At 34.9% G+C, this 144,179-nt stretch overlaps 1 protein-coding gene across 2 annotated transcripts; it reads right to left on the bottom strand.

Moving 5' to 3' along the window:
* Positions 1-47,962: 47,962 nt before the first annotated feature.
* Positions 47,963-131,785, bottom strand: LOC148956210 (uncharacterized). Of its 2 annotated transcripts, none has more exons than XM_089094507.1 (5): positions 131,696-131,785; positions 112,433-113,641; positions 81,477-81,692; positions 54,632-55,832; positions 47,963-48,106 (listed from the first exon to the last, which is right to left on the bottom strand). In XM_089094507.1, exons 2-4 carry the CDS (start codon positions 113,522-113,524, stop codon positions 54,810-54,812), a joined length of 2,331 nt encoding a protein of 776 aa, XP_088950633.1. In that variant the 5' UTR covers positions 113,525-113,641; positions 131,696-131,785; the 3' UTR covers positions 47,963-48,106; positions 54,632-54,809. The 2 variants fall into 2 exon arrangements, with proteins under 2 accessions (XP_088950633.1, XP_088950628.1); XM_089094502.1 differs by having other exon boundaries at positions 131,546-131,779.
* Between the last annotated feature and the right edge of the window lie 12,394 nt (positions 131,786-144,179).

Here is a 144,179-nt window from a genome sequence, read left to right as displayed (position 1 = left end):
AACAACAATATGTCTAATAAAAAAGTGGTATTCATTTGTCCTGATATTGACTGCTATGTTAATAATCTTGGCCCAAGACAATTGGGCAATGAAATGGACTATTGAAAAGATCGCTCTTCAAAGTCGGACTACGGTCTTGACAGTTTGAGTGCCAGGCTGTTTCGATCTGAACTATCTCTGGCTACATATTATATTATATCAGCTTTGGTAGATTTTACATCCTCTTCACTCCGCAATTAGAACTCTGGCAAGGATTTTAAGAAAAGTGCGTCGGAAAATCTTAGGTCCAGTGCGCGAACCCTTGGTGAACAATGGAAATCTCATCAAAATGGAAAAGTTTTAAAAAGGTCGAGAAACAATGCATCACTCATCAGTCTCTACTCAGGTCAGAAACGAAAGACATCACCCTTGTCAAAGAAAAGAAGGAAAAATACGACACGCACTGCAAACAGCAGTAGAGGAAGAAACCCATGGAAGAGAATTTTTAGATCAAAAATAGATTTGTTTTCCTAAGATTTCATAACTACCGCATAAGGATTCCCAACCTTCAGTCACTTCATCTTTAAATCTATTCAATGTAGAAAATGTTGATGTGAGTGTAAAACATGGACACTATGAACAATTTTATTCACAACAACCCCTCTCCAAAAATATCCACTTTCAAATTTATTCTATTGAAGACTACTTTATGGACATGTCTTCGACATTTATAGATTTACGAATGAAAGTCCGAAAATCCGATAATACATTGCTAATTCTTGCCGATGGAATATCCTATGAAAATTGTATATTACATAATTTATTTCGTCAAATCAGTGTCTACATAAATGGAACATTGGTGAGCACAAGCAACAATCTCTCAAATTATACAAACTATATGCAATTCATGCTGATGACACCCAAGTCATACAAGGAATTGAGAAGCGCCTCCAATGGATATGAATATATTACTAATACTGATAGTACAGATGCACTTAAAAATGCTACAACTAGTGAATTACATCTAGTTGGAAAAATATTTAATATACCCCAATGGCTACCACCCAATATTATATCCCCATATATCCCCAATAAGTGGATATAAATTTGAGACTTGCTCGATGCAATTTTATTTTACGAAAAGACCTTGCTGCCAATCTTGATGTAACTATCTCCCTCACCTTGGCAATACTACATGTAAGCAAACAGCAGGTTATGAGTTCTGTTGCTTTGGCAGTGGAAAAACTGAGACCCAGTGGAAAGAATATTAAAATACTTGTTCCTCATACAATCACCAATCAACGTCATATTGCCACAGGCTCACTGTATCTTCACCGACTCATCCTTTATCAGTGGCGAAACATCATCAAAATTAGCCTTGGCATTTATAAAAAGCGCTAGTGCAATAGGATCGTGGACTGGATGCCCACATAAATTTGAAATGTTTGGACTTTCATCTCTTGTCTGCAAAGTAAATGGAATCCCACTCTACAATCTATCTTTTGATAAATCCTATAGGACAATGTATGAGTTGACAATGCAAACCCTAGATCATGATTCACAACTATTTGAAAATGGTATAGCCGATGACTTGTTTGCTAAAACAGATGCTATCATTGTATTGGATTTGTCTGGCACCAAGGATATGAGTATAGTACGAACGGAGAGTGTGCGTTTAGAGTGTACATTTGCCGACCCATTAGCTGAGAGTATTCCACTAATCTCGCTAAATAAATTTGAAACCTATTGGGAAATCACTCCTGAAGGCAGTGTTCTACTAGACTTGGCACCATGAGCACCAGTCAAATAATCAATTTATGTAATATGGACCCCTACATGTCTAAATACAGATCCTATTGTCTGCCCTTGGACTTTCTTGGAAAAATTCAAAGTGCCAACAATACCTCAATCATTGCTAATAGCAGTCCATCGACTGTGAATACTGGCCATTGGTTGTGCATCTTTCAAACAATGAAGACGATTGAATTTTTTGATCCTCTTGGCCTACTCTATACATTCTATACTCTCCACACCAGGAACTACATTGAAAACAGTGGAAAAACTATTATTCAAAATCGGAAGAGAGTGCAGGATCTGACGATTAAGACATGTGGTTTCCATGCGCTACTATATTTTGTGTTCCGATGTCGCGGCTATACTTACAAGCAGTTTCTCAACATTTATGTAGACAATCCACTTCTGAACGACTTTATGCTGGAAAATATCCTCTCAGACCTGTATAATATTGATTTTAGTGTCCTACGAGTAAAGTGCTTAAAAAATTTATGTGAATTTGTTTATTAATAAATGAAAAATGTATATACAACAATGTCTTTATTCTACATTGTAGATTTCTTCTTCTTCCTCGGTGTATTGGCAACTTTCGAGAACCACTAATGCTGGTATATCAATTGAATTCACTTTATATTGATCTTGATGGCTGCAAAGTCAGGGTCACATTTTCTACAGTACTTTGTAACTTCACTCTTGTCATATCTCTTTGTATAGTCAATGATACTATTTGCATTCATATTGTGAAATTCACGTGTTTCAATCTGTCTATTTGAAGCAATATCACATACAGTGTTTTCAAATGGTGAATCACATTCGGTAACTTCCAAATAAAAATCACTAGGTTTATAATCACAATAGGCAGGGTCGTCACAACGATGACGTACAAACCAAATTGTCTTGTTACCCCAACAGTTTAATCGTAGACCTGATTCTTCCTCCCAAAATAATTTATATCCACGACGATACCAATCTCTCAGAAATAAACTAAAATCACGTTTAAAATTCTTTCAAATCTTACCGGGGTAAGTATTCTCCCACTGATTACATTTGTCATAGTGGCAATTTGAGCATAGATGTCCTCTAGGGTGAGAGTCACAAATCTCTTCAAGACATGAATTACATCCTTTAATTTGTACTGTATATCCTCTATGTAATTTACAAGGATTGCACAATTTGCACTTTTCATTATAGTCATCAATAATAGTACAATTCTCACATGATGACCAACTGCCAAGAGTGGATATGCATAGAGGACATGTATAGAACTTTTTTTGGCTTCTGATGTCAACTCTCTCACAGCTAAAATGAAACAGATCCACGTTCGATAAATTCAGAGCGGTATAGGAGAGGAGTAACTGTTACGTTACCTCTTTCGAAGGGGGAGCCATCTACATTGAATCTATGGCAATGTTTTCAAAAGTATATCCACGATATTATTCTGCTTTGTTTTGATTAATATATCAATAAATTGAGTATAAGCATTTGAGTCACATCGACAAAACTTCATACAATAGTTCAATGGGGGAGAATCAGTTTTCATTATATTGTCAAGTGCCCCCTGTGAGAATATCTTCCGTTGAAGGGGCAACTCGAGAAAATTGTCATCCGAAATCAAATGTTTTTCTATAATCACAAGATTCAATCTAATTCTCTCTTTCTCAAATTTATTCATTTTTCAATCCTATCACTCTTACTGCTGACTCTAGACTAACCATGATTTGTTCTACTTTAAGAATATTCTAACAAAAAGAAAGGGAAATTTCGATTTCAAATCAATTTTATTGTATAATTACAACAATAATATTACACATATACATTTAACGATACAGCTTATTATCTTCGATATGCTTCACTATTGCACTTAAAGCACTTTGAAGTCTATTCACATGTGCTATATCAACTTTTGCAGCGAAGCGTAATTGATCTTCCATTTTAAGTTTGCTCAAGGATAACACATATCTTGCATATATTTCATCCCATTCCAGATAAAGTCGTGATCCTCTCGTGATTTCCACCGCAATGTTTGGTGCTCTTGTATCATTGCTACCAACTCCACTATCAACTTCTAATAGTGTAAACATTCCACTCATTATTACAAATATATCCTAATGAGTAAAGTCAAAGTGTTCTCACTCCTTGAATTCTATTCTCACACAAATAACAACTATAGCGAAAATACTTTCTTATATTCACTGCGACCATGTCCTGTTAGAATCGATAATTCCCCGTCTATTATGCAAATCAATTTCCTAGAAATCTGCTCCCCTTCAATTGTGTAATCAATTTCTCAGAAATTCTGTCCCCTCTTGTGGATCAATAAACCATGAATAAATTATGTAAGCCCGGTATGTAATAACCCCTTTCTACTAGCGACATTAAAACTTAAAACGAACAGGTTATTCCGTATATGAAAGGGGCTGTCCCCTCCTTAACGCCACGCTCTTTACGCTAAAGCCTTTTATTGTTTTAAAAAATAAAGTTGTGAGACAGAGTCAAACTTTAACGTAAAGAGTGTGGCGTTGAGGAGGGGACAGCCCCGTTCATATACGGAATAATTTTTGTTCGTTTTAAGTTTTAATGTCGCTCCTTACTTTCAATAAAAAAAAAACTTGTTTTTTAGTTAATTTCTGAGCGTTTTTGAATTAATGCAACTTTGATTTTGGCTCACTGTACATGAATAATTAAAACAAAATTCGCATATTAATTTTCCTTTTTTCGGCTAATTGGCTTTCTCGAAATTTTTTTCTGACGTAACTTACGAATTAATTTACGGTACGATTTTCTATATTCGTATGTTTTTATTACGTGTATTAGGGAGTTCACTCCCTAGTTAATACCTCGCTCTTTACGCTAAAGTTTGAATTTTGTTCGAATCACAAACCCCTGACTCACAAAGGCCGGTTAATTACTTTTGAAAGTACTAAATAAAACTTTAACGTAAAAAGCGAGGTATTGACAAGGGGGCGAACCCCCTTATATACGTAATAATTTCTGTTTGTTTTAAGTTTTAATGTTGCTTCTTACTTTCAGTTGAAAAAAAACTTGTTTTTTTAATTTCTGATCGTTTTTTAAATAAAACTGGGAAATCTGGCGCCCCCTTCATAGAAATGTCCCTTCCCCAAGGAAATATCCTCCATGGAAAGATCCTCCCCCGTAACCCCTACTCTGACCCTGACTACCCACTAGAAGAAAATTCCTCCTGAAAACGCCTGTATACTTCCCAATAACCAATACTATATGTAAACAATGGGCAAAGTTTATAACTTGCAGCCCTTCCCCCGGGAACAGTGGGGGATTAAGTCATCATTAAAGACATATTAATTAGATTTTCGACTATGCTGAACAAAATGGCTATCTCAAAATTTTGAATGGGTGACTTCGGGAAAACAACGAGCGTGGGAGGGGCCAAGTTGCCTTCCAATTTTTTTGGTCACTTTAAAAGGGCACTAAAACTTTTAATTTCCATTCGAAAGAGCCCTCTAACGATATTCTAGGACCACTGGATCGATACCATCACCCTTGGGAACATAAAAAAAACAAAAAAAAAACAAATAAACCCGCATCCGTGATCCTTCTTCTGGCAAAAAAAAAAAAAAAAAAAATTCCACATTTTTGTAGAAAGGAGCTTGAAACCTCTGTAGTAGGGTTTTCTGATGCGCTGAATCTGATGGTGTGATTTTCATTAAAGTTCTATGAAAGTTCTATGGGTTGTTTCCCCCTTTTTTAGAAAATAAGGCAAATTTTCGCGTAACTTTTGATGGGTAAGACTAAACTTGATGAAACTTATATATTTGAAATCAGCATAAAAATCTGATTCTTTTGATGTATCTATTGGTATCAAAATTCCGTTTTTTAGAGTTTCTGTTACTATTGAGCCAGGTCAATCCTTACTTACAGTTCGGTACCACGAACTGTTTGATACTAAGGTTCTATAGCTATGGAAGAGTAAAGTGATCAATCGTTTACATGAAACACGCAAAGATAAAAGTATTTCAGAGAAGTAAATGACGAAAAAAAATCGCATGTACATCCGTTGCACAGTTCGGATGGCCAAACTGAGATACTTAAACTGAGTCATCCTGAGTCATCTAAACGTAGGGCTAAACCAAACCTGGATCAAACTGAGGATTAAACTTAGGCCGTTAAACGAGGTCAAACTCAGTCATATAGACCTGGGATTTCTCAAAAATTTTATAATGACTGTCCCCCAAAAGCTGCTTGTATTGAGCGGTCCCTCAAAAGTAAAATTACCCAGACGAATATTTTGTATGTACAAAACATTACATAAGTGTATAATGTAGGCTAGTAGCTAATTATGGTAATCATATAACTGAGGGTCAGTTCTAAAAAACAGCTACTCATGTCAATGTAACATTAAACTTTTCTTTTCAACCAAAACACACCTACCATAGCTTCGATAGCTTCGTGGACTCATTATCGAAGTTAGAACACTATTGTTCTAAACAATACGAATGCTAGCGTGTTAAGTCATAGATAACCTGAGTAATAACCAATTACATAACCAACAGTAATAGATAATCAGATAACAGAAGATTGGTTGTAAAAAGTTACCTATATAACATTTGACATTAAACATTTGTTATCTAACCTCACGCACCTACAAACAATAGTATAAGAATACAATTGCATAATAAAACAAAAAAAATGGCTAGTTAAACAAGAAATAATAGGATCCACCCCCCCCCCCCCCTTGGATAGCTTCGTGAACTAAGGATCAGAGTTTGAAACATTTTGTTCTAAGCAAAACTAATGTCATCATGCTAAGTAACCGGAATCATTCTGACTTCAACAAATCAATTAATTTGTATTCAAAAAGAAAATCATAATTTAAAAAGTTAAGCTAGCCTTGGAATATTGAAATGTTTCCATCAATGCGTAAACTGTACATTACGAAAATGGCCCATGCGTTCAATAGCCAGTTAATTGGCCTAAGAAAATGTCAGTATGCATTTTTCCATCATTGACTACAGTAAATACTGACTGAATTGAAAATCCTTTCATAAATGATTCTTAATAGGCTCTGAGACTTGATCCATATAGAGAAGAAGAACTAACCAACCGTTTAATGTAATAGAAGACTTAAAATAAACCACTCGGCCGAACAATTTATTAAATTTGGACTGCATTATCAAGAGAATATTTCAAAAAGGTTCTAAGACATTATCTGTAAAATTTTCAACCTCTTGCGCATGTGAATCAGACTTATCGACTTATAGCTGTTGACAAAGTGTGGTTCAATCCTGATCTCTAGGGGTATAAGGAGAGAAAGGTTGAGACGGCTAGGGCACGTTCTACGGATGATTGGCCAGTCGTTTTGGCCAGTTTTGGCCAGTCGTCTAGGGCTAAATGGAGAGCAAGTCGTCCACGGTTGGGTTGGGAGTATGTCAATAGAAAGATTTAAGGGAAATTGGAACATCCTGGGAGGGTGTAAAGAGGGAGGCTTTGAATAGATTGGGATGAAGGAGGAGCGTGCGTAGCTGTCTTGACCTCAGGTGGCTTAGTGCTGCGGTGAGTTCTTAGTAGTATTAGTAGTAAGACATTGTGATCATCGGAAGATGAAGGTATGTTTATCACATATTCGACCGAAAATTAAGGAGACTAAAAAAAAAACAAAAAAAAAACACACACACAAAGCAGAGGCCTCTCTATGAATTAACTTTGAATGTTTTAACTTTAAATTTGTTTTGGATGGAAGGGGGTAAATTAAAATCTCTGTTTTTCGTAAATCTTCTATGACATAAAATAAAGGTTCTATGCGTGTCCTTTCACCGCAACATGAAATTTTCCCAGCAAGTCAGTATCAATTTATTTCATATTCAAACTGCCAAGTCAATGGTTTTGTTGCATGCGTTCAGTTCAGTGGTCGTATAATAACATTGAAAAAAAATAGTAGTGGGGCCTCTATTGATCCTATGACATGCCCTTCCTTTTCCCAGAACATGCCCTCTCTTTCTCATTGAATTTCTGCGACATGCCTTCTGACGTCACAACATACCCTCTCCAGTTTCTACAGCATGTCCTCCCTTTTTCCATAGAATTTGTGTAACATGTCCTGTTACGTCACGCGACATACCCCAGTGTATTTCTGCAACATGTCCTCTGACGTCACGGCAGCCATAGGTAAAATAGCATTGGATTTCAAGCACACAGATAGGGAGATTAGCATAGGATTTTAATCCTATGCTAATCTCCCTATTAACGCGAGACACCCTCGCGCTTTAAATAGGTTCATAGTATTTCTGTGACGTGCCCTGATAGGTCACAGCAGCCACAGGGAAATTAGCATTGTATTTCAAGTGCACATATAGGGATTTTAGCATTGGACTTCAAGCGCACAGGTAGCAACTTAACATAAAATTCCGAGCGCATGCCTTGTTACGTCACGCGACACACCCTTCTCGCTTTAAATAGGTTCATAGTATTTCTGTGACATGACCTGTTACGTCACGGCAGCTATATAGCATTGGATTTGAAGCGCACAGATAGGAAATTAGGATTGGATTTTAAAATCAAGCACTCCCCAGTTTTAAAGTAATACCCTCTGACGTCACGGCAGCCAAGGAAAAATAGCATTGGATTTTAAAGTCATGCCCTCTGACGTCACTGCATCCCTGTTTCTAGCGGACTGCTGGCAAGATACGCATGAGAGCCCCTGTCCCATGTGAGCCCTGTCCCTGTCCCCGTGATTGTTTAGGATGTATTTTTGTTTTGTATGAATCATGTTTTGTTTCTTAATAAGTATTTTGAACTTTGTAAGAAGAATTTGTGATTTCGTGGGATGTCTTTTTGTTTTGTAAGAATATATGTTTTTTGTAAGAAGTTTTTTTTGTAATAAGTATTTAGTATTTTGTAAGAACAGTTTTTAATTGTTTAGGATGTTCTTTCGTTTTGTAAGAATTATTTTTGTTTCGTAAGAAGTATTTTGTATTTTGTACTAAGAATTGTTGATTTCATAGTGTATTTTTGTTTTGTAAGAATTGTTTTTTGTTTCTTAATAAGTATTTTGCATTTTGTAAGAAGAATTTGGGATTGTCTAGGTTGTATATATGTTTTGTAAGAATAATTTATTGCTTTCTAAGAAGTGTGTTTTTTTTTTAAGAAGAATTTTGTATTTTGTAAGAACAATGTCAGATTCCTTAGGATATATTTTGTTTTGTAAGAATGTTTTTTTTTTTTGATAAGAAGTATTTTTTAATTTTTAAAAACAATTTGTAATTATTTAGAATGAATAATAGGTCTCTGAATAATCAATGCAAAATAATATTGATTGAAAGCTGCTATGCTAATACCATACCAATCGATTCCAAAAACAAACAAAGTAATACATAAAATATTTTTAACGAGAAAACGACATGTAGGATGTTAACATAAAAATATGTTACATACATTATTATACATAATTAATATCATTAGCAACTTTGAAAATTTGAATCTGTTCCATAAAATAATTCATCATGTTTTCTCTTTATAGCATAGCTACTCTCCTCTCTTAGTTCATAATCAGTAGTATAATCATTAATCCATTTTGAGTTATAAACAATTTTTACTGGGGTGTCACCTACAGGTTCAATATGCGTTTTGTCTTTGGTATTATTGGGTTCATTGACATAATTTCCAGAATTTTCAGCTACGTTGAAAAAATGGGTAATTGAATGAGCCCTTTTTGAAGTTTTTACTACAACCCTTTCTATAAAAACTATATGTGCCCCCAGGGCAAAACTTACAGGCCTTACTCTGAGGACAGCGAAGGGGGAGAGCTTGTCAGCCTCAAAGAAATAATCTCCAAATGTTTCAACTACGTTGAAAAAAATTACTATCTCAAAACTTTGATTGAATGAGGGTTGAAATTTTAGTCGTTTACCAGCTAAGGGTAAATAAGAGGGAATGCTGATTCCCACGCCACAATATATATTTGTCAAAAGATGATTAGTATATATTCATCCTTCACAAATCAATTGATTCGTGTATAAAGAAGCGATTAGGACCGACCTAACTTCACTTCTTGCCTGTGGTCACTATAATACACAAGTACCAAGCAAAGCGTGCAGCTAATATAAAATATTGTTTAGTACTGGAGTAATACTAAACAATATTTTTTTTGGACTGAATTTTTTTTTAAATAGAAATTATTCAACTTAAATTATTTTTTTTGTGCAGCTGCACCAATGGTACTCTATGGCTGCTCATCTACACTACCCGGCTGTTCCAGTGGTACTCTATGTCTGGTTATTGACACCAACTAGTTTTTGTATGTATCAAATCAGTAATTTTTGTACATTGGAAGGATAAACACTTGCATCATATTTTTTAAGAAGTGAAAATAAATTATTCAAAGAAATTGTGTGCACATGATAAAATTATCGTTGCGTTGAATGTTGATAAGGAGAAATATTTTAACTATGAGACAAGCATTAATAGGGATCTTATTAGAAATGTATGCGTGCGTTGTCATGACAGCGAGGAGCTAAATTCCTATGGAGTATCCAAGAATTTCCATCATGCAAATGGTGGATATGCTAGAGTATCATTCCCAAAAAAGCTAATGTTCAAAGAGAATGCAAACATAAAAATAATCGTCGATGATGAAGGCCAAATTCCTGCTTTTGTTAGTGGTAGCACGTTACCTGTTGATAGAGCATATCATCATCTTTACAGAATTGGCATTATAAAGAAGATAGGCATACTGCTGTACTAATGTCATTAACCATATCTTGTCTACGTACCAAAACTGTTACCTGTGTAAAAATAATATGATAATAGACAGTGAAATCTTAGGCAATATAAAAAGAACATTGGTAGACAATACCACTAATGAATACAAAAGATGAACGGATGGAAAATAAACCGCAAGTGAAGGTTATTACTATCATTGATCTTATACCTACAAATATAGTCAATGAACCCAATAATACCAAAGACAAAACGCATATTGAACCTGTAGGTGACACCCCAGTAAAAATTGTTTATAACTCGAAATGAATTAATGATTATACTACTGATTATGAACTAAGAGAGGAGAGTAGCTATGCTATCAAGAGAAAACATGATGAATTATTTTATGGAACAGATTCAAATGTTCAAAGTTGCTAATGATATTAATTATGTATAATAATGTATGTAACATATTTTTATGTTAACATTCTAAGTGTCGTTATCTCATTAAAAGTATTTTATGCATTACTTTGTTTGTTTTTGGATTATATTGGTAAGGTCCTACTAAAATAGGTTTCAATAAATTTGATTTTGTATAGACTGTTCAGAGGCCTATTATGCATCCTAACCGATCAAAAACTGTTCTTACAAATTACAAAACATTTCTTACAAAACAAAAAACACTTCTTAAAAAACAAAATACATCCGAAGAAATCTGACATTCTTACAAAATACAAAATTCTTCTTACAAAACAAAAATATACTTCTTAGAAAGCAAAAAATTATTCTTACAAAACATATATACAACCTAGACAATCCCAAATTCTTCTTACAAAATGCAAAACACTTATTAAGAAACAAAAATAATTCTTACATAACAAACACACTATATAATCAAAAACTCTTCTTACTAAATAAAAAATAAGTCTTACAAGACAAAAATAATTCTTAAAAGACAAAAAATTATCCCACACAATCGAAAAATGTTCTTAAAAAATACAAGATACTTATTACAAAACAAAAAAATAACTTCTTACAAAGCAAAAATACATCCCAAGAAAACGCAAATTCTTCTTACAAAATTCAAAATACTTATTACGAAACAAAAAATAATTCATACTAAACGAAAATACATCCTAAACTATCGCAAATTATCATTACAAAATACAAAATACTTGTTACAAAACAAAAAATACTTCTTACGATACATAAAATAATTCTTAAAAAATACAAAATACTTTCTAAAAACAAAAAATAGTTCTTACAAAACAAAAATACATCCTAAGAAATCAGAGATTGTTTTTAGAAGATACAAAAATAATTCTTACAACATAAAAAATACGGTAAATTATTACCAAATCATATTATTGACTTACGAATAAAGTAAACATACCACTAGATGCCTTTTTTTATGCTCTTTCCAAATATAATAATCATTTTTGTCGGAAATGACTTTTACCCCCACCCCTATTTATACCAATTCAGGGTATATATTTGCACATTAGGAGGGTGGGGGTAAATTTTATTTCTGATATAAATGAGAGGTAGGATTAAACTTTCCTCCCACCCCCTTAATGGGCAAATATATACCCTGAATTCGTATATATAGGGATGGTGGCTAAAATTCCTTTCCGACAAAATAATTATTATATTTGGAAACAGCATAAAAAAGGCATCATGTGGTATATTCACTTTATTCGTAAGTCAATAATATGATTTGGTAAAAATTTACCAAAAATACTTCTTACAAAACAAAGAAATGGTCCTTACAAAACAAAAATACATCCTAAGAAATCACAAGGAATTGGTGGTCGTGAGAGGAGGGTTATTTGCTCTCCAATCTTTTTCGACTATTAAAAAGGGCACTAGCCCTTTCTATTTCCAATGAAATTGGCCCTCTTGGAAGTTTCTACGATAACGCTTTCTATAAAAACCTTATATACCCTCAGGGCATAACCTCAGGGTTGTCACCCTGAAAAACCTAATTTACAGAACATTCAATTACGTTGAACAAAATGGATATCTCAAAATTTTGATTGGATGTGTTTTTGGAAATGGTGGACATGAGAAGGGGATTAGTTGCTCTCCAATCGCTGTCGACTATTAAAAGAGCCCTTCTAATTTTCGATCGAATGAGCATTTTTGAAGTTTCTACGACAATACTTTCTATAAAAACCTTATATGCCCCCCCCCCTTTAGAGCATAAATTACAACCCTTACCCTGAGGGTTGTGAGGAGAGTATCCTCTTCAAAGAAATAATTCTTAGATCTTTCAACTACGTTGAACAAAATGGCTATCTCAAAATTTTGATTGGATGTGTTTGGGGAAATGGTGGAAGGGGTGTTAGTTACCTTCCAATCACTATCGGCTATTAAAAAGGGCACAAGCCCTTCCAATTTCCAATCGAATAAGCCTTTTCGAAGTTTCTACAACTTCTTTGATATGAAGTGCCCTGGTCTAAAAGAAACAAACCAAAAACAAATAAATAATACATTGCGCCAACATCGTTCTTTACTTTGGCAGCGCTATTGTGCTGCCTATGATCAGAACATAATTTGCATTTTACTGAAAAAAAAAATACACTTCAAATATTTTTCACTTATTTTTACTATAATAAATGAAAAACTATTAAAATTCTTAGGAATAAATGTCTGTATGTATATGAAACTGACATTCCACACTCATTTTTTTTTGTATGTTTTTTTCAGTAATGTTCCAATTATTTTCTGCTCTTGAAAAGTGATGAAGTTTATCAGGCCCACTCTTGTTAATTATTGCTCGTTTTGAGTTTTACTCGGTCATTTATTGTATTTTCTGTTTGTTTTGAGTTTCATTTATTTATTGATGGTCATTTTTGGAAGTTTTAAGATAGGAACGTCATTTGACTATATTTCTGCTCATTTATGGCTTAATAGAGCTCTCTACTCTTCTTTGAAAAACATGTTTTGTTTTTGGCCTGGGAAAAGTTCATCCAAATATATTTAAAATTTAAGTAGGAATTGCGTGAAGAGATCGAAAACCAGGGATGCCTTACCGCCACATAAGGATCAGAAACTTATAAACTACGGGCAGGAAAGGAAGGTGTCTCTATTTAGAAACTTCATGGTTATTTTCTCCCTCAACAACACTTGACAATTACTTCTGTATACAGCAGGCCAGCAGTAAAACAGAGTTTGAATTTATCTCCTTTAGGAATAAGAACAAGAAAAGATATTTTAAAGAACAACGGTCAAACTAAATGAGGCTAGATTCTAAATTCAAACAGTTCGTGGTACCAAATTGTAAGTAAAGAGAAACTTGTGCATATTGTAATGCAACTAAAAAGATAATTCCATTCCATCTGCTGCAGAGAAATGCAAACTCATATTGCAGTGAAAGTGAAATACGTCTGCAGATAAACATGTACTGTGCAGAAATATCGCATGCTCTGAGTATCGCGGAGAGTGTAGCAGTTCCTGTGAAGTGTATCCGTAATAGATCACAGGTGAAAGGGTGGTCTAGAAATCCGGAGCTAGCGGCGGCTTTTGTATCGGCGAAGCTATGGCTGAAAGTTTGGCATGATAGCGGGAAGCCACGAAGTGGAATAGTGAACGAGATTCGAATCCATACTAAACGAAAGTTCAATAAAGCGTTAGATGCCCCCATGCAACCCTCAAAGAAAATTTTGTGCAAAAGCTCAGTAAGAAACCGAGCCTTATTTGGTCGCTTCGGTCTAAGCCTGAAGAAGCTAAGCCTACGTCTAATATTTCTGCTAATCAGTGGAGTGCTTACTTTGAGTCCAAGTTCAAAGCACCTGATCCAGTTCTGCAGTCTAGTTACGAGAATGAGCTGGCTTCTATGCTTACCGACACCTTCGACGATTTCTCAGTGTCACCGGTCACAATTTGCCAGGCTGTTAAAAAGCTGAAAAAGGTATACTCAAAAGGCTGCTATAGTATTTGTGCTCTACATATTTCTTTAGGAGGTTATGTTCTTTACCCTCACATTGCCCTTCTGTTTCAGATGATTTTGACACAAGGGATAGTCCCGAGTTGCTTTAGTCTGGGTATGGTTATACCAATATTAAAGAGGGGGAAGCCAGCCGAACAGTCTTCTTAGTATCGGCCAGTAACGATATCTTCAGTATTTTGTAAACTATTCGAGATTGTTTTGTTTGATGAAATTTATGATAAGTGTGAGATGCCTCCACACTAGTTTGGTTTTCGAAAAGGCCTTGGGTGCACCCATGTACTTTATCTTCTTGCTAACATATTACTTGATGCTCATCTCTCGCGAGAAACTTTGATCTTAGGTCAGTATGATGTCAGGAGAGCTTTTGACTCTAGGATTCATGTCCAGATTTTGGTTGAGCTGTATAAGTGAGGAGTGCGTTCTTCTATTGTAAGGTCACTACGTGATATTTATAGGAACCTCAAGCTTCATGTTCGTTTGCAAGATGGAGAGCTTAGTGGGGAGATATCCGTACATAAGGGAATTAAGCAGGGGGCTATAGCGTCTCCTACTTTGTATAATAACTGTGTTAATGATGCACAACAGGTTATCTCTCCGAGTTATATTTGCAAGCATATTGACTTGTCACTTCTGGGTTTTGCAGATTATCTTTTAAATCTGTCTCGGTTGCTTTCTTCATTAGAAAATAATTTCTCGCGTCTTCAAAAAAGTTATGCCGATATTGGTTTGCAGTTTAGCGTAGAAAAGTCTGCTGTTTTGTTTTTAATTGCCCTGAAGATAATGTTACAGTCAGGCTTGGTGGAATTACCGTGAAACCGTCTAGTCACATTACGTACCTTGGCCTGCCGATTGGTCGTAATCTTCGAGAGACCCTGTCTTTGCTTATAGAACACCTTTCTAAAAAAGTGCGCGTTGCCTATGCGGGTGTTGTCACTAGCCGTCGCAATTCAAGCCGTAAATATTTGGCTCGTCTTTATAATGCAGTAGCTTTGCCTCATGTCTTGTACCTGTCTGCTTTTTGGAAGCTCCTGAGTGAACGAAACAAGAAAGACATAAGGTCGGTATTTTTCAAGTATGCCCGATATCTTCTTCAACCACCGCCTTTTGATAGAAACCGCCATATTGTTGCGAAATATGGAATTGTTCAGCCTCTGAGTGCCGTGGAGGAGGTAATTCGGAATTACGTAAAAAAACTGGAGCTTCTGGATCACGAGTGGGCCCACCTTCTCAAATAGTTATGTTATTATGTAGTTCTTTCTGTTTGTTTTTGTTTTTCTTGCCAATTTTCGCTTTTTCTTTCTTTTCTAGTTTGTGCTCTGTCTTTTTCTGTTGATTGTAAGACAGGTTATTAATAAAATTCATTCATTCATTCAATAATAATATGCCTAAGAAAAATTGTCACTTTATTATGATTCCAAATTTGAAAAATTCTTTAAATTCTAAATTCACCATCAAAAGTTATGAGTCTGAGAAAATGTAATTAATTTCATTGTTTGAATATGACACCCCCTCCCCCATCCCACAGCCCTTAGGGCTAAGGTTTTAATTTATGCCCTGGGGGCATATAAGGTTTTTTATAGAAAGCGTTGTTGTAAAAATTTCAAAAATTGCCCATTCGATTTAAAATTGAAAGGGCTATTGCCTTTTTTAATAGTCAAAAATCATCAGAGGAAAAATCCCCCCACGTGCATCATTTTCCCAAACATTTCCTGTCAACACTTTGATAGGGCCATTTTTTTCAACGTAGTTGAAAGGTCTGGAAAATATGTCTTTGAGGATGACAACCCTCTCCCATAGTCATCAAAACAAGGGTCGTACGTTATGCCCTTGGGGCATATAAGGTTCTTATAAAAAATTTTGTCGTAGAGGCATCAAAAAGGGCTCATTCTGTTGGAAATTGAGAGGACCAGTGCCTTTTTGTATTAGTCGAAGGAATCAGAAGACAAATGCCGCCCCCCCCCAACGCCCATCATTTCCCCAAACACTTCCAATCAAAACTTCGAGATAGCCATTTTGTTCAACGTATTTGAAAGGTCTGGAAATTATGTCTTTGAGGATAACAAATCCCCCCAGCCCTCACGGCAAGGGCTGTAAGTTATAACCTGGGGGCATATAAGGTTTTTTATAAAAAAAAAAACGTGGTCATATAACCTTCAGAGGGGGCTCATTGGATTGGTACTCAGGTGCTCTAGTGTTCTTTTTAACAGTCAAAAAGATCATAGGGCAGCTACCACCCCCCCCCCTCTGACACACATACACGTCGTATTGTCTCGAAATGCATCTAATAGAAATTTTGAGATAGTCATTCTATTCAAAATAGTCTAAATATCATATAACAATGCTTTTGGGATTGAAACAAGCCCCAGAGATTAGGCAAGGGTTGTAAGTTATGCCCAGGGGGAATCTAGAGTTCTTATGGAAGGGATGGCTATTTAAGTTTAGAAGAGACGGAGTCTTTTTTCCTGAAAAAGACTATGTCAATTTAAAACGAACAGAAATTAATTAAAAAAACTTTTTCCACAAAATGATTTTAAAAAAAAAAAAGAACTCCATTGAACCAAAAATGAACAAATATACGATCAAATAATCTATCAAGCATACAGCTACCACAAATCAGTATAAATAAAAAAATGAAACCCAAAACAAACAGAAATTAAAATTAATAACATAGTCAAACTCAAAACGAGCAGAAATTAATATGATATAGGGTTCTAAACCCCAATGTTTTCTAAAAGCCAGAATATAATTTGCACTCTACTGAAAAAAATTCTTTTAAATGTTTTCATTTATAAAACTTTGAAAAATCAAAAATTAATTAAGATTTTAAAGAATAAATATCAGCATATATATATATATATATATATATATATATATATATATATATATATATATATATATATATATATATATATATATATATATATATATATATATATATATATATATATATATTAAACTGACAATGCAAATGTTTTTCACTAAATTCATTTGGATTTTTTTCAGTAAACTACTAATTATATTCTGGCTTTTAGAAAGCATAGGGGTTTAAAACCTACTCGTTTTGAGTTTGCCTTTTTTATTTATTTTAATTTCTGTTTGTTTTGGGTTTCATATATTTATTTGTACTGATTTGTCGTAGTTGTATGCTTGGTAAATTATTTGATTCTTTTTTTGTTCATTTTTGGTTTAATGGAGTTCTTTACTTTTTTTTGAAAAACTTATTTTGTGGAAAACAATTTTAATGAATCCTGAGAAGGAATGAGGGTTGTCAGTCCTAATCATATTAATTTTTGCTGGTTTTGCATAATTTCTGTTCGTTTTAAGTTTCATTTATTTATTGACGGTGATTGTTGTTAGTTTTAACCTTTGAAGATTACTTTACTTTATCTATGCTCATTTATTGCTTAATGGAGCTCTTTACTTTTCTTTGAAAAACTTGTTTTGTGGAAAAAGTTTTTAACATTAATTTCTCTTGGTTTTTTTATTGACATAGTCTATTTGAAGAAAAATAATAATAACATTTTATGTCTTTTGGTGTTTTTTCGAAAAGAATCCATAGTTTTCCTTGCTATTTGTATGTTTGAGAAACTTTTTCAACAGTTTTTAATCCTAACACATCCTAACTTTAATTTAATTTTATACCTCCTCAGTTTAACCTGAAAATAAACCTTAATGTCATTCCCCAAAAATTGTATATATGCTCTTTGACAACCTGAATATACTTACTCTCTTTTGATTTATTTAAACAGTAGGGGAGATTGGGGTAATGACGTTCACCTAAGGTAAAATGAAAATAGAAATTAAAAGAAAATTCTAACGTAATCATGTTAAATCACTAACATAGTATGTTTTACCTATTGCATACTTAAATTGAGCCTTAATCAAGATTACCTATAGGCATTAAGCATTGTTTTGCAAAATCAGCTTTGAACGGTATTACCCCCTATCCTAGGGTAATGGCAGTCGGTTATGTCATATTCTACTAAATAGCTGTAAACTAAAAAATTTGAGAAATTTTGATGACATAAACATGTTAAACTGAAATTATTATATTTATATTGTTACATAATTCCGTATTTAGGAAATTACAAAAATTTAATTAAAAGTATAGCCATAATTAGAAATCAATTATTTGAAAAAAAACATCTTTCCGTACTAAAAAAGGCTTAGAAAATTTAAGCGTCATATGTTATTCACATAAATTATGAGTTTTCAGAACTTTAAGTTAATTTTACTTTCTTGAGCACATGTTACATAAATACCCCTCAGGAGTGTCCCATCCGGAACATTCTTGATGTGCCCATAATATACAAGAAGTGCACCGATACCACATTTCTCCATCTTTCCCGGTGTCTTCGCAATAGAAACAGGTTTCTTTACCGATCCCTGTCAAACATAGCTCACTTTCTGATTCGTCTTCACAAATGTTTTCCTCATCAATTGAAGTGTCGGAGTCAGATTCAAAAAGTTTCCTGGTCATTTTCTTTTGCTCCGCTTTTTGTGCTTTTCTTTCAGGAACAGCAGACTTTTTCTTTTCTCCATTAACTTCTTTTTTACTCGCTTAGTTCTTTGGTTCTTTTCTTCTTTCATTTTTAGTTTTTCCTTGATCTTGGTTTCTTTTTCTTCTCGCTTTCTTTTTTTTCTTAAAGCAGTATTTTCATCGATGTTGAAGTCAACATCTGAGAATGTTGCTTTTGTCTCGCTCCTTTTCTTGGCTCATCGGCCCAACCACCGGATCCAGGTAGAGGAGAAATCTCTTGTATAGACACATTAATTTGTGTGTTAGGGTGAATATGAACTTTATCAAGTTGGGCAGAGGAATCCATGTTTTTTTCAGTCGTGACTTCGTATCAGTCTACTTCTGCGATGACTTCATCTGCAGTAGCTTTCAAGGAAATGTCCACACAAACAGGCGATAAGTCTTGATTCTTCTGGAGGATGTCATCTACCAAAAAATCTTCATCTGTGAAAATTCCTGGGTTAAGAGGATGGATCCCAGTGTTTTTGAACCCACTTGTGCGTCAGCTGAGCAATGAGTGGAATGGATCTCCAGAAAAAGAAGAATTTTGTTGTCATTACTAGCATGAGTAAACCGAGCAAACTGTTTTAACGAAACAACGAATAGTTTTTCATTGATCCAGCCTGTCTTAGAGCATGAGTAAACTGATCTAGGTGGTCCATTTTTTTCTAAGAGTGGGGACATACGAGTTCTAGGAAATAAGAACTTTGGTAGAGCATAAAGGCCTCCCGAACTCATTGCACAGACAGCTGTAATGTTTTTCCCCTTATCCAACTTGTTATAAAACCCACACGCTTTTGGTCCCATTCTGCCAGTATCAGACCAGGGTCCTGGACAGTGGTGATCCATGTTCCATCTACGTTCCAATAATTGGTCTATTTAAACTTGTATTTATCGATTGCCTGTTCTAAATTTTGAAATAAAAAAGATTTACTTTCTCTTTGCTAAACCCCATGGCTCTTCCGATGCTTGTGGCTTCAGGTTTGCGCACACTAATTTTGTTTCTGTCTAAGAACCCGTACATCCAATCCAGGCCAGCCGTTTTTGTTTCTTTATCAAGTCTATGACTTAAAAGGTTTCTTTTTGCATATGCAAATGCTATTTTTATTAATTTCAGTGCAGTGATGCCAAAGAAAATCTTCGGTTAATTTTTTACATGATTGAATTGATCAGCAGCTTTTCAAATCAATAATCCTCTGGAAATGGCTGTCTTTGCTTTCTTTAAGTCCTTTGCAGTCTATTTAGCTTTATCTGTTTTCCTTATGCATTTTCTGGGCATCTGAAACATAGAAAAAAAATTGAGTACTAATGGAGTAAAGCCGGCCGCGCCTACTATTACCCCTAGTGCGGTGACCACCATTACCCCAACCGCATGGTTATTATTTAACAACTAAAAATCAGAATATCAGTGCTTAAACCTTAAGAAAATGCCACATGATACAACAGTATGGCTTACCTTGTTATTGCGAGATAAGTCTCGTTCAGTGAAATGTAAAAAGAAAGAGCTGATAATGGATTAAACTATTTTATTTATAATTTTTTATTTTAAACTATTTTTTAAACGTCAAAACAGTCTTCCTTACACAACAGACAAACTAAGACTGGCAAGATGCCGATCGCTCCAGTAGTATTTCCATAAACTGTCTTGAGATGGCAGCACCAATCGGTATGAATTTGCTTTATCCACTTTACGAGAAACCATAGTGACCGCCATTACCCGCTGACCGCCATTTGCCACTGACCGCCCTTATCCCAATCTAATACCAGAAGTAGTAATAGAATTAGCCCTGTAAGTTCAAACTTAATACCCTCAGTCGTTCTCGATAAATTGCTGATGTTTTTATTGGCAACCATACACATAGTGTCTTTTGATTTAGTTTTAAATCAACATTTAGTTTTAAATTATAATGGGCCAATTGCATATTTGTGGGGCGTTAACATGCCCATTATCCCTAGAGACATAGTTGCTGAACCGTTCTACTATGCTTAACAAAATGGCTGTCTCAAAATGAATAGGCTTGGGAGGAGGTCTGCTTGTCCTCAAATCTCTATTTACTCTTAAAAATGGAACTAGAACTTTTAATTTGAAACGAATTAGCTCCTTTAAAAGCTTCAATGATATTTCTCTGAAAAGCTCACCAGAATGCCCCTTGTCTTTTTGGAAAGTAAAGGTCAAACATGCATACCTTTCTCAATGACTTATACTTAGTAGGTAATATATATAAACAATGAGCAAGCGGCCTAACTTACAGTCCTTGCCCTGGGGCTTTGAGGGGGGTTGAAACCCCCAGAGGCAAAATTACTGGATCTTTTAACAATGCTGAAGAAAATAGATGTCTGAAAGTTTGGATTGGATGTTTTGTTTTGAAAAATGCTGGGCGTGGGGAAGGGTGGGGACTGGTTGCCAACAATTTACTTTTGACTCTTAAAAAGAGTGCTATAACTTCCAACTTTCAATCAAATGAGCCCTAGCAAAGTTCATACGACCCTCCATTCAATAAAAACCTTGTATGCCCCAAGGGCATAATTTAAAACCCTTGCCCCAGGGCTCTGGTGGGTAATATCAACCCTGGAGTCTTTGTTACATGTTATTTGGACTATTTTGAACAAAATGGCTATTTCACTATTTCAAGCAGATACTTTAGGTAAAAGAGAGCGTCAGGGGGGGGCTAGTTGCCCTCAATCAGTCTTGACTGTTAAAAGGACACTAGAACTAATTTCCAAATAAATGTGCCTCCTCTAAAGCTTATCTTACCATGCCTTCCATAAGAACCTGTTATGCCTTCGGGGCTTAACTTAAAACCCTTGCCCCCAGGTTCTGAGGGGTTGTTTCAATCACGAAGGTCTTGTTATATGGTGTTTAGACTATTATGAACCATATGGCTATCTAAAAATTTCTATCGGAAGCAATTGGAGAAAATACGACGTGGGAGGGGGCTAGTTGCCCTCCTACCCCTTTTTACTTTTGAGAAGGACATTAGTGCTTCTGATTTCCAATTGGATGAGCCAAATCCAATTTTTATACTCAAATATAGCTATCTCAAAATTTGGTAAGAAGCATTTGGAAAAAAATGTGTGAGGGGGGGAGGGGGCTGTTTGCCAGCTGATCATTCTTGACTTTTAAAAGCGGAGCTAGAACTTTCAATTTTACATTGAATGAGCCTTCTCCAAAGTCTATATGACCCCTTTTTCAAGAAAAACCATAAATGTTAACAATGGGCAAATATTACTGGTTTAGCCCTTGCCCTGAGGGTCGTGGGGGTTGTCATCCATAAAGAAATAATTACTGGACCTTTAAAATATGCTAAACAAAATGGAATCTCAAAATTTTAATTAAATGTATTAAAAGAAATGATGGGCACGGAGGAAGGGGGGGGGGCTGGTTGCCCTCCAGTCACTCAATTATTAAAAAGGGCACTAGAACTTCTGATTTCCAATCCATTGACCCTCCTCCGAAGTTTATAAGACCACCCTTTCCATACAAAAATTATATTCCGCCGGGGCGTAACTTACGCCCTTGCCCTGAGAGCTGTGTGTGGGGGTGTTAAAATTTTCAAAGACATAGTTGCTGAACCTTTCAACTACGCTGAACAAAATTACTATCTCGAAATTTTGATTGAATGTATTTGGGAAAATCATGGGCATGGGGGAGGGGGCTGGTTGCCCTCCAATTACTTTCGACTATTAAAAAGAGCAGTAAAACTTCCGATTTTCAATTCAAATAACCCCCTCTGAAGTTTATACGCCCACCCTTTCTATAAGAAAAACCTTATATGCCAGTAGTATAGCTATAACGATAGAGAGAAGACAGGTAGCAAATTACTGTATTAATGATAGAGAGCGAACAGTCCCCCCATATAGCTATAACGATAGAGAGAAGACAGGTAGCAAATTACTGTATTAATGATAGAGAGCGGACAGTCCCCCAATATAGTTATAACGCTAGAGACAAGACAGGTAGCAAATTACTGTATTAATGATAGAGAGCGGACAGTCCCCCCATATAGCTTTAATATCTCCGAGCAGAGTGTCTCCCCATATAGCTTTAATATCTCCAAGCAGAGTGTCTCCCCATATAGAGATAACAGGATTCAACTACCGTGAAAATTCGTGCTGTTCTCTGTTCAAAGTGCGTGATGTTTTCATGGTAGTGATTCGTTTCCATTATACTGCAGTAATTTCCTACCTGTCTTCTCTCTTTAATTGTACACAGTAATTTTTTTTTGTATGGATGTTTTATTGTATGAATATATGGATTTTTAATTTTAATAGTTTTTTTTTTATTGATGTCATTTTATTGTACTCTAATGATGATATTTTTCTTTTCCAATGATACGATTTTTTACATTCTAAGTATCTTCCCATTGATTTTATGAAATTTGTGTTTGATCTAGGAATCGAACGTGAGACCCGTGATTTCCTAAGGTAAAAGAACGACACATTAATCGAATGAACCAACAAGCGATTGAACATATTAAGATTTTAGAAATACATCCAATGTATTGTTTCTGGGACATTACCCAACTGATGCTATGCGTCACAATATCGTAACAGGTTCATTCCATTGAACTGGAACAAGTTCAAGCATATTCGATTTATCAATTGGATTGTTGATAGGTGTTAAAAGTGACCTGTTTCAGGGCATATTTATGGCATCATCGTGAGAATATGCATACCACGATGATTTGAGATGCATACTAGACAAACAATTTCTACTGATACTTGGGCCCCAAGTCCTACCCCTATCCCTCAACCCTATCACTCCACCCTCCCTCCTCCCTCCCAGCAATCCCCCCCCCCACCAAATGTTTTTTTTAACTTTTTTTTACATCTCTTATGTCATGAAACACACTTAAAACATAAGAAATCCACATTTAATATTTTCCAACTTCAAAATGGGCACACACAAAAACTTACACACAAAAACTTACTCACACACACAAACTTACACTCACACACAAACTTACACACACAAACAAACTTACACACACACACACACAAACTTACACGCACACACAAAAACTTACACACACACACAAATACTTACAAACACAAAAAACTTACACACACAAAACAACTTACACACACACAAAAACTTACACACACACAAAAACTTACACACACACAAAAACTTACACACACAAAAAAACTTACACATACACACACAAAAACTTAAACACACACTAAAACTTAAACACACACAAAAACTTACACACACACACACACACACACAAACTTACACACACACAAAAACTTACACACACACACAAAAACTTACACAAACACACAAAAAACTTAAACACACACAAAAACTTACATACACAAAAAAAAATACACACACACACAAAAACTCACACAAACACAAAATATTACACACACACAAAAATTAAAACACACCCAAAAACTAAAACACACACACACAAAATAGCACACAAAAAAAAAATAACACAAACACCCCAAAATACACACACACACAAAAACTAACAAACACAAAAAAACTTACACACACACAAAAAAACTTACACACACACACACAAAAACTTACAATAACACAAAAACTTAAACACTCACAAAAACTAAAAAACACACAAAATCTTACACACACAGAAAAACTTACACACACAAAAACTAACAAACACAAAAAATCATACACACACAAACAAAAACTAAAAAACAAAAACGCACTTACACATACACAAAAAACTTACACACACACACAAAAAAACTTAGACACACAAAAAAACTTACACACACAAAAAAACTTAAACCACCAAAAAAACTTACGAAAACTCAAAAACATAAAAACACACAATAATTTACACACAAAAACTTAAAAAAACACAAAAAAATACACACACACACAAAAACTACAACACACACACAAAAACTTACACAAACACAAAAAAACTTACACACACACACAAAAACTTAGACACACAAAAAAACTTACACACACACAAAAACTTACACAAACACAAATCTTACAGACACACAAAAACTGACACACACACAAAAAATTACACACACAAAAAAACTTACACACACAAAAAATCTTAAACACACACAAAAACTAACACAAACACAAAAACTTATACACACACAAAAAACTTACATACACACACACAAATACTTACACACACACAAAAACTTACACACACACAATAGCTTACACACACACAAAAAATTACACACACACAAAAACTTACACACACACGAAAACTTACGCACACACACACACAAACACACAACTTACACACACACACACAAAAACATACACACACACACAAAAACTTACACACACACACAAAAACTTGCACACACACAAAAACATACACACACACAAAAACTTACACAAACACAAAAACTTACACACAAAAAAACAAACTTGCACACACAAATAATATGTTACACACACAAAAACTGACACGAACACAAAAACTTACACACACACAAAAACTTAAACACACACACAAACTAACACCCACACAAAAAAACTTACTAACACAAAAAAACTAAACAACACACACAAACTTACATAATCAAACAAAAACTTACACACACACATACAAAAACTTACACACACACATACAAAAACTTACACACACACAACAACTTACACACACAAAAAAACTTACACACACAAAAAAACTTACACACACACAAAAACTTACACACACACACACAAAAACTAACACAAACACGCACAAAAACTTACACACACACACAAAAACTTACACACACACACACAAAAACTTACACACACACACAAACTTACATACACACAAAAACTTAAACACACACAAAAAATTAAACACACACAAAAACATACACATAAACAAATACATACACACACACAAAAAATAAAAAACAAACAAAAAATAACACACACACTCAAAAACAAACACAAACACAAAAACATTCACACACACACACAAACACAGACACACACACACACAAAAACATACACACACACACACCAATACTTACACACACACACAAAACCTTACACACAAAAAAAAACTTACACATAGTGTCTTGTCGTGATTTTCCTTGTCACAGTTACATTCTCTTAATTTTTCAAAGTTCATTTTGAATTTCTTTCGTTGAAATGTAAGAATTGGAATATTTCAGTAGTGTTTTGTTGTGCTTTGTTTCATTGTGGATTTCTTTCATTGAAATGTGTTTTGTTGTGCTTTACCTTGTCAAAGTTACATTCTCTTGATTTTTCAAAGTTTATTTTGAATTTCTTTCGTTGAAATGCAAGAGTTTGAATATTTCAGTAGTGTTTTTGTCATGGTTTACCTTGTTACAGTTACATTCTCTTGATTTTTCAATGTTCATTTTTGGATTTCTTTCGTTGAAATGCAAGAGTTGGAATATTTCAGTAGTGTTTTGTTATCGTTTACCTTGTCACAGTGACATTCTCTTGATTTTTCAAAGTTCATCTTGAACTTCTTTCGTTGAAATGCAAGAGTTGAAATATTTCAGTAGTGTTTTGTCGTGGTTTACCGTGTCACAGTTACATTCTCTTGATTTTTCAAAGTTCATTGTGGATTTCTTTCATTGAAATGTGTTTTGTTGTGCTTTACCTTGTCACAGTTACATTCTCTTGATTTTTCAAAGTTCATTTTGGATTTCTTTCGTTGAAATGCAAGAGTTGGAATATTTCAGTAGGGATTTTTATGCTTTACCTTGTCACAGTTACATTTTTTTGATTTTTCAAAGTTCATTTTGGATTTCTTTCGTTGAAATGCAGGAGTTGGAATATTTCAGTAGTGTTTTGTTGTGCTATACCTTGTCACAGTTACATTCTCTTGATTTTTCAAAGTTCATTTTGGATTTCTTTCTTAAAATGCAAGAGTTGGAATATTTCAGTAGTGTTTTGTCGTGGTTTACCATGTCACAGTTACAATTTCTTGATTTTTCAAAGTTCATTTTGAATTTCTTTCTTAAAATGCAAGAGTTGGAATATTTTAGTAGTGTTTTGTCGTTGTTTACATTGTCACAGTTACATTCTCCACATACAAACACACAAACACACACACACAGACACACACACACACACAAACACACACAAACAAACACACAAACACACAACTGCACACATACAAACACACAAACACACAAACATACACAAACAAACACACACACACAAACAAACAAACAAACACAAACAAACACACACACAGACAAACAAACACACAAACACACACACACATACACACACAAACACACGCACATGTTACCAAATTCCACATTATTGCACAGAAATACCAAAACCATAGGTTAGGTTAGCCTATGTACGCGCGCGTACATAGGCTATCCTAACCTATGTTTTTGGTATTTCTGTGCAATAAAGTGGAATTTGGTAACATGTGTGTATGTTTGTGTGTGTGTGTGTTTGTGTTTGTTTGTGTGTGTTTGTGTGTGTGTGTGTGTTTTTGTTTGTGTGTTTTGTGTGTGTGTGTGTGTGTGTGTGTGTTTGTGTGTGTGTGTTTGTGTGTGTGTGTGTTTGTGTGTGTGTGTGTGTTTGTGTTTGTGTGTTTGTATGTGGAGAATGTAACTGTGACAAGGTAAACCACGACAAAACACTACTAAAATATTCCAACTCTTGCATTTCACGAAAGAAATTCAAAATGAACTTTGAAAAATTAGGAGAATGTAACTGTGACATGGTAAACCACGACAAAACACTACTGATATATTCCAACTCTTGCATTTTACGAAAGAAATACAAAATGAACTTTGAATAATCAAGAGAATGTAACTGTGACAAGGTAAAGCACAACAAAACACTACTGAAATATTCCAACTCTTGCATTTCAACGAAAGAAATCCAAAATGAACTTTAAAAAATCAAGAGAATATAACTGTGACAAGGTAAAGCACAACAAAACACATTTCAATGAAAGAAATCCACAATGAACTTTGAAAAATCAAGAGAATGTAACTGTGACACGATAAACCACGACAAAACACTACTGAAATATTCCAACTCTTGCATTTCAACGAAAAAAGTTCAAAATGAACTTTGAAAACTCAAGAGAATATAACTGTGACAAGGTAAAGCACAACAAAACACATTTCAATGAAAGAAATCCACAATGAACTTTGAAAAATCAAGAGAATGTCACTGTGACAAGGTAAACCATAACAAAACGCTACTGAAATATTCCAACTCTTGCATTTCAACGAATGAAATCCAAAAATGAACTTTGAAAAATCAAGATAATGTAACTGTGACAAGGTAAACCACGACAAAAACACTACTGAAATATTCCAACTCTTGCATTTCAATGAAAGAAAACCAAAATGAACTTTGAAAAATCAAGAGAATGTAACTGTGACAAGGTAAACCACGACAAGACATTACTAAAATATTCCAACTCTTGCATTTCAATAAAAGAAATTCAAAATGAACTTTGAAAAATCAAGAGAATGTAACTGTGACAAGGTAGAGCACAACAAAACACTACTAAAATATTCCAACTCTTGCATTTCAACGAAAGAAATTCAAAATGAACTTTGAAAAATTAAGAGAATGTAACTGTGACAAGAAAAACCACGACAAGCAGTATGTGTAAGTTTTTGTGTGTGTGTAAGTTTTGTGTGTGTGTGTGTATGTGTAAGTTTTTGTGTGTGTGTGTGTGTGTGTGTTAGTTTTTTTGTGTGTGTTTGTTTTTGTGTGTGTGTGTAAGTTTGTGTGTGTGTGTCAGTTTTTGTGTGTGTGTAGGTTTTTTTGTGTTGGTCTAAGTTTTTTTGTGTTTGTAATTTTATGTGTGTGTGTAATTTTTTATGTGTGTGTAAGTTTTTATGTGTGTGTAAGTTTATGTGTGTATTTAAGTTGTTATGTGTGTGTAAGTTTCTGTGTGTATGTAATTTTTTGTGTGTGTTTGTAAGTTTTTGTGTGTGTGTGTGTGTGTAAGTTTTTTTATGTGTGTAAGTTTTTATGTGTGTGTAAGTTTTTGTGTGTGTGTAAGTTTTTGTGTGTGTGTGTAAGTTTTGGTGTGTTTGTGTAAGTTTTGGTGTGTGTGTAAGTTTTTGTGTGTGCGTAAGTTTTTTTGTGTGTGTAAGTTTTTGTGTGTGTGTGTGTGTGTGTGTAAGTTTTTTTGAGTGTGTATGTTTTTTTGTGTGTGTGTTTAAGTTTTTGTGTGTGTGTAAGTTTTGTGTGTGTGTAAGTTTTGTGTGTGTGTAAGTTTTTGTGTGTGTGTGTGTAAGTTTTTGTGTGTGTGTGTAAGTTTTTGTGTGTGTGTAAGTTTTTGTGTGATGGTGTAAGTTTGTGTTTGTGTAAGTTTTTGTTTGTGTGTAAGTTTTTGTTTGTTTTTGTAAGTTTTTGTGTTTGTGTTATTTTTTTTTTGTGTGTATTTGTGTTTTTGTTTTTTTGTTTTTGTTTGTGTGTGATTGTTTGTGTGTGTGTAAGTTTTTGTGTGTGTATGTTTTTGTGTGTGTGTAAGTTTTTGTGTGTGTGTTTGTAAGTTTTTGTGTGTGTGTGTAAGTTTTTGTGTGTGTGTGTGTAAGTTTGTGTGTGTGTGTGTGTGTGCGTAAGTTTTCGTGTGTGTGTGAGTTTTTGTGTGTGTGTAACTTTTTGTGTAAATTTTTGTGTGTGTGCAAGTTTTTGTGTGTGTAAGTTTTTGTGTGTATATAAGTTTTTATGTTTGTGTAAGTTTTTGTGTGTGTGTAAGTTTTTGTGTGTGTGTGTAAGTTTGTGTGTGTGTATAAGTTTGTGTGTGTGTATTTTTTTTTTTGTGTGTGTAAGTTTTTGTGTGTGTGTTAATTTTTTTGTGTGTTTAAGTTTGTGTGTGTGTGTTTATGTTTTTGTGTGTGTGTGTGTTAGTTTTTGTTTGTTTGTGCGTATTGTTGTGTGTTCTTTTTAGTTTTTGTGTGTGTGTTTAATTTTTTGTTTGTGTTTAATTTTGTTTGTTTGTTTAAGTTTGTGTGTATGTATTAGATTTTGTGTGTGTGTAATTTTTTGTGTTTGTGTAAATTTTTGTTTGTGTCCAAGTTTTGGTGTGTGTGTATGTTTGTTTGTGTGTAAGTTTTTTTGAGTGTGTGTTAGTTTTTGTGTGTGTGTAAGTTTTTGTGTGTGTGTAAGTTTTTGTGTGTGTGTTAGTTTTTGTGTGTGTTTTAGTTTTTGTGTGTGTGTATATTTTTGTGTGTGTGTAAGTTTTTGTGTGTGTGTGTGTGTGTGTAAGTTTTTGTGTGTGTGTGTGTAAGTTTTTGTGTGCATGTGTTAGTTTTTGTGTGTGTGTGTTATTTTGTTTGTGGGTTTTTGTTTTTTTTTTTGTGTAAGTTTTTGTGTGTGTGTAAGTTTTTGTGTTTTTAAGTTTGTGTGTGTGTGTTAGTTTGTGTGTGTGTGTAAGTTTTTCTGTGTGTGTGTTTATTTTTTTTTGTGTGTGTGTAAGTTTTTGTGTTTGTTTAATTTTGTGTGTGTTTTTAAGTTTTTGTGTGCGTGTATGTTTCTGTGTGTGTGTGTCAGTTTGTGTGTGTGTGTAAGTTTTTGTGTGTGTGTGTGTGTAAGTTTTGTGTGTGTGTGTAAGTTTTTGTGTGTGTGTAAGTTTTTGTGTGTGTCATTTTTTATGTCTGTGTTTATGTTTTTGTGTAAGTGTTATTTTATGTGTGTATGTAAGTTTTTGTGTGAGTGTAAGTTTGTTTATGTGTTTATGTTTTTGTGTGTGTGTATGTTTTTGTGTGTGTGTATGCTTTTGTGTGTGTGTATTTTTGTGTGGGTATGTTAGTTTTTGTGTGTGTGTATATTTGTGTGTGTGTTTTTGTTTGTTTTTTTGTATATGTTTTTGTGTGTGGTTGTGTGTTTTTGTTTGTGTGTGTGTGTGCGTTATTTTGTGTGTTTGTGTATTTTTGTTTGTTTGTGTAAGTTTTTGTGTGTGTGTAATTTTGTTTGTGTGTTTCAGTTTTCGTTTGTGTGTTTTATTTTTTGTGTGTGTGTTTGTTTTTGTTTTTTTGTTTGTGATTTTTGTCTTTTTTGAGTTTTTGTGTGTGTGTGTATTTGATTGTGTGTGTGTGTGTATTTTTGTTTGTTTGTGTTATTTTTTATGTGTGTGTAAGCTTGTATGTGTGTTTTAGTTTCTGTGTGTGTATGTGTTAGTTTGTGTGTGTGTGTTAGTTTGTGTGTGTGTGTGTAAGTTTTTTTGTGTGTGTTTTATTTTTTTTTTACGTGTAATTTTGTTTTTTGGTTTGTATTTTTTTGTTTTTGTGTAAGTTTTTGTGTGTGTGTATGTTTGTGTGTTTTTATTATTTTGTTTTTGTTTTTTAGTGTTTGTGTGTGTGTGTGTAATTTTTTGTTTTTGTTTGTTATTTTTTGTATGTGTGTGTAATTTTTTATGTGTGTTTAAATTTTTTTTGTGTGTGTAATTTTGTGTGTGTGTGTAAGTTTTTGTGTGTGTGTGTAATTTTTTGTGTGTGTGTTATTTTTTGTGTGTGTTTTAGTGTTTGTGTGTGCGTTAGTTTTTGTGTGTGTGTGTAAGTTTTTGTGTGTGTGTAAGTTATTGTGTGTGTGTAAGTTTTTGTGTGTGTGTAAGTTTTTGTGTGTGTGTCATTTTTTGTGTGTGTGTGTAAGTTTTTGTGTGTGTTTAAGTTTTTGTGTGTGTGTAAGTTTTTTTGTGTGTGTAAGTTTTTGTGTCTGTGTGTAAGTTTTTTTTGTGTGTGTGTAATTTTTTGTGTGTGTGTAAGTTTTTTTGTGTGTGTGAATTTGTTTGTGTGTGTAAGTTTTTGTGTGTGTGTGTAAGTGTTTGTGTGTGTGCGTCAGTTTTTGTGTGTGTGTAAGTTTTTGTGTGTTTGTAAGTTTTTTTGTTTGTGTAAGTTTTTGTGTGTGTGTAAGTTTTTGTTTGTGTGTCAGTTTGTGTGTGTGTGTAAGTTTTTGTGTGTGTTTTTTTTTTTTTGTCTTTGTGAGTTTTTGCGTGTGTGTAAGTTTTTGTGTGTGTGTAAGTTTTTGTGTGTGTGTAAGTTTTTTTATGTGTTTAAGTTTTTTTCTGTGCGTGTAAGTTTTTGTGTGTGTATAATTTTTTGTGTGTGTGTAAGTTTGTGTGTGTAAGTTTCTGTGTGTGTGTGCGTTAGTTTGTGTGTGTGTGTTAGTTTTTGTGTGTGTGTTTAATTTTGTGTTTATGTGTATGTTTTTGTGTGTGTGTAAGTTTTTTGTGTGTGTGTATGTTTTTGTGTGTGTGTATGCTTTTGTGTGTGTGTAAGCTTTTGTGTGTGTGTGTATGTTTTTTTGTGTGTGTGTAAGTTTTTGTGTGTGTGTGTAAGTTTTTGTGTGTGTGTATTGGTTGGGGCTTTAGTAAGTTTTTTTGTTATTATATGTTTGTGTGTGTGTGTGTGTGTTTGTGTGTGTCTGTAAGTTTTTGTGTGTGTGTGTGTGTAAGTTTTGTGTGTGTGTGTAATTTTTTGTGTGTGTTTAATTTTTTGTGTGTGTGTGTGTTAGTTTTTGTGTGTGTGTAAGTTTCTGTGTGTGTGTAAATTTTTGTTTGTGCGTAAGTTTTTGTCTGTGTGTAAGTTTTTGTGTGTGTGTGTAAGTTTGTATGTGTGTGTAAGTTTTTGTGTGTGTGTCAGTTTTTATGTGTGTGTAAGTTTCTGTTTGTGTGTGTGTAAGTTTGTGTGTGTGTGTAAGTTTTTGTGTGTGTGTGTGTGTGTGAGTTTTTGTGTGTGTGTAATTTTGTGTGTGTGTGTTAGTTTTTTTGTGTTTGTGTAAGTTTTTTTGTTTGTATCATTTTTTTTGTGTTTTTAAGTTTTTGTTTTTGTTTAATTTTTTGTGTGTGTGTTTGCTTTTGTGTGTGTGTGTAATATTTTGTGTGTGTGTGTAAGTTTTTATGTGTGTGTAATGTGTTGTGTGTGTGTATAATTATCTGTTTGTGTGTAAGTTTTTGTGTGTGTGTAATTTTTTGTGTGTGTGTGTAATTTTTTTTGTGTAAGTAAGTTTTTGTGTGTGTGTGTTAGTTTTTTTGCGTGTGTAAGTTTGTTTGTCTGTGTAATTTTTTGTGTGTGTGTAATTTTTTGTGTGTGTGTTAGTTTTTTTGCGAGTTTAATTTTTTTTGTGTGTGTATGTTTTTGTGTGTGTGTGTAATTTTTTGTTTGTGTGTGTAAGTTTTTGTGTGTGTGTAAGTTTGTGTGTGTGTCTAAGATTTTTTGTGTGTTTGTAAGTTTTAGTGTGTGTGTAATTTTTTGTGTGTGTGTTAGTTTTTTTGTGTTTGTTAGTTTTTGTGTGTGTGTCAGTTTTTGTGTGTGTGTGTAATTTATTGTGTGTGTGAGTCAGTTTGTGTGTGTTTGTGTAAGTTTTTTTGTGTGTGTAAGGTTTTTTGTTTGTGTAAGTTTTTGTGTGTGTGTAAGTTTTTGTGTTTGTGTTAGTTTTTGTTTGTGTGTAAGTTTTTGTGTGTGTGTAAGTTTGTGTTTGTGTGTGATTTTTTGTGTGTGTGTAAGTTTGTGTGTGTGTGTGTAAGTTTTTGTGTGTGTGTAAGTTTCTGTGTGTGTGTGTGTGTGTAAGTTTTTGTGTGTGTGTGTGTAAGTTTTTGTGTGTGTGTAAGTTTTTGTGTGTGTGTGTAAGTTTTTGTGTTTGTGTAATTTTTTTTTTGTTTTTTTTTTTTTTTGTGTGTTTTTAAGTTTTTATGTGTTTTTTATTTTTTGTGTGTGTGTGTAATTTTTTGTGTGTGTGTGTATTATTGCTTTTTGTTTTTAGTGTGTTTTTTTGTGTGTAAGTTTGTTTGTGTTCTTTAGTTTTTTTGTGTGTGTGTAAGTTTTTGTGTGTGTGTGTAAGTTTTTGTGTGTGTGTAAGTTTTTGTGTGTGTGTAAGTTTTTGTGTGTGTGTAAGTTTGTTTGTGTGTGTAAGTTTTTTTGTGTTTGTTAGTTTTTTTGTGTGGGTAATTTTTTGTGTGTGTTTAAGTTTTTTTTGTGTGTGTATGTTTTTGTGTGTGTGTGTAATTTTTTGTGTGTGTGTAATTTTTTGTGTGTGTGTAAGTTTTTTTGTGTGTGTAAGATTTTGTGTGTGTGTGTAAGTTTTTGTGTGTGTGTAATGTTTGTTGTGCTTTATAGTTTTTTTTTGTGTGTGTAATTTTTTTTTTGTGTGTATTTTGGTTTTTTTGTGTATGTTTTTGTGTGTGTGTATGTTTGTGTGTCTGTGTGTAAGTTTTTGTGTGTGTGTAAGTTTGTGTGTTTGTGTAAGTTTTTTTTTGTTTTTATGTTTTTGTTTTTGTCTAAGTTTTTCTGTGTGTGTGTAAGTATGTGTGTGTGTGCGTAATTTTGTGTGTGTGTGTGTATGTATTTGTAGGTTTTTTTTGGTGTTTGTTTTGTGTAATTTTGTGTGTGTGTGTAAGTTTTTTTGTGTGTGTCTTTTTTTGTGTGTGTGTAAGTTTTTGTGTGTTTTTTAGTTTTTATGTGTGTGTAAGTTTTTGTGTGTGTGTATAAATTTTTGTGGTTGTAAGTTTTTGTGTGTTTGTAAGTTTTTGTGTGTTTGTTAGTTTTTTTGTGTGTGTGTAATATTTTTTGTGCGTGTATAAGTTTTTGTGTGTGTGTAGGTTTTTGTCTGTGTGTGTGTGTGTAAGTTTTTTTGTTTGTGTGTATGTTTTTGTGTGGGTGTGTAAGTTTTTGTGTGTGTGTATTTTTTTGTGTGTGTGTAAGTTTTTGTGTGTTTGTTTATGTTTGTTTGTGTGTGTTTTTTTGTGTGTGTGTGTATTTTTGTGTGTGTGTGTAATTTTTTTTGTGTGTGTGTAATTTTTTTTGTGTGTGTGTAATTTTGTGTGTTTGTTTTAGTTTGTTTGTGTGTGTCAGTTTTTTTGTGTGTGTAAGTTTCTGTGTGTGTGTGTAAGTTTTGTGTGTGTCTGTAAGTTTTTGTGTGTGTGTGTGTGTGTAAGTTTTGTGTGTGTGTGTAAGTTTTTGTGTGTTTGTAAGTTTTTGTGTGTGTGTAATTTTTTGTGTGTGTGTAATTTTGTGTGTGTGTCTAAGTTTTTGTGTGTGTGTAAGTTTTTGTGTGTGTGTAAGTTTTTGTGTGTGTGTGTAAGTTTTTGTGTGTGTGTAAGTTTTTGTGTGTGTGTTATTCGGTGTGTGTGGGTTAGTTTCTGTTGTGTTTATGTTAGTTTGTGTGTTTGTGTAAGTGTTTGTGTGTGTGTGTGTGTGTCAGTTTGTTTGTGTGTGTGTGTTAAGTTTTTGTGTGTGTTTATGTTTTTGTGTGTGTGTGTAATTATTTGTGTGTGTGTATGTTTTTGTGTGTGTGTAAGTTTATTTGTTTGTGTAATTTTTTGTGTGTGTGTAAGTTTTTTTGTGTGTTTGTAAGTTTTTGTGTGTGTTTGTAAGTTTTTTTGTGTGTGTATGTTTTTGTGTGTGTGTATAAGTTTTTGTGTGTGTGTTAGTTTTTGTGTGTGTGTAATTTTTTGTGTGTGTGTGTAAGTTTTTGTGTGTGTGTAAGTTTTTTTGTGTGTGTAAGTTTTTTTGTGTGTGTAAGTTTTTGTGTGTGTGTAAGTTTTTGTGTGTGTGTAAGTTATTTTGTGTTTTTAATTGTTTGTGTGTGTGTAATTTTTTATTTGGTTGTAATTTTTTGTGTTTGTGTGTGTTAATTTTTGTGTGTGTGTAAGTGTTGTGTGTGTGTGTGTTAATTTTTTTGTGTGTGTAAAATTTTGTGTGTGTGTGTGTAAGTTTGTGTGTCTGTGTGTAAGTTTTTGTGTGTGTGTAAGTTTTTGTGTGTGTGTAAGTTTTTGTGTGTGTGTAATTTTTTGTGTGTGTGTGTGTATGTTTTTCTGTGTGTGCGTCATTTTTTGTGTGTGTGTGTAAGTTTTTGTGTGTGTGTAACTTTTTGTGTTTGTGTAAGTTTTTGTGTGTGTGTCATTTTTTGTGTGTGTGTAAGATTTGTTGTGTGTGTGTAAGTTTTTGTGTGTGTGTAAGTTTTTGTGTGTGTGTAAGTTTTTTTGTGTGTGTTTGTAAGTTTCTGTGTGTGTGTGTGTAAGTTTTTGTGTGTGTGTAAGTTTTTGTGTGTGTGTGTGTGTGTAATTTTTTGTGTGTGTGTGTGTAAGTTTTTGTGTGTGTGTAAGTTTTGTGTGTGTGTGTAAGTTTGTTTTTGTGTGTTATTATGTGTGTTTGTTTATTTTTTTGTGTTTGTTTTATTTTTTTTGTTTGTTTTTGTTTTTGTGTTTGTGTTTAAGTTTTTGTGTGTGTGTGTAAGTTTTTATGTGTTTGTAAGTTTCTGTGTGTGTGTGTAAGATTTTTTTTGTGTTTAATTTTTTTTTTGTTTGAAAGTTTTTGTGTGTGTGTGTAATTTTTTATATGTGTAATTTTTTGTGTGTGTGTAAGTTTTTGTGTGTGTGTAAGTTTGTGTGTGTTTGTAAGTTTGTGTGTGTATATAAGTTTTTGTGTGTGTGTAAGTTTTTATGTGTGTGTAAGTTTTTTTGTGTGTATGTGTTAGTTATTGTGTGTGTGTGTAATTTTGTGTGTGTGTTTAATTTTTTTTGTGTGTGTAATATTTTGTGTGTGTGTTATAGTTTGTGTGTGTGTGTATTATTTTGTTTGTGTTTCAGTTTGTGTGTGTGTGTTAGTTTTTTTGTGTGTGTAATTTTTTTTGTGTGTGTTATTTTTTTTGTGTGTGTCTAAGTTTTTTTGTGTGTGTGTAAGTTTTTGTGTGTGTGTGTGTAAGTTTTTGTGTGTGTGTAAGTTTTTGTGTGTGTGTACTTTTTTTTATGTGTGTTATTTTTTGTGTGTGTTTGAGTTTTTTTTGTGTGTGTAAGTTTTTGTATGTGTGTAAGTTTTTGTGTGTGTGTAAGTTTTTTCGTTTGTGTAAGTTTTTGTGTGTGTGTGTAAGTTTATGTGTGTGTGTGTAAGTTTTTGTGTGTGTGTAAGTTTTTGTGTGTGTGTAAGTTTTTTTGTGTGTTTAAGTTTTTTTGTGTGTGTAAGTTTGTGTTTGTGTGTATGTTTTTGTGTGTGTGTATGTTTTTGTGTGTGTGTAAGTTTTTGTGTGTGTGTGTGTGTATGTAAGTTTTTGTGTGTGTGTGCGTAAGTTTTTGTGTGTGTGTAAGTTTTTGTGTGAGTGTTTAAGTTTTTTTGTTTGTGTAAGTTTTTGTTTGTGTGTAAGTTTTTTTGTGTGTGTGTAAGTTTTTGTATGTGTGTTATTTTGTTTTTGTGTTTCAGTTTTGTGTGTGTGTGTGATTTTTTTTGTGTGTGTGTGTAAGTTTTTTTGTGTTTGTGTTAGTTTTTGTGTGTGTGTAAGTTTGTTGGTGTGTTTAAGTTTGTGTGTGTGTGTAAGTTTTTGTGTGTGTGTGTAAGTTTGTGTGTGTGTGTAAGTTTTTGTGTGTGTGTGTGTGTGTGTAAGTTTTTGTGTCTGTTCAAGTTTTTTTATGTGTTTCACAGTTTGTGTGTGTGTGTATATGTTTTTGTGTTTGTGTGATTTTTTTTGTGTTTGTAATTTTTTTTGTGTGTGTTTAATTATTTGTGTGTGTTTAAATTTGTTTGTGTGTTTTTGTTTTTGTTTGTGTATAATTTTGTTTGTGTGTTTAAGTTTTTGTGTGTGTGTAAATTTTTGTGTGTGTGTAATTTTTTGTGTGTGTGTGTAAGTTTTTGTGTGTGTGTAAGTTTTTGTGTGTGTGTGTGAGTTTATGTGTGTAAGTTTTTGTGTTTGTTTCAGTTTTTGTGTGTGTGTAAGTTCTTGTGTGTGTGTGTAAGTTTTTGTGTGTGTGTAATTTTTTTTGTTTGTTTAAGATTGTGTGGGTGGTTGAGTTTTTTTAAGTGTGTAATTTTTTGTGTGTGTGTAAGTTTTTGTGTGTGTCTGTAAGTATTTGTGTGTGTGTGTGTAAGTTTCTGTGTGTGTGTAAGTTTTTTTGTGTGTGTAAGTTTTTGTGTTTGTGTAAGTTTTTGTGTGTGTGTAATTTTTTGTGTTTGTGTAAGTTTTTGTGTGTGTAAGTTTTTGTGTGCCCATTTTGAAATTGGAAAATATTAAATGTGTATTTCTTATGTTTTAAGTGTTTTTCATGACATAAGAGATGTAAAAAAAAATTGAGGGGGGGGTTGGTTTATTGGGCGGAGGGGGCGGGGTTGGAGGGAGGTTGTAGGGATAGGGTTGAGGGATAGGGGTAGGACTTGGGGCCCAAGTATTAGTAGAAATTGTTTGTCTAGTATGCATCTCAAATCAACGTGGTATGCATATTCTCACGATGATGCCATAAAAATGCCCCGAAACAGGTCACTTTTAACACCTATCAAAAATCCAATTGATAAATCGAATGTGCTTGTGTTATGTCTTTGATCTTCAAAGACATAAACAAAATTGCTAAACAAAATTGATATCTCAAAATTTCTATCAGATACATTTCAGGAAAATATAACGTCAGTGGGGGTAGTAGCTGCCCCTCGATGACTTAGATTCTTAAAAACGGATCTGAAACTTCCGATTCACTATCCAATGAGCCCCTACTGAAGTGTATACGACCGCCCTTTCCATAAGAAAAACATTATATTCCCCAGGGCATAATACACAACCCTCGCCCTGATGGCTCTGGGGAGGTTGTAATATGCCAAGACATAATTTCCGTACCTTTCAACTACGCTGAACAAAATGGCTATATTAATATTTTAGTTGGATGTGTTTTGGGAAATGATGGGCATGAGGAGGGGTCTGGTTGCCCTACAATCACTTGCGACTTTTAAAAAGGGCACTTAAACTTCTGAATACCAGCCCAATGAGCCCCCTCCGAATTTTATACGACAACCCTTTCTATAAGAACCTTGTTTGCCCCAGGGTATAACTTACAACCCTTGCCCCGAGGGCTATGAGGGGGGGAGGGGTTGTCATACTCAAAGAGATAGTTTCCCAACTTTTCAACTTCGTTAAACAAAATGGCTATCTCAAAATTTTGATTGGATGTGTTTGGGGAAATTATTGGCGTTGGGGGGCTGTTTGCCCTCCAATCACTATCGACTATTAAAAAGGGCACTAGCCCTCTCAGTTTCCAATCAAATGAGCTCCTTTTGAAATTTTTGCAACAACTCCTTCTATACGAAGCGCACTGGTATAACCCCCTCCCCCAAACAAAAAAGTAATAATTATAATACATTGTGCCCACATCGCTCTTTACTTAGGCATCGCTATTGCGCTGCCTATAATAAGAGCCAATTTTGACAAAGCCCAGTGTGCAAGAGCTGTGTTCAAAATGCCACTTGGAGGTAAGGCCCTCTTGAATAATATTCAGAGGTTCTACAGAACCCATAAAAACTTATTGGGAAAATAAAAACATAGTGACCATCATAGACAATTTCAAATATACTTAGAATGGAAATATATCTAAAAGTTTAGTTCCAGCAGAAGGGGAAAATCAGATAAGCTGAGGAGACTGTTTTATGGCTCCAGCAAATTGTCAAGGAACAGTTCTTATGGGAAATACCAATTCCAGAGTGCTGTCTAATAAGTAGTTTTCTCCCAATTGCGTGAGAACCATGTGTCACGAAGGGCACTCTCATGAAAATTAATTTTCATATACAGATGATACAAGAAAAGAAAATTGTAAGAAAGACAGTTAACAAGTAACTAAAACTGAGGTAAATTCCAGCACACTTTTCCCTTAAAGCATTTATATTTATTTTATAAAGTATTTATTTTAAGTAAATACCGTATATTGTTTCATAAATCCAAACAGGCAGCTTAGAAGTTCGACCGTCGCAAAAAACTCCTTTTAAGAATTTTTTAAAGGGATAATATCTTTCAAGGGGCTGACCTTGGATGCAGCTTGCTTTAATGTCAAGGGTTGGCTCTTTTAAAATTCTAAAATTAAAATTCACTCCTGCCATTTACCCGTGCCCCTGCCATTTAAACATTTGCCTCTTAATTACTTGGACTATCTGTCTTGGCTTTTCTCTGTCTACAATTAGCCATGTCTTAATCCAACCTATGCAACCTTCAAAATACAAATGTTTTTACTTTAATAACTTTAATAAATCAAATAATATTAACATTTTGATGACTAAATATCAGTATATGTATATTAAACTGACAATGCATATTTATTTGTATTTTTTCAGTAAAGTGCAAATTTTATTCTGGCCTTAGAAGGCATAGGGGTTTTGCGCCCAACTTATGTTAATTTCTGCTCGCTTTGAGTTGGACTCGGTTATTAATTTTATTTTCCGTTCGTTTTGGGTTTCATTTATTTATCGATGCTGATTTGTGGTAGATTCACCATTAGCAAATTATTTGATTTTATTTTTGCTCATTTTTTTTAATGGAGTTCTTTACTTTTCTTTGAAAAACTTATTTTGTGGAAAAATTTTTCTTAATTAATTTCTGTTCTTTTGATATTGACATAGTCTTTCCACGGAAAAAGAAAATAATTCCTCAAATATTTTCGTTTTTTAAGGCTAGTTAGTTCGCCCTATTATTTAAATGCTGGAGGACATTTTTTTGCTATTTTTAACAGCCTACACCCTCTTAAAAATCTGAATGCAAATAGTAGTTTTAAACTTAGTTTCATAAGTCTTCTGGTTGACCTGAAATAGAAAACGTGACACCATTCGCTAAAAAAATCTGTTTACTTTTTTGATAGCTTGCATACACTTACGCTATTTTGATTTGGTTAAATTTTTTAGGGCAGAAATGGGAGGGTTGGCGCGGGAGGGTGGGAGGGGAAGGGGGATTAGTTGCCCTCCAATCAATTTTGACTATTAAAACGGGCATCAGCCCTTTCTATTTTGAATCGAATGAGCCATTTCTGAAGTTCTCACGACAACTCCTTGGATACGAAATGCCCTGGTCTAAACAATAACAACAACAAAAAATAATACATTATACCCACTTCGATCTTTACTATAAAAATGTCAAGCCTTCCAATCATTCGACTATAAAAAAGGACACTAGGCCTTTCGATTTTCAATCGAATGAGCCCTTTTGGAAACGACAATGCTTTCTATAAACACCTTATATGCCCCCAAGGCATAAATTACAACCCTAACCCTAAGGTCTGTTAGGGTGGTTGTCACCTCTAAGACACAATTTCCAGAACTTTCAACTACGTTAAACAAACTGGCATAAAATTTTGATTGGATGTGTTTGGGGAAATGGTGGGCGTGAGAGGGGTGCTAGTCAACTTCCAATCACTTTTGACTATTGAAAAGGGCACAAGCCACTCCAATTTCTAATTGAATGAGCGCTTTTCGAAGTTTCTACGACAACTTCTTCGATACGAAGTGTCCTGCTCTAAAGGAAAAACTTCCTCTAAAGGAAACATCGTTCTTGTATGCCCCAGGGCATAACTTAAAACCCTTGCCCTGAGGGTTGTGGGGCAGTGTCCTCCTCTTTACTTAGTCCCCGTTTCTTGTTTCGTTCTAGAGTTTCCCCGTTCTTTACTTAGGCAGCGCGATCGTGCTGCCTATGATTAATACAACAACTTTCTATATAAGCACTATATGCCCCCAGGGCATAACTTACAACCCTTGCACTGAGGGTTCTGAGGGCGTTATCATCCTAAAAGACCTAATTTCTAGAACGTTCAACTACGTTGAACAAAATGGATATCTCAAAATTTTGATTGGATGTGTTTTGGAAAATGGTGGGCGTAAGAGGGGCGTTAGTCGCTATCCAATAACTTTCAATTATTAAAAAATGCACTAGCCCTTTCAATTTCCAATTGAATGAGCCATTTTGAAGTTTCTACGACAAAGCTTTCAATAAAAATTTATATGCCCTAGGGCATAACTTATAACCTTTGCCCTGAGGGCTGTGGGGGTGGATGGTCATCCTTAAAGACCTAATTTCTAAAACTTTCAACTACGTTGAATAAAATTGCTATCTAAACATTTTGATTGGATGCGTTTGGAGAAAAGGTGGGCGTGAGAGGGGGTTAGTTGCCCTCAAATCACTTTCGACTATCAAAAAGGGCACTATTCCTTTGAATTTCAAATTGAATGAGCCCTTTTTCAAGTTTCTATGACAAAGATTTCAATAAAAACCTTATATGCCCTTAGGGCATAACTTATGATTCTTGTCCTGAGGGTTTTGGGGGAGTGTCCTCCTCAAAAATATATTTTCTATCTGGAAATCAACTATACTGAACAAAATGGCTATTTCAAAATTTTTATTGGCTGTTTTTGGGGAAATGATGGGCGGAGGGGGGGGGGCTAGTTGCCCTCCATTCACTTCCGACTATTGAAAAGGGCACTAGCCCTTTGAATTTCCAATCGAATGAGCTTTTTTTGGAGTTTCTACGACAACGCCTTGGAAATCGAGACTTTTAGTGCCCTTTTTAAGGATCAAAAGTGATTGGAGGGCAAATAGCTCCCCCACGCCCATCATTCCCCCAAACACAACCAATGAAAGTTTTGAGATAGGCATTTTGTTCAGCGTAGTTGATTTCCACATAGAAAATTTATTTTTGAGGAGGACCCTCCCCCACAACCCTCAGGGCAAGGGTTTTAAGTTATGCCCTGCGGGAATATAAGGTTTTTATTGAAGGCGTTGACGTAGAAATTTCAAAAAAGGCTAGTTCGATTGGAAATTCAAAGGGCTAGTGCCTTTTTTAATAGTCGAAAGTGATTGGAGGGGAACGTGCCCCCCCCACGCCCATCATTCCCCCAAACACATCCAATCAAAATTTTGAGATAGCCTTTTTGTTCGGCGTAGTTGATTTTCATATAGAAAATATTTTTTTGCGGAGGACAGTCCCCCTAAACCCTCAGTGCTAGGGTTTTATGTTATACCCTGGGGGTATATAAGGTTTTTATAGAAGGCGTTGTCGCAGTAACTACAAAACAAACTAATTCGATCGGAAATTCAAAGGGCTAGTGCTCTTTTTAATAGTAGGGAAGGATTGGATGGCACCTGGCCCCCCCCCCTCTCGCCCATCATTTCCCCAAACACATCCAATCAAAATTTTGAGATAGCCTTTTTTTTCGGCGTAGTTGATTTTCAGATAGAAAATATGTTTTTGAGGAGGATACTCCCCCACAACCCTCAGGGCAAGGGTTTTAAGTTATGCCCTGGGGACATATAAGGTTTTTATAGAAGGCGTTGTCGTAGAAACTTCAAAAAAGGCTCATTCGATTGGAAATTCAAAGGGCTAGTCCCTTTATTTATAGTCAAAAGTGATTGGAGGGCAACATGCCCCCCCCATGCCCATCATTCCCCCAAACACATCCAATCAAAATTTTGAGATAGCCATTTTGTTCAGCGTAGTTGATTTCCAGATAGAAAATATGTTTCTGAGGAGGACACTCTCCCACAACCCTCAAAGCAAGGGTATTAAGTTATACCCTGGGGGCATAAAAGGTTTTTATAGAAAGCGTTGTCGTAGAAACTTCAAAAAAGGCTCATTCGATTGGAAATTCAAAGGGCTAGTGCCCTTTTTAATAGTCGAAAGTGATTGGAGGGCAACTGACCCCCCTCTCACGCCCACCTTTTTCCCAATCATATCCAATCATAATTTTGAGACAGCCATTTTATTAAACGTAGTTTTAAGTTCTGAAAACTAGGTCTTTGAGGATGACAACTCCCCCACAGCCCTCAGGGCAAGGGTTGTAAGTTATGCCCTAGGGGCATATAAGGTTTTGTATAGACAACGTTGTTGTAGAAACTTCAGAAAGGGCTCATTCGATTGGAAATTTAAATGGCTAGTTCTCTTTTTGATAGTCAAAAGTGATTCTAAGGTAACTGACACCCCTTCCGCGCCCACCTTTTCCCCTAGCACATCCATTTAAAAATTTTATATAGCCATTTTGTTCAACGTGGTTGAAAGTTCTGGAAATTATATGTTTTAGCATTACACACCCCACAGAGTCTTCAGCGGCAAGGGTTGTAAGTTATGCCCTGGGGGCATATATGGTTCTTATGGAAGGAATGCTCGTATAAACTTCAGAGAGGGCTCATTTGATTGGAAATTGAAAGCTCTAGTTCACTTTTTAAGCGTCAAAAGATATTTGAGGGTACCCAGCTCCCCCCCCCCCAAACCCTTTTTCTCAAGTGCATTCAATACAAATTTTAAGTTAAAAATAGTTCAAAGATCATATAACAAAAAATTCCGATGTCAACAGAACCCCCCACGGCCCGGGGGTAGGGGTTGTAAGTTATGCCCTGGGGGCAAATATGGGTATCAAGGAAGGGATACTTGTACTATCTCCAAACAATGATCATTTGATTGGAAATTGAAAGTTCTAGTTCACTTTTTAAGAGTCAAAAGAGATTGCAGGGCACCTAGCCCCCTCCCCCTCCTCCATGCCCTTTTTTCTTCCAACCCATTCGATAAGAACTTTGAGATAGTTAGATAAGCGTTGAGAACTTTGAGATAAGCTATTCTGTTCGTAAAAAAGTAAAAACGATTTGCTGTCTCTAAGAATTTACCAAAATTGTTCCAGTAAACGGTAGAGTTCAGCAGACTTTCTTTCTCTATTTTTCTATCGTTCCTTCTCTTCCCGTTTCTTTTTAAATTGCGATAAATACTTCGCTGCCGAGATTGAGCTGTTTTGTTCATGAGGAAATATACTGTCATTACGCATTAGTCGAGATTATTTAAGAGGGCACTAAATTCCAGCTTCTTTCTTCCGTTCTCTCTCTCTCTCTGTATATATATATATATATATATATATATATATATATATATATATATATATATATATATATATATATATATACAGAGAGAGAGAGAGAACGGAAGAAAGAAGCTGGAATTTAGTGCCCTCTTAAATAATCTCGACTAATGCGAGATAAATATATATATATATATATATATATATATATATATATATATATATATATATATATATATATAATATATATATATATATATATATATATATATATATATATATATATATATATATATATATATATATATATATATATATATATATATATATATATATATATATATATATATATATATATATATATATATATATATATATATAAAAAGTGAAATTTCCCGGGCAGAAATTGTTTGCTTAAATTTCACTATTTTGGGTGATGATGAATGTCGCCATTCCATGGATTGTTGTTTTGATTCTCACCCATTTCCTTACCATTCCATAACTCATAATGTTTTGTCCGTAAACTTCACAGATCTCACGATGAATATCGATCGGTTTTACGCCTTTAGCACTAAGAAATCGTATAACCGCCCGTACTTCACAATCGGCGGGACTCACGATTGTCAGAGGCATCTTAAACACTCAGTAAACAACGTATACAATTAAAAATCAGACTGAAATGGCGTCAGTGCGTAGACAAGAGATGTAGGTAACCAGCGTGCATGCGTAAAACGGCGACCGTAGCACTGTGGCGGCGTAATCGTAAAACGGTACTTACTTAAAAAACATGCCTCGTATATATATATATATATATATATATATATATATATATATATATATATATATATATATATATATATATATATATATATATGTGTGTGTGTGTGTGTGCGTGTATATAATGTTCCACCCCCCATGGGGTGTAGCCATGCCTGGTCTATGGCTGAATTACGGAGCACTAATATGCACACGGGCCTTTTTCTCAAGCAAGAACGTGCAAAAACTTTTGCCAGCATTCAGTTTCAGCTATGTCAACGCTCACCTACACGGATATTTTACTAACGAACAATGGCTGACCTTACTATAGCCATTATTTTCTTTATCTTAGCGTCCCACCTTTGACAGGTGTCATAAGGACTAACGGCAACAAATATGAAAGCTAAGTAGAAGGTGTTGTTGTTGAGCCTCCTAACTTTAGACATACTTCATACATGACTGATTCTGTAATCCAAGTTTCTTAAGTTTTCTTTGCATCAGTTCATCTGGTCCTAAGAAACAGCTTATCAACCATACTTTCTTAGCAGTGACAATAATGAGATAGCCCTTCTCTTTTAAACTGTCACAGGATGCCGGAAAAACCTGTTTTTCAACTTCACTTTGAAGTTTTTACATTATGGGAGCTACCTTATTAAATGTAGAGGTGCAGTGCCTCCTAATCCTAAGTTCTCATTGCTCTCTGTCAAGGTGTATTTCTCCTGAAAAATTTTGAAGTCATAATTAGCCTATAGCTTGTGATTCCCGTTGTGGTAAAGACCTCTATGTCTACCTTTGTTGAACAGTTACAAAGGGTATATTCTCCTTAATATTTTCTTCTGATAAGTATAAACTATTTTCAATCCGTTTATCATGATTGAAGTACTTTTATTTGCAAATTCAGATATATTGGCTTAAAATTATTATCTAAACCCTCGGTGCCTCACAGATAGAAGGGCCTGGGCTATTATTAGCTTCTCCGTCAATGCCTGATAGATCTTCACCTAGAGTTTGAAAGATACACTACAACATATATCACACATATCGCACTGCGTCTACAACAATTTTCATATATCTACAATCAATCTACAATCTACGCTACATCTACGCCAATCAATGTAGATGTAGATGTACAATTTACATCAATACATCAATCAACCTACAATCTACACTACATCTACATATATTACACTACATCACACTAGTTATTCCTCTGGTTTGCATATTTCCTCTGGTCTTTAAGTAAGGGGGTCCAAGAAACTTAACTCGAAGCAATTGTTATAGCAATATCCCTTTTTATGATTTTATCAATACTCTCATCTGAACCGATGATAGAAGTGATGTACACGCACATATAAAAGAACACTTGAGAAAAAAGGAAAAACAGAGAGACAACAATAAGTCAATCTAGAATTCAATTCAGAAATTTTCTCAAAACCCACACTTGCGTTACCTGTTCAATGTTACTTTTGCTTGAATAATTAGCCTTGGGCAAACAGTACCCTTTCCCCTCCTCTTTTCAATGTTTTAAATGACATAGCCTGCAATTCTTTCGTGCCCCTTCTCAGACGGACAAGTTGCCTAGGATGTGCTAAACATGATATCCTCAAACTGCGAGAATGTTGTGCCATCTAGGTAATTTTGTTTTTGTAACGACGTCAAGTTCTAGTTGTTACCCTCTCAATGGAGAACCACTAGGGCTAAAAATGATACTTCGAAACAATAAATTTATCGTTTCTTTTTACTAAGATTATAAAGTATGCAACTTTACCTTTTTCAAGCATCATAATATAATCTTTTACAAGACCAACCTAGTTGTGAGAAATTCTGTACTATTGCCATTGTCTCTATCCTTAAGGTTTTGCAACAAAAACTCCTCCCCTGAATACGGCCTGGCTCTAATGATATGACTAGTCACTGGGAGAAAACGTATTGTTTTATCAGAAAAAAAAGAGGATTACATTGAAAAAAAAAAAATCCTTAAACACTCGAGTAGACTTCTCTATATACAAAGACCTCGGAGAAATTTTGTTTTGTTAGACAACTTACTGTTAGACAACAGTACAACTTGAATTTCATATGGTCAAGCTATCTAACCTGACCTATCATGGTTGCAGTCGCAGGTGGAACCTTGTAAAGAACGAGCCACGACACATAATAACCAAAACTTAACGTATTTTAAGAAGAAATTGCCATTCTTAGCTGATTTAGGGATGGTAATTAACTATTTCCTCAATTAGTCTTGATAGTAAAACTTTGTTCCAAAGAAAATTTTATGAGAATTTTGGAAATTAGCCTTAAACCCCTTATAAATAACTTCGGATCGAAAAAAAGTTCACCATTGGATTCACCATTGCCGAAAACCCTGCACAGGAGACAAGGTTTTGAATCACTTTTTTGCATAGGTAGCACTGATTTGTCCTCTTCCCCCACCCCCTTTTTCCTTCTTCGTTGCTAGCAGGACTAGAACACCCGAGAGAGCTGTTTAAAGACTGATTTGAAAGGAAATTGTTGCATCTACGTGTTTTTGTAAGTACCGAAACATAACGTTAAAAATGAAAAACAGTTTTAGACCAAAATCTGCATCTTCATATACAAGATGATGAAACACTGTCATAAGCGTAGGTTACAACCATAATAAAAAGTCAGAACTCTTGAAGACAGCTAAGAAAAAGTCGGTGTCGTTCCACACTGGGCCATGAAAGGTTAACAATAGTGCTCAAGGATCTATCTTCAGCCTGACACATTGACGGTAAACCAAACATTCTAGAAACGGCAATCAATTTTATCATCATTTCTAAAGAATCCTATTTCTACACAATAGATAATACATCAAACAAACTTTCATTTAAATTGTATAATTTTAATTTTTCGCTCGAAAAAATGTAATCATCACATTTGTCACATAAAATTAAAGACTCCTTTTTTTCCAACGAGATGGATTCGAACATCTAGAAAAGAAAAGAAATTATTAAAGATGGAAGAGTTTATTTTTGGCTCGTTAATACAAGAATATTTTGTTCTAACTTTTAAAGAACATTGTTTTCTTTGAATGTTACTTCAGCACACTTTGTCAAACCCTGGAGCGATAAATTTCCGTAATCAAGGTAGGAAAAGTTCAGAACTCGATTAGCCTAAGGACCTTTTTAGCGAAGTAGTCCAGTTTTCCTGAACTTATCTTGCTTATCTGATTCCCCGTGATTATGCCGATGGGGGAAATCAATGAAACCTACCAAATTCCCATTAGAGGATATATGGCTTGAATCAATGTAGTGAATAAGATAAGGAGCCATTTTGCTAATTTCTTTCCTTCTGAGGTAGAGCAAAAACACCCTTTATTTTTCCAGAAATTGAAGAAAATACTACAACAAAAGATAAAGACAACAAAAGATCAATTGTGGGAGGCCTGTGCCCCTTCTAAATTTTGTGCCCCCCTAGGTTTGAAAAATATGCTTTTGGGGTATTTTCATTGTAGAAATACAAAAAAAAAAAAATCTCCGCCCCTTAAACACATTTTGTACCCTCCTAAATTTTTGTGAATTGATGCCACCTCATGCTTTTGACCAAGCAAGACGTAAATATAACAAACGGTAAATATCACTCACCAACAATACGTAGCCTTGATAGAGGCAAGGATCCCATGGCATTCCATATTTTATTTTTATTTTTGTTTAGCTCCAGAATTAGAATTTCCGTTACCTAAAATTAATTCCTTTATGCCATTCTGTATATTAATTACTTTTATTATGACTGAAATTCCTTATACATTTCTTTCATAATTAATTTAGAATATCAAACTATACATATGATTTTTTATGTGATTTTTAAACTAATAAGTATATGGTTAGAAATAAAATGATATTTGGTATTATCTTTCAATTAAGAACACATGTTTTAAACTTCGAATAGCTATTAATTGTCGCACTGATTCCAAGGTTAGAGTTTATTATGACTGGAGTAGAAGGATTTGCTATGTTTATTATAAAGGGGGAAACTAGTTGATGATTGGAGCTTGTCCGTACGAAAAGTTTATGAAGACTATGTTAGCAATCGATGTCTTTAAATATCAGGGTTCAGTTCGGACAATCAAGGCCAATTACTTAAACGAATATCTCATACTCACTGATCGATTTCACCGTTTGCTATCATTTAAGAAACAAAATAGGTTTTCTTTCCTTTTGTTGGGATTATAGATTCAGGTTACTTTTGCATACGAAATTACTATACACAAACTATAGCAGAACTAAATTACCCTGGGCAATTTCATTCGATTTTACTTGTAATTGACTCTCAACGAGAGCTACTTTAGATAACAATAATTCTACCAATTTTGGTCAAACCAAAGGAGCTACACAATAGTTCAGTTTGCATACATTACAGGTACGATGGCACTAAGGCAACATTAGAGGATTAGATTTATTGCCGAATAATGACTTAGAAGCATGGTAGGTAGGCACAGGGGGGAGGCTGACACCAGATTTAGGGGTAAAAAGTCTAGTCCAAATCCGGCAAACAGTAAAAATCCTATACATGTGTCATGTTTCCTGTGATGGAGCATAAGGCACTGGTCAAGCGGTTCGTGGTAACGAACTGTAAGTAAGGAGCCACGCGGCTCGATAGTAACCAAAACTCCAAAAACAGGAATATATATTAAAAGAATCTGATTATTATGCTGATTCCAAATATATAGGTTTCATTAAGTTTAGCTTTAACCATCAAAAGCTATGAGCCTGAGAAAATTTGCCCAATTTTTGAAAAAGGGGAAAACGTTCCCTAAACGTCAAAGAATCTTAATGAAAATCACACCATCAGATTCAGCGTATCAAAGACACCTACTGTAGATGTTTCAAGCTCCTATCTGCAAAAGTTTGGAATTTTGTGTTTTTTGGGGGGAGAAAAAGATCACGGATGCGTGTTTTGTTTCAGTTTTTTTTTTTCCAAGGGTGATCGTATCACCCAGTGTTCCTAGCAAAACGGAAGAGGGCTCATTCAAACAAAAGTTAAAAGTCCTAGTGCGTTTTCTCAGTGACCAAAAAGATTGGAGGGCAACTAGGACCCCTGCCACGCCCATTTTTCCCAAAATCGCCCGATTTTTTTTTTTTTTAGATAGCCATTTTGTTCAGCATAGTTCAAAGGTCCAATAACTATGCCTTTGGATATAACATGATCCTCTCACAGCCCCAGGGGAAAGGTCTTTAAGTTATAAATTTGTCCATTGTTTACGCAATGTATTTTTATTGGGGAGTATAAATATATTTTTCGGGTGGGAGGAGGACAAATTTTCTGCTGGTGGATTTTCCAAGGGGAGAATTTCCCATGGGAAGAGAAGTTTCCAGGGGGTGAACTTTTCAGGGGAAATTTTACACTGAGAGAAATTGGTAGAATTTCTATACAAAATTCCTTTTATATGTCTTGATTTCTGTTAGCCGACTCAATTTTACGCGTGAAGTGTTAAGGGTAATTGTCCGGAGTAAATTTTCACCGGGAATCAATTGTATAGAGGATATTTTCGTGGGGAGGGAGGATTTTTCCGTGGAGTTGGAGCCAGATTTCTTGACATTATTTAAAAAAGATCATAAATTAGATTTTTAAAAACAAGTTTTTTCAACTGAAAGTAAGGAGCAACATTAAAACTTAAAACAAACATAAATTATTCCATATGATGGGGATTGCCCCCTCCTCAACACCTCGCTCTTTCCACTAAAGTTTTAATATTTTCCCGGCTCTTTAAGAACGACTCGTGAAACGCAAGGGTCGCTTATTTAGACCAATAAGAAGCTTTTTAAAAAGTACTAAAGAACTTAGCGTGAAGAGCGAGGTGTTGAGGATGGGGCAACCCCCCCCCCCCTCATATACGTAATAATTTATGTTCGTTTTAATTTTTAATGTTGCTTTTAATACAAAAGAAAACGACGTAGCTTTTCCACAACGATAACTTAATAAAGAAATATTTTTGTTTTTAGATAAAAACGATAACATTATTTTTGCCTTTTATAATGATGTCCATTTCTGAATTCTTTTGGATGTCAATAGCAGCTGTATTGTCGAAAAAGTAAAAAAAACTTTACTTTCAATGTCATATTGGATATCTGTCAAATTCGCATTCATTATACATTGTTGTTAGAATTATTTTTGAAGAGTTTCGCAACTTCAATTTCTGGAAGCTCAGACTTCTGTTTTCTTTCCAACGTTGTTGCTGCTGATTGAATCTTCCTGCTCTGTAGTAGCAAGAAATTCCTTATAAATTTAATTTTCAGTGCCTGATTATAAGTAATAACTGAACTTCAAATTTGTTTTTATCTTGATTTGATGTGGTTGATTCCATTCCACTGCTATACCATCAGCAGTGTATATCTATACATAATACAATGAGGATTCAATATCTTACTGGGCAGTTATAGTTCAGGTTGACAGGGTAGTTTGCAGAATTTATAGTTACAGATAGGCAAAACACGATTCTCCATAACTATGGAAAAGCCAATTTAAAAAAAAGAATCCATCACCAAACATATATAGTATAATAAAACTTTCTTTTGAAAAATATATATATATATATATATATATATATATATATATATATATATATATATATATATATATATATATATATATATATATATATATATATATATATATATATATATATATATCATAAAGGAGGTATTTTATATAATATCATATAATATATATTATATAATATATATATAACATATAATAATATATATCATGTTATTATATATATATATAATAATAATAAAGGAGGACCAATGCCAGTAAGAGAATGAAGTGCGCCCTTCTAGTTAGGTATTCCTTTAAGCTGTGCCCTTATAGGACCGAAGTATGAAGGCTCTCCGTAATTGGTGCTGAAGCATAAATAAATGCAATATATATATATATATATATATATATATATATATATATATATATATATATATATATATATATATATATATATATATATATATATATATATATATATATATATATATATATATATATATATATATATATATATATATATATATATATATATATGCTCGCTATATATATATATATATTTTCTCACTGCTTGGTGAGAAAATTAATTTGAAGGCCGAAAATTTGTATTTTACAAATTTCGATTATGCTATACGTCAATAACTTCTTAAACCACTCTGCTTTTCATTTACAATTGAAACATAAATATAAAAAAAAAAAACGATTGTGTCAAATCGGCACCCCTGCTACCTGCTGGCCTCCTGATCACACTATCCGCCAGATATAATTGATTTGCATTTGGTTAAACTTAATAAACTGAAAATTAACTACGAATAAAATAATTAAGTTGTTTATTACAATTAATTGAAAGAGATAGTTTCAAAAATGAGATAGATCAACTTCTTAATAACATTTCCTTCTTTTTACAGCAGATGCATGGTTTTAGACATTTATGACTTCTTCATTTATCTGGAGCTTTGAAACCGTACCTTTGGCAGAAATACCATTATTTATATCTCAAGTTGGGTCTATACATAGAAACTCATAAATTTTGAACAGCTTTTTAGGGCCTGTCATGACCACTTGAACTCTTCCACTACTGTACTAGAAAGTCTTAGGAGAGCTTCTACTCGGAGTTAAGATTAAGCCCTTGAGAGAGCTTAAGTACAACACAGAGTTCTGCCGTCAATCTCGTGGTTAGAAAGGCATATTTTCTAATCATGCAAATTCTTATTCTGCATCTTTTTTCTTCTAGAAAAAGAATCGTCGAGATAGATATGATTAAAAAGCGCCGACAGTTTCTCTGTTATAAGAAGCAGATAAGAATTCCCGATAGAGTTGAAGAATCTTCCTTCGGAAAAAAAAAAAAAAATCTGAAAACGTTTAGCTTAGGGTCGTTCAGGATTCAGAAGGAGTTGATAAAGGGAATTTTGTAGAATGATGGTGGCTGATTTATATGCTTTTAGGGATGTTCTTTGTGTAGAATAACAATGATGGAATACTTTCCTTCCTTTTGAATATACACTCTAAAACTAACATAAAACACTAGAGATGATGAAACGCTAAAAACGACCGAGAACATTGTAAAAACGAAAGCACTTAGAAGCATATTTCAATAGCGATTTAACATAAATGGCAGATGTTATAAATGTGTTCTGGTTAGAGTTTCGAAAGAAGTGCACCGAAATAGATTAGCAAACGAATACTGCAGAAAAAAGTCGCTTTCACGAATCAAAAAATTTATTTCTTTATTTTAGTTTTAATTCGTCGAGGTGATTATAGAAGCAAAATAGGTAGGACTATCCCTATTAAATGACTGGCTATGGCTGCTTGGAATCATAAACAAATCCCAACCCACAACAAACATATTTTGACCCCAAACCAGGGGGACCTTCAGATCCATGGATCCCTCTCCTAATTCTCAGTATTCTGATGATTTTCCCTAGTCTCTTATATTTTCCATATATTTCATCATTTTTGCATTTTGTTTTTTTTTAAGTTGTGAACTCCCTCCCATCCCACAAAATAAAAAAGTACAAAACAGTGCGTATGTTCCTGGCAACAACAAGGATAATCAGCATATGTTATGAAGCCTTAAATAATTGAAAAAAAAAATCTAAGCGGAATTCTCGCACGCAACGTGAATATTTTTACGGAAGGAGCATCTTCACAAAAAGCAAAAAGGAATAGCATCATTGATGCACCTCACAACTGTGCAACTGTTCAGCTCACATAAATGAATGAACTTTGGGGAACTGGCCTCATTTTTATTTTTATTTTTTTTTTTAAAGAAAGGGTTTATTCATCAACAATAAACATAACAAAACCTGAAGCTAAGCTATATATATGTATATGTATATATATATATATATATATATATATATATATATATATATATATATATATATATATATATATATATATATATATATATCCTGCAGTTTATCTTCTATCCTCCAACATTACTGAGTCACATTTGGATGTTATTAACTGAAGCATGGGCCTATGCATGTTTAAGCTTATTACAATATCGCCACGAAAGAAAGAGTATAATTTAGTTTAGAACCAAATAGATTATTCGTGATTCACAATTTTAAGCAGACAAGTAAATTAAAATACATGTTCAAGGAGTCTTCTAGTCCAACCCCGTAGCAAGTTCATTGATTCTACTACATTTAAATCCATCTTTTAATTTTCTCTCTTGACATTTTGTTTGTTTTCATTTACAATAAAACCACCTCAAAAAGATGTAAACACCCTACAATATTTACTTATAATACCTTACATGGAATTATGTCTGTCTTCACTAGAGATTGCACTAGGGTCTAGTTTTAACTGGATATAAACCTTTTATGCGTATTTCAGAGGAATAATTAGAAGCACGCTAGGGAATCACAAATTAATAGGTTCTTATCCGTAGATCCAACAACAGACATTTCAACCTCCCTTGCCAGCCTAAAACGAGATAAGCTTTAATAATCGTGAAATATATCCGTTACCTGGGAAACGAAGAGTCATAGTTGCAGGAAGGGATTTCACTCTGGAAATAATTGCTGCTCATTTGACTAGAATAAACCAGCGTGAGAAATTGCCACTTAACGTCATATGGTAGCGCTGTAGAGTTATAGTAGCACCATTTTCTCACAGAATAGAAGGAACTAAGGTTGACATTTGTTCTCATACAAATTCAATTCTAACACTTTGCTCACCACCAGGCTTATGACACATTGAGTCTGAAGAGCTGCTATTACTAATTAAAGACTTGCCGTCTGATGAGCAAGATGAGTCAAACGAGAACTGGGGGCTGCCTCCTTGGTGCACTCCATGAAGCAACCCCCTTGGTCCATTTTTTGAATCCTTTTCTATATTATCTGGCACTGTTAAACTACTTCTATAAACCTTATGTTCACTTTGAGCCGCGACTAAAAACTTCGCATAATTGTCCATCAACACTCGTTCAGTTAATTGTTTTTGTTCGTTTGGGTTCTCCGTCGGGCTTCTTTCATTAGCATAATTCAATTCACCAGTTTGATATTTGTAGGCTACTTCACAGGCGTGACAGCGGCCTGTGCCATGTAAATGTACCTTATCACCATATAAACCACAATTGTTTTTATATCTCACTGTCTTTGAAATTTCATCAATGCTTTCATATTGTTGATCAACACGATCATGTGGTCTTTGATATGCTGGGCATCCATAGGCACACTCATATGTCACACTAGGGGGTATTACACTTGAATTTGTGCTTGACCCAAAAGATCGCTCAGTGACAGGCACTACAATATACTCTTTTGTTCGAACACCGCAAGGTTTAAGACCACGACAGCTACCACATGAGCTTTGATAGCTAAAATCAACTATCTTTCGGCTATACACATCGCTCGTATTACTAGGGGAAGAATCCGGTTTTTTCACCCTCCAATTCTGGGGCTGACTCACAATTGTAACTAAAAGCGTTCCAGCAGAAATTTCAATTAGCCTAGATATAAGTTGGAACGTCCACCATGACCAGTAGTTATCTTTTTGAAAAATATCTTCCTGGATGTTCCATGGAATACTGAACGAACTGAACAAGCTGCAAAGTTGAGTTGTTACCAGTCCAAGCGATACCACTGATACAGCGAGAGTCCCACGTGCTGCTGCTACGAGACCACTTACAACAACAGTTCTTGCGGATGCATAATGTTCAAGCTCGATCTGAAAAATAGGACTACTTTGAGGAAGACTAAAAAAGAGTACAATTTTTTTTTTCAAAAAGCAAATTCAACTAAACTAAATATTGAAAAATTGGTTCTGTTGTTTATTTATAACGTACTAGGCACAGCCTTAGAGCTATGCACAAATTGTTTAACATAATCTACGCCTTTGCTCATTACCCTTGTATGTGCTGATAGGCTCCTTGGAACGGGAAAATATATTCCTAGCCTCTGATGTTAAAGAATATGACAATAGCTGTGTCCGTATATTTTTCCCTTGGTATATTAAATGATCTAGTATTTTCTGCTCTGTTCCTTTTTTGTCAACACACATATCATGGCTAACACTGGTTTCAATTCCTTCTGAAACGTTTTAGTAAATCAAAACCTAACTTTAGACCGGACACATATCATCAGAATTCTCATCAATAAGTTGCATCAAGTTTGATAACTTTATTGTTTCTCTTTAAGGCGTACCACACCTTTGATTGCAAATACACTTTGGTCAATAAGTTGATCTCCTTGCACTGGCGTCAACTCATGAAAATATAGTTGGGGGATTTTTAAAAAAAAAAAAAAAAAAAAAAAAAAAAAGGGATTTCTGCTATTTATTCAAATTTTCTCAATGAAAATACAAAAAAAAAAAATTTCGAAATTAGAGGGGAGGGGCAAATTTCCTCCTTGCCTATTAAGACACTCTCTCAAAATTATCCTAAAAAGTAAAATGCTTCATTTGAAGACTGGACACAACTATTGGTTAATATCAGTTATCAATTCAGCATTGGTTCAGTAGTGTCAATATTGATCATAATCAAACAATTCGTGATAACGGACTGTAAGTAAAAAGTGACTCGGCCCAATGGTAACCAAAACTCTAAAAACCAGAATTTTGATAAAAAGAACATATATGTACATCAAAAGAATTGTCTTTTTATGCTGGTTCCCAATATATAAGATTCCTTAATTTTAATTTTACACATCAAAAGCTACGAGCCTGAGAAGATTTGCCTAATTTTCTAACAAAGGGGGGGGCATCCCCCAGAGGTCAAAGAATTTTATTGAAAATTGCACCATCAGCAGGCAGCGTATCACAGAACATTACTGTAAAGTTTTTTCCTACTGTAAAGCTCCCGTGTTTAAAAATATGGAATTTTGTATTTTTTGCCAGGCGACAGATCACTGATGCGTATTTATTAATTTTTTTTCTTTGTTCTTCCCAGCGGTGATCACTGTTGAACCAATGGTCCTAGAAAATTCGGAGAGGGCTTATTTGAACGGAAAACAAAATTTCCAGTGCGCTTTTTAAGTGATCAAAAATTGAAGGGCAGAAAAAGTCTTTGGGGATGCCATGACCTCCCCCTCCTTCGGCCCCTGAAGGAAGGGCTGCAAGCTAGGGAATTTACCCAGTTTTTACACATAGTATTTGTTATTGGGAAGCACAGGGACATTTTTAGGGGAGAATTTTCTGGGGATGGATTTTATACGGGGAGAATTTCCCATTGGGATGGAAGTTTCCGGGGGTGAAATTTCCAGGAGAAATTTTACACGGTGGGAAATTTACCATAATTCATATACGAAATTGATTCTATTTGTCTTAATTTCTCACCGGCGACCCCGTTTTTCACGTGGACATACTTTTGGGGAATTGTCCGAGGGAATTTTTCGGCAGAGTTGGAACTTTCTGGAGGATTTTTACGTGGGGGGGGGGGTCCACAAGGGGGAATTATCACCAGGAAAAAATCGTGGGGAAAATTACTGCGGGAGAAACTTTCAATTCGGGAGGAGGGATTTCCGGTAAAATTTCCACACAAGGAGATTCTGCCATGACCTGATTAACGATCAGAAATTAAATAAGAAACAGGTCTTTTCTTAAATGAAAGTATGCTGAGGAGCATTTTTCCGGCGGAATCGTCCGCAAGAACATTTCCTGGGGGAATTTACAGCGAGGATGGAATTGTCCGAAGTAATTTCCCGAGGAAAAGGATTTTACGTGGAAGGAAATTTCTATGAAGAAATTTTTCGTAGGGGATTTCCACGGAAAGAAAAGTTTTCAAAACACATCAAAAATTTATTTATTGGCTTTTTTGTCACGTTTTTACGAGACTGACATTTTTTTTGGGGGGGGAGGGGGTTCAAATCCCGCAGCCCCTCCCCCTAGATATGACCTTGATACTGTTTTGCACTAGTATTTTTTATTGCGTCAACTTTGAGGCCTTGAGACACAACTGACCGTATCCCCTTTTCTACACTACTTTCATCCCTACACTTATTTATTTTACTTTTGCAGTTCCCGTCTCGCTCATACTTCGTCTTGTTGTTATTACTTTGTGTTCTTTTTTCTGCTTTTTTTTCGGTAAAATTAAATCTATAGCATCAAATACATATAATCTTGAACCAAACCATGACTAAAACTATAACTATTTAGCAAAACATTGAAATTTCATCCTTATTAGGTCCAAAATCTCAAGAACAAAGTTGTTCTTAGAAATGAGGCCTCTGTGTCAACTCTAAGAGACAGGTAAAGTAATGTACAGACTACTTTCGCTATAGGCTATAAACGAAAGCTGTCCTAAGCGAAATAGAAAATACCCTAAATTTGTTTTTTAATTAATTAAATAAAAAACAAGTTTTTTTTAACTGAAAGTAAGGATCGACATTAAAACTTAAAACGAACAGAAATTATTCCGTATATGAAAGGGGCTGTCCCCTCCTTAACGCCTCACTCTTTATGCTAAAGTCTTTTACTGTTTTAAAAAATAAAGTTGTAATACAGAGCCAAACTTTAGCGTAAAGAGCGAGGCGTTGAGGAGGGGACAGCCCCTTTCATATACTGAATAATTTCTGTTCGTTTTTAAGTTTTAATGTCGCTCCTTACTTTCAGTTAAAAAACTTGTTTTTTTTAATTTAATTTCTGAACGTTTTTGAATTAATGCAGCTTTGATTTTGGCTCACCGTACATGAATAATTAAAACAAAATTTGTATATTAATTTTACTATTTTTTGGCTAAATGGCTTTCTCGAAATTTTATTCTGAAATTTTATTTTGTAACTTACGAATTAACTTACGTAACGAACTTCTATATTCCTATGTTTTTATTACGTATATAAGGGAGTTCGCCTCCTAGTCAATACCTCGCTCTTTACGCTAAAGTTCTAATTTTGTTCGAATCACAAACCCCTGAATCACAAAGGCCGGTTAATTAGAATAAATAGCTCTTTTGAAAGCACTAAAAACAACTTTAGCATAAAGAGGGAGGTATTGACTAGGGGGTGAACTCCCTCATATACATAATAATTTCTGTTCGTTTTAAGTTTTAATGTTGCTCCTTTCTTTGTCAGTTAAAAACACTTGTTCTTTTTATTTAATTTCTGATCGTTTTTTAAATAATGCAAATTTTTCAAATTTTCAATTATTTAGTTTGCCTAACTCCGTCTTATTTGTAATTTTCCTTTTTCTCGAAACTATTTAGTTTTTTTATGATGGAGAAACAGTGTTGTCGACTATTTGCAAGCACACAAATACAATGTGTTTGAGTAGCCAAAACGGTATCATAAAGAAGTCACTAGTATAATTGTGGCTATTTTGAAGGGGGACTAGAATGGAGCGTCTAAGGAAGATGTAAAGCCACTACGTTCTACTTCCCTTGGGGTTGATAAGGGGCTGTTGGAACGTTGGGAGGAGGACAGACTTCGTATAGTAGTTTGAGAAGAAGATTAAAAAAAAATTATTTGTATGAGGTTTTTCCTTAATTTACAGGGTGTGGTCCCAGGTGTACCAATTGAGAGGGGGGTAATTGCCTTTCTAGATTTTGAAAACTATATTTTTGGAGATTTTTCATTAAGCAAATGAAGAAAAATCTTCCCTAAATTTTTAAAAGTATCCTTTTTTCTACTTCATTCACAAAAAAAATACTTTCCCCCTCCCATATTCTCACGAATCGGCACATCTGTGTGGTCTTATCTGATTTATTTATTACCTACTTAGTTAATTAATTTATATTTAATAGAATTCGATAAATTTGCAAAAGATGGTATTTTCTACCATGGACCCCAAAAAGAAAACTATTTTCAGTCAAAATATTAAGCCCAGTCTCGTAAAAGAAATCAAATTTTTACACTCGACATCCTTCTGGCTTTTCACAGCTCATAAAAATCTCACAATAAAATTTAACAAGATATGCTGAGTCGTAAAGAGACAGAGAAAAAAAAATCCCAACAGATGGTTGAACACAGAAAGAACATAACCTATTAAGAAAAAAATTATCAGAGATTGAAGTGACAAGCAAATGACAACTTTGAAGCTTCGAACGATTCTAAGAATTAGAACTATATTATTTTAACGTAACTGAATGTGAATAAGTAAGTATGCATAAGTATATATGTGTGTGAAATAAAATATAAAAGTGTAAACTATTCGTCAAATTTCTAAAAACACAAGAAATTAAAGGTTATTTACACTAAAATAAATAAAAGCGGCTTGAGCTGCATTTGTAGCATATCTATCTGGGATAGAAGATGTATTGAAGATATACGGTTACACTTCATTCACTCGGAAGGTCAGGGAAGTGTTAGAAAACATACGCCTTGTCCTAACTCCGAGTGTGAAGATACTTTAAACTGTAAGCGCCAGGAACATGTTTGTATCCACGATTCTCGTCTGGGGAGAGAGGAATTATCAAAACATTTTTTGTTCGAGAGGGGGGAAGTTCTTTTGTTTTCTTTGTGGTTTTTTCATAAAGTGCTACAAATTTTTCCAGTTTTTTTTTCAGGTTATTCAGTTGCAGATGATAAGGAAGATAAGAGGTCGTAAGGAATCCAGCAAAATGATTACACGCCCTAACTAACGTCGGAAGGATATAGCATGAAATAAATCTAAGATAGGGAAGATTCCATTGGAGGTGAAGATATTAGAATTTTGAAGGAATTTAAATAAAAGAATGAAGTGTGCTAAAATACCACAGCAAATAAGTATCTCAGCTGTTGTGAGTTTATGGAGCCATCAGCATACAAACTAGGTTAGATTAGTCTTATAAACAGATTCATACGTTCCATAAGAGAGGTGGGTTAGGTGGTATGAAACTGTTCCACAATGAGGTCAAAATCGCAAGGAAGTCATTTTTAGACCATGTTGTTCCGGGAGTATTGACAAAACAAAAAAAACGAAAATGGTCCTTCTGAACAGACTTGGGATATTCCCCCTCTCTGTTTCATACCAGTAATACATATATATTATTAATAGATAAGGAAAGATCAGTCGGTGGATTCAATAGTATTCAGAGAAGGATCAGAGGCAGCAATAAAGGCGACAATGAAAACGCGGGCGTATTTTCAGTCGTTTTATGCGACAAATTGTTGGGACAATTATTATACTTTAAATGATAAGCAGGACGGAAGATAATCAACGTAAAAATAATATTGAAAGCTAAAATGCAACCTTGAGAAAAGAAAATGGTTCCTAGGCTACTAATTATTCATTTAGATCGATACTTTCGGTAAGATTTATTTTCTAAAACAAGATCAAACTGAGGTCTCCTGGGAGGAATCCGGAGATCTTGAGACCAAGCCCCCACCAAGGCCATAAATAACGGCTGATTTTTTTTTATTCTTATTCTTAGTTACTATAGTCTATGCATTAGCCTGTAGCTACCTACAGAACCATGCTGTTTTGAAAATATAGTACGTTATATTTAATAAAGGCAATAGAAGGAAAAATAGGTAAAGCAATGCATTTCAGTAGGTTATTAATGCCAGACAACTGGGGAGACACGGCTTTATTATTACTTTTCTCTTTTTTTCAAACGAAAAACTGACAATGGCTGTCACACTGTCATGGCAGGCTAAATGACATGGCAGGTATGGCACTACTTAACCTGGGTAAGATTCAGTGCTGAGAACCATCGGCTGTTGACATTTCTATAATGAGCCCAGATTCGTACATTATTGTTGATAGTATATGCGGTTTCTTCTCTTTTTTTTCTTCTTTGTGTCATTTGTTCGAAATGTAGGCCTACACTTGTTTAAACGACACTTTACATGGCGCGGGCTTTCCAACTCCATTCCAGGTCCTCCAATTTCCATTTAAATGATTCCCTTCCCTATATTAAAGGACTATTTTTCCGATTCGATAACCCCTTGGAAATAATACAAGCATCCTTGACCTCCTTCCCGGAAATAGTACACTATTTCGCACTTTTATAGACGGGGGCATGAAACCTCAGCAAAAAGGTTTTCTGATACGCTCAATTTGACAATATAATTTATGAAGATCACATTCCTTATTCGGATATTTTCCTCTTTTTTGAGAATTAGGTACATTTTCTAAAGATCATAGCTTTTGAGGGGTAGCTTTAAACTTAACGGATTTTAAATGTTTTGAATCATAATAATAAGCCAGTTCTTCTAATCCATATGTTACTATCAAAGTTCTTGTTTTTAGATTTTTAATTACAGTTCGCATGAATGCTCCTTAATTACAGTCTCTTACAGAGTTCATTTGATTTTTTATCACAATCTGTTTGAGATTTGTTTGGTTTAAACTAGATTTGTCTCAATCTCCCCCCCCCCCCTATTTCTAATTAATTTTTCTTATAAAATCTTGACATATACCATCTAATAAATAATAAGTTTATAATTAAAAAAACTGAAAAAAATAACTGTTATTAATTGACAAAACTTGCCTTTCAAGTCTGAATATTATCTACTAAAAATATCTAAGAGTAGCCCACGATTTTCATATTTTTCCATGCCCAGAAAAGTTTTTCTTGCTTCTAAGGACCAACATCGTTTTTAGTTTTGTTTTAAAATAGGACACTATAGATTAAGATACGCTTCTAAGCACATTTTCTCTGCAAGGTTAATTAAATTAATCCGTTTCCAGAATTAGTTCATTCATTCCAGAAAACATTTTCTTGCAAGTTAATCACTATTATTCACCCAGTCTACAGCAAAGTAATAAAATTAATTCTAATGTTATCCAATTTGATTTCTCCGGCTTTTTCTGACGCCTCTACGGTGACACTATTGCTGAGATTGTTTAGAAATGACCTAATTTCTACAGGGCAAACGTCGAAATCTGAGAGCTGTCATGTCTCTCACAAGCTCCTAATTTTGCATAAGGACGCTATTTTATCCCTTTAAGGTAGTTCAAATAGCAAAAAATAGTGTTTTTGTCAAAACAATGACTCCCAACAAAAGATAATAATAAGTTTTATAACAAACATATATCATATAACGAAATACAAATATATATCAAAATATTTTAAAATCTTGTTAAAACTATATCGGATTATGGCTGCATCTCAAAAATTTCAAATAGCAAAAAAATGATAACACGAGAGAAATTGAGACCTCAAATTACAACTACTTCCTCCCTAAACTTCCCTCTAGCTTCTGCGTTAGCCTCAGGTGTTTTTCTTTTTTTTTTCTTTTTTTTTGCATTCTACGTTGTGGTTGTTTGTGGTCTGATCTTGACTATCAAATTTAATCACCGAATGTTAATAATAAGGAAAAGCCAGAAGTACAGACAAATGTATCAAACAGTTCGTGGTAACGAACTGTAAGTAAGGAGCGTCCTGACTCAATAGTAACCAAAACTAAAAAAAAAACGTAATTTTGATGCCAATAGATATGTCAAAAAAATTGGATTTTATGCTGATTTCAAATATATAACTTTCATCAAGTTTAGTCTTACCCATTAAAAGTTATGCGCCTGAGAAAATTTGCCTTATTTTCGAAAAAAGGGGGAAACACCCCCTAGTAGTCATAGAACTTTAATGAAAATCACATCATCGGATTCAGCGTATCAGAGAACCCTACTGTAGAAGTTTCAAGCTCCTATCTGCAAAAATGCGGAATTTTGTATTTTTTGTCAGAAGAAAAATTTTTTTTTTTTTTTCCAGGGGTGATCGTATCGATCCAGTAGTCCTAGAATATCGTAAGAGGGTTCATTTGAACGGAAATTAAAAGTTCTAGTACCCTTTTTAAGTGACCAAAAAAATTGGAGGGCAACTTGTCCCCTCCCACGCTCATTTTTTCCCGAAGTCACCCAATTAAAATTTTGAGATAGCAATTTGGTTCAGCATAGTCGAAAATCTAATATATATGTCTTTTAGGGTGACTTAATCCCCCACAGTTCCCAGGGGAACGGCTACAAGTTATGAACTTTGCCCATTGTTTACATATAGTATTGGTTATTGGGAATTATACAGACATTTTCAGGAAGGATTTTTTTCTGGTGGGGGGGGGGGGGGGCTGGAGAAGGGGGTTACTCGGGAGAATCTTTCCGTGGAGGATATTTCCTTGGGGTAAGGGACATTTCTATGAAGGGGGCGCCAGATTTCCTAGCATTATTTAAAAAACGATCAGAAATTAAATTAAAAAAAAAAGTTTTTTCAACTGAAAGTAAGAAGCAACATTAGAAGTTAAAACAAACAGAAATTATTACGCTTATGAGGGGGTTCACCCCAAAGTCAATACCCCGCTCTTTACGCTACAGTTTTTGTTTTTTTAGTGCTTTCAAAAGAGCTCTCTATTCTAATTAAACGGCCTTTATGATTTAGGGGTTTGTGATTTAAACAAAATTTTTACTTTAGCGTAAAGAGCGTTGTATTGACTAAGGGGAGAACCCTCTAATATACGTAATAACATATACGTAATGAAAAAACAATAAAAAAAAACAAGCGATACGGCTCAATAGTAATCGAAACTTTAAAAAACGGAATTTTGATGCGAATAAATGTATCAAAAGAATGGGCTTATGATGCTGATTCTAAATATATAAATTTTATTAGGTTTAGTATTACTCATCAATGGCTACGAGCCTGAGAAAATTTACCTGATTTTTGAAAGAGGGGGGGGAAACATCCCCTACAAGGGAAAGAATTTTAATGAAAATCATACCGTCAGATTCAGCGTATCAGAAAACCCTATTAGCATACATAGGTTTCAAGCTCATATATGCAAAAATGTGCAATTGTGTATTTTTTCCCAGAAGAAAGATCACAGATGTTTGTTCATTTTGGTTTTTTTTCAGGGGTGATCGTATCGACCCAGTGGCCCTAGAACATAAATAGAGAGCTCATTCGAACGGAAATTAAAAGTTATAGTGCCCTTTTCAGTGACCAAAAATGCTGGAGGGTAACTTGGCCCCCTCCCACGCCTCCTTTTTACCAAATTTCGTCTGATCAAAATTTTGAGATAGCCATTCTGTTCAGCATAGTTGAAAAATCCCAAAAATATATCTTTGAAGGTAACAAATTCTGCCTTATGGAAAGGTCTTAAAGTTTTAAAATTTCACAATTGTATACGTATAGTACTTGTTATTGGGAACTAAGCATGTATTTTTGGTTGGGGGGGGGCGAATTTTCTGCTGGGATTTTTTCCCATAAGGAAGATTTTCCATGGGGAGGTAAGTTTCCAGGGAGGAAAATTTTCGAGGGAAATTTTACAAGGTCTTAAAGTTTTAAAATTTCACAATTGTATACGTATAGTACTTGTTATTGGGAACTATGCATGCATTTTTGGTTGGGGGGGGGGCGAATTTTCTGCTGGGATTTTTTCCCATAAGGAAGATTTTCCATGGGGAGGTAAGTTTCCAGGGAGGAAAATTTTCGAGGGAAATTTTACACTGGGGGAATTTGCCAGAATTCCAATACGAAATTCTTTTTATTCGTCTTGCTTTCATTTTGCCGACTCACTTTTACGCGTGGACATGTAACAGGTAATTGTGTGGGGTAAATTATCACCGAGATTGAATTATCTAGAGAATATTTCTGTAGGGAGGAGGGATCTTTCTGTGGAGGTGGAGCCAGATTTCCTGGCATTATATAAAAAACGATCAGAAATAAAATGAAAAAACAAATTTCTTCAACACAAAGTAAGAAACACTATTCAAACTTAAAACAAACAGAAATCATTATGTATATGTGGGGGTTTCTCCCTCCTCAACACCTTACTCTTTACGCTGAAGGTTGTATTGGGTCCCAATTCTTTATGAACGACGCCTGAAACACAAGGGTTGTTTAATTAGAACAATTGCAAGTTTTTCTTTCTTTTTTTAATATTATAAACTGTAGCGTGAAGAGCAAAGTGTTGAAGGTGGGCTTACCCACCTCTCATGCAGGAAAAAATAAAGATTAATGTGTTTCAAACAGTTCGTGGTAACGAATTGTTAGTAAGGTGCGACGCGAATCAATAATAACCAAAACTAAAAAAAAAACAAAAAAACAACAGAATTTGGTAACAATAGATACATCAAGAGAATTGAATTAATTTAAAACATGTAAAGTTCATGAACCTAGCCTGCACCCCTTTCCCCCCCCCCAAAGTAAATAAATGTTGTAGTTTAGCTTCTGCATTAAATGGCTTTATATTTTTATTTTTTTAGTTACGAAAGCCGAGAATGCCATTTTCTACAACAACAACAGCAAACTTAAAGCTACCCTAAAGCAAAACAAATTCCTATCAAACATCAATAGAATCAAATATTTATGCTGATTTTAAATATGTATAAGTTTCATTAAGTTTAGTCGTACCCATCAAAAGTTACGCGCCTGAGAAAATTTGCCTTATTTTAAAAAAACGGGGAAACAGCCCCTAAAAGTCATAGAACTTTAATGAAAATCACACCATCAGATTCAGCACATTAGAAAAACCTAGTATAGAGGTTTCAATCTCATATATTCAAAAATTTGGACTTTTGTACTTTTTGCCAAAAGAAAGATCACGGATGCGTGTTTATTTGGGTTTGTTTTTTGTTTTGATTTTTATATTTCCCCAGGGGTGATCGTATCGATCCAGTAGTCCTAGAATATCGTGAGAGGGCTTATCTAAACGGAAATTAAAAGTTCCAGTGCCCTTTTTGAGCGACCAAAAAAATTGGAGGGCAACTTGGCCCCCTCCCACGCTGATTTTTTTTCCAAAGTCACCCAAACAAAATTTTAGGATAGCCATTTTGTTCAGTATTGTCGAAAATCTAATAAATATGCCTTTAAGGATGACTTAATCCCCCACAGTTCCCGGGGGAAGGGCTGCAAGTTATGAACTTTGCCCATTGTTTACATATAGTATTGGAAAATGGAAAGTATACAGACGTTTCAGAGGGATTTTTCAGGTGAGGGGGGGGGGGAATCGGGGGAGGATCTTTCCATGGAGGATGTTTCCGTTGGGTAAGGAACATTTTTATGAAGGGGGCGCCGGATATCCCAGCATTATTTAAATAAAACGATCAGGAATTAAATTAAAAAAAACAAGTTTTTTCAACTGAAAGTAAGGAGCAACATTAAAACTTAAAACAAACAGAAATTATTGTGTATATGAAGGGGTTTGTCGCCTGGTCAATACCTCGCCCTTTGCGCTAAAGTTTTTTTTAGTACTTACAAAAGAGCTATCTATTCTAATTAACCGACCTTTGTGATTCAGGGGTTTGTGATTCGAACAAAATTCGAACTTTAGCGTAAAGAGTAAGGTATTGACTAGGTGTAAACTCCCTCATATACGTAATAAAAACATACAAATATAGAAGTTCGTCACGTAAGTTAATTCATAAGTTACGTCATAACAAAATTTCGAGAAAGCCATTTAGCTAAAACAATAAAATTAATATGCAAATTTCATTCTTATTATTCATTTTTGGTGAGCCAAAATCAAAGCTGCATTAATTCAAAAATATTCAGAAATTAAATAAAAAAAAAAAGTTTTTTTAACTGAAAGTAAGGAGCGACATTAAAACATCAAACGAATAGAAATTATTCCGTATTTAAAAGGGGCTGTCCCCTCCTCAACGCCTCGCTCTTTACGCTAAAGTTTGACTCTGTCTTACAACTTTATTTTTTAAAACAATAAAAAACTTTAGCGTAAAGAGCGAGGCGTTGAGTAGGGGACAGCCCCTTTCATATACAGAATAAATTCTGTTCGTTTTAAGTTTTAATGTCACTCCTTACTTTCAGTTAAAAAACTTGTTTTTTTTATTTAATTAAAATCTAAAACAGCAATACCATCTACGCCACAAAGCAAGCCATCTTGAAGGAATACATAAAATATGAAAAGACAATTATTGAATTTAGAGCTATATTGAATATAGTTTATATACTAATAAAAAAGTAAACTTACAACGGTCGGAAAATACGAAACTCTGGCTAAAAGAGCAAAAAAAGTTTAGCAAAGAAAATTTAAATAAATGAATAGAGTATCGTGATGATTATAGCCCTCTATCATATTAAACAATACGGTGAGTCAGAAAAATTGTAACTACGCCAGAAAAGTGGTAGGCTACGTACGAATGTTTATCCGATAGCTTAACCCGGCAATCGGTTGCCTAAAAGATGAATTGCTAAGAGAACCATCACTGAACTGTTCTAAGAAGATGTTACCAGGTTTATGTGGTTCAAACAACAGTTACCAATACTTTTACCGTCATCGTTATTTGTGTGCTGTGAATAAGACAACTAAAAACAAAACAAAAAAGAACAGCATTTTGCAGTTTTCAGGATAGACAGCATAGATGGGGGCTTCAAAAGTGCTTAAATGAAAGCCAACACAAGTAGATAAGTGTTCAAGAACCTATTGGACGGAGGAGGGGTTATTATGTCTAAAAGAACTCTTTCTCCCAGCACTTCTTAGTGTATGAAAAACTGGCTTACCAGATGAAGTGACTTACTACTGATACTAGAAGGGTGGAAACTGATATAGTATACATTATTTACGAGTGACACAGTTCCGAAAGAATTTTTGAATTGCTGCGGAAGAATTGTTTTGAGACGCTGCCACATTATTATGTGGTTCAAAACATTTATGGACTGTTTTTCTAGTTTCCCTGAGCTTACTACATAGGTGACAAAACTGAAAGCCACCTCACCTTATTTAGCCAATAATTTTCGTTGTGGATAGAGTGAGGCAGATTTTAAATGCTTTCATTAAACGTTGCGACAGTTTACAGGACAGATATACAACTTATGCGGCAAAAAGCGGCCGAAATATGTTGACTTATCCACTTTCCAGGTCTTTTTATTTATTTATTTTATCCAATCAATATCTATTTACGATTGGAAGACTAGTGTTTACAGCTAAATATACCTATAAACCTTTAAGATCCTTCCATTTACTAGGTTAAAACAAAAGATTTAACCCATAAAATCAAAAAATGTTTTTTTCTAATTATAGTAAAGGTACATTCAACTTTAAATGAGCATAAATGATTTTATATTTAAGGAAACCATCCCCTTGTCTTTACGCTAAGTTTTTACCAGCGCATTTTAGCCATACGGTATTATTACCTCTGAATCCGGGAAGACAAATAAGTTGAATAAACTGAAATTATGATAAAGTTCTATATATTTTTTTTAACTTTGTGTTTCTGGTATAAAACTCTTTATTGGCATCAAATATCCTGTGTTACAAATTACTTTTTGTTTTCTATTGTTAGGTGACGCTTCTTTAATTCTCATCAAATAGAAAGCCTGTCAAGCCGTTGTCTATCCAAAGGGAATCAGGCATCAGTGTCGGACGTCAATTGAAACACATTTCCATCTGTTTTGCACATAGAAATTACGGAACGCAGGAACTATCTTTTATTGAATTCCTTGCAGTTGACCTCTGAACTATTTGACCTCATTTAAGACAGCGGAAGTTGTTATACTTGGAAGTAATTCAATTTAATTGTATGTGATAGTTTCGATGTCATTTGATCCTTGTTAAACTTTCCGGAACTAAGGGATAAGATCACATCCCGCAGAGAGTAGTTAAAAATTATAAAAATAATAAAAATTATTATGCATTCACGAAATGAATATAGGGTAAGAAAAATACTGATACAGCATCTAAGAGCCATCCAAAGTGCTTTTTATTATGACGAAACTGTGCTACTGTTTACACTGTTTATGTAAGTTCAGTTTTCCATCTATTAGGTACTTTTATCCCTTCGAGGGGCAAACGCCCTCGCTCCAACTGATGCTACTGATAAGCAGTTTGAAATTTGACCTACTTAGAAGAGATTTCCAAACAATCCACCAAGACGGTATAATTTGGTTCCACTAAATGATAAGCTTGAAACAAATAGAGCTGCTTATGATGATCAAAACCAGAATTCTTCCTGAATTTTATTTTGTGTACCATAAGCAGGTTAATTTGCTTCCATTTTAGATGTTGTGCGTCCTATTGTTTATCGGGCAGGTTGATCACTTGTAAAAATTTCTAAAATCATTTCTATACCTTCACATTTTTTCTTATGTAAGGTAGAATATATATATAAAAAAAAAAAAATAAAATATATAAATATATATATATATATATATATATATATATATATATATATATATTATTTAAGGCCCCCATCCCCCATCAAATTGATAAGTTTATTTTAAAAAAATAGAAAAACAGAAAAAAACACGGAATGAAGGCACAAGAAAAATCTTGAGGGGGGGGGGGAGGTCCCCCGGCCCCCTGGATCCGCCAGTGACTACAACAGCATTATTTAGCTGAAAGAATAGAAAATAAGGAGACATTAATTTTAGATTATTTGCAAACATTTCTTGCTTGAAAAAATATTTTGACATATGGTCTTCAAAAAATATCTGTCAATGTATCATAATTTTCGTCCGCACCTTCCTGCTTGACAGCACAATCGAACGATCCAATCTTCAGCAGAATGATCGTTTCGCCGTTTCATAAAGTAATTTGTAATCACCACCGCATTTATGCATGCAAAGATACAGTAATTTGTCCCAGGCTTTATGCCCATATACTTCCAGCACATCCATCAACATCATAGCATACTGAATAGTGAGTGACCATAGCAATTGATCAAATAATGTAAAGTATTGAGAATGTTTTATACATAATCGACGATGGAAACCAGTTTTTGACTAAGGCATAATCAATGATTTTCGATTAATCTTAATTTGGGCTTTTAAATGCATGCCAAATATAGCTGGATCATATCATTCGTGTTAATAGTAAGGTCATGTATGTCCAGTCTTCAGTGTTGAGGCTCTGCTGAGAAAATGTTTTACGAATAAACACTTCCTTCAAAGCCATACCTCTAGCCATGTCCAGTTCCTTCGTACAAGGTTGCTCTTGGCCCATACCCCCCCCCCAGAATCTAAAAACTCCTACAAAAAAGGATAAAGATCTTCCAGACATGTTCAGTCTCCGGATTTGTTTAAAGAGACAGGTAGTAAGCCTGTAACCCATCCTCAGGGTAGCTAGAATCGAACCCCAGGGCCATGCAGAGTCATGCTTGGTCATGCACTGTCATGGTCATGCAGTCTGCATTGTCATGCAGAGCATCAATCCACTGAACTATAGCTGCATTAAAAATTTTCTTCAAATCCCCCAAAATTATGCTAAATTCCCTTGCTTTGTTGTCTAGGCAAATTTCCCCTCTGAATCTTAGACAAACAGATTTAAAATTTGGTAAATATTGATCACAATGAGGATAGGGGGGAATCATATGTATCTATCTATAAGTGGCGGCTCTGATCTCATCTAAGGTCAAGACTTTAACAACTAAATGGAAACTAGAAGAATTGCTTTCAACTTCCTTCCACCATTCATTGTAAATTAAAGACAGAAGAGAATTGACTATGATAATAAGAACAATGGGAAAAATAAACTCTCACAGAACGTGATGCTTGTCTGAATGCGGACAATTCACCAATCCAAGTCATAAATCCCTTATCTCTAATCCTGACAAGGCACAACGAAGATCTCGGAAAACCACTTGACTGGTTGGACGCGCTTGACAGACAGAGCATTTTGCAGATAAGAAAAATTACTGCAAGAGCTCAAAAGTTGGCCACAATTCCAGGAAAAAATAAAATAACAAGCCAAAAAGATTAAGCAGTTATGTGGAGCTTAATCTGGGAAAACGTCGGAAGTATTTTCTCTCGTTTATAGAAAAACAATGAAAGAATTCGTTTCGGTAGCCTCTGTCTCATCTGTTTCTTTAACATTTTGAAAATTATCAACGAACAGGCACCTACTTCAATTTGAATCAGTGGAACTCTATTATAAGGTTTTGGACGCGAGTACTTTTATCAATTTTTAATTGGGCCCAGTCCCTTGTTTGAATTTAAGGAGCTGGTTTAATATTCAATAGTGTTAATATAACAGCCTGACCTTACTTAATAGTTGATATACATTTGAAAAGAACAAGAATACCTCCAAAGAATCTTTTCAGAAGCATCCAAGACCAGCCATTAGAAAACGGCAGCTTAAAACATCGCAACTGCTGTATGCATGGGAATGTTCCTCCCAAAAATAAGCTCATTTTCTTAATAAAACTTAGACATGTTAGAGTTTAAAACGTTTTCTATCCAGGCATTCAAGTGCATTCCTTATAAGACAATATAGAAGCTTGAAAAAAAATCCATCACTTCTATATTAAAAAATAAGGCTTACTTACTTCTCAACTATCCTTCTAAACCTAAATATTATATTTCAAGAAATCTCAGCTTTTAGGTATGACTCATTAATTGATGCCATCTACCGCAGCTACTTCAGAATAGTTTCTTGGGTCGTCCTTACAACCAACTACTAAACTAGCCAAGGATTTGAAGAAAAACGTATGAATACCTCCGTAAATCACGCTAAATTTGGGCATTTGCCAACACAACGTACTTTTTGAAGTGTTGGGCTCCGTCTAAAACTATTGTAGGATATCCCAAAGCAACCCACTAGAGTGGAAAGTAAATGGATTTTATTTCTTCCCCTACCCCTCTCCCTCTCTATCTCCTTTGCTCTTGATTCTGTAATTATTTGGGAATTACCCCTTAAATACAAATATTAGCAACACAAACTATGAAAACAATGAAAGTCCCCCTTACACCGGAATTGCAATAACGATGAACTTTAGGAAAGAGAGAAAAAAATCAGCTCGATGCGGAAAGATTCATTCGAATAGTATAATCGACCTACGAATTTAATGGTCCAAGGTCAAAGTTCCGTGCATACCACCGTATATCTATGTTCATCAGCGAAAAAAATACAAAGTTTGGCAGTTAGCTTCAAAGGTAAACCGCCAGAACAGCTTGCACTAATAATATGCCAAAGAAACATGTAAACAGCTTGCCAAAAGCGTTTCTGTCATTAAATGCCAAACACATATATTTTTTAAAAAACATTTTAAATATTCAACTATAGCGGGAAGCACAATATACAAATGAGATGGAACTTAGAAGCGTCAGATCATGGACATATATGATTGATTTCATCCTCAAGAAAGTTGGAACGTCTTCAATTAAGAATCAAAATATGCGAAAGCTCAAACCTTTTCGAGGTTTAAAGATGCATAGCTTAGCTGTCAGTGAATTTCACTGCTTATGCTCAGAGTAAAGAGCTTGAATTGCACTGGTAGATCAGAACTACTTCGGGGGATCCAGGGACATCTCCCCTGACAATTGTAAAATCTCTTTTTATAACAAATCTTTTTTATTGTTGGAGTACCACAAGAATGGGCTAAATCCCGTTGTCTCCCTTCATAATTGATTAAAATGTTTTCTTAATCTTCAATCTTTTCGTTTATAGAAAAAGGTAGGTATCCTTGAATGAGCTCGAAATAAGCTCTAAGTTTACCATTCGAAGTTTGTTATCTTATAGCTTCCTTCATCACCGGGCTCTAAAAATGCCTTTCTGATTCCCAACTTTCTTGTTTTCTTTCCTAAACAAATGGACCAAATATTATGAATTTTTTTAACCATGTGCTGTAGTTAACACCAAGGGCGTAGCTCCAGCATTTTAATTGGGGGGGGGGGCAAGAGGGGTTTCCATCCGGTGAGTCAAGGAGCATGAGCTACATAATAATTTTTCACCAAATTATTGGGGAGCAATTGCCCCCCCCCCTTGCCTCCAGAAACGATGCCACTGGTTAACACCATAAGAAAAGTGGACCGATGAGTATTTTTGTAAAGAAATTAGAAATAACTCCTTAAATTCCCATCAAAATGATGGAATCCATTTGCGGGTTCACGACCTGACATTGACGAGGCTCCAAGACCTAGCTGCTTATGATCTTGCTCAAGCGAAGTGAGGACCATCAAGAAGCCGGCAGAGCACTCTTTTTGCTTGACAAAGAGCCGTGAAACATGCCTTTTTATAATTAGGATATACGTATGTTACGGTGAAAGACCAGAATTGGAGAATGTCGACATTCACCGGTGAATGTCTGAAATTCCTTTTTTCTCTGCTTAGATTCAGTCAGCTTCGGTTAGTTTATAATATATATCTAAGAAATGGATTAGAAACCTAACCTGTCACCATCAAACCTTGCATAAGACTGGAAAAGCTGAATGAACCCAAACAGAGAAAAAGGAATTTCGGACATTAACCATATTTCGGTCTTTCACCATAATATATACACACGCCAGTCATATATACATGTTTTGATAGGGCCTGGGTTAGATCGATTCCAAGGTGGTAATTTTGCTTTGGAAGTTCGAAAATCGACCGGTGTCTTGCCGTCATTGTTGTGGAGCGTTCATCGTACTGATCAAAATAGGTGACTTCACACAATCAAAAACTAATACCAAGCGCACGCGGCTTCACTTCCAAGTAATATTTTGTCTCCCATTAAAAAGATTCTTCCATTATATAGACCCAGAGACTTACAAGCCGACGTGAGGAAAAGTTTGTTTATTATTGCCCTAATCAGATATGAAATAGCAGCAAGACTCTATATAGAACAATCCAACGGAACTATTAAAGAAACTTGAAACTGTTCTTAGTATTCTTCCTTATAAATTCCAATTGCATCAAATTGACTAAATTTTGCCGGATCATAAAATTTATTTGTATCTTGAAAACTATTAAATATCTGATACTCCATGTCCTTCGCTCATCCATATTGTTTTGTTGCATTCAAAAATATTCAACAAAGACTCAAAACTACAACAATAATCCTATTATCAAAACAGTCTTGCCCAAAGTATGTTACAGTGTAGTTATTGTTCCATAGGTTTTAGGCTTAAATTATACATGCCCTTGGCAATATTGTAAAAATAAACATATCAAATTACCATTTTGACATGCCGCTGACAATATAGGCTGGTAAACATTAAATCTTTTGCAATTACACATATGCAAGATGGTATCCTTTGCATTTTACAGCCGCGTCTTCAAAATAGAATAATAAAAGCTAGACTAAAACGTATAGTAGACTAATTTATGACACACATTCAGAATTTTTTAAGGAGAGGGGGAGGCACATCTTTTATTTTTGGGCGTTTTATTTCAGGGGTAAAAGATAGGTTCGAAAATTTATGTTAAGAATTGTAAGTCGATTAGGCAAGAAAAAGTAAGGGTGAAGAGGTGATGTTCGGTAGCGAAACAACCATTCAAATGGACAGGTCTACTTATCTGGGTAGTAATTAGTTGCACCAATTCGCAAAAATGTCGAAAGAGGGTGAAAGGATTTTTTTTTAATCTAGGGGGGACTGTTTTTGATTTTTTGTTTCAAAGAAAATAGCAAAAAGGGCAATTTTTTAATGAAAATACCAAAATATATTTTTTATATCGTGGTAGTAAAAAATTCTGCCCCCCCCCCACATGGTGTCACTCCTAGCATAATTAGAAAAGATGGAGTGTGAAGACGTAAAAAGTAGAATAGCCAAGACGAAGGCTGTTTTTTCACAGTTGAAGAAAGTTTGGAAGAATAAGAAGACAAGCCTGCGGAAAAAGGTTAGAATATTGGACGCTACAGCACCTATAGTGGTCAAGAAAGAGTCTGAAATGTGGCCCTTCGAAAGCCTAAATAAGAATAGCTAAATGTTTTTCAGAGGAATATTCTAAAGATAGTTTTATGTAGGCTACTCGTTTAGTAGAAAGCTGTATGAAAAATGTTCCATCCGACTTTCTACGGTTATAATGCTATATAGCCCTAGCTATAATACTATAATAATATAATGCTTTCTAGGGCTATAATGAAATGAACAATTAAGAAAGTTAGGACGCGTTCTATGGATGATGGATTACAGAATAACCAAGATTTTACTTTTTGGCCATCCACCTCGGTGTCAACAAAAAAGCAGAGCGTCTCCAAATGAGGTGAAAAGAGGTCATAAGCAAGGATTCAAAGGGAATTGGAACTTAATGGAAGGTTCAAACAGCGACCTTTGAATTGGGATGGAGGAGGAGCGTGCGCTGTTGTTTGGGACTCAGGTGCTTTAATAAGTCGTTAGTAGTGCTAGTTGTACTTTCCATTACTCTATGGCGGCAATTTAATAAAGCTACAAAATATCTTACTAAACAGACACTGAATATAAGATATATAATTATATGAATAGATAATTAATAATCAATCACAAAAAATATAAATGCAAAGAGTGTAGGAAAGAAGGTAAATTTCGAATCTTTACAGACAGCTTTTGCAAAGAAGAAAAAAAACATGGAAATAAACGCATGTAGTTTATATGCTGTCATTCGTGATCACTAGTTTGAACGGGTCTTTTATATATCACCAAAATATTTTGGGTACGAAACACATAATTTTTCAACCATGCCCAGAAGCAAGAAAAGAAGACCTGACATCTAGAAAAACCCCAAACATCTAGGCACGTTGAGAGGTAAATGATAAATTTGATAATGGATTTGACTAGAAACTTAGTCTGGCAGGGTGGGGTGGATATATACTTGTGATAAAAATATCATCAAGACGTATTTTGAATAAACATGGCTAAATTGAGTGATACCCAAGACTAGATGCACAAATGCCCTAAAATTGGAGTCAACAAACGCCGCTGTCACAAAAATCAGTGCCTTCTAAAAATCATTGCACATTAATGGTGCAATAATTGTAACCAAGTTTACTGTTTCTCAAAACAGCGATAGTCAAGGTGCATAGCATCCACCATGAACTTGAAACCGGTCCTCCGGTCCGGTAGGTTTGATAAAAGAAGAAAAACTAGAATGCAGAGGCTCCAGACTTGATGAATGATGACATCTAACAGCTTCGACGAACAAAAATGACCCAGAGATATAGAATAAGCGTATATCATGGAAGTTTTCTTGTTTTCTTCTGGATTTAAAACATTATCGCCAAAACATTCAAGAGTCAAACAATTTCTTTTTAAATCTGGGACTTAGTACTAAGTAGCTAGTTTAGTACTGAGGGTGAAAATAGCTATTCTAAATTACACTTGAAGAACTTTTAGCTCTTCTTCCTTACTTAACACCTATGCGTTTTCTTTTTTTTGTTCTTATTTGTTTTTCTTAGCGTGTAACACGTGCAGCATTTAGTGTACAGGTGGACTAACGTGAAAAAAAAAATTCCTCAGAAACCACTTGCTGAAGTGATTTTGCCATAAAGCGTTCTTCTTACATCATGCTGTAATGTTTTACGATTTCATAATGTTTTTGGTTTTACAGGAGTGGGCAGTATTTGACGATCCCCCCACCCGCCCTGAAACACGTATTTTGGTAGCAATGAGTTTTACCTATATAGTGGAGAATTTAAGAATATTAACGGTACAATGCAATTTGAAAAGTTTCTAAATTTAAGCCTAAATTATTTCGGAGAAATTCTATAAATTATATGCCTAGGTCTAAATTTTTTAGTAAAATTTCTATAAACTATAAGCTATAAATTCTATAAATTTCCACAGTAATTTTTAAATAGCCCAAGTGAAGCAGGTGCATATGGTGAGTATGGTAAGTATGAATTAAACTGGCATTTTTCTTACAATTAGTAAACACTAGTTACACATCAGCAACGGGAAATGATTCATAGCCTTAATAAGTAATACTGAAAAAGTAATTATAAGGTGGAATTCATACGCCCTGAAACTTAAGTTATTATTCCACAATGACAACGCTGGAAATTTTAGGATCTAGGCGATCAAATTTCAAGACAAGCCTAGTACATTTCAGTAAAGAACTCTGGTTCGATAGTATATTAATTTCTACTCAAACAATTTGTTTTAACAGAAACGCATTTTCATTGATACCATTTTGTAAAACTTGATTTCTCAGAAACGTAAGATCTACCAACGAATTGAAATATTGGAAAATAGATAGGATTTAGTCCCCTAGCCCTTGAATTTCTTATAACGTATCTTTTTCGCATATATTAGTATCATTACTTTCCAGTTGGCTTCCCTACCCAAGCCTTTCCCCTCTTTTCAAACAGTTCGTGGTAACGAACTGTAAGTAAGGAGCGACCCGGCTCTTTACTTATAGTAACCAAAACTCCAAAAAACAGAATCTTGATGCCAATATATATGTCAAATAAATAATATTTTATGCTGATAACAAATATATAAGTTTCATCAAGTTTAGTTTTACCCATTAAAAGTTATGCGCCTGAGAATATTTGCCTTATTTCCGACAAAAGGGGGAAACACCCCCTAAAAGTCGTAGAACTTTAATGAAAATCACACCGTCGGGTTCAGCGTATCAGAGAACCCTACTGTAGAAGTTTCAAGCTCCTATCTGCAAAAATGTGGAATTTTATATTTTTTGTCAGATGAAAGATCACGGATGCGTGTTCATTTGCTTTTTTGTTAGTTTTTTTCCCCCAGGGGTGATCGTATCGATCCAGTAGTCTTAGAATATCGTAAGAGGGCTCATTTGAACTGAAATTAAAAGTTCTAGTGCCCTTTTTAATCGACCAAACATATTGGAGGGCAGCTTGGCCCCCTCCCACGCTCATTTTTTTCCCAAAGTCACCCAATCAAAATTTAGACATTTTTTTCAGATAGTCGAAAATCTAATAAATGTCTTTGAGGATGACTTATTCCCCCACAGTTTCCGGGGGGAGGGCTGGAAGTTATGAAATTTGCCCACTGTTTACATATAGTATTGTTTAATGGGAAGTATAAAGACGATTCAGGAGGGATTTTTTCTGATGTGCGGGGGTGTCGGAGGAGGGGATTACGGGGGAGGAACCTTCCATGGAGGCTGTTTCCTGGGGGGAAGGGACATTTCTATGAAGGGGGCGCCGGATTTCCCAGCATTATTTAAAAAACGATCAGAAACTAATACAAAATCTAGTTTTTTCAACTGAAAGTAAGGAGCAGCATTAAAACTTAAAACAAACAGAAATTATTACGTATATGAGGGGGTTCGCCCCCTAGTCAATACCTCGCCCTTTTCGCTAAAGTTTTTTTTAGTACTTTCAAAAGAGTTATCTATTCTAATTAACCAGCCTTTGTGATTCAGTGGTTTGTGATTCAAACAAAATTCGAACTTTAGTGTAAAGAGAGAGGTATCGACTAGGGGGCAAATTCCCTAATATACGTAATAAAACATACGAATATAGAAGTTCGTTGCGTAAGTTAGTTCGTAAGTTACGTCAGAACAAAATTTCGAGAGTCTAGCCAAAAAAGTAAAATTAATATGCAAATTTCGTTTTAATTATTCATGTACGGTGAGCCAAAATCAAAGCTGCGTTAAATCAAAAACATTCAGAAATTAAATTTAAAAAAAAACAAGTTTTTTTAACTGAAAGTAAGGAGCGACACTAAAACTTAAAACGAACAGAAATGATTCCGTATATGAAAGTGGCTGTCACCTCCTCAATACCTCCGCTCTTTACGCTAAAGTTTGAATCTGTCACACAAATTTATTTTTTAATTAATAAAAAACTTTAGCGTAAAGAGCGAGTTATTGAGGAGGGGACAGCCCCTTTCATATACAGAATAATTTCTGTTCGTTTTAAGTTTTAATGTCGTTCCTTACTTTCAGTTAAAAAAAAAACTTGTTTTTTTTTTTTTATTTAATTACATAAGGACCAGGCCATTGCATTCATTTATAGGGCCAGGCCACTATCAATGAATGCTAATATAAAATTCAAACGACGAAAATATGCTGTTTAACATTCGGAATTCCAAACAGATATAGTTTATAAATAAACAGCATCAAAATCAATACCAATACTGCAGTTATGAAAAAAAATATTGTTCCCAACAGCAACAAAGTTGGAAAACTAAATTGCTTTCTGATTGATTATTCCAGGATTGAAGTAGAAGTAACTAGAAATTCTTTAGAAAAACGAGCTTAGAATTCTAAACTAAAGCGGCTCTAAAAAGCAAAGTCTTGTTCTTACTGCAGTAAAGAACCGCAATGGAAAAGTAAACCTCGAAAATGCAAGGGTAAGTCAGAGGAGTTGATGCAAACAATTTACAATATCTTTTACCCCGGTGACATTTACATGGGTCTGCACTTCAACTAAAAAAAATGACTTCATCAACAATGAATTTAAACATCAAATGTTCCCTCCTTTGAAAATAAATTAACCAAATCAATTATTATATACTACCTGCCTTTGTTTTTGTGAAATAGTAAAGAGAAAATGATAAAAATAAGTAGAAAGTAGAGAATAAATTTTATAAGTAGCCAATTATCATTTTTCCATTGAAAAGGACGAATTCAAACTAAGTTCTGTAAAGTTCTATTGCACTATTGTAGTCAACCTAAATTTTCAAAAAAGAGAATTTTATAAGGACCTTTGTACAACAGATTATCATGATGTATAGGTAAGGAACAGATAAAAACTAAATATCAAAGAAACGGGGATGCTTACCGAGAATGGTATTTCAAGGATGGTGTCAAAAGTGCAAAAGGCAAGATTTAAAAAGTGAATAGAAAATATGTTTGCTTTTCTGAACATTATGAGTTTTTGGAAGGAATACATGGTCCCTGCACCTTTCCCCTTGGCAAACGTTTTACAGAAACTAAATGGTTTGGCAAACGTTTTACAGAAACTAAATGGAAACTAATGGTAAACTAGGTGGGCACCTAGGAGGTGCCCACTTTCAGAAATCACGTACAGAAATCATGAAGCACCAACAGAAAACAGGCTTAAGCTTGGCGTGAAGTGTGCCATGCGTGGGGCGAAGTCTCCTGTGGGTGGTATGAGGTGTGCCATGCGTTGTATGAAAAGGTGTCTCATGTTATATAATAAGTTATATAATTAATGATGATGGTATTGAAAAGAAAGAGTAAGAGGAATTAATCCACAAGACGGGATTGAACTTAGAGTATTTAAAATAATAAATTAATTTTTTTTTTGCTTCAGTGTATTTCCTGGTGGAAAATTTTCGATGGCTCAAAAGAAGAAGCCTGGGGGAATTTCTAAACTATTGCGAACGCTGAGGGTTAGACGTGAGAAGTCGCCGAGATCGGATTTCATCAGCTATTATTATGTTTTCCTCATTATTCACTAGATTAGAACGCGAATCGGAAGGAGGAGTTCAGGGCTGCCTCCTACCAAAAATTTAAAATGTTTAGCATTTGTTCTGAGAATTCTTATATTTTCAGAAATAATTCAACTTTGTTTTAAAGTTGTATCCTATCTTCACGAAAATCCCCCCCCTTCGTGAAAAATTCCTTTCGTACGTATATTCAAGAACATGGATAGGTCCAGACCCTTCCTAAAGAATGCAAATACAACAAATCAGTTTTGTGTGGAAGAATCCTTTTGGAAGAAATACAACACATGAAGGGTGGGGGCTAACAAAAAAAAATATAATATTATAGGGGAGCACAAACCCAAAAGCCTCCACTGCTAACTAATCATTTCTAAGTGAATGTCTTTTTTTTTCTTTTGTATAACGAAGATGCTGTAAATGTTTTTCCGTTAGATGGGCTTTTCTTTGAAAAAAAATGGGAAGCCCTTCGAAATAATAGTCTAGTAAATAAAAGCTCAAATTAAGCTCACCTGAAGTTCTTTGGAAGCTTTTGAAATAGGGCCAAAAGCGGCAAAATAGCCAAGGCACAGAGTCAACATCCAAAGTATGAAAAGGGCTTGATTGGCTAAATACAGAGGCGGAATGTTGGCAGTCGCTCCAAAGATGTCTGCAGCAAATAAGAATGTATAATGAACAGCCAAAATGACCACTAAGGACGTGAAGCTCTGTAAACGCTTCGGCATTATCTATAAAATTGAGAAAGAATGAAATTATTTTGATAAAATTGATTGACAGTCTAAGCTGTGCGAACGTCATAAAATCTATTTATCTATTAAAGCTGTATATATTTTTTTACTGTGATTTCTACTTTTTCTTTACTTTCTGCATTGTAGAAATGTGATAAAATGTTAAATTTCAATTTGATGTTAATTCTAAGATTGCCATGGGCATCTATATATTTAATAAGTTTAATTTTCCATTCTTGAGTATGAAGAAACTTACAGAATTTACTTATATTCAACCTACATTTACTCTGTTTCATCTTTACTGTTTGTTTAGCCCTTTCTTTTTCTTCTGCAATGTAGTAACTTATTAGAACTGTTAACTGCCCTATTTAGGGCTACTTGTTCTTTTATTCTAGGTGGCCGATGACCAGAGTTTTTTTGTTGATGATGAAACACTCCAACGTAGAGAAAATTAAATGTATACGTAGTTTTGTGATTAAAAAAAGGAGTAGTATTTAAACCACTTTTAAAGGGGTTAGGAGGACATAAGCTGCGTAACCTAACTAGACTTTCTGTTCGCGTTAAATTAAATACAAACAGTCAACAACTGGTGATGCCAGAACTCTGACAGAACTGCCAACTGGTGATGCAAGACAAAGACAGAACTCTCACACCAGTTTTGACAATTTTTTTTTACTTTTTGCAAAAAACAAACAAATAAAATTCAAAACAATTACTGAAGCGTCTTTTATTGTTCAACAAAAACTTTAGTGATTTAAGGTTAAGCTGCGATTTTGCGTGATACCACATATGGATAGTTTAAATCACAGTTTATAAAATTATACAGCAAGTTTACCGCAAATGATTTCTGGCTCTTCAATCTCGGTGTGAACAAAAAGCTCCTCCCACTTATTTCTGCACTTATTGTCGACTCATTGGTTGAGCCGGCCAAGTGGTTTTGTCAGAACTCGTTACGTAGGTGAATATTCTTTGTCTGCCCGTGAAAAGATCTAATGCCGCTTATGTTTATATCTGCAAAAACGTTCTCTGGAGCACTCACACCTCGGTCCGGGTTTTTATAATGGGTGAGATAGGGAAAGATCATACTGGATAATTATATAAACTGTGGTTTAAATGTTCTGAACCTTCAATCTTAGAAAGCACTTGAACGGTTTATTGATATATCATCGTGACTTCCAAAATTTGTGATTGCTCCACTCTCACTAATTATGTGGTTCTTTGAAAAAAGTCACCCCTGTTTGCTAAATATTAGAACTTTCGAGTTAATGCCGATTAAGCACCACTATATCCATGCAAGCAATCACTAGAAATGGTTTGTCAATGAAGGAATTTACGTGATCTGCCTGGAGATGAATTGCGCAATTTGGAAGATTACCTTTGTTTTCTTTCACGATGTGCACAGATGAGCATAGCAGTCACCTACCAGTATACCTTCTCCAACCTGTTTTGTACAACGGTGATTTATTTGCATTAAAAAACAATCTGTCCTCGCAGGATCTGCCTTGTGAGCTCCTCATTTACCAATATAATTGGCTAATGTCAGTAGCTCTCAGCTCTGAAAACAGTTACATGAGGACGTACAACGGGTACATGAAGCCAAGTGAGTGTTTCTTATTATTCAGTCAGTAGTTTTCGTTGGAGACGGATCTTATCCATTATATTATTAAACTTACCCTCTTTGGTTACATGGCTTGGGGATCACGTTGTTTCGACGGAACTTCAACGAAAAGTTGTTTTTTTCTGGGGGGGGGGTACAAAGACTTAACATTGTGTGCTTGGGGGAAAGGGGTAAAATATTTGTCTTTGTTTTCCACAAAAAAGTTTACAGTACGTTTTTTTTATATGACTATCTATCAAGGGCGTTTCCAGGATTTTTGTTCCGGGGGGGGGGGGGTCGAAGAAACTTTTAAAACATATCAGAATGTGTTTATATGCATTTTTGGGTATTTCTAAAAAGTCAAGTTTGGTTAATGCTAATGAAATAAAATAAAATAGGATGAACATATAATAGTTTATAAACAAATTTGGGATATATATTTGCATATTAGGGGGTAGGGGGTAAAGCGTTGCATATATCAAATACATAACCTAACCTAGGAACCTCCCCCCTAAACCCCAAAAAACAACAGTTTAAATATCGTATACGTAAGGAAAACCACGCTACGCATTCCATTACTCTGAAGCCGTCTATTAAATTAACCCGTCAAAAACGGGTTTTTCATGACTGGTTTCCTTGTAGGTGCCCATATAATACCCAAGTACCCATTTTTATTGCGTTTTTACGAGTCGAACAAAAATTACGGGGCGGGGAGGTTCAAACCCTAAAGCCCCCCTGAATACGACCTTGTTGCCGTTCCACAGGTTCTGCCACCGGTTAACCAATAATAGAGGATATTGAAAACTTTTCAGCAGCTTATAGACTGTCCGAATCCCATCTTTTCCGCAATATTTGATTAGTCTAGGCTGATACTCTGGACAGGACCTAATCACCTAGTGTAAGATACCTCACGCTTCTATCCTGCTAAAAATGGAGCCCATAAATTCCAAAGCATTGTCTGTGACTTTAAAAGCAGCAACAAATTTTTACATTATTTTAGATGATCATAAAACTGGCCACACATCTCCCTGGCCACACAAGTTACACAAAGCCGGAATCGGTCGATCATCTTCATTGTACAGCTGTCCGAAAGGTAAATGTACGAATATGCGTTTCTCATTATTCAGAAAAATTACGACTAAATGCTTTGAATGATCTGTATTAACTTTTGTTTGGACTGAAATAACGGAAGGATCTATTTAATATATTTAATTGATTCATGGATTTTGAAACTTCCTCAATCAAAAGTTTATTTCATTTCTACCTTATTTAATTAGTAAGATTAAAATGGTAAATAACAGCTCGAATAGGGATAATAATCCTTTTATTAGGCAGTAAAAAAAAAAACAATAAAAAAATGTACTGGAATTTCGATTACATGTACAGTGATCGTCATCATTTGAGTATTTCTGCTTAAGACGATCACTGTACATGTGATCAAAATATCCAGTGTATTTATGATTGCTTTTTTTTTCACTGTCTAGTAAAAGGATTTATCCCTATTTGAACTGTTATTTATCGTCATGGAAAGGCAATTTGGTCTTCAAAACCACGTAAGATTAAAATGATTTAATAATTTATATTTAGATAATTTCCCAGTGGCGTCAATTGGGGGGTCGTTATCCCCTAGTTTTATCTCCACCTAAATCCCCCTGGATACATTGTCCTCATCTGGATTTTGTAAGATACCAATTCGGGGGTTATTTTCATCAATAAATGTCTTGATTTGGTATTTTCATAGAACAAATTGGAAAAGGATAAATTCCTCCCCCCACCCCCAAGATAATCTAAAATGGAGTTTGCCCTCCCCGTAAGTATTGTTGATTTAAATCCACTTTAATCTCCATTAACTAGCCAGGAAGGATCGCTTCGTAAGCCTCAAGAATAGCAAAAGCAAATCTTTGCGGGTTTCTTTTTGCCTCCCACCGCTCACTCAGGTATTGAGTCCTCAGCTTGTCTTTTTCTTTTCGCATTACTTTAACTCTTAAACTTGTTCTTTATGGCATTTTTTCCGCTTGCTCGGTTTTTGTCTACATTTCTCAGACAATTGAACAAAAATTGTTTTCTAATGCACAAATTTAAACTTATAGAAACAAAACTCCTTAATTAGGGTTATTAGGCTATAAACACAAAATGAACATTGTCACAGTTTTAATGGAACAAAAGCTGGAGTCAATCAGGAGACGAAAATTCTTTTGGCAGGTAATAGCTTCATATGTCCAGTATATGACGTCAAATGAAGCTGGAGTTTACAGACATAGCAAATTAATATACTAAAAATAATAATAAGTATAGTCTTTAGACTTTTACCTTTAAAAGCCTCTCTAAGAACAGCACTAATTCTAATGAGGACACTTTTGACAACTGAATTATATAAATGCTACTTGGAAATCTATCAAATTCCGGTGTTATTACATCCAATTTAACAGACAAGGTATCTTTGGGGACCTCAAAACTTACAGTCAACACAGGTAAAGTTTCTTAGAATTAGTAATTACATATCAGACGAAATTCTACCACTAGAAAACACTTCAACGTCCCTCACTAATAATTAATTGATGTTTCCCCCTTTATCGCCTTGGGACAATATTTTATTGTAACCGAGTGAGAGAGGACATCTTTGCCCTTGCAAATAAGGAAACAAGGTTTTTCTTGATGTTTATACGGATGTTGAATAAGTTGACTTGTTTGCTACAGGAAACTATGTATCCCTAATTTCTTGCAAATGTAGCTACCAGGCTACATCTCTAAGGAGATTGGAATTCAATTTCTATGGAGTAAGAGAAAGGAATAGAAGTGCTCCTGGGGAAAGACAGTGTGAAGTATTACTGTCCACGATCTATTTTTGGTTCTTCTCAAGAATTGTAACAGGACAATGTTGTTTCAAATCAAAAGATCTTAATTGACTTTTATATTATAATATTATATTTTATAATATAGCATTATATTATAATTTGACAGTTTTCGCTTGTCTATTTTTGTCCTTTTCTAAAAACGTTTCAGAGTAGATATTAAATCTTATAATCCTTAAAAGAAAAATTGTCTGCCCTTCATTTTTCTGCCTAAATAACATGCCCTTTGGGAGATTCAAATTGGGCACTTATAAATAGGGCCGTCAATGGGGGAGGGGAGTAAACTTCTATGAACTTCTTAGATCTTGAAAATTGCCTTTTTTGGTATTTTCACTAAAAAAAACAACAGCAACAAAATTGTCCCTCCCCTATATATCAAACCAAACTTTTTTGTATCTTCATTAGAAAAAAAACTCTTAGTCTCCCTCCCCCTGTATTTTAATCAGATGAAGCCCAGCTTACACATACTTCCTTATATTTTCCATTTGTTGTGGCTGGTTATAAGCTGCACCCTCCTCTAAATCAGCCTGCACGAGTGAAAACATTTCTATAAATTTCTAGGGAAAAAAGCTAAGGTAATTTTTTGGCGAATTTGTATCTGTTAAGTCCCCAAATATTTTGGGAGGATCTCATTCACTGAAGTATATAATTGAACTGTATATTAGATAGACGACCAGCCTGTACTTAACTTAGCGCACCATCTGGTTGCAGTATTAATTAAGTCTCTCAGCTGACAAAGAAAAAAGCAATATCTAACCTTATATAGGATATCAGATTGTGAATGTGATTATATTCAATATAATGAAGAAATGGCTTATTAGCTGCAGAGTAATTGAATACCTTGAGATAATTAGTATGACAACTTTGTTAGAGGTCTGATGCAGGAAGATGAAAAGATTCTCACGCATTTTAAATACAAAATTAGAAAATGTGTTCCCAAGAAAAAAAATATTGGTGTTAAAAGAAATGGACAGAGGTGTTCTTCGTGGTGGGAAATTTAATTAGCATCTTGCATGTCATCTGAACAAATGGTCTTAGGGGTTAGTTGAAAATCCATTAGTTTGGTTGTCTCTGTCAGAGTTTATGGATGGTTTCATCTTACAGAAGCAGTTGGTGATGGTCTTATTTACCAAGACAGAAACAGAGAAACTTCTCAGTGAAAAAATATTGAGTTTGGGCAGAAAATGCAAATCATGTTCTTCATTTATTGGAAAAAATACGCCTAGAAAAGATATGAAATAATTAAAAAAAAAGCTTCCAAAACAATATTTTAATACTTTATTTGTTAGTACGTTTTCGAAAACAATCTTTTTTTTTTTACCAGAACTGGTAGAATTGTTTTCACCCCTTTAAGACTTGGCAAAAATCATTTGTTTTTCAACTTTCTAGTAAGTGTAATCGCGATTCAAAATGACTACTCCACAAAATAGAAAACCCTATTATTTCCAATAAATATTTTCAAATGTCTATTCAGAAACGAAGATATAGAGGAAATCAATGTCTGGTGAAGGGGTGAAATATTTTAACCAGTAGAGAGAAAAAACTAACTAACTTTTATAACTCGCAACTTTTATACATATACCAGAAAACACCGAGTTGTGAAAAGTCTTTATTTCCCTCTGATATTGGGATTTGTAAGGAATCATATTAGGTGCATCATGACTTTGCATCATGACCTTAGCTTCAATTATCATACAACAAAATAGCTCTTGCGTGGGCACCACCAGGGAAGGGGGTGCTTGCCCCTGGGAAAATAAAGACGTTTGAAAAAAGTGTCAAAAGATGAAAAAGAGAAATTCTCTAATTTAAATCCTGGTAAAGCAAAACTCCTGATAGTTGCTACCCCGCCCAATAAGAGGATTGTTAGGTGGCATTGATGGTTTCTTGGTTCCTTGCCAAATATAAACCTCATTTTCCTGATTTTATACACATTTTGCTTACAGTAAAATTTTTACTGATTGGTCAGCTAAAAGTATTCAGCAAATCAGAAAGAGTTCATATTCTACAGCTCTTATGCAGACCAGTGAGATATATATCGACATAGTCGGTGTGAAATCACGATTATATTATGTAGTTTGTAGCGTAAGTATATATTACCATAAACCGCAAAAATGACAGGAAAATACAGAATTTATTTGTGATTGTCCTAACAAAAGTCACTAAAAATGAAAGATTACACAGTGCACTTAAATTATCATTCGTGATAGTGTATATATTTAGCTTTAAGTAACGGAATTTTGTTTTTAAAAGAAGCATAGTAAAAATAGGCGAAAACATGTTACTTCCGTAAGACCAAAACTGATGTCAAAATCCGCTCATAAAATTCTATTAAAGGTAAAAATAAAACTTACTAATTTTCTATTACTAATTTTTTCTGTTAGACGTTTTCCAGAGGAAGTTCATGCGGATGTTTTTAGGTACCCGTTTGACCGATCGTATGCAGGGTTGCCACCCCTAGTGATTTATTACTATTTCTAGTGATTGTTTATATTGCCTAAGCTAAAAAATCACTAAATCAGCACATTAATCACTAGATTACTGAAGAAAATCACTTAATCAACCAAAAACGCACTACAATCTAGTAATTTCTTTTTCGCAGGGTGGCAACCCTGATGGTATGTGAAACAACAAACTGTTCGAAGCATGTAGTTCTATCCCACTTTCAATTTCTATCTCGCTATAATGACAGAAAGGTTAGTGGCTAGGACACATTTTGTGGATACAGAATGACAGGTTGCCAAAGACTGTTCTTTTTGGCCATCCCTCTGTGGCCAACCGAAAAGCCCAAATGGGATGGGAGGAGATCATAAGGAAGGGTTTAAAGGAATTAGAACTTCAGGGGAGGGGGTAAAGATTGAAGCTCTGAATATATTGAAGTGGAGGAGGAGCGTTCACAGTTGTGTTGGTATCAGGTGGCTTGGTACTGAAGAGCTGTTAGTAGTAGAAGTGGTACTATGTATAATAATTATCATTTTATAGCATTAATATACTAATTCTAGTTAAGAAATTAGACTAATGTTTACACTACTACTAATATTATAGTTGTTGATATTTGTTTGTATATGGTTTCAAAAGGTGTCAAAGACCATCTTATAATCAAAGGTCTTCTTTCTAAGCATGTAAATACAATAACAAAAAAAAAAAAAAACACGAAAGAAAGAAAAAAATTGGAGATATCTCAAGAGGCAAATGAAATCCTAAAAAATTGGTAGAAGAGATAAATCCAACCCATGAGTTTTGGAAAATACGATGAAAACCCAGGTTAACAAAGCCTCGTCTAATGCGTTCTGAATGAGAGATTGATAGTAAAAATAACTTGTCCGGAAGTACGGAAACAAACATCCCTCGTATAATGCACACCTGAAGGTGTATTTTATTGTTGATCAGTATAACATTGACCAAGTAAAGTTTAAGGGCTGGTTTTTGAAATATGAAGCTATTTTGATATTTAATGATTACGATTTCAAAACAATATAAATCACGGTTGAGAAACCTTTATATTTTTCACTTATATTGTTGATTTTTAAGGTTAAGCCATTTTGTCTGGCCACGAAGGGGTGGGTGAATCTTAGTCAATTATCATTCATTGCCTGTGTTTTATTTTCATCATTTCACTGCAATCTCGCCTGGTCTTGACTACGACTTTTATATTTATTTTTTTTAAAAGGAAGATTAGTGTTCTTTTGCGAAATTCTTGCAACATAACAGCAGAAATAAAAACAAGATATATTTATTTTGTTTTCTATTACAGATTCTATAGGTTACTGATTTTTTTTTCCAGGAATGACATTAATCGGTATCCCAGGAACATAACGACTTCGAATCAAAAGAAGCTGGATTTGTGAAAAAAAGAAATATCTAAGCCAAGTTTGTCTAAGGAAATCTGAAAAAAATCATTTTCATATCCAGTTGCTTATTTATTTTCAATTTGTTGTACATCTCTCTGTGTCGCATATAGCAATACAACTTTGAATGAGACTGAGTTCAGCATTTGTGCAAGAAAAACTGATGTACCAATGACACTAAACATACACTCTGCTTGTTTGAATTGGATTGTTGAAGTGGAAATTCACACTAACATATATATCTTTAAAAAACCAGGGATTGAATTTTTAATGGAAAAGACCTCAATATGCAGATATGTAATTTTTGGTATTAGCTGGCAAGAAATCTGCTTAAACAAATATGGAGGGAAAATCAGCAAAAAAAGGCAGAAAAAACATGGCACCAAAAAGCTTAAGACGGTGTAGCTTTCCCTTTTTTCCTTTGAAATCAACATATTGTTAATGTTTGGATATTTAAGGACGAAAACTACTGTCAAATTTAACTAATTAATTTTGCTTATTTAATTTCACGGTTCAACCTGGAAACACTGACGAAAACGTGATACTGTCCTAGAAACTTTGTAGTCTCCAAACAGCCAAAAGTAATTCCGGGGGGAGGGGTCAAAAAGCAATATTATTTTAATGTCCTTCTTACTTTAAATAAAATAGAAGTTCACATGTCTGCTTTCTTTGACAGATTAAAGAGGAAGAGAGTTGACTATGAGCAAATAACTAAAGCCCAAAGAACTGTTTGAGAAGATATATTTTGGAAAATGTAAATCTCTGGAGAAAACCTGATGATTGCAGAATACTTTATGCATTAAGTATTCTGATGCATATAAGACCTAAAACCGAACTGACCACCCACGACAAGATTTCAAAGAAGAATAATATGAAGGAATACAAACGGGTCTAACACCAGTAGAAATACATCGTTCATTCCCACTTTGACTGGTTGATTATACAGCCGAAATATCATCTGCACAATTTTAGGAAGTGAAGTCCATAGGCTTACGCCTTTTTTAATTATTTGCATTATTTTTCTTTGAAAGTTTCCAGGTACTATCCCATTATCCGGGCCTCTCGGGTTAATCACTATAGACTAGGCAATGATAAAACGAGTTTTTAGGGGGAGAGGTACCTAGGTTAGGTTACGTATTTAATATATACAGTGCTTTACCCCCCCCCCCCTCCCCCCCCCACATACACACACACACCCTAAAGTGCTAATATATAGCTCAAATTTGTTTCTAGACTATTATATATTCATCCTATTTCATTTTATTTCATTAGCATTAACCAAACTTGACTTTTTAGAGAGGCCCGGATAATAGGATAGTACCAGTTTCCATTGGGCATTTTTAAAATATCTATAACGTGTTAGAAATTTATTCCGATCTTTTAGGGATCTTTATTTTGAAGGATGCATTCCATTACTGAAATTTAATGTAACATTAACTTAGTATAAGCTTACTTTCCTTAATAAAAATAAATGGAAAATTAATTTAGCAATAGCTCTAAGATTTATTCAAATAGTCTTTACGTTGAAAGGAGGGACTAGGTTAATCTGATTTTAATTTTAAATAGAGATTAAGCTCATCCTTGGCTGTCTGTGGTGCATTTGTCATTCATATATGTTTCATTGGAATTTATTTGACGGACAGGCCCCCTTCCACGTTGACATGCGGCAGCTGGAATCGAACCCGTGATCCATGCTGGCAAGAACAGATATATCCACTGTGCTACCACAAGTCAGCCAGACTCACTTGTGGCTCACTACGAAATGCAACTTATGTAGCCCAAAACCTGTTCAAGGTAGTTCCCAAGCAATTGTCGCAAAAAAAAAAGAATTAAATTCTTTCCAATGCTCATTTCTGCAGCCACATCTGTAATAAACGAAATAAAGTCCTTTTTATGGAATATATCTGTAACATACAAAAAGAAAATGAGTTCCAATTATTTTAATAGTTCCTAGTTTAAAGTAAGGGTACTCCAAATTTATCACTTGTATCTGATCCTTTGATGGAATATTATTCCCCAGGGAGCTTTAGAGGAAGCTAAAGTGGGGTTATTTGCTTTGATGCAAGCTTAGCAACAAGCTGAAACTAAGTTAACACCACGCAATAGGCTATTCTCATACTTTTCTTGTCAACTCAGACAAAATTGAGGTGTCATGAGTTTTACTGCTTGCCTAAGAACATATCACACCCATGTGCATGATTTCATTATAAAAGAACACCCAACATTCAAGATGGAGTTAAAGTAAAATTCGTCGTGATTTAAATTCTTGAAGCTAATAGTGAAACCTTGGGGCTAGTTAACGAAAAGCCAAATTGCGGCGTAATGTGCAAATAATACTGCCTAATAAAATAGGGATGGCCAAGATTATTATTCAGGGTATGGAAGTAATTTTTTTTTTTGGGGGGGGGGGGGGTAACTTTTGAAAAAAGAACAATTTAGGATTTCTTAGGAATTAAATGGCCAGGAGCTTTAATTAATATATTCATCGTCTGTTCGCTCATTTGAGAGACTGAAGGAAATCCCGGAGCACCTTAAAAAATCCTACGATTTTAATGAAACCTTGATGCTAGTTAACCAAAAACCAAGTTGCAGTGTAATGTGCAAATAATGCTGCCCAATAAAAAAACAAGTGCGGCCAAGGTTTTGATTGAGGATGCAAAAATCTAGTTTTTCTTTTTTTGTGGGGGGGGGGGGTAACTTTGGAAAAAAGGAGCAGTTTAAGATTTCTTAGAAATGAAATGGCCAGAAGCGCTCGTTGACGTATTCATTATACCTTTTAACATTTGAGAGAGAGAAAGGGGCTAAATACCGTAGCACCTTAAGTAATCCTACGATTTTGCCCAAAAATATAAAAAGAGTTAAAAAGAGGCATACCATTGATACAATTTTAGGAGTATTTGCTTAAATTTTTGTTAAAAACTTTTGTTTTGTTTTTGAGTTTTTCAATTTCAATTCTCATTGTTTGTCAATTTCACTTTTTTTTTCCTTTCTGATTTTTTATTGTATATCCATTTTTGCACATAAATAATAGCGTGACCTGACTCTTATTGATCCAATGCTTTATGTTTAAGCACGAAAAAAGAAGATATTTGTTATCATGACATTCCCTCAAATACATGTTCACCTCGAAACCTAACGACCCAAAAAGAGACAAGCCTAATGGTCACGAAATAATCTTATTTTATTTTAAGCCAGAAAAGTTTCAAGAAATAACGCGGAGCATATTGAACAGATCTTGAAATCTTCATGGTTTAAAAGGTATATATATATATATATATATATATATATATATATATATATATATATATATATATATATATATATATATATATATATATATATATATATATATATATATATATATTGTATTTCAACAATATTTTTTTTTTTTTCAACAGGTCTAGCGAGCTACCAGAACATCATAAAGAGATTCTTAACGGCTCATTCAAAAGCTATTTCTCATATCTACGTGCTTTGAGGTATGAGGAAATATATTTTTACTTTGAAATAAGTTCTGGTTTCTTGTCTGCAAAATGAACACGCAGAAATTTATGTACAAAAATTATCTTTTAACTTTTACAATTTCTTTTTTTAAATACATTATTTGTTAGTTTCTGTAAAGTAAAAGTTTATTGCAAAAAGAAATTTATGGCAATTAAACCCCTCGAAAATGTTGTCAGATCAAAATAAAAAGTATACCATTGGAATCAGCAAGGTCGAAAACCTTGTACAGGGAAATTACAGCGCCCCTCCTTGAAGAAAAAGGAAAATCAAGGTCTCCCGTTTTTATTTCTTTTTTTTCAGCAGGCATAGCGTGCTACCAAAACATCATAGAGAGATGCTTAATCGCTAATTTTAAAACTATTACTCATATCTACGTGCTTTTTATTCATTTTACAATCCAAAAGTGCCATATAGCACTAAAAAAGGCACTTTTGGTACCACTTCTTAATTGGAAGAGTTTGGAAGCATAAAACTTTACCATTGCAATAATTATGGTCCAAAGCCCCTAACTGGAGGTTTATTATACCCCTCATTTATACTCCCACTCCAGAATCTCTTAGTAAGTTTCATAAATCGCTTAATCATCTTAAAAGAAAAAGATTATTGCGAAAAAAAAACAACTAAAACTAAAAAATTTTCAACTGAAAAACTACCAAAAACTAAGCTTGAATGATCAACAGTTTCGAATTGAACCTTTAAACTTCACTCTGCGATGAAGCCTGTGTGCTAGTTCTAACGGCGGTAATTGAGGGGAAAGGACGTTCTTGCCCCCTTGGTTTTTTGCTCCTGTCTAAGTTGCGAAAAACACCTTTTTTGGGAAAGATCATTGGAAAAGATACTTTTTTCATTAAACAAAACGGGGAAACAACCGAAAGTGCACTTTATGGGAATGTGCTATCAAGTCAAATTTATAAAAAGCGATTATGTATAAATATAAGCTGTTAAATGATCCCCTAAACAGCTCTGTTCTGTTACAGTAGCCTTCTAGTTTCTGCTAGTCAGTAGGGGATTTACAAAGCCCTGTATTCATTATGGCTTTTTCAGGGGAAGTCGGCAGAGTAAAAATTGTTTTTTGTTCATCGAAAAACAAACGTTCCTGAGAAACATGTATTGTTTTGTGAAGTATGGATGAGGAACTTAATGTTATAGGCTGAGAGTTTTTCGAAGCTGTCAAGGTTGTTTTCAGTATTTTCTATAGATGTCTTATCTCCCCTAGATCGGTGATAATTAGAAACTACATTAAAATAAGTTTTTCAACTGAAACTAGGGAATGCCATTAAAACTTAAAACGAACAAACATTATTCCGTATAAATAAAAAAGATCATGGCAACATTGTTTCTGCATTAAATTTTAATCAAAAACGAACAAAGTTCAATTTAAAAAAAACAAAGTTTTTCAGAAGGAAGTAAAGAGCGAAGTTGAAACTTAAAACGAACAAAGATTATTACTTCACAGCATATCTAACATATATTAATAAAACTAGTACAAATAAACCAACCAATTATGTTTCCCTATGCTTTTAGGATTATACAAAACTAGCGCTTTACTGAAAACACAAAAGTCAAGTATAAAAAACAGGCTTATTGATTTAAGAGTCAAAAGTGAGTATACAGCCTGACAACACTAAACGAATCTATACACCTTTCCATAGTCTTACACCAGTTGTGACATTGGTAAATTTCAGTATACAATTAAATTATCTTAAAAACATAAGCGTAAAACTAAATATTTTTTAATAACCACGAAGTAATTGAAGAGCATACACAAATATTGGATTGATTTATCAAGCAGCATTTTGCTCTCACCAGCTATAATACCAAGAGTGGGTAATATACAGTCTTAAATTGTAAGAACTATGCTTTAGTAACACTTGAAATGGAGATCAAATAAGACATAATATGAACTCTGAAAATACGATTATTTCACTCTATCCAAGAGTGAATTTCAAGCTATGGTACAATTTCTAAAACTAGTCTATAGTCCAAATACTATCAATATGGCCTTACTTCGAACTTGCGTACAAATTAATCATGACAGATTGTCCTGGGCTTAGGCAGCATCTTGTGTAGGGAGGGGGCAGCCGCTTCTGTGATGGAGGGGGGAGGGATCTTACTAATACTTCCCGAGGTCCTTTGAATAGGTCTTTAGAAACTAGTCATTCTATATTTCACTAAAACTCGGCCTTTAACATTTTCCATGATCTACTTTTCCTGCAACAGTATAACTTAAGAGACCCACTATCCTACTTCCAATTTCCAGAAAACATAAACACCACAAAAGCGATTTGACACAAATCACATTATGGTTGGATAACAGTTTCTTCTAAGCATTCAACTCAAAAGTTTACTGTTGAGCAAAATTAAATATTAAAATTGGTATAGGGGAGACCGGCCCACGTTTAGCCAAAGCAAACAGTTTCAATACAAAAACCTATGGGGCTTCTGGTGAATTATAAACGCTCTGACAGATTGCAGTGTATTTTTTTTTTTTTAAAGTCTGACATTAATTAATACTTTTACCAAAAATTTCAGATTGGATCAGGTTTTATGGTGATTAACTCTGGAATTTTGTTCAATTTTGTCTAAAAACCTACACCTAATTACGAATACTAGAAAACTCGCGATGTAAACTTACATTGTATTCTCCTATTATTTGCCTGTTTTTGGCAGCTTCCGAGACGTGCCATCTTCACCAATTTGCTGTTAGCATTTTTTCATCCTGTGGGATAGTGAACTCCCATGTTCGGCCACAATACCCAGGGTAAATTTGGCTTTCCGTACCAAGGTGTTCAAAAGTGGGCTATGCTTGTAAAAGCTGTGTAAACAGCATACTTAAAGGTTGAAGGCAAGCTTAGAACCCAATACTGTGTTATTTCTGGCGTTGTTTAATCCTGTCATTTTTTTCTATTAAATTTCATTCAAGATAAAATGATTAAAAGTAAAACAGAAGAGAAAAGAAAGAAAGGTGGCTGTGATCCAGAAGAAAATAAAATAGCAGTTTTTTCTGTCTTATTCTATAAGAAATCAGTTGGATTCTCTGGAAGTACCATGGGTGTCCCTAGAGGAACGCTGCAAGACTACATAAAAAAAAAGTTGAGAAGCTGAATATCCCTCTAAAAAGTCTGGACCTGAATTTCCTTACACCCTGTTACAACCCATGGCCAATATTTACAGAGGAATAAGCAAAAAGACTAAAAACTTACTTGAAAACGATAGCTTATATTCTTTCGACTGTATTCCCCTAGAAGTGTGTAAGTTTGCTTACACTTACGCCATTATTAAGAGCATAAAAGTCCCGGATAACGGAACCGCAAAGGTAGTGAAAGCAGTGGGGGAATTGCAGGTAAAGATTGGTACCGTGATTTTATGGATTGACTTAAAACTCTATCAGTAAGAACGCCACTAAGTAGAAGCCTATGACGGACAACTGCGTTCAACTGTCACACTGTAGGAGCTTTCTTTAACAACCTGGATTAAGGCCTATATAAGCACATGTTCAGACCACAAGACATTGGAAGTTTTGATGAATCAGGTCTGAAAAAATCCACAAGCCTGGTAAAATCATTGCACAGCAAGGCCAGAAGTAAGTAGGGAAGGTCACATTAGCAAAAACTGGTCAGATGACCACGATTTTTGCTGGTGTTAATGTGTTGGGAACACAGTCCCTCCTCTACTTATTTCCCCACAAAAACAGTGTCCAGAAATGATACTCAGGGGAGCTTTACCAGGAACCATCATGATCAGCTCAGAAATACTTCTGGCTGGATGACTGCCTCTTATTCTTTGCTTTACTTGCAGCATTTTATCAATCAACTCAAACCCAAAAAATCAACAGGAAAAAAATATTAAAAACTCACTGACACCCCTATGAAAGAATGCATTACTGCTAGGATAAAAGCTGTATCGGCCATAAAGCCCTAGTCCTGGAACGGAAGAAAGTCAGACAAGTGAAAAGACTAAAAAGCAAAAGGCGTGTCTCTGGCAACAAGAGTTACAGTTAGAGTGACGATTCTGACGTAGATGATCCTGTATACAACAACTCTTCAGACCCCAGCATAGACATTGAAGACAAGCCCCCCTACCAGAAACTTCTAATTTGACACTGAGAAAGTCAAGACTGGTGATTACATTCTGATTGAGCTGAAGAGCAAGAAATGGAATTCTGTTCACAATGTTATCATTATCAAAGGTAGTAACTGAAGAACTTAAGGTCCTCTTTTGGAAGAAGACTGGAGCAAGAGACTTTGCGCTAACTGACGAGATGAATAGTGTCTTAAAGACAGAAGTTGAAATAAAACTGCCACCACTGAAAGGTAGAACACCAAGATTAGCGGAGCGGCTTACTTTTGGTGTTGATCAGTCAATGTATAATTTGAAATTAATACGTTTTTTTTAAACCTTAATGAAATTCATTTTGTAATTTTTCATGCTGACCATATTCTTTCTTAGTTTTATAGCCGAAAAACAAGCTTTAATGTTCCCCTGGTCACTTTTCTTTTTCTTTTGTCCAGTGGCCAAGCGTAAGGCAGAGACGACTGAACCAGTGCCGGGATGGCCCAGGTTTGGCACTCTTGACCACTTGGATAGAGAGGCATCCAGGTGGAAAAATGGCGGAGCATTTCTAATTGTTTTTTTCAAGGATGGTATTTAATGAGTTACTTTTGCTTTGACAAGCTCAACAACTTCTTATCGCTTGAATCAATTCATGGAGAATTCAACAAGTCAAAATCATCCGATCGTGGGCCAGTCTCCTATCTATATATTGGACCGAAAATCAATATTGAAGATCAAAACGTAAATGTTGGTATCGCAAACAATATTTGGAAATTCCTGTTTATTTCCAGCTTTTTTAACCATCTACCAGGTAACATCCAACAAAAAATTCCAACATGTGAAAAGTTCTCGCTAATATCTATCGTAAATTTGAAGTTCTAGGGGGGGGCAGGGGCCCCCCTTCCCTACGCCCATGAAGACTGTCCTTTTCAGAACCAAAACGAGAGCCAGTCATTGAACTGAGCCATTGTGCAGAAGTTATACCAAATTAAACGTAAAAAAAATAAAGTTAAATCGTAAAATAGATTGTTGCTTTATCTTAAAAGGAATTGATCCTAAAAGGGGTTGATATTATTTTTATTCTATAAATAGTTCCCTTAATTGGTTTGCTTTTACTGAACCGAAATTCCTATATTCATTTGTGTTTTCAGTAAAGTGGTAGTTTTTTATAATCCTAAAAGCATAGGGAAACATAATTAGTTGATTTATTTGTACTAGTTTTATTAATATATGTTAGATAGGCTGTGAAGTAATAATTTTTTGTTCGTTTTAAGTTTCAACTTCGCTCTTTACTTCCCTCGGAAAAACTTCGTTTTTTTTTTAAATTAATTACCAATCTGCAGGGAATGGTGAAGAGGATAATCCTCTTAAGATGAAGTGTGTAAGCAAAGTTAATATAGCACGATTCAAGCTTTAAAAAAATTTTCAAATCATATCTGTCTGCGCTCAGAAACTGGTCTTTGGCTACCTTTTCACCACAAAACTCTTTTTGGAAGCAATCGTTCTTAAATACCGTTTTTGGTTAAAATTATAAAATAAGAACAGAAGTCAGAGATGAACGAACAGAAACTCTAACTAAATTTGAGCGGATTCTCAGGGGGGAAAACCTTTTTACATAAGAAGATTGAGTAGAGGTAGCTCAATGTCTTTTTCTCTTCTTTTTTTAAGGCAACTCGTTATCTCAGATTGATAGGAAAAGTAATGACAGAATGAAGGAGGTATATGATTAATATTTTTGCAGTAGTTCAGGTGATTGGATTATGACAACATCGACGACAACATTTTGGATGCAAATTGTCAACAATTTCACCATCTCGGCAGGTCTACGCTGCACGAAGGCCAAAAATGGTTTTCGAGCATGTAACACTCCAAGAGGTAAACCATGGTGGGGTGAACATAACCCAATCTAGTTCAAGTTTGGTGAAACTCAGCCAGAAGCGAACGGGAGAGGTTAGATGATTACCTAGAACACGAAACCAAACCTAATTTAAACCCAGCAGAAAAACTGCAGCAAGACTGACTGGAGGAAAAAGGGTACCAAATATTTTTTGGCTGGGAGGGTCTTTTGGTGTCATTCAAAAAATCAAAACATTTACGTTCAAAATGATTTTAACCATAAGAAAGACGTAGAGGCAATAAAACGGCAGGCGCACCTCACTCATGTTTTGAGATTTAATGTAGGCCTACAGTAGTTTTAAAAACTCTCTTGTACTTTGGGTTTTATAACAGTCAGCTGTAATTTGATCTCAGGTCTTTGTATGAATCTCATAAGATTATAGCAAATCAAATTAACAAAGTTAAAGGACTTTTATGTTAAAATTTCTCTCCATGAGCAGCGCCATTTTATAAATGACAACATTCACCGAATTAATATGTTAATATGCAAAAATGTATATAGTTTTGGATTACAAACAATTTCAGGTGATAAAATTTACAAATGAAACTTATCAAATAAAGTAAAAAAATCGTTATTATGTAAAAATCGTTACAGGTAAATATGATTTTACTTCCCAATAATCCCCTGCCTCTTCATATATGCAATCAGACAGGAAATCCTCAACCCGAACTACCTTCACATTATTTTCTAAACAATTTAATTTCAATCAAATAATTACGGTTAATTTCGATGGCTCAATTGGCCATGAATCTATGATGCCACTACACAAGGCACAATCAACCATGCAGTACTGGAATTATCAAACAACTACTATGGCTTGAAGCGAAATGGAAACCATTGCTGTAAAAAAAACCCATAAACCATGGCTATCTGCTAAACTAATATTGTACCTATGTTTTCAATAAATTTAGCCGTACGTAGCCTACAATATAGCGTATTGCAATTAATTTCAATTAGATTTCTTAACTGACAGCCGATCAAAACCATTCTCTTTCAAAGTCCACCGTCTACATTAGCTGTTGGTGACGAAAACCTACTGCAGTAACCTATGTTGAACGTGGGGTAGGATTTAGCAATAGAATTTGCAGAGTTTCAGTCAGACTTTGAATGACTTTGAATTCCCTGCCAGGTTCTATAATTTCAAGGACATTGTTCAAAAGCTGGCTAGCAAAGCCGGCTTATCTTTCTGTCTTATTAAATAAAAAAAAACAAGTTTATTTAACTGAAAGTAAGGAGCGACATTAAAACGAACAGAAATTATTCCATATATGAAAGGGGCTGTCCTTTCCTCAACGCCTCGCACTTTACGCTAAAGTTTTTTACTGTTTAAAAAAAAAGGTGTGAGACAGAGTCAAACTTTTGCGTAAAGAGCGAGGCGTTGAGGAGGGGACAGCCCCTTCCATATACGGAATAAATTCTGTTCGTTTTAAGTTTTAATGTCGCTCCTTACTTTCAGTATAAAAAAGCTTTTTTTAATTTAATTTCTGAACGTTTTCGAATTAATGCAGCTTTGATTTTGGCTCAACGTACATGAATAATTAAAAAGAAATTTGCATATTCATTTTACTTTTTTGGGCTAAATGGCTTTCTCGAAATTTTGTTTTGACGTAACTTAAGAATCAACTTACGTAACGAATTTCTATATTCGTACATTTGTATTACCTATATTAGGGGGTTCGCCCCCTAGTCAATACCTCGCTCTTTGCGCTACGGTTCAAATTTTGTTCGAATTCTTTAGAAATGGCCCCTTAATCATAAAGGCCCGTAATTAGAATAAATAGCTCTGATGAAAGAACAAAAAAAACTTTAGCGTAAAGAGCGAAGTAATGACTAGGGGGCGAACCCAATCACATACGTAATAATTTCTGTTCGTTTTAAATTTTGATGTTGCGCTTTACTTTCAGTTGAAAAAATTGTTTTTTTGTATTATTTAATTCCTGATCGTTTTTTTTAAATAATGCTGGGAAATCCGGCACCCCCTTCATAGCAATTTCCCTTCTCCCATGAAAACTCACTCCATCAAAAGGTCCTCCCCCGTAACCCCCGACCCCCCCAACTACCAGAAAAAATCCCCCCTGAAAACTTTTGATTATTTCCCAATAACCAATACTATATGTAAAAAAGGGGCAAAGTTCATAACTTGCATACCTTCCCCCGGGTACTGTGGGGATTAAGTCATCCTCAAAGACAAAGTTATTGTATTTTTTGACCATACTGAACAAAATGGCGATCTCAAAATTTTGATCGAGTGACTTTGGGAAAACAATGAGCGTGGGATGGGGGCTAGTTGCCCTCCATTTTTTGGTCACTTAAAAAGGGCACTAGAACTTTTAATTTTCGTTCGAATGAGCCCTCCCGCGATATTCTAGGACCACTGGTTCGATACGATCACCCCTGGGAATTAAAAAAAAATAAAATAAAAATAATAAACACGCATCCGTGATCTTTCTTTTGGCAAAATATATAAAATTCCACATTTTTGCAGATAGGAGCTTGAAACCTCTAAGGTAGGGTTCTCTGATACGCTGAATCTGATGGTGTGATTTTCATTAAAGTTCTATGACTTTTAGGAGGTGTTTCCCCCTTTTTTCGAAAATCAGCCAAATTTTCTCAGGCGCGTAACTTGTGATGAGTAAAACTAAACTTGATATAACTTACATATTTGAAATCAGCATAAAAATCTGATTCTTTTGATATATCAATCGATATCAAAATTCCGTTTTTTAGAGTTTCGTTTACTATTGAGCCGGGTCGCTCCTTACTTACAGTTCATTACCGGCACAAACTGTTTGATATCCACGACTAGCGGGCAATTTTCAAACAAATAAATGTGACGGTAATAGATTGAAGCACTTTAAAAGTGTTAACAGGTAGTAAGATTTTCATTAGAATGGTTTGCTTATCAATATACCTTAGAACAAAGTTGGACCAAATACACAGGGGACTGGATCTTAAAGCCAAAGTTCTCATTGGTCATTTTCGACTATGTTTATTCATTTATTCCCTTTTGTTAAATCAATTAAATGGCTTATGATCGTCAATCTGTTTTTTTAATCCTTTGACTATGAGAACCTTCAATAGGACGGGATAATAAACGGTTTCATTGTCATTTACTTGCAGGAAATTACAATCGGATAATTGTATGGACCACACAGATTTTCCATAAGAAAAAAAACTCAAATTGAAATAAGCGCTTCTAAAAAGAAACTAATAAAAGTCACAGAAAAGCCAACTTCCGAAGAGAACATAAAACTTCAAATAAACATAATAACTCAAGAAAAACACGAATTTCCAATTAAAGTCGATTCCGACTTGCAATTAAACATAATTTGCATTTTAAAGTATATCTATCTACTCCGGTTTTGTTTCGCATTATTTGTTTTTAGGATTGGGAAACCCTAATAACAAATAATTAAGCCATGTCTGTAATTTCAAAATTAGATGTAGATTTAAAGTGTATACAGCAAAAAATCAAAAACAGAACTTTAAATTAATTTAGCCTACTTCTCAACTTTTTTACAAAATTCTACTGGCGAATGTTGGTTATGCATATATTCTTATTGTGAATTGAGCCGTTTAGATGCCAAATTGATTAATGTATGAGATAATAAGAAGAAAATTTTGAAATAAGTTTCATTAAATTCTCAGTTTAATGAATCAATCAACTAGTGATGAAAAACGCCCTTTATGTTTGTGTTGATTTTTTGTGTTTGCTTATTTGTTCGAATATGGGGAATGAAATAGAGTATTTTGGAGTTCTTTCTATTTTGGTTATTTTTACAATTTCCTCATTTGCTAAATATAGAAAAAACCATCAGTTTTTATGGTAATAGGTTAAACCAACCGTTTTTCAAATAAAACTGACAAGTTTTCAGCAAAAAACAAGCAGGCTTAAAGAAAATATTTTGATGGACTCGGCCAGATTGACTTCTACAAAATAATGACTAGGCGATTCCCTAAAATTTTTTGTCGTTTTTTAGCATTAGCCCCCTTTTTTTTAACATATTTGTGATAGTACAAAGTTAGGAGTCAATGAAGGGAATTAACATTATACTGTGGTTTAAAGCAAACTGGCTTCCGAGAGGCGAATTCCCGACAATAACCGCCTTCACAAAACTCGTATTAGAGCTATATCAATAGTGGTGTAACTAATACCAAATCTAGAATTCCAACAGAACTAATTTGTACGCTACCGAAGATATGCTTAATTTGCATCTTTAAGGTCTCATTAACATTTCTGGATATATTTTGGACAAGGTTCCCCTTAGGTAATCCCTATTGAATTTCCTTTATGGGCTTAAATACACCTTCATGGGCTTAGTACACCCGTAGGCACCATAAGGTCAATTCACTTTGAAAAAAATACTTATGAGTTTCAGAACCAACGTTTATCCATAATGTGGCCGGTGAATCTTATAAGTCAACTTGGCTGAGAAAGTCTGGATACCGCCGTGTTGGAGGAGCTGTTTCCCCTCTTTTATAATAAATATTATACAATATTCTTGTTTTTATATCTTTTAATCGATTTATATGCTATTTTGATAGATGTATTAAAAATAAGAAAAGTTATAAAGAAAATTGGCACTTCCAGATAAATTAGGCTTTAGGAATATTTAGGCTTCAGATTATTGTTCTTTGCATCTAAAATCTAACAAAAACGGGAGTTGTTCCTCCATCGGACCTAGCAGATCTTGAAATTCTAGGTTGGATATACCATAAATAGCTTATATGATAGCGCACCAGCCTTATGTGTTCGTTTCCAGGCAATCTTTTATCTGTAAGATTGTGAATATTTCTTTTCGTTTTTTATTGCTCCTCTGGTCGAACTGTGAAAATGGTATTCATTGTTTCTTACTTGTCACTGTTTCAAACGATGGTTTGAGCAAGACCACACTCAAACAGGGGCATAACTTGCTTCGGGGAGGGGGGACTTCCTCTCCAGACGCCAGTTGCCTCCCCAGCTGAAACTTAGCGTCTTCAGAAATCTTGTCAAAACTAAGATAGGCCTACATAATTCAATCATCCACAGAAACAGAGAAGTTTTTCATTTTTCACTGCCATTGGGAAAATTGGCTCCAACTTTGTACCCCCTCCCTCCCCAGAATTTTTTAGATATATACGTCACTGCTCTCTAGCAAAATTGTGGCACAGGAAGCTACAGGGTCACAAACTTCACATGTTCTACCAGGATGTCTGAGAACCCTAATTTAAATAAAAATCCAATCCACCAGGAAGATGCTGATTGAAAAGCTTTCGTAATCTTACGGTGGAACTGTTGCAAAAACAGACCACTCTTGGACATATTGACTTTGTTAAAAGAGCAAAAGCTGATGATTTATATGAAAATTATAAGGGCCTTAGTAAAAATCATAACATCTTTAGCGAAAAGAATTGTTCCAACCCTAAATCCAGTCGTACATTCCTTATATGATGGTATCCAACTACATTAAGTGTATTGTCTCAGTGTTCAATCATTATTCGCATCTTTGTCATTTTCGTCTTTTGATTAAATGACCTTCCCTCTTGTTTCTTATACTGCGGAAGGTGCAATATCTGTTTTTATTACTAAATTTTTAATATTTTATTTTAATTATCATTATTGGTTTTATTTATTATCATATTACGACAAATTAACGACTTCCTTCTACTTTGTTCCACATGTCCCAATAAACCTGATAAAGTCTATCTACAAGGCCGTACTGGAGAGGGCACAGTCTTTGTACACCCCCTCCCCAACAAAAAAAGAACAAAAAATGCTCGATAAAGTATTTAATCCTCCCTACCCCCTGCCCTTCAAATGAAATTCTGGGTGGGCTAGGGCATTCTATGCAACCATTTAATCAACTTTAGCGTAGAATCATACGCTGAGATCCCTGATGTTCGTTTATGCGCTCTTTTTTTTTATTTTGTGATATAATAAGAGACGCGGATCATAAAAGAAACTTTATTTGGTGTAAGTAGATTGACTGCTGATCTAAGTGTATTCGTTTCCTGTTCTATATACTTTTCACTCATCATGGCATTCAGAAAAGTGTTCATGCTTGAAAAGTTTAAACGTGTCCGGTTTTCTTTCAACTACTTGTAAACATGCAATAACATTTCAAAATGTTAAGTGCGAAGTACTAAGGTAGGAGGGGGGGGGGGTCAAAAGTGATTAGTCATTTCTGATCTACACAACGACACACATACACTAATTAGTTTTATTTTTATTTAGACATAGTGCCATAAATCTACATGTATTTGTGAACCAAACAGTCAAATATAGACATTTGTTTCCCCCCTCAAATATAGGAGAAGTATATTTTGCCCATTTCTGCTAGTTAGTAATTGGCAAAGTTTCAAATCAACTGAATGAATACAGGGGATACATCTTAAAAGAGAAAGATGGATAACGCTTCAATCAACTAATTTTGCATGGGCGAAGCCGAACAAAATATGATGTAACACTTCATATTGACAGGGCAACGCTTCACATTGATAGGACAAGGTAAGTCTAGTCCTTGTGGGGCTGTAGTCTATATATGCTAGTAACGGGGGCTATGCATTCTAGAGGGTAAAATTCGCAAGATCGAAAAGTTTCAGAAACAATTATTAGCTGATTTCACCAGAACAAAATAATACAGACAACGTTGTTGGTTTCGAAATCTGAAATTTGAAAGTTTTTTTGTACACAACTCAGGAACACAGCCGGCCAATCCAGCTTTATATATAACTACTATTTGTTTTGGAGCAATGCCAATTTTATTATAATCTAATGATTTTTTTTCCTAGGTGCATGCGGGTTCCAACCTTGGGGTATCATGTGATTTTTCGCAGGGCAAGGGTCCTGGGAAAAATCAGGAACCTGGGAAAAACAGGGAAAAATCAGTGGGTTACTCCCGTACAATCCAGAAAACACTCGAGAAGTTTGCTTAGTGTAAGAGTTAAGATAACCGGTTTCATAACAACAAAGATAAGTGACGGGTGACAGAATGCATTGGACTTGTATAATTTGGGTCATTTTTTGGCACATTAGGGGGGCGGGGGGGAAAAAGATTACGTTAGGTTGGGCTACTTTAACCCCGCTTCTCCCCCCTAATGTGCCAATATATAGCCCAAATTATATTATTATATAAACTAAAGTATTAAATATTCATCATGTTTTGGTATATTTCGTTATGATTAACCTAACTTCACTTCTCGATTGTGTTCTGCATTGTACGGGAGTACTAAATTTGGCTATGGAGGGTCTCTCCAGTACTGCTAAAAGAAGGTTATACTTTTTTTTTTCCTAATATTTTACCAGTTATACGTGAAAGTTATATTATAGTGGAGGTCCTTATAGAGATTAAATAAAAAAAAAAACAAGTTTTTTTTAGCTGAAAGTAAGGAGCGACATTAAAACTTAAAACGAACAGAAATTATTCCATAAATGAAAGGGGCTGTCCCATCCTCAGCGCCTCGCTCTTTACGCTTATATATTTGAAATTAGCATTAAAATCTGATTCTTTTGATGTATCTATTTGTATCAAAATACCGTTTTCTAGAGTTTCGGTTAGGCTACCATTGAGCCGGGTCGCACCTTACTTACAGTTCGTGACCACGAACTGTTTGAAAATTACACTTCGTGTTCAAGTTATAAAGCTTACAATACTTCATGATCAGGGGTTAATCTTTGATGACCATTACACTAGCACTTTGTGGCACTTTCATTAGTTGCCACAAGTCAAACATAAAGTTAGGACTTCATCCCTACCACAACCCAATCATGTTAATTTAGCAACTTCCGATCTATTTCGACAGAAATCGATGAGCAACACAGTTTTGACACTATTTTTGCCACTTTCATTTTAGTATTTTTCCCATAACCCATAGCGGAAGGTGCCAATTAAGACAAGAAAGATAATTACAAAACAAAAGGACAGGAAAATTAATGAAATAGGACATTTTCACGGATTCTTGGAACTATGAAAAAAGGGAAGTTCTTGCTGCTGGTTCTTTTATCCGAAAGAGTCAACATGAATAGGGGCTAATTAAAGTAAGAACATATAAAATGAGACTTCAGTTATGATAAATTACTATTCTTTGCCTCTTATTTTTAATGAGATTAGTGCAAAAGAAACATGGGTTTAAGTGAAATATATGGCAAGTAATTAGAAGGATTACAAGGAAAAGCAGACAAAAATTCTGTTTTTTTTATGTCCTACTACCGTAATCCTAGTGGAAGTGGGAAACACTTCTCAATAAATGTGATTGATATTAGTGCTACTATAAAGAAAAATGGAAGTAATAAACGTCATTTATCAATGCACAGAATAAAAGAAAAAGAGGTTGCAGGTTGGTGGAGGTTGCTCAGATGTGACTTCCATATTTGTGAAGAGAAAGGAAACTAAGCTGATTGCACAGTTCATATAATTATCCAGTAAGCTTATCGCAGATCATTTCTGGTCTTCGTTCTCGGTGCGAACAAAAAGCTCCTCCCACTTCTTTCTGCATTAGCGGGTTAGTCTGTTTCCGATTGTTTCCAACAAAGTGCATTATTCGGAATAGCGGGTTTCCACTTGTTTCCGATTAGATCACAGTCTGACTTGTCTACCCGTGAAAAGATCTGATGCCGCCTATGTTTCTATCTGCAAAAACGTTCTCTGGAGCACTCGCACCTTGCTCCGGGTTTTTATAATGGGTGAGATAGGGAAAGATCATACTGGATAATTATATAAACTGTGGCTGATTGAGAGGACGTCAAATATATAAAATGATAGTTTCATACGGTAAAAAATAATAACAAAGAAGCTTAAATAAAATAAAACTGGCAATAACTAATACTAGAAGGAAGCTAAAAAAAACCAAACACACACACAAAGAACAAAAAATACACTAGAAACATAAACACGAACGGCTAAACATTATAGATTAGTGATCTTTTTCATCGTAGTCCTCACTGGACGTTTTGAAACGTAATACTGATAACATAACCTTTAATTAAGTTGCTCATTATTTATGCTGAGACTATGCTAGTTTTGTGAGGACTGTATGCCTAGGTGAGAGAAGGGGCTGGGTGTCCTCCCCAACACGGTGACTTGAATATATGAAATTACATGATTTTCAAATATTCTGCGTAGGTTTTTATAAGCTAGTCAGTAATTTCGAATGATTTATCCCCCCCCCCCTTTAATAAGGAATTCCGTTACAAACCAGACTATTATCGTTAACAACGAACGAAAGATTGAGGAACGGGAGCGAGATGTCACTACTTACTGAGAAGTCTTTTGGCTTAGATAGCGTTCACACTGAAGGTGTGTCGTCTCAATATAAATATAATATCCTATTTCCTTTTTCTTTTTTCTTCTTCTTTGTCACCAACACCGGACTGTTTTGCCTTTTGACGTGGTTACTGTATTAAATAGGTTTAAATTTCCCACAAGACAGTTGTATCCAAGGATGCCAATTCCTGACAATATAGGAGGTGGGGTGTAACGTTATTTTTTAAATTTTTTAAAGAATATGAAAAAGACATTTTTTAAAATCTCGGGCGGGCGTATTTTTTCAATTTTTGCAATGATAATACCAATTTTTTTTCCTTAAATGATGAAAGAAGAAATTTGGATGATAAATACAACTGTAGTTGATGTAAGTAGATTGACTGGTGATGTAAGCTGTGTTCTAGCCGTTTCCTCTTCTTTACATACTTCCCCAAGTTTTTAAGATTCCCCTATATATGTTAAAATTACATTTAGAGGCGCTATCATAAAGAAGGGGGGGTATTACTCATAATAAAAAAGATAACCCACATTTGATTCGCCCAAATGTAGCCTTTCTTGGTGTTTGAAACCCTAATAATCAATAAAATAAGATGCTAACATTTACTGATGCTAATAATAAACATGTCTTCTTTTTGTATAATGGACGAGCCAACATCTATGTATGTCAGTTTTTAAATATACTGTACTCGGTTTGGAAACTGCTAGTTTACGCTTATGCATCAAATAAAATGAACTTCTAATCTTCTAAATGGAATTTAATCAGAGCGTTATTTCTAACGGTATCAGACGTTTTCCTTTTCTTACTGAGTTTCAAGTTAACTTTTGGACTTTATGGTATCAGATATGAACAATGAAATTAAAATCGGATTTGCATAAGGTGGAAAGAAGCTTCTTGTTATAGATTTTTAGAAAAATGTAGGCCTATACTTTAGATTAAACAAAAAAACAAGTTTTTTTTTACTGAAAGTAAGGAGCGACATCAAAACTTAAAACGAACAGAAATTATTCCGTATATGTAAGGGGCTGTCCCCTCCTCAACGCCTCGCTCTTTACGCTAAAGTTTGACTCTTTCTCAAAACTCTATCTTTTAAACATAAAAAACTTTAGCATAAACAGCGAGGCGTTGAGGAGGTAACAGCTCCTTTCATGTAGGCTACGGGATATTTTCTGTTAGTCTTAAGTTTTAATGTCGCTCCTGACTTTCAGAAACAAATTTTGTTTTTTCTATTTAATTTCTGAACGTTATTAAAATTATACAGGCTTTAATTTTGGCTCGCCGGACATGAATAATTAAAACAAAATTTGCATATTAATTTTACTTTTTTTTTGGCTGCAAGGCTTTCCCGAAATTCTTATCAGACGATTTTGACAAAAAAAGGGCGGAACGCCTAGTTACCCTACATTTTCTTTGGTTACTTAAAAGGACACTAGAAATTTTAATTATAAACGTTTTTATCAGTAATAGATATATGCAGCTTACAAATTAGCTTACGTAACGAGCTTCTATATTCGTAATTATTATTATGTATATTAAGGGGTTCTCCCCCTCGTCAATATTTAGCTCTTTGCGCTAAAGTTCGAATTTTGTTCAATCACAAAGACCGTTTAATCAGCTTTTATGAAAGTACTAGAAAAACTATAGCGTAAAGAGCGAGGTATTGACTAGGGGGTGAAACCCAATCATATAAGTAATAATTTCTGTTGGTTTTAAGTTATGATGTTGCTCCTTACTTTCAGTTTAATCTGATGATGTGATTTTCATTAAGGTTCTATGACTTTTAGGGGGTGTTTCCCCTTTTTTGGAAAATTAAGGCAAGTTTTCTCAGGCGAGTAACTTTTGATGGGTAAACTAAACTTGATGAAACTCACATATTTGAAATCAGCATAAAAATCTGATTCTTTTCATGTCTCTATTGATATCAAAATTCCGTTTTCTAAGGGTTCGGTTACTATTGAGCCGGCTCGCTCCTTACTTACAGTTCGTTACCACGAACTGTTTGAACACAAAAAAATATCGGTAGAAAAACAATTGATAACAAAGCGTATTTAATTAATATCTTTAAGTAATAATTAAAACTTATTATCTCACACATTTTGATTTTAATGATGTGTTTTGCCAAAAGATTTATGGATAATTCATTGTGGCGTAGTCTAATAAAAAAAAGCTGCACAAATAATTAAACATTACGCTAGATTGTTGAATAAGAGATTTTGAACCTTTCTCCCCCTTCCTAGAAACCTTCCTTCCCACATTAGACGACAGTAAAAAAAGACAAACAAGACAAAATTAGACTATTTTTTTGGCAGAATAATAGCTATAGGCTCATGGGCCAAATGATAATAATTTTATGATGCAGTAAAGGTGAAAAAATACGTAGACTGTTCATTGATAGAGAAAAAGGAGAGAAAATGTAACTTTGTGCTTTCAAGGTAAACTCGCCCCTTCCACGAGCACACACTGGAAAAGATTGTGACCGTCCTGCTTCCCCACTATAATGATCAGACATGAGTAGCCTACATTTTCGTCTTGGAATTCTCTTACTTTAATTAAATTGGCTTTCTATTTCGTTAAATTTTGAAAAAAGAATATGATTAGTAAAATGATTGAAATTTATCGCTTCAACATGGGTAACCGAAAGAACAAAAAATAAGTATTAAAGTTATGGTATTGGTGCATTATGCGGGTACCGCGAAGAAATTAGGTTTGGTTAATGCTAATGAAATAAAACAAAATAGGATGAATAAATAATAGTTTAGAAACAAATTTGGGCTGTAGCCTATATTTGCACATTAGAGGGGGTGGGGGATAAAGCATATCATATATTAAATACGTAACCTAACCTAGGTACCTTCCCCCCCTAAACCCCAAAAAACAATTGTTTAAATATTGTAACGCATTGAGAACCACGGCTTTGCAATCATTTATCTATAGCGGTCTCTTGCAAATAGCCCGTTTGACGGGTTTCGTGACTGGTATCCTTGATACAGTCTATAGCGGTGGGCCCGCATAATGCATCCGTATTAAAGTTATCAACTTTTTAGACAACTTTATCAACGTTTTAGATTCAGAAGGTTTTTTTTATTATTATTATGTTTACTTTGAAAAATAAGATTTCTCTCAAGTACAATAATTCAGAATCAAGAGACTCCGGAGAAAAAAAAATTCTAGAAACCCTGTCAACTAATAAAAGATTTTCGTGATTCTGGGATTGGAATAAGTTTTGCTCCCCATAATGACTATCCACTCTTTTACAAAAGTCACCTACCTACAGGATTAACCGCGAATATCCTTTTAAATTCTGTCTAAAACTACGTGACACATATTTTCTCTGTAGGCTTCCATTCTTTGTTTCTTACTATATTGTTTTGCGCATCTATACAATATGCCTATGCGTTTTTGCAATTTACAGAAACAAATATTTTTTAATTAGATGTTTGCACTTTTTTTGTGTTAGTGAATATAGTCAGAATAAAACCCACAGATTTAATATTTTTCCAGAATATTTTACCCGGGCTTAAAAGCTAACCAAAAAAAAAAATAACCTTAGCAAATATAAAAAAGAGGATAATTTAAAATGCCATAGCCCAGATTTGATTCTACTCACAATTTCTCAATCGAGCGTTTTCTTTCTTTACTTTCAGTTTAATTTTCAGCAGAGTATAAAAAACAAAACAACAGAAGTTCTGGAACCTTAGAAGTATTGGAAACATTCTTATTGAGTATAGAAGTATTAGAAAACTTGAACCAACCTGGAGTTCAGTGGTTTGCATCAGGGACCAAATCAGCAACGACAAAGCTGATGATAAACAAGGAAATCCAGCATCGAATAAAAGGAGAGCACCATATGGCGGGAGCTTTTTCTCTACAGTGTAAGGGTCATGGAGCAGATGTGATAATCGCACAACCGCAAGAGAAAGCATAAATAAGATAATCCCAACTGATGCAGCTCGGGGTAAAAGGCCGACGTAATCTAAAGATGCCGCCAATTGAAAAAAAGCTGCTATGGAATATATTCCCAGTAGAGCATAAAGTATTATGACTGTATAAATATGAACTTGAAATGCAGCCTCTCTACTATTGATGATATCTTCATTTATATCTTCTAACACTTGAGGCGGCTGTAGCGGCAATTCTTTTGAGTTGTTTATTTGGTCATAAAAGGATTCTTCGATATCCTTAATTTCATTCTTATCCTTTATATGAACAGGCTTTGGTATATTTATTCTCATCAACGGCTTCTCTGTGACAGGAGGTGTAGTTGGCATATCTGAAGAACTTTTTGTAGTACCGGAACTCATGGTACTGGTTTTGATCATTGTTGTCGTTTTAGGAGTTGTTACTAAAGTTCTGGTACTACTTTTTATTGAACTAAGCGTTGTTCGCTCAATTATAAAAGGATCTTTTGGCTTAAAACCAGGGAAGCCCCATTTGTCAAGGTCGATTCCCAATTTTGGAGTTACAAATTTTGGTAGGAAGGCTTGTGTTGTTGACACTGGATTCGTTGATGACGTTAAAACTTCTTCATATCTAGCAACATGAGGAGCAAATGCAACTTTACTAAATATTGCACCTATGGATTTCTCCAGAGGATTCGGTCGTTCTCCTCTAGATAGCACAGCAAGATCATGAAAGGATATACTGGGTGCAAGTGTGGGTGTGTCTTTTGCTCGTTTCGAATGATGATGCCTGACATTGACACCTTCAAAATTCTCTTTATCAGATCCCCGGATAGATTTATCCCAATATTCTTTATAATTAAACCTCCAGGTATCCTCACTTTTTGTCAATGTCACTGCAATAAGAACTAAATGAATGAAAGTCAAATGACTCTGGGTGATCATGGCTACTGATTAACGAACTCGATTAATCCGATACAAGCTGTAATTGACAAGGGCTATCTTGGATGAATATCCAAGATGTAGGTCTTCCAGGATGACACCTTTGGTGGCCAAATGTCCCTGGAAATAAATGAGACTAAATTAGTTATAATTAATTAAGTAGGAAACTCTACTTTATCGCGATTACTAGATACCGCATGCTAGTAGAATCAAAACTTCTTAGCTGACAGAAAGGAGAATAATGCTTCGAATTCTAGCATATGGCTAATGAACTCTTCAGCCTTACAGAATACTTCGAGAAAATAAATAATTAATCAAGTCAGCGCTGATCGTTTTCTTTTGGACTAGCTTAATGGTGTGAGAAAAAACAACAGAATAGGCTTGCTGAAAATACCCCAAGGGGTGTTCAAACAGCTCAAAAACAAACATGACATTTGTACCAGTTGAATAGTTAAGTAATCTTTATTGCCCCGTTTCCCATTGTTGTGCTTTTTTTAGAGGTTGTGGCCTGGATGTACGCAACAGGAATGTCCTTTTCGATTCTACATCCTATATTTTTGTCATTTCGTTGGGTCTCCCCTGAAATATCCCCCTCCCCCGAAAAATTCCTGCACATGATGTCTGAGTTTTGGTAAGAATGTTCTCTAGATTCCAATTAGGTAGGCACGATTGTGTGGGTGGGGGAGGGGCTATGAGCCGACCACTCCCAAAAACACAAAGATTTTAAACTTATTTGGTCATTCCCTAAAAAACATTTCTATTTTCGCATTTGAGCCTAAGTATATATTATGACATTGTATTACATATAACTTACATTCAATTATATTTGATTTATATTCTAATTATCTATTTGTATTGAAGTTGCATTGCATTTTGTTTCTTGAATGATATTTATATCTTCATTTGCTAGACTTGGAAAGGACAGCTATGGATTTTAAGCTTAGAAAAAGTATAAAAGATGTCACGGGTGCCAGATTCAGAGATGAACGTTTGTTGGTCAGATCAGCCCTCGACACACCAAGTTTAGATACCTGAATCCCCCCTCCATCACCTAGCTAAACTTATAATAATGTATATTACCGAATAAGTTAAATTTTACTCTTCATGTATCAAACCCAAAACGATTAGCTCGAACCATTCACAAGCAAAAAGGCAAATTATGCGTGATAGAGGTAAAACGAATTTGTGCCCATGCGTAGCAGAATAAAACATAAACACGCTCAACATTTTTATTCAGTCAGTGTATTGGTTCGGTGCTGCTGTATTATCTGTAACATACGCGCGATATTGTACAGCGAACATGCTAAAGAATGCTATGCTTTACCCCCCATCCCCCTGAAGTGCAAATATATAGCCGAAATTTGTTTCTAAACTATTATATTTTGATCCTATTTTGTTTTATTTCATTAGCATTAACCAAGCTTCACTTCTCGCGTGTGTTACAGATAATAGAACAGTACCAGTGGTTCTTTCACACTATGCTGCAGAACCTTTCACAATAGCATAACTTAATACGTTGCGTTAGAGTATGTAATCAAATTCTGTACGCAACGTAGGCACTGCATTGTAGACTAAAACTTAACGTAGAAATTTCGCGGTGCCTCTGTTTATTTAACGGTATGGAAAAGCCTATAGGTGCAACAATTTCTAGAAGATAAATTCACCAATTAACAAATTTGAAAAAAATTAGTAAATTTTTCCTATTAAGCCTTTGAGGCTGGATCAGAACTTGAGTCTCATTCTCTACTCCTCACCTTTAGCTATTGAATAGTTTGCCGATGACTATTGTGATGATTTAGTTAGACGATGATTATGAGGGTTCCTTGGATGTTTATGTAATTTCTGGAAGAGAAATTAACATATTTTGATAATAAATTAGTAAACTGTTCTTAGAAAACTCTTCACGCTTGATCAGAACTCGAATCTCCATCTCTACTCCTCACCTTTAACTATTGAATATAGTTTGCCTATGATTATTGTGATAATTTAGTTAGACGATGATTATGAGGGTTCCTTGGATGTTTATGTAATTTCTGGAAGAGAAATTAACATATTTTGATAATAAATTATTAAACTGTTCTTAGAAAACTCTTCACGCTTGATCAGAACTCGAATCTCCATCTCTACTCCTCACCTTTAACTATTGAATATAGTTTGCCTATGACTATTGTGATGATTTAGTTAGACGATGATTATGAGGGTTCCTTGGATGTTTATGTAATTTCTGGAAGAGAATTAAAATATTTTGATAATAATTAGTAAAATGTTCTTAGAAAACTCTTCACTCTTGATCAGAACTCGAATCTCCATCTCTACTCCTCACCTTTAACTATTGAATATAGTTTGCCTATGATTATTGTGATGATTTAGTTAGACGATGATTATGAGGGTTCCTTGGATGTTTATGTAATTTCTGGAAGAGAAATGGACATATTTTGATAATAAATTAGTAAACTGTTCTTAGAAAACTCTTCACGCTTGATCAGAACTCGAGTCTCCATCTCTACTCCTCACCTTTAACTATTGAATATAGTTTGCCTATGATTATTGTGATGATTTAGTTAGACGATGATTATGAGGGTTCCTTGGATGTTTATGTAATTTCTGGAAGAGAAATTAACATATTTTGATAATAAATTAGTAAACTGTTCTTAGAAAACTCTTCACGCTTGATCAGAACTCGAATCTCCATCTCTACTCCTCACCTTTAACTATTGAATATAGTTTGCCTATGATTATTGTGATGATTTAGTTAGACGATGATTATGAGGGTTCCTTGGATGTTTATGTAATTTCTGGAAGAGAAATTAACATATTTTGATAATAAATTAGTAAACTGTTCTTAGACAACTCTTCACGCTTGATCAGAACTCGAATCTCCATCTCTACTCCTCACCTTTAACTATTGAATATAGTTTGCCTATGATTATTGTGATGATTTAGTTAGACGATGATTATGAGGGTTCCTTGGATGTTTATGTAATTTCTGGAAGATAATTAACATATTTTGATAATAATTAGTAAACTGTTCTTAGAAAACTCTTCACACTTGATCAGAACTCGAATCTCCATCTCTACTCCTCACCTTTAACTATTTAATATAGTTTGCCTATGATTATTGTGATGATTTAGTTAGACGATGATTATGAGGGTTCCTTGGATGTTTATGTAATTTCTGGAAGAGAAATGGACATATTTTGATAATAAATTAGTAAACTGTTCTTAGAAAACTCTTCACGCTTGATCAGAACTCGAGTCTCCATCTCTACTCCTCACCTTTTACTATTTAATATAGTTTGCCTATGATTATTGTGATGATTTAGTTAGACGATGATTATGAGGGTTCCTTGGATGTTTATGTAATTTCTGGAAGAGAAATTAACATATTTTGATAATAAATTAGTAAACTGTTCTTAGAAAACTCTTCACGCTTGATCAGAACTCGAATCTCCATCTCTACTCCTCACCTTTAACTATTGAATATAGTTTGCCTATGATTATTGTGATGATTTAGTTAGACGATGATTATGAGGGTTCCTTGGATGTTTATGTAATTTCTGGAAGAGAAATTAACATATTTTGATAATAAATTAGTAAACTGTTCTTAGAAAACTCTTCACGCTTGATCAGAACTCGAGTCTCCATCTCTACTCCTCACCTTTAGCTATTGGATAGTTTGCCGATGATTATTGTGATGATTTAGTTAGACGATGACTATGAGGGTTCCTTGGGTGTTTATGTAATTTCTGGAAGAGCAATTAACATATTTTAATAATAAATTAGTAAACTGTTCTTAGAAAACTCTTCACGCTTGATTAGAACTCGAGTCTCCATCTTTACTCCTCACCTTTAGCTATTGAATAGTTTGCCGATGATTATTGTGATGATTTAGTTAGACGATGACTATGAGGGTTCCTCTCTCTTCACGCTTGATCAGAACTTGAATCTCCATCTCCATTCTTACCTTTAACTTTTGAATAGTCTGCTTATGATGATTGCGGTTTTTTGGACGATGTTTATGAGAGTTACGTGTATTTTTACGTTAGCCTAATAGGAAAAGACCTGTTTAAACGCGGAACGTTACACTTAACGCAATGTAACTTACCACCAAGAATAGAAAACTACATACATAGCGTGAAATCCGCTTAAAAACCTTGTTATTTATGCTCTATGGATAAAAGAGATCACGCGTACTTACAGAAATGTTTTCGAGTGTGGGAGAGAAAGGGCCAGTGATTTTTAGCCCGAGAGGAGTAATGCAGAGGTATGACCTATTCTTAACAATACAAAATCTATTTGAATCATATAAAACTATACTTCTTGTGGATTGTAGATTGCACTTTTTGGTCCACGAAATGAATAAATTAACCTCTACAAAGCAGTGCTGATTACCATAAACATTAAATTGAATTGCAATGTAAACGTCAGGTTTTGGGATTAAATACAAGCTTTTTGAAAGTTATCGACGGTAGAGCCTGGAATGGGAGGGTGGGATTTTAGAAAAACCATTGTTTGTTGTTGACTGAGGTTTTTCGAATAAAGAAAATGTTGTTTCAAAAAGTGGCTTATTGTTCCACTTTTCTAATATTAAACAAAGACAGAAAAAAGCTCAACTTGTCATATTTCTTTCATCAGAATCTTATTATTAAAATGTTACAGGCTTTATATTAAAATCTTTATTCCCATAGTCTGGAATTAATCTTAAAATTAAGCGTTATCAAAAATGGGAGCTCATTTAGCAATAGGCCTATATCCAGCAGTGCATCAGCAGGAACATAAAAACAAAACCTTATCGTAACCCCTTCGAGGGAACCTTTGGTAGAGACAAAGATGACACAAAAATATGATGGGTTGTATCAGACGATATTAAAACTGTAAAATTTTACTAGTTCTATGTTAAAAATTTTAATCCCATAGTCTAGAATTCATCTTCAAAATAAGTTTTATGAAAGTAACTCGTTTAGCAATATATCCAGCTTTCCAGCAGTTCATCTGCAGGGAAAAACAAAACCTTATCGTAACCCCATCAAGGGAACCTTTGCTGGAGACAAAGGTGACACGAAAAGATGATGGATTGTATCTATGCATACACAATAGGTAACACCCACACAGACACAAGAGCGTCTGAGTCCCACCGAAATTTCATTCTATAGGCAAAAGATTTTATTCATGAGGCTTATTCCTATCTTTTTGGCCGCTGACAAATCGCATGTTGCAGCTCAAACAAAAAGGTGTCATCCGTCATGTAATGTCATGATCAAACAGCTGGGATAAATTGCTAGTTTTCATCCAACAAAAGAAATAAAGCACCTAGCGGGAGCTATCGCACCTAATACGGTATCTTTCACTAAAAGAAAAAAAAACATAAAAAAGAAAAAACCAACCAGAGAACAGTTTGAAATTGAGTTCAGGTAAAACTGGATCATTTATCCACGTCTTCAATTAGTGGAAATGTGTATAGACAGGGGTCCGAAAGAAAAATTGACGTTTTGTGCAGTCAGATATAAAAAAAGGAGGGATTGAAAATCGAGCTGGAATCTTTAGCGAAAGGTTTTGAGAAACAGAAAAATCGATAGGTTTTCAAGTAAAATATTTGATATGCATAATGATTTCCTAGATAAGGTTTTTTAGATTTAGTTAAATAATCCACCAATTAGAAAAACAAGTTTTGTCACAAGTTTAGAGTTTACTATCTAAATCATTATGGTGGACATAATTGGCCACTGTACAATAATTAAAGTAATTTTTGTAGCAACAACAAAAACAAAGGCTTAGTTTTTGCTGTTCACCGAAGATAGGAACCAAGTTGCTTCCAATTTAAAGCAACTTGGTTCCAGAGGCATACAAAACAGGCATAGCTTGGGTTTTCAGCACCCTCAGACAATGCCAGTTTCTGTCCTCCTTCTACCAGCACTACTACAGTTTAAGTAAACAAAAAGAAAAAAAAACTCAGCTTGGCATCCCCTCAGAGTTTGCGGGACAGGGAGGCAGACGGGGGAAGCTGTCCTCCCTTGCCTTGTAGCTACATCACTGTATGAGCATCAATTCATGATTTAGTCGTTCTTTATTTGGTGCTATAGAAGTCACTTCTGATATTTGTTTCAAATTGAACCAATTAAACTGTTTTTCGTCAAATTCGTTAGTGAGTAAGTGAGTAAGTGAGTAGTGAGTAGTGAGTAGTGAGTACAAGAGCCGTATTTTAATTTAGGGATTATCCTTAGCTGACCTGTTATAGACCATTTTATAAACTTAACCGCCGCAACAAAGTTCTAGCATGACAATGCCAAAGACTCAGTGCAGCCAGTTTTGAGAGGCATGAGTTAGTCCCTCACTTTGTCAAAGAATTGTTGAGATTTAAATCTTTCATCCAGAATTATTAACTCCATCGCATTTCAGATCAGCTATATTGCCAGGATTATACACACACACACACACACATTATATATATATATATATATATATATATATATATATATATATATATATATATATATATATATATATATATATATATACGCTGAACTCTTGGGAAAATGTGAAACCTTGGGAAAAACCCAATAACAGTCAATGGGGAATTTTCAAAAAATTAAAAATGACAAGAAATTATTCTTATAATAAATCGTAATAATCTTGAACGTTTTGGAAGAAGGAGCACGGGCATGAATTCCCCGCCCTTCAGAAGTGCTTATTTTCAACATTTATTTTCAAGTTTCGTGTTTCTTTTTCATTTTTACTGTCTTCAAAGCACAGTTTATATAATTATCCAGTATGATCTTTCCCTATCTCACCCATTATAAAAACCCGGACAAAGGTGCAAGTGCTCCAGAGAATGTTTTTGCAGATGGAAACATAAGCGACATCAGATCTTTCCACAGGCAGACAAGTCAGACTGTGATCTAATCAGAAACAAGTAGAAACCCGCTATTACGAATAATGCGCTTTGTTGGAAACAATCGGAAACAGATTAACCCGTTAATGCAGAAAGATGTGGGAGGAGTTTTTTGTTCGTACCGAGAATGAAGACCAGAAATGATCTGCGATAAGCTTACTGGATAATTATATGAACTGTGCTTCAAAGCGATTGAACAAAATGAGAGGCATTTGTCGGTCATCGACAATACACACTATAATTTTAGTAATTTTAATATAAAATTATATAATTTTAATATAAAATCATAACACTATAATTTTAGATTTAGTTTATTCTTAATACACATCTAACGAGTTTACTGCTAAACTTATACTTCTAACGATCTTGACTAGAACAACTTTCAGTTCCTACAACTAGACCAAAAAATAGAAAACTTAACTTTTTTACTCGTATTTAGCATGTTTTTGAAACCTCGTTAACGACATAGTTTCATCCAAAAGTCTCAAAAGGTAGGGGGATGAACAAATTGAGTGCCAAAGGGGAATGGAATACTAAAAAACTGCAATGTAAATTAGACGCTTTATGTTACCCTATTTTTCAAAAGCTCAAAAAGACAAAACACTTAGTGATCAAACTTTCTGCGAGCCCAACTTTTAATGCATATACTTTCAAAGAACCATCATCTTCAAAAAAAAACTTCGATAAAATAAACAAGTTTGGAGCAGAACTTTACAAAAGTTCAAAACTGATAAGCTTCCAAGGGGAATTTTATCCATATAAATATAATTGAAACCTCCGATTTAGATATTTTCGGTTGGAACCACAAAAGAAAACAGTTAATCCAAAAACCGTTCCACGCAAAAGACTGATTGAGGAACGAGGAATGTTTTCCGATAGTGTTTGCAAATTAGAGTGAGATAAATTTAAATAGACCCCACAGTACATGCCCGTACCTAAGACTTCCCCGTATGAAAATCTTATGTGATTTGTCATAAATGGCGTAACTGACATAAAATAGGCTTTTCATATACTGTATCGCGACAAGTACCCTCCCTTCCTCAGGAGAAGAATTCCTCGGTAAACTCATATATTAAGACATCTTTAGAGGTGGAAGGGTCTCTGGGAATGAACCTAAAATCCCTAACTTCGAATGATTTTTTTCCCAGCATTTCCTGAAATTCATCTTAATTTACTGTTTTGATGAATTTGATGCCCCCCCCAGATAAATTTACGAGGTGCTTAAAGTATATTAAATAAAAGAAACAAGTTTTTTTTAACTGAAATCAAGGAGCGACATTAAAACTTAAAACGAACAGAAATTATCCCGTATGTGAAAGGGACTGTCCCCTCCTCAACACCTCACTATTTACGCTAAAAAAAAATTTTTATTGTTTAAGAAATAGAGTTGCGAGAAAGAGTCAAACTTTAGCGTAAAGAGCGAGGCGTTGAGCAGGGGACAGCCCCTTTCAGAAACGGAATAATTTCTGTTCGTTTGAAGTTTAATGTCACTCCTTACTTTCAATTAAAAAAACTTGTTTTTTATTTAATTTCTGAAAATTTTTTTAATTAATGGAGGTTTTGATTTTGGCTCACCGTACATGAATAATTAAAACGAAATTCGCATATCAATTTTCCCTTTTTTTCGGCTAACTTGCTTTCTCGAAAGTTGTTGGATTTTGTTAACGAACGTTTTTATAGTAATAAACACACGTAGCTTACGAATTAACTTACGCAAGGAACTTCTATATTCGTATATTTTTATTACATAAATTAGGGGGGTTCATCCCCCCAGTCAATACCTCGCTGTTTACGCTAAGGTTCAAATTTTTTCCAATTCTTTAAGAATGACCCCTTAATCACAAAAGGCGTTAAATACAATAAAAGATCATCTGAAAAGAACTAAAAAAACATTAGCATAAAGAGTGGGGCATTGACAAAGGAGCAAACCCAATCACGTACGTAATAGTTATCGTTTATTTTCAGTTTTGGCGTTGAAATGTTTTCATTTGAAAAGTTTTTCAGTTAAAAACTTGTTTTTTTTTATTTAATTTCTGATCGTTTTTTTTTTTAATATTGCTGGAAAATCCGGCGCCCCTTCATAGCAATTTCCCTTCCCCTATGATAACTTCCTCCTTGGAAAGATCTTCCCACGTAACCCCCAATCCAACCCCTCCCCACTACCAGAAAAATCCTCCCTGAAAACGTCTGTATACTTCCCATAATAACCAATATTATATGTAAGCATTGGGCAAAGTTCATAGCTTGCAGCCCTTCCCCCGGGGACTGTGGGGGATTAATTCATCCTCAAAGGCATAGTTATTATATTTTTCGACCATGCTGAACAAAATGGCTATCTCAAAATTTTGATCGGGTGACTTTGGGGAAAAAATGAGCGTGGGATTGGGCCTAGTTGCCCTCCATTCTTTGGTCACTTAAAAATGGTGCTACAACTTTTAATTCCGTTAGAATGAGCCCTCCCTCGATATTCTAGGACCACCTGGTCGATACGATCACCCCTGTGAAAAAAATCAAACAAAAAAACAAATCAACACGCATCCTTGATCTTTTTCTGACAAAAAAAAAATACAAAATTCCACATTTTTGCAGATAAGATACAAAATTCCACATTTTTGCAGAATAAACACGCATCCGTGATCTTTCTTCTGACAAAAAAAAATACAAAATTCCACATTTTTGCTTCAAACCTCTACAGTTGGGTTCTCTTATACGCTGAATCTGATGGTGTAATTTTATTAAGGTTCTAGGACTTTTAGGGGGTATTTCCCCCTTTTTCGGAAATAAGGCAAATTTTCTCAGGCACGTAACTTTAGATGGGTAAAACTAAACTTGTATATTTGAAATCAGCATAAATATCTGATTCTTTTGATGTATCTGTTGGTATCAAAATTTCGTTTTTTAGAGTTTCGGTTACTATTGAGCTGGGTCGCTCCTTACTTATAGTTCGTTACCACAAACTGTTTTATTACCTAAATTAAGCTTTTTTTTAATGCCAAATTAAGTGTTTGTATTAAGCATTTTTTTTTTATCAAAATTCTGGTTTTTAGAGTTTCGTTTGCTATTGAGCCAGATCGCTCCTTACTTACAGTTCTTTACCACGAACTGTTTGATATACAGAGTTTAGTACCTGCATAAACTTTCACAAAACCATATGGCAGGAAGGAGCTGTGTGGTTTGTTGAGTTGTCAATAATTTGACGATATGATTTAGCATAAAATAGTATTTAAAATCGGTCAGAAACTGTATTCAAGTCATTATGAGTTATCAGCAGTTTTTTATGAGAATATTACAGACAAAAAGTGGTGCAAAAGCTGTTTTTTATTACCCGAGTTTTTTTCTCATGGGAGTATTTATTTCCTTATTCAGATTGAAATATGGTCAAAACTGCTTATTTCCTTATTCAGATTGAATATGGTCAAATTTTTTACATTAATTCCAGTATGATAAGAGACGGATTGGAGCTGCTGAGAGGCCCCGACTGTAATTCCTCTGGGGGCACTACTTTTCTCGTGAGAACTATTTTATATTCCGTTTGAACTTTTTTGAAAGCAGAATAAAGACTTTCACTGTTTTTAGGAGCTTAGAGCGATCCAGGGACTACTCTTTCGCCATACATCCGTATTGTGGCACACAAAATTTGGTAGAAAGGTTTTCCAGAAAAAGAAGCAAAGGAAAAAACAAAAGTGAGTTTTCTATTTCCCATTCACTTTGAAAAGCTCTCTGAATGTATCCTTGCTTGTAATACTATCCTAATAGCTTTTCATCAGCAAGGGAGGGATAATAAGAGCAATAAAAGAGAATAAACATGTCAGAAATCCAGATATTTACTGTTGATAAGAGTTACCCAACTTTCTTAGAAAAAGAATATTATGGAATTTACAGCAATATACATAACTAAGAAAGGAAAATGGGCTACTAGGCCAGAAAACTGGTGGTAATGCACATAGGATGTTCAAATTTATGAGTTAATCATGGTTGCCACCATTTTTTTCTATAAATTCCCACTTTGGCTAAAATAGTGGCGAACAAATTAATCAGCATTTACAAGGAAACTGTGCTTTATTCAGTCTAAATCAGGTTGTATGTACTTAGATGAGTTCCAAATGGCAATTATAATTAATAAAAATTAATTTTGGGATAATTACAACAGTAATTAATTATCATTGATGATAATTAGGTTCTGGAACGCTGTCATAATTAAAATATTCTGTAACGAATTGTTTTTTGTTTTTTTTTAATCTGACTAAAGCGAAAAACAAAAAATGTTTATATATTAACTGTATATGTCAAAGACTAAAATTATAGATGTCTGAAAATGGCATTTTAAAATGATTAGCGCTCAAATGGCAGTCCTGAATGTCTTACGAAGCAACAGCATGCGGTTGACTCAATAATTCTACTATTATTAGAACTCATTGCGGAACCAAGCTACCTGAATCCAAGTTTTTCCTCTGGGGAGAATGCTATGGAGGGAGGGGGTAAAAATTCAGAGAAACACAAAAGCGGGTCATGCTTCTTTCCAACATTTAAAAAAATAATCAGCCAGACTTAGTTTTTAATAATTGTTCTCTTCCTTTTGAGGAAAATTAGCATGCCTTATCACAGCTAATTAGCGTTACAATATTGTACAACAACAACTACTATTATGCTTATTTTAGCGCAAGTCAACTAAGGTCAGCCTCGGAAATACAATAGTATATAGATCGTATAAAATGTCGTAAACAAAAGGAATGTTTTCAATTTCAGCCACTCACTGAGCTCTTCTGGACTTCTGAAATGTATGTAAGGAAGGGGTCTGGGGTAAGGGTGTATGCACTGACTAAGATTTTTTTAACCTCGCTGGCCTCAGGTGGATAGACCTTCTTACGCTCAAGTGGTGTCGCATAAAGAAGCTTCATGATTTACGACTGTGGTATGAACAAACAGCACATAATGTGTTAAATAAATTGCTTAGGTGAGATGAAAAATTTACTTGAATTAAATGAAACCGGTTTACTATAATAAAAAAGAACATAAGTAAAAAGACACATGGCCATTAAAGTCTATTACTGCATGGAAAATTAGCATAATTAACTTTATTACGTACTTTGTCACCTAAAGAATTTCATAATTGTACTATTAGATAAATAAGTTCTTTTCCTCTATTTGGGTTCCATTTTAATAATTTATGTTTTTATTTTAATTCCCAAATCTGTATTATCTGATTATATTTAGCGTAGGCCTAATATCAGGGACTTTTACAAAATCTTGATATAAGGGTATAAGCTTTAAATAAGGAAATACTTCAAAGGTGAGACCCCCCACCCTCGATAAAACCAACTTGTTATCACTTTTCTAAATTATTATTGCTCTCTACATTGTGTAGACTTGTCAAAATGAGTCAAGAGTCAGGCATATCGTAGTTTTAACAGTCACGCCAACACTCAGGGTTGTCACTCGCTGAAAAAAAAGAATCACTAATTTTTTTTTACTTTTTGGCTCTTTTAATGATTTTCTTCATTTGTCTAGCGATTTATGTGCTGAATTAGTAATCTTTTTTCTTAGGGAACATAAAAAATCACTAGAAATAGTGATAAATCACTAGGGTTGACAAGCCTTACAATAATGCAGAGTTGACTGTACAGGAAGTGTAGAGTTAACAAAGACTATGGCAACAATGGACTTAGGACTCCACTGAAGGAAACGTGTCAATAAAATATAAGGAGTGCCATTAGATTCTTTATTTTATGCCCTTTCTAGTATATGTAAAATTTCAACAAAGAATTGTAGAAAATAGCGGAATTGCTCTGTGGATGAAACTCATAAAACATGAATCCATACAATTTCCAGACAAATGAAAAACAAACTGTTTGCCTTATGTTAAGCTAGTTTGTGTACCAAAATAGAAAATTACGTGCCTCCAATTTTCAGCACATTTGTTCCTTTAATTTTTCAAAAACGTTATTCATAAATTATGTATGCGTAATTTTATCTGATGAAGTGTTATATTCTTGAAAACTGATATTTAACAAAAAAAGAATAATTGTAAGAATAAACTATGTTGCTTGTGCCTTTCTTCACACAGAAACAGGGGAGGAATGGAGATCACCCTTTCCCAGATGCAATACTCACTAATATCTTACATCTTAATGGCGTTCTTTTGCAAACATTCATCATTCGGCTCTGATCAGCAGCCTAAGAACAATGATGAGTATATCATTAAAGTTCTCTCATCATTGTTATATGTGGCAGAAAAATGGTGTTCTTCACACTTTTTGCTAACATCATTAAGCTGTAAGATCTTAGAACAAGATAAACAAAATAACGGAAATCTTTGCAGAAAGATGTGAGATCTTAGAGCAAAAGAACGACCCTACTATTGTTCCTTGTTTTTTTAAAACAAAAACTAGGTCAAATCCATTAGCCAGCATGATAAAAGGTAAGCAATTCGCAAGCTTCTTTGTCTCTTGAGGGCACAGTTTATATAATTATCTAATTGATTCTATAACTAATTCTATAAACTGTGCTTGAGGGTGCTTTAAAAAGATGGGCTTATCCGTTAGAGCATGTAAATTCAGTTGGTATAATACCAGCTGGCCGATTTTTGTTCTACATAAGATTGCGTGAAGTTTTTTGCAGATACCAAGATTATCCAGCTCAGTCATATTTTGTCATGGTGTTCCACGATGCAGATAATAATGCTTCCACGCGCTTGGTGCATCCAGTTCCAGTTTCTTTTTCTCGAGTAAACTGAATTTTAAGATCGGTTTCAAAATATATGGGAGGTTGATAATACTCGAATATCCTGCCATTTAATATTAAAAGATAGAAAAAAGAAAACTAGTGGCGCCATTGTTTTTGCAGAGGCTGGCAACTTCATAGAAAGTCGAAAACTTAAAAAAGAACTGGATAACTGACATGAATAATCTGCATTCTTACAGCATTAAAACTGAAATTTCCTTACATTCAATTATTAATTAGGACTTTTTGCTTTTCGAAATATGTTTTAAATCAAAGTCTAATGGACACAAAGAAGGTCTAGAATTGCTTTCAAAATTTTGGTAGGTTTAGTAGAATAGTTGACTGATGGTGATACTGGTGAAGGCATCACCATCACCAGCTGGTGAAGGTGATGACCGAATATGAAGTTCTTTCCCTCTGCATATTTCTAAATGCCTAAAAAAGACAGGGTTGTGGTAGCTAAGTGAAACTAACTACTTAAAAGGCAGAATATGTCCCGAGACATGGACCCGGGTTATGCTCCGAAACCATTAAGGTAAAATTGTAAATGAGAAATCTTTCACTATAATGAAACCTAAGTGAGCTGGAAAAAAACATTCAGGAATGGGCCTTAAGTCAAAACTATACACTGGGAAGGTATTTTTAAGCTCAAAGGAATCACCAAGCTCATGAGCAATGCTAAAGACTAAATGGCACTGTTTTTTTTTTTAACGCCAGCAATAGTTGAATTATCACGAGTTCTCGACAATCTCATCGATCCATTCACAGATCGACTTTGACAATTTAAGAGAAGTTATGTTACAAGATATATTGAGAAAAACTAGCAATTAAATTCGGATTTCATTTTACTGTTATCAAAAACAGCTGTTTGTATAAGAGTTTGTTGCTTTTTTATTACTGACGGCAAAACTATTCTGATGTCAAAGCTTCAACTTCTAACAATTTCTACGAGTGACACAAGGAGATGTGGTGTACCAAAGAAAAACAATTACTCTTATGTGTTTTAGAGCCAATACGTAGCCAGTACGTAGCCAGCCAATACGTAGGAAAACAGATTGAACAAATCGATAGTGTGTTTAGTACAAAAATTTAAGGAAGAATCTCCATCTGATGGTAAATTTTAGATGGCAACAACTTTTAAATTACCACAGGCTCACTAAAAGAAAACTGGCTACGGATTTTAAGCTAGTTCATATTTAAACATTTTCATTAATTGTCTTTTTACGTTCAAACCGCCTTAATTAGCCTTTTGCCTATTAGTAACCAGTCTGTAGTTCAAACATCAAAACCTCCCTTGAGAAAAATAAATTTACACACAGCATCAATCCAATCATTCAGTCGGACTTAAACTAAGTATTTTAATATCTTTGAGTAAAATGATAATTCGGTATATGCCTAGAATTAGAGCTATTGAGAAGGAAATAAACTCTAATTTCATAATATGCGGAAAAATTATCGGTAAAAAATGTTGAAAGCGATTCCACCACACGTCCCGTCAACCCCCTTAATGTATAAATACATAGCCCATACTATATATTCCCCGTGTTTTTTCCATTTTTGATTTTTTCAGCGTTGATTAAACTTATTGGTATACGGGTTAAAACAAGAGTGATGCAAGGCAAAATGCATGAGAAGTATATAATTTGGGCTATATATTTGCAAATTAGGGGGGGGGTAAAGTATAGTGGAATCGCTTTCAAAATTTACTAGCTACAATTATTCTGCGTATTATAAAGTAAGAATTGTTTCCTTCTCAATAGTACCAATTCTAGGCTCATACCCTTGTCAAATTACACAAGCATACTCAGGGGTGGATCCAAAAGAGAGGGGTTTCGGATATGTGCCCCGACCAAAAGGTCGAAAGTTGCATTAATTACAGGTGTAGAGGGGCGAAAACTAGCAATAGAGAACCTATTTTTTTTTCAATGACCTCCCCCAGACATTAATTATGGACCTAAAACTAGCAATAGAGGACCTATTTTTTTTTCAATGACCTCCCCCAGACATTAATTCAGTATCCGCCCCTATATTTGCTCTTATTATTAATCTATCTGAATATTTCTTAAGCTTTATCCCTCTGAATCATATTTACCCTATCATTTTCTTAATTTTGTTTCCCTCTGATTTACTGGATGTGTATGTGCATGGTTTATTCGTAAAAAGTTTTTGCTTGATTGAAGTCAAGCATACGTCTAACACTTTTAATGACATTTCCAAGGGGATATTTTCTCAAAAAACAAAACATGACCTTATGCAGTTTTAGGAGAAAACACGCAACTGTATCAGTTTCTTCGAGAAAATCAACAGTTATAAGGGATAAGCAAGCCGGATTCGTTTTTGGGATTTTCTACTGATAAATCTTTTGATCATTTTCTAATATTACAGCTTACCCTACGGCTCTGATCTGGCATATACACTGGAACTTATTTGATAAAAAAAGGAAATTATATAAAATTATAGGAATTTATATGGTAAATTGTATAAATGTTCAGGTCTCAGTGGGAAAATATGCTTGAGCCCCTCACCCCCACCGCTTCTACATTTGACATTGAGCCTTGATCTTGAGGCTCCAGTTCAATCTTATTTTATTATTTTCCTTGTCAAATGAAAAATTTTATGTTATCCTAGACAGGCTTTTAGGTGCTTTAAAAAATAGCGGGGGGGGGGGGGGAGAGAAATTTGTCCTACCAAAAGTCCCAAGAGAATATTTCTCTTTTACTTTTTTTTTAGTTTTTACTTACGAAATAAAAACACTCATCTCGATGATAAATATTCCGGTACTTATTGAGAATCCGGCAAACACGCGAGAAGTTAAGTTTCGTTAATGATAATGAAATAAAACAAAATAGGATGAAAATATTTCAACCCTAAAAACTAAAGTTTAAATCTTTGTCACGGAGTGAGCAAAGCCTTACAAGGCAGCGAAAACCTGTTTTACATATAGCATCTTTGAGATTCCGATGCGGTCTTTCTCACGTGTTTACCGAATTCTTAATAAGTACCAATATTCTCTTTGACTAAGTTTTTGCTTCCCTTGTAGTTTTTTTCTCTTCTTCTTGTTCTAGCCTAATCTCCTTACGCTGGCATAACTTCGGCAGCGACAGATTACAACAACTGGTAAAGTTCTACCAAATCATATTATTGAGTTAGGACAAAAGTGAATACACCATTCGATGCCTTTTTTTATGCTGATTACGAATATAATAATCATTACTACCGGAAATGAATTTCAGCCCCCCCCCCTATATATGCCAATCCAGGGTTAGGTTAGGTACATATAGGAGGGGGGGGGGCTGAAATTCATTTCCGATAGAAATTATTATTATATTCGTAATCAACATAAAAAAAGGCATCGAATGGTGTATTCACTTTATTCCTAACTCAATAATATGATTTGGTAGAACTTTACCCAACAACTAGCTAACTTCGCAAACAGCAAAACAGTTAAAGCAGCTACAACAATTAAAAATAAGAATTAACTTTCATCTGTTTTCTGTCTTATATTTTACATTACTCTAGACGTAACCTAACCTGTGCATTACAAACACATATTCATTGAGACACTCTTCGCTCTGATCGGTGCCTCTGGGCCAATACATACAATTGTTACTACTTTTTCATATCGCAAGTTGTGCTTCCAGTACACTGAATTTTTATAGTTTTCCCAAACTTACCCCTGACGAAAATTGGGTTTTCCAAAATCTCCCAAGAAAACTAACGTTCATAAATGCGAGAACCTTAACCAAATAGTCAAATTTGAAAAATTCAAAATCGTTAAGAAATACAAATCCTTAGTTTTTATCATCGTTAATTATCTGTGGGATATCAGAGAGCCCAGTTTTGTTTTAGGGAAATTCGGCAAAACCACAAAAAATTGGGTTTTGTGGAAGCACTGGTCACAAGAACTCTGCCGACGAAAATCAAAGCAAAAAAACAAAACAAACAGATTTCGATCATTTATAGATAAATGAACTTATTTGTTGTGTCTTGATAAAAGCTGTTACTAATTGATATAAATCAGAAACCAGATTAAAGTTTTCTATTCTTCTTGGATAATAATATGATTTGCGAAAAATTTACCAAGGTACCTAGGTTAGGTTACGTATGTAATATTTGCTATGCTTTACCCCCCCCCCCCTAATGTGCAGATATATAGCCGAATTTGTTTCTAAATAAAATTTCATCCTATTTTATTTCATTAGCATTAACCAAACCACTTCTCGTGTGGGTTCCAGCTAATTGACAAGTACCCCAATTACTCACTACTTCGACAACGTTGAATCCTCAACCCCCTCTATAGATATTAGTCACACATTCAAACATCCACTCCTTCCTTTACAAATATTAAGGTGTCAAAAATTTACTTTCTGGGGTGACTTATGGTTAATCATGATAAGCGATAAAAACATGTTCACCTAGGTTTAATTTTCGGGTAGGTTTCGGCAAAAATGAGTTACGATAAACTCGTGCTTATTTATCCAAATTTGCAACAACTTTATCATGCATCTATTCGCTGTGCTTAGTAAGCGACTGAACAATCACAGAAAAATTCGTGTCACACTTACTCTTCACACTCATCACTACAAATACACTGCAATCATATCCATATTCAAATGTCAAGTGAGAAACAATTCTTCAAGAGTGTTGAAACCGTACTAGCTTAAACTAGAGGAATCCTGGAATCCTCTTCGGCTGGAGCACTTTCGGAGCATCCGTCAAAGCGGGTAACGCAGCTGAATGTAGCAGCAGGACCTGCTAAAAAATTCCACCTACAGCTCTTCCTGTCAAAGTAAGCCCATGATTAAGGTTGTCATGATGGACAGCCTGGATTTAAATTAGACCCTGAAAAGTACCTCGCCGTAAAAGGGACTATAAAATAGTTCCGGCTTAGGAGTCGTAATTAGGAAATAATGTAATTGCTTTTTGATCCTTTTGTTAGTTTAGGTGAACAAAATGGCTGTCTTTCATATAAGAAGAAGTCGCGAAATGGTTAACTTAATTGACTTTTGGTATAAAACGGGGAATTGGGTACAAGCTTAATTCTTGCACACTAATAATAACACAAAAAATATACTTTATTGACGTGGGTATGGTTAGGTTAAATTATGCTAAGTTTTGCCTATTTTGGCTGTTTGGCTTATCCACCAAACCTGGTAAAAAAAAAGAAGGAAAAACATAAAAAAAAGTAACTGATCCAATAATGGGTCTCACCCTATAGAGATATAAATGAACATAAAGAGAAAAATAAATAATATACAGAGAAGAGAAAATAATTTAAAGAAAATTAATATAAAAAATTATATAGTAATAAAATTACATAATTATACAAAGAGAAAAATATGCCTCGGAAGCTTGAAGTTGCCTATCATTGAAAAGCTCTAGAAAGGAAGGCTTTCAAACTAGTTGTATGCCGTATCCATTGTTGTATTCTGAGGGTTGAAGGTATCTTAAGGTTTTAAATGATTTCAAATTACAAAGGTTTGGAGCTGTGGATTTTCTGTCGTGTTCCATTGTGTATACATAGTCTATCAGTACACCCCTTGCCGAAGTGTTAGATCTTCTTTTTGTCCTGCAGCGACAAATCACAAAGCCAAATGGAAGTTTCAGCTCAAATTCCCTGATAGTATTGGTCACATAATATATGGTATTTCAAAAGAATGAAGCTGATAAAAGCAAAACATTCTTTAAAGTAGTTGCTATGGAAATATCATCCCCCAAATCCATTCCGCAGTTTCAAGGGGTTTCTTAAGCCGTCGTAAAATAAAATCAGTGAAAGTAATTTTTCAATTACTCATATTCATTTACTCAAATCTCTTAAACGAAAGTAATGAGGATCCATCAGAATTTAAACGAACTGAAAATACCCTTTATATGTGGGGACTGGACCCCTATTATTTGCCCCAAAGTTTGATTAAAGGTTTTCTGAAAGCATTTTAGAGTGCAAAAAATATAGCCAGTTGAATTTTGCAAGCGAGTTTTTTGGATCTAGGCGTTGACCCCTCCCCCCCCCCGGCGATTACCCCCGGGAAAATACCCCCGAAAATATACCCCCCCCCCCGGAAAATAACCCCTACGGAAAATACCCCCCGCGGAAAATACCCCCGGAAAATATCCCCCGGAAAGTACCACCCCGCGGAAAATACCCCCCAATAAATACCCCCAGGAAAATACCCCCCCTATGGAAAATAAGGCTTTCCAAATTTCAGAATTTAACTTGAGTTTTATCTATTTTATTTCCGTAGGGGGAAGGAATTTTGGTACTTGTGTATTATGCACCACTCACTCAAGTTTACGCTGTATAAAATCCGAGAATACACAAGATTTTTTGTTAGTTTCTTCGATACTTTAGAAATAAATTTGGGCAACAGATTTGCATATTAGAGGGGGGGGTGTAAAGTATAGCGGGTCTACTTGCACAATGTGTTTGGTAAAATTCTCCTGCATATTAAATAGACAGATAGAGAAGTTTATTTTAAAGCCAAATTTACGGCCATGAACTAATAAAATAACATAAATGAAATGCGCAAATAACATAAACTTTGATAAGTGATCATCATAAAACACTTAAATGAAAAACTATATTAACCTAGTAATAGTACTTAGTACTTGGAATAACGGTCATTTAAAAAAAACACTTAGCACTTGGAAAAAACACTTAAATGAAACATTACATTTACTTTATACTGGGATTTTTTTTTTTTTTTTTAGTTAGCAAAACTTCCAGATATCTCGCTATTTTTCTGTAATGTTTTTAGTGGCCATACCTAGGAAGACTTTTTTTCTGACTTTAAACTGTCCAAATGCTTTACCCCCCCACCCCTTATGTGCAAATATATAGCCCAAATTATATATTTCCCATAAATTATGTCACTTGTCTTTGTCTTGTCTCGCGCTAAGCTGAAAAAATCTAACGAAAAAACTTGTGTGTTATCTAATTTTACACAGAAGATTGTTTTCTGACTTCAAACTGTCCAAATACTTTACCCCCCCCCCTCTTATGTTCAAACATATAGCCCAAATTATATATTTCCCATATATTCTGTCACTTGTCTTTGTCTTGTCTCGCGCTAAGCTGAAAAAAGCTAACGAAGAAACCGGTTTGTTCTTGAGTTTTACACAGCGTAAACTTGAGTGAGCGGGCCATAATACACAATTACCAAAACTCCTTTCCCCTACAGAAATTAAAACAATAAAACTCAAATAAAATTCTCAAATTTGGAAAGCCTTATTTTCGACGGGGGGTACTTACCGGGGGGGTATTTTCCGTGGGGGGTATTTTCCAAGGGGGAGTAATTTCAGGGGGTATTATCTGGGGGAGGGTATTTTCCGATGGGGGTATTTTCCAGGGGGGATGTTTCTACAGGAGGTAGTTTCCGAGGAAAGGGGGTAAATGCCTGCCACCGTTTTTTTCTTTCTTCTTGTTTTTTACCGATCACTTTTCTAAGAACTAAAAATTAAAATTTTACTGTTTAAAAAACTTTCAAATAAGTAAACGGGTTCAACTTTCACTAACTGTTTAAGAAACAAAGAAAGAGAAAAAAAACAGAAGACGTTGTTTTACCCTTAGACTTTATGTCACTAGGGCCGATCCTTTTTTTTAATTTCAAACCCAATAATTGCAAACAAAAGGCTGTTGACTAAAATTTTGCAAATATTGTTAGAAATTTCGCAATTCAAGTAAGGAAAATAATAATTTTGCTGATTTTTTTTTCCACCGTTGGTAATTTTCCCTCATTTTCAAGTTTGTTCATTTTGTTCACTTCCCTCCCCAAAAAACGTCAATGGTTCCACATGTACTAATATGATTAGCCTATACTATATACTGTGCTCAAAGTTTTTCCTTTACACCAAGTGTTTACTCTGAACACAAATTCAAAAAAGAAAGAACTTGGGTTCCCTAAAATTCAAAGCACAAAATAGACTGCACTGTAAAAAAAAAAAAATTTGATTTCCAACAAAATGTTTTGCTCGAATTCCAACAAATCACAAAACAAATCCAATTTTTCGGTTGGAATTGTGACTTGCTTATTAAATTCAAACAAGTAAAAATAAATCCGATTTTGCTGTTGGAATTGTGACTTGCTTATTGAATTTCAACAAATTATTGAAATAATTAAGATTTGTGTACGTTTCAGTAGAAAAAATATAATTTTTGACGCAAATAGGTAATATTAATCAAAATGGCTTGGACTTCAACAGTAGATTGAGATTTCTTGAATATCACGTTGAATTTGACTATGGCTTCATTTAAAGTGAATTTATGTACAAATTTTTTTAGACAAGAATTAATATTTCAAAGAAATGGAATAATATCATAGGAATTTTTTAATCACTTATGCCCTATGGAATAGTTGCAGTGCATTAATAAAAGAGAAACGATCTTTTGTGGCCTTTTCTAGATAAACCAAATACTGCACTGGACTTATAAAATAATAATAGCATTCTTTAAGGGATTAAACAAAAAAAAAACAAGTTTTTTTAACTGAAAGTAAGGAGCGACGTTAAAACTTAAAACGAACTTGAAATTATTCCGTATATGAAAGGGGCTATCCCCTCCTCAACGCCTTGCTCTTTACGCTAAAATTTTGTATTGTTAAAAAAAATAAAGTTGTGAGAAAGCCAAACTTTAGCGTAAAGAGCGAGGCGTTGAGGAGGGACAGCCCCTTTCACATACGGAATAATTTCTGTTCGTTTTAAGTTTTAACGTCGCTCCATACTTTCAGTTAAAAAAAACTTGTTTTTTATATTTAATTTTTGAACGTTTTGAATTAATGCAGGTTTTGATTTCAACTCATCGTAAATGAATAATTAAAAAAAAATTTGCATATAAATTTTACTTTTATTTGGTTAAATGGCTTTCTCGAAAGTTGTTTAATTTTATTTACGAACGTTTTTATTAGTAATAAATATACGTAATTTAAGAATTAACTTACGTAAAGAACTTCTATATTAATATGTTTTTAATAGGTATATTAGTGGATTCGCCCCCTAGTCAATATCTCGCTCTTTACGCTAAAGTTCGAATTTTATTCGAATCACAAACCCCTGAATCACAAAGGCCGGTTAATTAGAATAGATAGCTCTTTTGAAAGTACTAAGAAAACTTTAGCGTAAAGGGCGAGGTATTAACTAGGGGGCGAACCCCTTCATATACGTAATAATTTCTGTTTGTTTTAAGTTTCAATTGTTGCTCCTTACTTTCAGTTGAAAAAACTTGTTTTTTTTAATTTAATTCCTGATCGTTTTATTTAAATAATGCTGGGATATCCGGCGCCCCCTTCATAAAAATGTTCCTTACCCAACGGAAACATCCTCCATGGAAAGATCCTCCCCCGATTCCCCCCCCCCCTCACCTGAAAAATCCCTCTGAAACGTCTGTATACTTCCCATTTACCAATACTATATGTAAACAATGGGCAAAGTTCATAATTTGCAGCCCTTCCCCGGGAACTGTGGGGAATTAAGTCATCCTTAAAGACATATTTATTAGATTTTCGACAATGCTGAACAAATTCTTTAAAAATTCTTTAAAAATGACCTCTTAATCACAAAGGCTGTTAATTAGAATAAATAGCTCTTATGAAAGTACTAAGAAATCTTAGGCTTAAAAAACGAGGTATTGACTAGGGGGCGAACCCAATCATATACGTAATATCTTCTGTTCGGTTTAAGTTTTGATGCTGTTCCCTACTTTCAGTTGAAAAACTTGTTTTTTTTATTTAATTTCTGATTTTTTTCAAAATAATGCTGGGAAATCCGGCGCCCCCTTCATAGCAATGTCCCTTCCCCCATGAAAACTTCCTACATGGAAAGATCCTCCCACATAACCCCGACCCGCCCCCCCCTACTACCAGAAAAAATCTCCCCTGAAAACGTCTGTATACTTCCCAATAACAAATACTCTATGTAAACATTGGGTAAAGTTCATAACTTTCAGCCCTCCCCCCGGGGCCTTTGGGGGATTAAGTCATCCTAAAAGACATTTTTATCATATTTTCGAAAATCAAATCAGCCACATTTTCTCAGGCGCGTAACTTTTGATAAGAAGCACTAAACTTGACGAAACTTATATATGTGAAATCAGCATTAAAATCTGATTCTTTTGATGTATCTATTGGTATCAAAATCCTGTTTTTTAGATTTTCGGTTGCTATTGAGCCGGGTCGCTCCTTACTTACAGTTAGTTATCACGAACTGTTTGATTATTTGTGTAGTATGAATGATTATACTTAGCTTTCGCTGGAAACCGAAGATTCCAATAAACTTCATGATGAGTTGAAAATCCTGCCTCTGAGAAGGAGAAGGATCATTTCGGGCTTAACTCGGAAATTAGTTATTGAGGACTATTCCTGGCCTCTGTTAGAACATCCAACTAGTTTAAGAAAATTCAATTCGGGGGTTGGGAATTTAACATTTTTGTTTCTAATCGGATTGAATATTCAGTAATGATAATAGAATTCCAATATGATCTCTAATATTCAGTTTAAGCTGTTGAAATTCCAATTTTGCTGTTGATAAACATCACGAACAATTTTTGATGAATCTCAAACAGTTTTTTTTTTTTTTTTTACAGTGTGATGGGGATACACGGGTTGATCTCACAAGAAATCAAATCGACTTATTCAATTCGATTCGTAAGGACTTGGTCTCTTATATGTTGATCAAGACATCACCTAAGGGATTAGGGTACAAGGTTCCGTCTCTTCGCCCAAACAAAAAGAAATATATATAAAAAAACAATTTTGGGCATTGCGAGCCAAAAAAACGATAAAAAAAAGAAACTTAATTGGGAATAAATCCGTCTCAATTCGAATCCAAGTCCTGAATACGAGCGTGGGGTATATTTTGAAACATCTTTGTTACTACCTCGCCACAATTGACAAACTTTAACAATATTCCCTGTTTCCTATCTTCGCAAAAAGTGTTGCAAAAAAATGTTCAATGTTCAATGTTGCTGCTTACTTTCAGTTAGTGCTGCTTACTTGGAGGTGGATGGAGTTCGTCCGGAATGAGGCAGACTATGTCTGCTGACCACGTGCCTCTGGATATGGGGTTTTCCCTAACTAAATGCTCCATGTTAATGGGCAGCCTCAACCTTATGAGGTGGGTGGAGCCCACCCCAGGGACTTTCAGTATTTAGGCAAGTCCTAGCTCTAATTAGATCCCAGGTCTAGGGTCGGTTGGGCCTGCACCCCTCCACCCCAAAATTTTACCGCAACGAAAAACGATGATACTGCCTCGGATGACCTACCCACCCTTTACCTTCCACGACCCCAGCATGTCCCTGGACTGATTTCAGACCATCGAATGAACCTTATTGACGAGGGTGGAATACGACTCGCCACCTGGAACGTACTCACACTCAGCTTTCCTGGAGCTAAATCAATGCTTGCCTATGAGCTAAAACGCTTCAATATAGCTGTGACTGACCTTACGGAAACCCGCCTTGTCAGAAGAGAGTCTGAGGATATTGGTGAAAGATATCACCTGATCTGGTCTGGTGACCCAAAAAGCAAGACAAATGGTGTAGGCCTCGCGCTGAACGCTAGAGCCAAGAGATGCCTTCTCTCCTATAAACAAATTTCAGATAGAATACTGATGGCTCAGCTCCAGCGCAAACATGGAAAGTGGCCAATTTTTTTATGCTATGCTCCCAACAATCCTAGTCCCGTAGAAGTGAAGAATCAGTTCTATGCGGAGCTCTCAGCGACCCTGTCTAGAGTCCCACCCCACGACATAGTCACTCTTCTGGGAGACCTTAACGCGACGGTAAATGACAGGGAGGGCGCGTGGAGAAGTGTTCTCGGCCCTGTGACTCCGGATCACAGTTTATAGAATTATCCAGTAAGTTTATCGCAGATCATTTCTGGTCTTCATTCTCGGTACGAACAAAAAGCTCCTCCCACTTCTTTCTGCATTAGCGGGTTAGTCTGTTTCCGTCAATCAATGAGAAATGGTTACAAAGTGCATAATTCGTAATAGCGGGTTTCCACCTGTTTCGTGTCCAAAAGAAATCTGACTTGTCTACCCGTGAAAAGATCTAATGCCGCTTATGTTTCTATCTGCAAAAACGTTCTCTGGAGCACTCGCACCTTGGTCCGGGTTTTTATAATGGGTGAGATAGGGTATGATCATACTGCTAATTCTATAAACTGTGCTCCAGATTCACTGAATGACAACGGACAAAGACTCCTCCAGCTCTGCAATATGCATAATCTAGTTATTTCAAACACGCTCTTTCAGAGACGAGATTTACACAAATACCAGACAAAGAAGATGATCGATTATGTTATGATCTCGGGACACTGGCGCTCGTCCATAACAAATTGCCGGACTTATAGGTCGGCCGAGCTTGGAAACACAGACCATAGGATGGTAGTCGCCACACTCAGGCTACGCCTGAGAGCACAAGGACAAGAAAGACGGCCTCTCAAGCTCGATCTGAGTAGTCTGGCTACATCTCAGATGCAACAGAAGTATGCTCTCGATATCTCTAACTGGTTTAGCTGCCTCCAAGTTCTGGACGACCCTGAAGTAGCCTGGAAGTCTTTCAAAGATAATATACTCTATTCTGCTGGCAGTACCATTGGCCGCAAAAGACGCAAGAATAAACCCTGGGTATCCCAGGAAACTCTGTCTGTAATCGAGCTGCGCCGGAAGGCCCGTTTAGCAAAGAATATGCCAGAGAACAGAAGACTCACTGGCCGGCGCAATAGCCTACTGCACAGTGATAGGAAGACCTTTGTCGACAAGAAAGCCAGAGATCTTGAAGATGCCTCAAGAAAAGGAGACACCTGCTCCCTCTACAAACACCTCCGCGAGCTGACGGAAGGGAAGACTTCCACCGTGAGCCGTGTTTTTTCTGCTGACGGAAGCATGCCGGATGACGATACAGGCCAACTCTCAACGCTTCTGAATGCCGAGGCAGTTGCTCATCCCGACCCTGATCTGATTCAAGCAGCAATGACCACACCCGAGGCTACCTCCTACCTCGTATCGCAACCGTTTACCACCTGTGAGATCCAAAATACTGTAAAACGGTTAAATCATAATCGAGCCCCCGGTGTCTGTGGTATTTCTGCAGAACTCCTAAAGTACGGGGTGCAGTGATGATTATGTGGCTCCAGCTAATCTTCTCATCTGTATTGACGACGAAAAGCAAACCGAATGGCTGGAGTTTTGGCATCATATTGCCGCTCTGGAAATGTAAGGTCAGCCGTCAAATCTGCTCTAACTATCGTGGGATCACGCTTCTCTACGTTCCTGATAAACTCTTCACCATGTCACTCCTGGACAAGTGTTCTACCTTTTTGCGTAGAAAGAGAACAGTCCAGCAAGCCGGATTCATGCACGGCAGATAGACGACGGAGCAGATTTTCACTATGCGCAAGTTGATCGAAAAGACGTGAGAGTTCCATCAAAAAGCGTGCATTGCATTCGTGAACTTTAAGGCTGCCTTCGATTCTGTTGATCACCGTTCACTTTGGCTGATGCTGAGAACTACGGGCCTACCCCAGAAATATTGCTCGCTTTTTGAAAAGCTGTATGAGGATACGGAAAGTTGCGTGCAAGTCAATGGAAGACGCAGTCCCACATTCCCGGTGAAGACTGGCGTCTGACAAGGTTGCGCCGCCGCTCCCGAGCTTTTCAACTGCGTCATAGACCATGTTATAGCCAGCACGATGAATCGCCTTCAATTCGGTCTTCAGTTCGGAGACCGGGTACTCTCTGATGCTGACTTCGCCGACGACATAGCGCTAGTTTCGAGCACCGTCTATAAGATGACCAAAGCTCTCCAGGTGCTTTCAGAAGAAGCCTCGAAAGTTGGACTGAAGATCAACTAGCAGAAAACCCAAGTTATGCTCCTTGAGCCCCCCACGTCCCGTTCTACTGTAAAGGAAGTCAACATCAGAAGCAACCAAGTAGATGTGGTTGAAGACTTCACTTACCTGGGATCTTTTCTATTGAATGATGGCTTGATCACAAAAGAGCTTACATCTCGAATTGCCAAAGCCTCAGCACTTGTTGGGAGGCTTAGCAGCATCTGGCGAAAGCCAAACATAAGCCGCTTTACCAAAATGCGCATTTACAATGCGTCAATCAGCACCGTCCTGCTGTATGGAGCGGAGACGTGGCCAGCTGCAAAATATATCCTCAGCGCCGTCGATGTCGCTCAGATGAAATATCTCCGAAGAATCAAAGGACTTCACTGAACTGACTTCGTTAGCAACCAGAGCCTCCTGTCACGTACGGCACAAACTCCTTTCTCGACGCAGCTCGCCCAGCGTAATGTTCGGTGGTACGGCTACCTACTTCACATACTACGCAACGCCCAGTACAGGTCACATTCGACTTCAACCCCACCCTACACGGATGGAAACGACCCAGAGGACGCCCCCCTCCCACTAGGTGGAAAGACAAAGCTGATGAATTCCTCACCCAAGCCCACATCCCGGTGGAAGAAGCTGCGATCCTGGCAAGCGATAGGTCAACCTGGAGGCACCTAGTCTCATCGTTGTCTATGCCAAACCCTCGGCAAGAGGCTTAAGTCAAGTAAATCAAGTCAAGTTACTTTCAGTTGAAAAAACTTGTTTTTTTTTAATAATACCAGGAGGAATTAATTTTTTTTAAATTTAATTTCTGATCGTTTTTAAATAATATAGGGAAATCTGGCCACACCTCCACGGAGAAACCCCATCCCCAAGGAAAAATCATCTGAAAGATTCTATCTCATCGAAAACTTACCCCGGGCAATTACCTTTAACCATTCTGCGCGTAAAATCCAGACAAGCAAGAAAATGTAAGGGATATAAAAACAATTTTGTAAAATAATTCTGGCAAACTCCCCCAGCGAATAATTTTTCCTGACAAGTTCACCCCCTGGAAACTACCCTCGCCATTGGAAATTTCCCCGTGAAAAAACTCCAGCAGAAAATTTGTCCCCCACCCGAAAATGTATGCACACATCCCAATAACAAACACTATGCGCAAACACGCTGTAAAAGACAAAAAAAAAAATGATTCCCAACAAAATGTTTTGCTCGATATCAAATAAGTCAAAAAATAAATCCAATTTTTCTGTTGGAATAGTGACTTGCTTTTTGAATTCAAAAAAGTAAAAAAAAATCAAATTTTTTGGTTGAAACTGTGACTTCCTTATTGAATTCCAACAAATAATTGAAATTTTTAAGATTTATGCACTTTTCAGTAGAAAAAATATAATTTTCGACGCAAATAGGTTATATCAAAACGGTTTGGACTTCAACAATAGGTTGAAATTTCTTGAATATCATATTGAATTTGACTATGGTACCAATTAAAGTGAATTTATGTACAAATGTTCTTATCAACATACATTTATGTGCAAACATTTTAGCTCATAATTAATATTTTGAAGCAATGGAGGAATATTGTATGGAATTTTTAATCATTTATGGCTTATGGCATAGTGTATTAATAAAAGTGGAACAATCTTTTTTTTACCTTTTCTAAATAAAAAACAAGACCGGACTTGATATTAACATTAAATTTTAATATCATACTTTACAAGATTGTTTCTATAGTATGATTACATGGGTTTTGCTCACTGTAGACTGTAGCGTCTTCTTTTTCCAAACATGAAACATTTGATACCACGCGTACTGAGCCTGGGAATATACGGCAGAACCCTAGTTTAGTTGCTAGTGGTCGGAAAAAATAGGTTTTTCCATAGGCTTCTCGTGATTTTTACATCGGAATCGCGCGATGGCAGAGTATGAATCTTGTGTTGTTTTAAATTTGTATCATTTATTTTTAATGGAAAGTATGTCCTTTGTCGATACTGTAAATTCTGTCTACAGTAGTTTCACTGGAAGCTAACGATTCCATTAAACTTCATGATGAGTGGAAAAGTCTGCCTCTGAGCAGGAGAAGGAACTTTTCGTGTTTATATCTGAAACTGGTCATTAAGAACCATTCCTGACAGCTGTTAGAACATCCAACTAGTTTATTGTTCAACAAGATCGTAGGCCTCATAAATTGAACGATGAAATAGTGATGGAAATCCAATTAAAGAACAGGAAATCCAACAAACAAGATGTAAATCCAATAAGGATCTTAAAATCCAACATGTTGTGTTTGAAAATTCAATTCGGGTATGGGAATCGAGCATTTTTGTTTATCAACAGATTGGGTATTCAATAGTAATAATGGAATTCTAAAATGGTCTCTTACATTCAGTTTAAGCTGTTGAAATTCCAATTTTGCTGTTGATAAACATTAAAAACAATTTTTATTGAATCTCAAACAATTTTATTACAGTGTAATAAAATTTGCCCATTGCAATGGGCAAATTTTATAACTTAAAGACCATTCCCCAGGTGCTGGGGGGGGGTCATGTTATATCCAAAGGCATAGTTATTGGGCCTTTCAACTATGATGAACAAAAAGCCTACCTCAAAATTTTGATCGGACAATTTTTGGAAAAGGGAGCGGGGGAGAGGGCCAAGTTGCCCTCAAAATTTTTTCGTCTCTTAAAAATGGCACTCCAACTTTTAATTTCATTTTGAGTGAGCCCTCTTCCGATATTCTAGGAACACTGGGTCGATACGATCACTCCTGAAAAAAAAACACGCATCCGTTATCTTTCTTCTTGCAAAAAATACAAGATTCCAAATTTTCGCAGATAAAAGTTTGAAACCTAGATAGTAGGATCCTCTGATACGCTAAATCTCATTGTGTGATTTTCATTAGGATCACTTGACTTTTAGGGGGTGTTTCCACCTTTTTTTTGAAAATCAGGAAAATTTTCCCAGGCTCGTAACCTTTGATTGGTTGAACTAAACTTAATGAAATATATATATATATTTAAAATCAGCATAAAAATGCAATACTTTTGATATATCTATTGGTATCAAAATTTCGTTTTCTAGAGTTTCGGTTACTATTGAGCCGGGTCGCTCAGTACTTAAAGTTCGTTACCGCGAACTGTTTGACTACACTATTGATATTCACATACACGTCTGGTAAGAAAGTTATATATTACTTCTCGATCAATTAAAGTTGAAGAAT

The sequence above is a fragment of the Artemia sp. Qi Xiang Cuo genome, chromosome 1, assembly GCF_049724085.1.
Source record: "Artemia sp. Qi Xiang Cuo chromosome 1, ASM4972408v1, whole genome shotgun sequence".
In the NCBI taxonomy this organism is placed as follows: domain Eukaryota; kingdom Metazoa; phylum Arthropoda; class Branchiopoda; order Anostraca; family Artemiidae; genus Artemia; species Artemia sp. Qi Xiang Cuo.
This window is presented reverse-complemented; position numbering and strand designations above follow the sequence as displayed.

What these genes read in the sequence shown, in the direction of transcription:
- LOC148956210 (XM_089094507.1), bottom strand. Translation starts at nt 113,524, where the DNA reads ATGATCACCCAGAGTCATTTGACTTTCATTCATTTAGTTCTTATTGCA. An exon ending in TGCAAACCACTGAACTCCAG is followed by an intron (nt 81,693 to 112,432) that starts GTTGGTTCAAGT and finishes TCAATTTTATAG; the next exon opens with ATAATGCCGAAGCGTTTACA. An exon ending in AAGCTTCCAAAGAACTTCAG is followed by an intron (nt 55,833 to 81,476) that starts GTGAGCTTAATT and finishes CCTATTTTTCAG; the next exon opens with ATCGAGCTTGAACATTATGC.